This window comes from Dromiciops gliroides, chromosome 4, assembly GCF_019393635.1.
Source record: "Dromiciops gliroides isolate mDroGli1 chromosome 4, mDroGli1.pri, whole genome shotgun sequence".
Taxonomy (NCBI): domain Eukaryota; kingdom Metazoa; phylum Chordata; class Mammalia; order Microbiotheria; family Microbiotheriidae; genus Dromiciops; species Dromiciops gliroides.
In genome coordinates, this window is record NC_057864.1 from 427,096,118 (window position 1) to 427,240,296 (window position 144,179).

The following is a 144,179-nucleotide window of genomic DNA, read 5'->3' on the forward strand; positions in this document are numbered from 1 at the left end:
ATTAAATTTCTTTTTTTTTCTTTTTTTGTGGGGCAATGAGGGACAAGTGATTTGCCTAGGGCCACACAGCTAGTAAGTGTCAAGTGTCTGAGGCCAGATTTGAACTCAGGTCCTCCTGAATCCTGGGCCAGTGCTTTATCCACTATGCCACCTAGCTCCCCTATTAAATTTCTTAGTATTACTTTTACTCATCCATTCATTTGTAATTTAAAAGATCATATCAGGGGGAAGCTAGGTCGCTCAGTGGATAAAGCAGTGGCCCTGGATTCAGGAGGACCTGAGTTCAAATCCGTCCTCAAACACTTGACACTTAATAGCTGTGTGACTCTGGACAAGTCACTTGTCTGTCATTGCCCCCCCTGCCCCCACAAAACCAAGAAAAAGAAAAAGAAAAAGAAAAGGAAAAAAAAAAGAAAAAAGAAAAAAAAAGACCAAGCATCTCCTTAGCCATATTTTTAATTGTAAAATTGTAAGGAAAAGAAAGTTGTAGGAGTTGATGAATCACACTGACTGTCTAGAAACTGGGCTTAGCAAAGAGCAGTTGATAGCAACAGAGAAGCATTTTGCTGTCAACAAGACCATCTGTTTGTTCAGCACTCACACCTAAATATTTAACTCCCCCTCTTATCCTTCTCTCAGAAGAGCAGGAGCTACTTAAGCTATTCTTCCATTGGCCAATCTAAGAAAGACACAGGGAGCAGTTAAAGGGCAAATTGAATTACTCTGCAAAAATCTTAGTCTTACGGCAATCACCAATCAATAAACATTGATTTAGTTCCTACTATGTGTAAGGCACTTAGATACTGGAGATACAAAGTCAAAAATGGAAAGAGTTTCTGCGTTTGGAGAATTTAGATTTTATTGGGAGAAATAACAAAGCTATATAAAATAAATGTAAGGGCCTTTTGGGGAGGAGCTACAAGAATCTTGGGGTAGAAAAAGATAAGGGAGGGGCAGCTAGGTGATACAGTGGATAGAGCACCGGCCCTGGAGTCAGGAGTACCTGAGTTCAAATCTGGCCTCAGATGCTTAACACTTACTAGCTGTGTGACCCTGGGCAAGTCACTTAACCCCAATTGTCTCACTAAAAAAAAAAAAAAAAGAGAAGGGAGAGAAGGACAGGAAGAAGCAATTATTAAACAGATGCTAAATGCCAGGTGCTGTGCAATGCACATTATAAATATTATTTCATCTGATTTTCACGTCTCTCATAGGTGATAGGTATTATTATTATCCCCATTTTTCATAGGAGAAAACTAAAGCAAATAGAGGTAAGTGACTTACCCAGGGTCACGTAACTAGTAAGTGTCTGGGTCCGGATTGGAACTCAGACCTTCTTGACTCCAGCTCTGTTGCACTATCCTTTGCATCATCTAGAAGCCTTTATACGAGGTAAGGCCTCGTATAAAGTGGTATTTAAGTGGAATTTGGATAGAAACTGAGGATTTTAAGAGGTGAAGATGAAGAGAGAGTCCACTCTAGGCTTAAAAGATGGCTGGTGCCATCTTTAACAAGATAGCCCTATTGCAATAACTTCTTATTTGCTCTCCCTGCCTAAAGTTCTTTCTCACTCCAACACCTTCTCCACTCAACTTTGAAAGTATTTTTCCTACACTAAAGTTTTGACCATGTCACTACCCTATCTAACACACTCCTTCACCTTTCCATTTCCACTATGATCAAATATAATCTCCTCTGAGTGGTATTTGAATATCTTCTTCATAAGCTTTCTACTCTTCTTTTACATTACTCCCCTCCAAACACTCAATTTTCCAGCCACACTGGCTTAATTGATGCTCCTTAACTCTCATCTTTTCTACCTGTGACATAATCTTACTGACCTTGGATAAGTCACTGACCCTCTGTGGACTTAGTGTCCTCTGTAAAATTTAGAAGTTTGATTAGAATCAAAGATATACAGTTGTTGCAATTTTACAAGTCATCCAGTACAACCACTTTACTTTACAGCTGAGAAAGCTAAAGGTCAGAGAGATCGAATTCAAGGTCACAAAAGTAGATGTAACAATAGGTAGAAATTGAACCCAGGTTTTCTGACTCAACAGCTAATGCTATTTCCACTGTATTGCAATGCCTCAGTTACCTTTAAGTTCCTTTCCTCCAGCAGAATTGATATATACTGAATTGAGCAGAACCAAGTCTTTCCAGGCCTTTCTGAAATAATCCTACTTGTCATTTCTTATTGCACAATAATAATCCATTACCAACATATATCACAACTTGTTTAGCCATTCCCCAATTGATGTGGATTCCTTTAATTTAAATTCTTAGCCACCACAAAAAGAGCTACTATAAATATTTTTGTACAAATAGGTCTCTTTTTCTCTTTTTTTGAGGGTGTCTTTGGGATATAAACCTAACAGTGGTATTGCTGGATCAAAGGGTATGCACAATTTTACAGCCCTTTGGGCATAGTTCCCAATTGCTCTGCAGAATGGTTGGATTTTTTTCACAATTCCACCAACAGTGGATTAGTATCCCAGTTTTACCACATTTCTTTCAGCATCCAATATTTTCCTTTATTGTTATATTGAGAATTAATTTTTTTTGATATGGTTATTGATAGCTTGTATTTCTTTCTTTGAGAATTGCCTGCTCACATTCTTTGTCCACTTTTAAATTGTGGAATGGCCCTTATTATTATAAATATGAATCAGTTCCTTATATATCTTGAAAATTAGACCCTAATCAGAAAAAATGCTGGAACATTTATCAATTCTGAAAAGTTATCTCACCTCTACTGACCATAATGCCATCCTTCTATATTCTTCCTCCCCACACTCAGAAACATTTACATTCCTGGGTCCTGTCCTCAGCTTCAATTTGCTGCCTGCTTTTCTTGGCTTGGTGTAAGGAAAGTCATCATAGCAGCTCTATCCCTACAGGTAAAATGGTACTTCTTTCACAACATGCTAAGGTCTAGGGTTCTATTTTCCCTGAGACCCATCTTGGCTACCATTTTAAACATTTATCACTGCAAATAATATTATGCCATGAGCAAAAAAATGAGAACTGATGTCCTAGTTGCTCCAATTACTCACCATACTTTTTGTGTTTCATCAATTTTCATGAGGAGTTTTCATTTTTTACTTAGGCCAAAATCACACTGGGTTGCACAATGTGAGAAATTATACAGGTTATTGGTTTTATGCTCCAGATAAACTCTAGTTTCACCAATTTTACCTTAGGAAAGCCCCACATGCTGTTCAGATATTATAAAGAGATAATATATTCATATGGCCACATTTGAAATGGGCGGACACACAGAGGAGCCTACATTTAATGTTCATTTTTAGTTTGTAAAATATAACTTTTGTCTTTCACATTTTTTAATTTGAAAAAGTGAAATAAAGCCATTTGCACCTATTTTCTCCAGCTTGTTGGCCTTTTGCTTCCTCCGAGTATCCAACTTGCCTTGAGAGACTCTGCTTATAGTAGAAACCTAAGTGTTCATTTAAGAGGGAGTGTGCAAATTAAGATTCTGGTGAATGACTGTAATCAGTGCTAATCCTGGGAATGTTTGCAATTCCGTACTTCCTGTTCTGCCCATGGTCAAGAATGAAACTGTGTCCTTTGAGTCAGAGGTCTAGAGTACATGGCTGACATTAAAGGGGTTTTCAATTATAAAGAAATATATATATATATATATATATGTATATATATATATACATATACACACACACACACACACACATATATATATATATATATATATATACCCATATATATGTATATATAGATAGATGGATATGGATATGGATATAGACATGGATATGGATATAAATAAATAGAGCTATAGATATATAGATATGACTATTTGCAATGAGATGTAAAATATAAGGAAATGACTCTCTCCACACTAGTGCTTGTACCTGTTTACTTCTCCCCCCTCATATAGCCAACACCCAATTTTAAGCCCTGCTAGCATTTCACCAGCATTAAAGTATTACCATAACCTTCCTTCAAAGCTCTAGACTCTCCAATCCATCCTTCACATAAGCTGCCAAAATTACTCCCTAAAGTACAGGTCTGATTATGTCACTCACCTGCTCAATGGATACTAGGGGTTTCTTTATTACCCCTAGAGTATGGGTTCTTGAGGGCAGCTAGGTGGCAGAGTAGAGTATATAAGGAAGACTCATCTTTCTGAGTTCCAATCTGCACTCAGATACTAGCTGTGTGACCCTGGGGAAGTCACTTAACCTTCTTTGCCTCAACTTTCTCATCTACAAAATGAGGTGGAAAAACTGCCAAATCACTCCAGTATTTTTGTGAAGAAAACCCCAAATAGAGTCACGAAGAGTCGTGCATGATCGAAACTGTTGAACAACAAGATGATTTCTGGCAGGGCGGGGGGGAGGGAAGAGAGGGTTGTCCATAAGCATGGTTTTGTTTAATATATTTTAATCATTGAATTTAAGTGTAATTGGTTTTCCTTTAATCCTATTTTATGACTCTAAAAATTTATTCCAAGGAGTTTATAAATTTCACCAGAATGCCAAAATTTTCTATGCCATCACACACACAAACACACACAGGTTAAGAACCCCTGCTTTAGAATAATAAGCTTCATTTGTCATATGAATCCCTTCACAGCTTGGCTCCAACCTATGTTTCCAGGATTATTATACATTGTTCTGCTTCATGTATTTCTTGGTCCAGACAAAGTGGGCTTCTTGTTCCTTACACCTGACACTTCTTCTCCCATGTCTATGCCCTTAAGGGCACAGAGAATGGCTCATTCCTGAAATGTACTCATTCCTCATCTATGCCCCTTTGAATCCTTACTTTTCTGGGAAGCCCACCTCAGATACTAAAAACTCCTCCATTAGATCTTTCCTCATTCCCCTACCTTCTAGTACTTACCTCTTTATGCTTATTGTGTATCTCTTATATGTCCTTCCTTCAGATATATTTATAAGTACACATGCTGTGCATGTTGTTATCCTATAGAAAGTAAACTTGTCTTTTTCTCCCCAGCACCTACCATGGTATTAAGCACATGAGAGTTAAATGTTTGTTGATTGACTCATTAATTGTTTTTCTTGCTCTACTGCTCCTGTAGCAGAGTTCCTTGGATTCCAAATGGGAGTAAGGGAGACAAGGAGCACTTTTCAATCCCCAGAAACACTCCTGTTAGTAAGCTAATGAATGGCTGTGTTTTTACAAAGGACCCAAGGTTCCACATTGCACACCCCTTCACCAGCAGTGATCACATTATTAGAGGCAGTTGCCTTGAAGCAACAGTAACTTGAAAAAGAATTAATTGGCCTTGAAGAAAAGAAATTGGTTTTTATTTTTTAGAAAACCACTCTAAACTCCTCTTTTCAAAAGACACAGACTAAAGAAGAGTAAGGGCACTATATATATCCTCAGAGTCCTCACCATAAATACTAGGTATCATAGTGAAAACTGTATTTTGAGACAATTTTCTCTAACATCCTTATCTTTGCCTTACTTTAAAAAAAGTTTCCGGGGCATCTAGGTTGCACAGTGGATAGAGCACCGGCCCTGGAGTCAGGAGTACCTGAGTTTAAATCCAGCCTCAGACACTTAACACTTACTAGCTGTGTGACCCTGGACAAGTCACTTAACCCCAATTGCCTCACTTAAAAAAAATAGTTTCCAAGGCTACTGATTTGAGAAGTGCAAGATTATGGACACCACAGATTTCTTTATAAAATGTCAAACAATATACATCACCTGAAATGCATGAAAGGTTTCATGTCTGAACATTCTTCTTTGACTGATGCCTAATCCTTCATCTGAAGCATCAGTTAGTTATTCTGAGGACAAGAGTAGTTTCAGGAAAAGAACAAGCAGCAGGAACTACACAATTCCTAAGGAATGGAAAGTCTATTTCTGATAAAATATTAGTCCTCTCTCAAATATCAAAATCATTAGTATAAAGAAAGGAACTATTTACATGCATGTTGATGTTGAGTTGTTTCAGCCATATGCAGCTCATTTTGACCCCATTTGGGTATTTTTTGGGAGAGATAAAGGAGTGTATTTCCTTCTCCAACTCATTTTACAGATGAGGAAACTGAGGCAAACAATTAGGTTACTTGCTCAGAGTTATACAGCTATTAAGCATCTGAGGCAGGACTCTTCCTGATTCTAAGCCCAGCGCTTTATTTAGCATTATTTTTCATCTTGCTATTTCTTTGTGAGGCTGGAATCACTGGCTTTGAAGTCAGAAGATTTAGGTTTTCATTTTGTTTTTGTTTTTGTTTTTGTTGTTTTTTTTTGTGGGGCAATTGGGGTCAAGTGACTTGCCCAGGGTCACACAGCAAGTAAGTATCAAGTGTCTGAGGCCAGATTTGAACTCAGGTACTCCTGAATCCAGGGCCGGTGCTCCATCCACTGTGCCACCTAGCTGCCCCCTAGGTTTTCATTTTGGATCTAACAATCATATTATCTGTATTATAGTGGACAACTAATGACCTGAACTTTAGTTTACTAATTTGTGAGAGGACAATGTTATCCATCAAATAGGATTGTTCAGAGGAACATATATAGTAAACATTAAAACATTATTTAAATATAATCAGTGAAGGCAAGATAGGCACTGAACCTGTGACTTCATGAGTATAGGAAACAATTGATAGAAGAGATTTCCTCAGTTTTTTGTTTTGTTTAGAATTTTATTTTTCCCAAATTACTTGTAAAAACAAATTTTAACATTGGTCATTAAAACTGTGTTGCAAATTTTCTTCCTCCCTCCCTTCACACTCCCCCTTAAGAACTAAAGCAATTCAATATAAGTTATACATGTGTAGTCATGCAAATCATTTCCACATTAATCAGGTTGTGAAAGAAAACAGACAAAAACACTTTAGAAACAGGAACTAACAAAAATATGTTTCAATCTGTATTCAGATACCATCAGTTCTTTCTCAGTAGATGGACTGAAATTTTCATAGGTCCTTCAGAGTTGTCTTGGATCACTGTATTGCTGAAAATAACTAAGTCATTCATAGTAGGTCATCTTAAAATATTGCTCTTATTTTGTGTACAGTACATTTCATTTTGCATTAACTCTTGTAAGTCTTTCCAGGTTTTTCTGATAGCAGCCTGCTCATCATTTGTTATAGTAAACTACATTTATATAGTACTTTAAAGAGAGATTTCCTTACAATAAAGCCATGATATTGATTATTGCAACAACAATAATAGATAACATTTATATAGTACCTTATACCTGACAAAGAATTTTCTTCACAATAGCCCAGCAAAGTACCATATGTTTTATCATCATTCTCATCATCACCTTACATTGCTTTTGCCTCCACTTCAAAATTTTTCCCCAATTATTATTTATTGCTATTTCCCTCCCTTCAATTCCCTCCCCATGACATTTACTCTATTTTCTATCTTCTTTTACCCTATCCCTCCTCAAAAGTGTTTTGCAGGGCAGCTAGGTGGTGGGGGCAGCTAGGTGGAGCAGTGGATAAAGCACCAGCCCTGGATTCAGGAGTACCTGAGTTCAAATCTGGCCTCAGACACTTGACACTTACTAGTTGTGTGACCCTGGGCAAGCCACTTAACACCCATTGCCCTGCAAAAAAAAGTGGTTTGCTTCTCGTTGCCCCCACCCCCAATCTGCCCTTCTTTCTTTCAACCCCCTCCCCTTATCTCCTTCCCCTTCTACTTTCCTGAAAGGTAAAATAGATTACAATACCCAACTGAGTGTGTATGTTATTTCCTCTGAAATTCCTTCTGTTAATGTAGGGTAGCATGTCCTATGAGTACAATAGTCTTAGAGAGCTGGATAGAGAAGAGGTGTCAAACACACTTCCCTCAGTGGCATGCAGGATCCACAACACTCTTCAGTGCACCTGAATCAGATTAAAATGTAATTAGGAAATACTTAACAAATTAAACAAAAATTCTAGTTAATAGTAAATAAAAATAAAAATTGTACCACACACAGTTTGAGAACCATTGTCCTGGTTTCTCCTCGTCTTTTCATATTTTATGAGTTTTCATCTTTTACTTAGGCCAAAATCACACTGTGTTGCATAGATAATATTAATATGTAATTTTCCTTCTGTTTGTAATGAACCTTATAATGGCTCAGTGGATCTTACTTCTATTTGAGTTTGATTCCCCCCACACACACACACACACAACCTAGAGCACAGAGAGCTTAACTAACTTTTCCAGAATCACTGAGTCTTGAATATATGAGAGGAATCAGTCAGTCAACAAACATATATTAAGCACTATATTCCCAGTACTGCCATATATACTGGGAATCAAAGAAAGGCAAAAACACAATCCTTGACCTCAAAGAGCTAATACTCTAACAGAGTAGATGACATGTATGCAATTGTGTACATGAAAAATAGAGGTGATATAAATGGAAGGCTATTTCTGAAGGAAAGCACTAGCATTGGAAGGGACTACATTTCTTCTTTTGTAGGAGGTAGGATTTGAGCTGGCTTTTTAATGGAGCTAGGGAATCTAGGAGACAGAGGCAAGGAGACATGACATTGCATGCAGAGGCAGCAGTCAGTGAAAAGACACATTACACAGTGTCTTGTTTAGGGAACACTAAATAAGTCAGATAAATTATAGAGTACAAGACAGGTGCCAAAGTGTAAGAAGATTGGAAAGGTATGAAGAGGCCATGTTGTCAGGAACTTTAAAAGTCAAACAGAAGAACTTTATATTTGATCTTACAAGATAATTAGCAGTCTTTGAGATTTATAGAATATGAAAAGTGCCCCATGATCCTATGCTTTAGGAAGATCATTCTGGCAACTGAGTGGAGGGTAGACTGACTTAAGTGGGGATACCAACCAGAAGGCTATTGAAGTAGTCCTGGCCTGAGATGATGATGAAAACTTGGGTGTCATTGATTGTCAACACCACCTGGGTGGTGTTTATGTGAATGGAAATGAGATGAACTTGAATCTCCATATTCTTAGCTTCAATACTGTCTCTTTATACACTATACCATGACACCTTCTGTATGTGTGGAAAGGATGATATATTGGGAGGTACTGACTTTATAGAAATAAAGCCTGGTGAAATCTTTTGTTGTAAAATTCAAATTGAGGCTTATAATCTTGTAGAGTCTACTGATAGCAACAAAAAAGAATATTTTATTTGCTTCTATTGTTTTTTAGAGGCAATGTGATATAATAGTATGCTGACACTAAAAAGAGGAATATCTGTGTTCCAGTGTTACATCTAGCACTTACTGGATAAGTATTGGATGGGCAAGCTTCATAATCTCTCTAAGCTTCAGTTTTCTTATCTGTAAAATGGGGTGATAATCTTTACCATACACATGTCATTGTGAAGTCCCAATGTACATAAGAGGTCTTGCAGACATTACAGTATTGTATAGATGCTAACTATTTGTATTAATTCTCTATAAAGATCCATGACTGGCCCTTCTAAAGATAGGTGGGTGGGTGGGAGAGAAGAGTTAATTATTTGTCTCCTTCCAATCCTGTTTCTCTACAAAAGTCAGCAAAGAAGACAATCAATGAGCAAGCAGTTATGAAAAACCCACAATGTGCCAAGTACTGTGCTAGATACAATACAAAAGGAGGCTATCCCTTGCCCTTGAGGAGATTATCTTTTACTGGATCCTATGGATGAGAAGTCAGACAGCTGATTCTAGGGTGTTAATGATTTCAGGTTTGAAGGGAGTGAATTATAGGTGTAGGGCATTATCAATATTCTGGGGGTGCTAATCATTTTAGGTAGTTTGGAGGGAGTGTAGTTTAGTTGTGGAGTAATGGGCAATGCAAAGATGTAGACAATGGGACTTAAGTGTCAATGTGTGTGGATAGAGAGAAGATTACTTTGACTGGATCTCAGAGTCTAAGAAAGGCAGTTAGGTTGTATAGTTGATAGAGTGACAAACTTGGAGTCTGGAATATCTTACTGGTTATGTAACATTAGGCAATTCATTGAACTTAATTAACTTTTAGTTTCTTCATCTTTAATGGGGATATTAATGGCAACTATAAGATATATAAATTATTTTGCAAACCATAAAATGCTATATAAATGCTAGTGGTGGTGGTGATGATGATGATAATGGCAAGTCACTTGGTTTCATGATCTGTAAAATGAGGGAATTGAATGAGATGATTACTCTGATTTCTTCTCATTCAAGGTTGATGATTCCATGTTATATAGCATCTATACAATACTGTAATGTCTGCAAGACCTCTTATGTACATTGGGACTTCACAATGACACATGTACAGTAAAGATTATCACCCCATTTTACAGATAAGAAAACTGAAGCTCAGAGAGATTATGAAGCTTGCCCATTTATCCTGAGATAAATAAGCACAATCAATCCACTTCACATTGTGCTGTGTAGACTCAACATTAGTTTAGTCTACACTAAAGGACAGTGATGATGATGATGATATTTTGTATCTACTTAGTACTTTATAGTTTTCTTATTCTTTTTTAAGTACTTTGCAGTTTTTTTATTTTATTTTCTTTTTTCTTTTTTTTCTTTTTTTATTTTTAGTGAGGCAGTTGGGGTTAAGTGAATTGCCCAGGGTCACACAGCTAGTAAGTGTTAAGTGTCTGAGGCCGGATTTGAACTTAGGTACTCCTGACTCCAGGGCCAGTGCTCTATCCACTGTGCCATCTAGCTGCCCCTACTTTGCAGTTTTTAAAGGACTTTCCCATTTCCCATTTGGTCTTTAACAAAGTTTGTATAAGGTAGGTAGGGCAGATTTCTTCCATTTGACAGATTAGGAAATGCACAAATAATTTTAGAAGCTTAGCTATGAACATATCTAATTAGTAACAGAATCAGACATTGTGGTCCCAGGTCTATGTGCCTTAAAGTGTGTGAGAAATGGAATTGCACCCCTTGCTGGAGAGATACTGTAGGGAAGCTCCACTACAAGGAGAAAGCATGTGATTTTGAGACCATATGACTTTAGTGTCCAGAAGTTACATCTATTGAACCACCCATGGGACTTGTCAGTCAGAGCTACCAGTTGGAGCTGCGTGTGTGGACAGCCCTGCTTCCTGTTTCACAGACAGCTTCTGGGAGAAGCCTTTGAGGATTGGCTCTTTTCATCTGGGAAATGAGCATGGCGGCAGAAGGAGAACAGGGGGCGAGGGGGGGGGCCCTCTTAGTTGTTCGGACACCTGTTTGGTGGTGAGTTATTTCACGTGGGCTGCTAGAAAAGGAAATTGCTTTCTTTCTGGCTATACTGAATTAGATCTGAGCTAGGATTTCCATGCTATAAGGAATCTGTTCTCAATCTCTCTCTCTTCAATGATTTATAATATATATTTCAATAAATCTTTAAAAGCCTAAACTCTTGCTGAATTTATCAGTGATTTTAGCCAGCTTCCCCCCAAGACTGGGGGGGGCAAAGATTAGAACCCACAATTTAGATTTTAGACAACACAACTGTCAATTCCTATGATAGGAACCAGGGTGACTCCTCATTGGAGGGTAGATCTTTTCCTAAAAGTAAAATAAGTTGTTCCCAAGTTTTGATTGACCTAGGGGGTAAGGCCTATGTGATATGACCACTGGTCAACTAAACTCATAGTAGAGGCCATCTCAAATGGACTTGGTCACTTTTCAACTTACCAGATGGCCCATGGTCCTGAAAGTCACTACACCCTGACCTATAGAGAAGATGAGTTTCTGTATGAAGACTATGGCAAACCACATCTATTGGAATAAAGAGGTACTCTTTGAGTATCCTTTCTACACTATGGTTAGAGTTTAGAGGTAAACCTTCTTTAGTCAACTGCTTATATATTGCATCAGTATTTTATTTTTTTCCAGTTTCAAACTTAATTCAACAAATTGACTTGTGCCAGGACCTATTAAACAACTCAAATCCCATGCAATTTATGTGCTTTGTAGTATATATATATGTGTGTGTGTGTGTGTGTGTGTATAGATGTACATGTATGTGTGTATATTTGCATATGTATGCACGTATGTATGTATATAAATGTATGTGTGTGTGTGTGTGTGTGTGTATCCCAATATTTCCTTTTATGTTAGTCTTACTGGCACTTTGCCCCTATGGGTTTCATGATGAATGATCTTACCAAATTTATCTTTAGGATTACATCACAGACAAATGCAAATAATATTCAAAAAGAAAAAAGTTGCAAAGATATTTTAGCAACAAAAATCATATCTAATTCAGTGAGAGCTAGAAACACCAGATCATCGCCATCAGAAAAATGTAGCTTCTAGTGTCTCAAATTAAAAACCTCATTTTTTGCAAAAGGAATATGCATTCTTTGATCTCATAATTAGGTTATCTGGAGCTGGGAGACCTGGAGAAATATTGCTGAAGATATTGGCACAGCAACACTTGAAAGTTTTCTCTTCCAATACCTCTCAAAAGTCCTAGGTGACTGCCCCTAATATTGAACCATATGTGGAATACATGGAGAGAAAAAAAAAATGACTATCTCTGCTTGCTCCCAGATCAGGTAAAGATGGAATAAGTGACCAAGAAAAAGCATTGTCATTGATCAGCCTTCATATGAACTAACAGTAAAAGTACAGGCAGATGACCAAAGAAAAGACATTTTTGACCCCACTGAAGGGGATTCATTTCTTCACTGGTTGCAAGGAGTTGAGAAACTCCTGGTTTGACCTTAAGGCACAACTTCCCTACAGGCAATAGGGCTTTGTTTTTGTTTTCTTTGTTTTCTTTTTCCCACAGTAAAACAGGTTCAAGCCTTTGGTGCATTATTTCCAGTAGGTAAAGCTGAGACAGTAGGCAATCAAAATCTCAAAAAAACCCAAACTGTTGTATGTCAGAGAGGAACTCAGTATCTGCAGGGAAAAATGACAACTTTTAAGGTTATGATTAGGCAACAATATTTTCAAGATGATTAAGAAAGAAACAACACCTCTGTTCCTATGGCAACTTTCCAGCATATTTCTCATGAGAGAAATCATATTAAGAATATATATGTCCAATAGGTTCTCAACACTTGACAGGGGAAAATAGTATGTTCACACAAATCAAGTTTGTTTATTCTTTCTGTGTCTGCCTCTAGCTCCCTTTTTCTGTCTTTTCTTCCCTTTTTTCTTTCCTTCCCCTTCCCTTTTTTCCTCTTGTTAGTCTAAAAAAATAAAAGCACGCTCATTGATATATTTTATTTTTATACCATCTTTATTTCTGAATAAATCTCCTGCCTCTCACTTTCCCTACAAGCAGGCAATCCTGAGGAAAAAGAATGAGAGAGTAGGAGAATGAAAAAATTCAGCAAAACAAACCAATACATAATCCATGCCTGAAAGCATGCTATACCCATAGTTCTCCATCTCTATGAAGAAGGGACCATCAGTCTTTTTTTCAAAAGAAACCAGAGTAATAGAATTTTAAGTAAAGAAAGGTATCTCAGAAGTTGTCAAATATGAACCCTAATTTAAAACAATAAACAATCATAATCTGCTTCATAAGAAGCTAGCCTCTGTGTGAAGACCATCAGGAAGGAGGATGAATCCATTACTGCTTATGGCAGCCCAGTTTGCTTGGGTATTCCTTTAATAGTTGTACATCTTTCCTAATGACAAGAGAAAAATTGAAACTTCTTTCATTTATTCTGCCCCCTTTGGAAACAAATTAAGCTTACTCCCTCTTTCACATGATTGTCTTTCATTACTTGGAAATTTTTATCTTGTCCACCACCCCCTTTCTCACTGTCTTTATTTAGTCTTCTCTAAACAAAATACCACTTCTTTTGATAGATTCTCATATGATATAGACTTTTCTTCTTGGTTAACCTCCTGTTGGCACTCCAACCCCTTAACAATGTACTTCTAAATTGTGCTACTCAGAACTCAATATAATAGTCCATATGTGGTCTAAAGAGAAGGTAGAGTATAAAGGGCAAAGAGTCTAACTGCACCTGTAAAGACCTTTGCTCACTAAGTAAATAAAAATTTACTCACACATATTTGAGTTACATCAAAAGGAAGTAACTTTAAAAACTTTTTTTCCACATTTGTGATTTTGGACCTGTGTACAAAGGAGAATTAAACTAATGCTTAAGAATTTAAATTTTCACATATTGAACAATTTTCCATTGTTTTGTGATACAATTATTTTCTTTATATTCTTCTTCATGGATAGGATTTTATTATCAGTTAATAATGTCTTAGGACCAACTAATTTTTTTTTTAATTTTTAAAATTTTTTTTAGTGAGGCAATTGGGGTTAAGTGACTTGCCCAGGGTCACACAGCTAGTATTAAGTGTCTGAGGCCAGATTTGAACTCAGGTACTCCTGACTCCACGGCCAGTGCTCTATCCACTGTGCCACCTAGCTGCCCCCCAACTAATTTTTTTTGACCAACTTATTTTTGACAAAAGAAGTGGACTTTGGAAGTATACCATGCATTTTCAAAATTCTCCATCATAGAAGTGGTGTAGGTGGTGGTGGTGGAGAATCCAAAGATGTTAGAAATAAAATAGCCATTTGACATTTTCAAACTGTATTACTGCTGTAAAAGGGCACTTTAAGAAATGTAAAAGCTCTTAGCACTCCAGTTGGACAAATGAATGTCAATACTATGTTTCTTGGAATATCTACTGCCTAGAAAGAAAGCAATTCAGCTTTTCATTTCTGAAAATATCAAGAATTAAGGAAACACATTTTAATTTTGCCCTTTACAATACTCCCTCTTTCTTGTACCATGGAGGTTGGGATGACTAAGCTATAATTTTCAAGGATGTTCGTTTGACCTAGAGTGACTTTTTCTCTTTTGCAATCAACATTCTGAGTACACAGTAAGTTGAAACATCTACCTCAAATTCTCTTAGATTTCTTCCCAAAGGACTGCTTTGCCTTCAGCCTAGGCTGAATGAAGGTTCATCAATAGATACTGATCTCTTTCTGGTAGCTATATATTCATTGGATGACTGAATTCAAGGCTAAGTAGATAGATTAGTCAGCTCCTAACAGGAAAAAGGCTTATTTCTTAGTTTCCTTTAGTTCCTACAATTACATTTCCAATTTTTGCTACATAACAGCTAGAATGCCTACCTGAAAAAAAGACAACAAACAAAAAGTGGAGGTGCAGTAGAATAATAGTTATAATAAATGTGATTATTAATTAACATTCTCTATTATTAGGTAATAATACCCACTAAAATGTCTACTGGGAAAAAGATACAAACCAAAAGAAGAGATATAGAAGAATAATAGTTATAAGAAATATAATTATTTTTTCAAAACTGTATAAAGATTTCTATGATTCTACGGGCAGCCACTAGACCCGTTTAAAGGATAGAAAGATTTATAAGATTTGATCTTTTCCCCAAAGAGATTGCAAGAAAATGACAGAATCACAGACTCTTAGATTTGGAAGGAACCTCAGAGATCATATAGTCCAACTGTTTTTTGAGGAAAAATCCTATCTATAACATTTCTAAATGCTCACCCAGTTTTTGCTTGAGGGGAAAAAATCATTAGAGTATAAGGGAATAGGGGTAGTTAGGTGATGCAGTGGATAAAGCACCAGCCCTGGATTCAGGAGGACCTGAGTTCAAGTCTGGCCTCAGAAACTGGACACTTACTAGATGTGTAACCCTGGGCAAGTCACTTAACCCTCATTGCCCCGGAAAAAGAAAACAAGATTGTAAGGATATAAATTCTATTTGTGGACAGTTGTTTGTGTTAGGAAGTTGTTGGTATTGCTGTTTTTCTGACATCAAGCTCAAGTTTTTCTCTTTGCAACTTTTACACATTGGCTTCTATTCTCTCTTTAGGACCACTAAAGGTAATGCCTTTTCCATGATGGTCCTTTACATACTGGAAAAGAATTTTTATGTCTTGGCCTAGGTATTCTGTTCTTCAGGAAAACATCCCCAGGTCTTTCCACCAATTCGCAAATAACACAAAATTGAGGAGTTTCACCATTCTGGTTGAACATTTTATTTGTGTGTGTATGCATACATATGTATGCATACAGTAATGTATGTGCATGTATATACATAACACATGTAAACACACATATATAACATTACACACACACACTTTGTATAAGTTCTTTGTCTGAATTTCTAATATTTTTTTTTATTCTGTCTACAAGCTTACTCTAGGGTATTTATCTCAGTATTCTTCAGCAACATCGTTGTAGATCATAGATTTAGAGCCATAACTTACCTTAAAGGGCATCATTTTACAGATAAAGAAACTAACTTAAGTGACTTGTCCAAAGTCACACAGGTAGTAGGTAGGCGGGAGAAGGCAGACATGTATCTAGGCCCTCTAACTCAGGAGATAGTGAGAGAAAGAATTTTGTAAGTTACTAAAAACCCTTTGATCTGAAAATGCCAGCTGCTATTCAAATCCCCTGATATGTTCATCATAAGGATCTAGAAACTTTGAGGCTATTTCCTCCTAAATTAAAAGATAAAAGACAAATTCTCCTTAAACCCAAGCCCTTCAATAACTTCAGAATTATGATTTTTGATCAGTTTTGATATTCCCTTTTCTGATTCAGATTTAAGTCCTGCTATGAGATAGTAGGTGGTCTTTGAAAATTTCCCATTCTGAAAAATTCAGCACCATGTGGCCACCCCTAAGGCTTTTGCACAATACATGACTAATTTTGTACCTGAAAAAAGAATAGAAAATTGTGCCTCCTATTTTAATTGCAAGGCATTCTTGGATAGATAATGCATGTTTCATATATTTGTCTGTACCCCCTCAGCTTTGCATGCCCAAGGCAAATATACACTTGCCTAACTCTTATTACAGCTCTCCTAAACCTAAGATCTAATGTTATTTACTTTCAAATGAACTGTTTTCATTTAGCAATGAAACAGTAGAAAAATTAAGCAAATGTGTTGTAGAATTTTAATTAGCAGAGCTTATCATATAAAAATATTTTTAAACATTTACTGTGTGATACTCCTCCTGGAAGACTTTCTTGTCATGGCAGAGGGGCTTGTGTATCTCAATGAAACTATGCTGTGCAGGGCTCCCCAAAAAGGACAGGTCATAATAGAACACTCCAGTGTCTTTTCCAAGAAAATCTCAAGTATTCTTGGGTTCAAAGATGACTGCAGACAGTGACTTTAGTCAGGAAATTAAAAGATGTTTGCTCAGGGCAGCCAGGTGGCACAGTGGATAGAACACCGGCCCTGGAGTCAGGAGGACCTGAGTTCAAATCTGGCCTCAGACACTTAACACTAGCTGTGTGACCCTGGGCAAGTCACTTAACCCCAATTGCCTCACCAAAAACCCCCCCAAAAACAAAGATGCTTGCTCCTTGGAAGGAAAGCTATGGCAAATCTGATCAGCATACTAAAAAGCAGAGACATCATCTTGCTGACAAAGGTCCAAATAGTCAAATCTATGTTGTTTTTTCCATTAGTAATGTATGGCTGTGAGAACTGTACTATCAACAAAGCTGAGCACTGCAGGATGGATGCTTTTGAATTGTGGTACTAGAGAACACTTTTTTTTTTTTTTTGGTGGGGCAATGGGGGTTAAGTGACTTGCCCAGGGTCACACGGCTAGTAAGTGTCAACTGTCAGAGGCCAGATTTGAACTCAGGTACTCCTGAATGCAGGGCCAGTGCTTTATCCACTGTGCCACCTAGCTGCCCTAGAGAACACTTTTGAGAGATCTTCGGAGCAGCTAGGGGGCGCAGTGGACAGAGCACCGGCCCTGGAGTCAGGAGTACCTGAGTTCAAATCTGGCCTCAGGCACTTAACACTTACTAGCCGTGTGACCCTTGGCAAGTCATTTAACCCCAATTGCCTCACAAAAAAAAAAAATAGGAGAGTTCCTTACACAACAAGAAGGTCAAATTAGTCAATACTTAAGGAAATTCATTCAGACTATTCTTTGGAGGGCAAATACTGAAGCTGAAGCTTTAAATACTTTGGACACATAATAAAAATACAGAACTCATTGGAAAATAAAACAAACAAAAAAAACAACCCAACAACTGATGGGAAGGATTGAAGGCAAAAGGAGAAGGGGATAGCAAAGGATGAGATGGATAGGTGGTGTCATTTGAAACAACGAACATGAGTGTGGACATTGAAGAGATTGTGAAGAACCAAAAGTCTTGGCAAATAAAATAATCCCTGCTCTCAAAGAGTTTATGTTCCATCAACAATACTGTGGGATCAGGAATACCAAATCCCTATTGGTTATGTGACCCTGGACAAATCATGTAACTTTTCAGTGCCTTAATCAGTCTTCTAAGTTCATAGGTTAGAGGTGGGGTGCTGGTCTGCCTAATAGGAAGGATTTCTTTAACACAGAAGCTTCACATTTGTGAAATCACAGATCCAGACCAAAATAATAACTAAACATTAAGGTATTTTTAAAAAGTTGTTTATAAAGTAATGAACACTTTAGTAGAGATAAAACACAACAGGAGCCAATTTCTTAATACTCTATGTGGTTCTTTAGAGAATATTTATAAATTCAGTAGATTTTAGAGTATCTTCCTCTCTTTTTGAATAGATAACCTCTAGAACTATTTTTAAATGAACCTTTTCTTAAAGCCAAGGATTGACATACAACCTCCCCTCAGTTACTCTGTGACTTTTAGAAAATCTGGTTTGGGGATTCTTTATAGCACTTGAATTTTGTGATATCCCATAAAATTTTAATAAATACATATAGTATATATTTCTATATATACACAGTATATATGTATGTATATAGGTATATAGTTTTGTAAATAGTGAAAACTATTGTTAATATTAATCATTTAATTGCTCATTAGCACATCTGCAGGAGAGTGACCAGGGTAATGGTACCATTTTATATAGCTTTTCATTTACAAGCACATTTCTTATAGCATCCCTGTGAGTTAACTGGTGTAGGCGTCATTATCTTCATTTTACAGATGGAGAGACAAGCTCAGATAGGCTAAGTGATTTGCTCAAGGTCACACAGTTTGTGTGTGTTTGCATGTGTTTGTGTGTGTGTGTGTGTGTGTGTGTGTGTGTGTGTGTGTGTGTGTGTGTGTGTGTATTGGAGTAGGGACTTGAACCTGGCTCTTGTGATTCAACTTCTTTTAGCCGAGTACACTCTCCAGAGATGCAGATTGCCCCAGCTCTCTGGTGTTGTGGTTGAAAGATTCATCACCCAGTAGCCAGACTGATTAAGAGGCTTTTCCAATTTTGCTGATTGATTCTGGGACAATAGACATGCTGCCTATCAGTTGACCTAGACATTTTGTCTTTCTACCTTTATAGGAATTTCCAGAGCTTATATTTAACAAGCATAGGATTAGAGGATCCAGATCAATGTCATAATCATTATGAAGCAAGGAGGAGCACTTTGAAGGAGGTCTTCCTCCTAACCCACCCCCTCCTCCTTTGAATAATACATTCTAGGAATTCATTTTTGTTTTTGTTAAGATAAAAACGATATTCCTATTTTACTAAGGTCTTCTCTTGAGCTAAACTTCCAAGCATTCAAATGCTACTACAGAAAGTGCAACTCCATGAGTTGGCCACATTGTTTGAATGCCAAACTTATGTTTGCCTAAAAGACTATTTTATGGAGAATTCACAGAATGCAAGTGCTCACATGGTGGTCAGAAGAACCAAAATAAGGACATTGTCAAGGTCTCTCTTAAGAACTTTGTAATTGATTGCATTACATAGAGACACTAGCATAGGGCCACCCAGCGTGGCATGATTTTATCAGAGAAGGTGCTGTGTTCTATGAAAAAAAGAATTGAAGTAGCCCAAAAGAAACACAGATGCACACATTCAGAGAACCCAACCCAAATGTTTATATGGATTATTTGTGCCTGACCTGGGGTAGAGCATTCTGAGATCATATTGGTCTGATCAACCACAGTCAGACACACAGTACCTTAAGTCTAACACAGTGCTGTCATTTTGGTTCTCTTTGAGAACAAAGGAGAGCAACCAAACAAACCAAACCAATATTTCTTTTAGTGAATCAGTTTCCTATGACGTTGTATTGTTTTAATGTCCAGAAAGAGTTGCAGACAACTGACATTTGATATTCAGCTCTGAATTTTAAAAGTTTCTTATTTCTGCCTAAGCACTTGCCTTATGATTAGAGCAAGTTGTCTCTAATGGGGCCTTTGTTATGCCCTTATGGTTAGAGAAGATAGATTTCTTTAATAGGTGGTTATGTGAGTCAAATAGCATTCTTTCCCACTCATGGTACTTTCAGTACATTAAAACAGAGTACTTTTCAAAACAAACATAATGAACATTCTTTTACTGAGAGGCAGATGGGGAATGAGCTTTGAAATCAGGAAACCTGGATTCAAGTTTCTCTGAAATGTACTGCCTATGTGACAATAGGCAAGTCACTTAAACTTTCCATGCTCTGGAGGACTATATAAGATTAAACATTGCAGAAATGTTGCCTACATTGGTAGATTGAGTTTCATTATCCAAGAAATCCTATAACAATTAAATAACAAGCCCAGTTATTATTTCCTATTTAAATCATTAAGAAAATATAAAAACAAGATATAAAAAAATAAACCCTTAGGTACAGCTAAATACTTAATTTTTAAAATTCTCAGCAATCCTTAATCATTGTTTTATCTATTTTTATCTTTTCTTCATATATAGAATTTTAGGTCTTATTTATTTCCTAGTCTAACCATTTCATTTTATAGAAGAAGAAACTAAAGCCTAGAGGGTTAAAGTATATTTACAAAGATAATATGATGAGTAAATTTCAGAGTTGGGTCTATGTTTCATGTGTACTAAGAACAAAAAGTTCTTTCCATTATCCCAAACTGCCTATAATATACCATACCTATCTTGGAGATATGCACTTTTATAAGCATTCCTATAATATATAAATGGTATACCTTGTGTTATGCAAGAATTTGGCTGAAGTATAAAGTGATGCATGCCTGCGTCTAACTAGATATCAGTGGGTTAAGTGAGGTACACTGCTCACCAATCAGAGAAGCATGTGCCTCAAGGCAAAGTTTCAGAACTGAAAGGGTTAAGTCCCTCTAAAATATGATTTTAGGTATCAAAAACAGCTGCAGGATGCCAGGGAAGAAGATGGGGGATGCAGTTTAATATCAAGGGTCCTGAATTTGGAATTCAACTGTTATGGCATATTTGATCTTGAACAGATTACCCATTTTCTTTATCCATAAAATAAGATTGGACTAATTAACCTCTAAAGTCTAAGTCCCTTTCACTTTAAACTCTATGATCTTAAGGTTCTTATGAACAATTATAAGGACGTTTGTTTGCAAAAAAGTGCTAGACATTATTGCTAAATCATTATTTTGACATTATCCTGCCTGACTACCATCCCTCCAGCACAATTCAAACTCAAATTCTGAATAGACTAGACATAATTGCTATTATGATGGGTAGAAAGTATCTAGACATTTTTCTACATTTTTTCAGTGTTTAATTGCCTCTAGTATTCAGAAATCTATGAATTCAAGAATTGTATTCTTCCTTCATTTCAGCAAAAAAGCAGCTCATTTCAGAATTTATCTTTTTGATATCAATGGTTGCTTATTGAAGAAAAAGAGTATTTGTTGGGCACTGTTCCCAGTTGACTCAGGCTTCATTCTCATTAGGTAATTATAGTTGTTCATCCTCTTTCGTATCCCATCATCATGTGATTGTAGAGAGAATTATTGAGAATAATAAAAATAAATGGAATAAGTTGAGCAATTATTCTAGAGTGATTGAATATGGAAAAGGAATTACTCAGAGAAAATAAGGTAACACATTCAAACCTCATCATGTCAAATAAAAGGAAATTGTTTTGATAGTATTTCAGAAACAAATGAAAAACTCTCCATGAAGGGAAACTTAGATTGTTCATTGTTCACACAAGAAGTTGTCATGGATTAAACACCTAGAAACATATTACAGCTGTGTTCTCAAGATCATATGGGACTCTATTACAAAGAGATACTATTAGAATATTCTTCTCCTCAAACCACCATCACAAAATCATTTCCCACAGGAGAAGAATGGCAATCAGCTGCATTATGAATCAACTCATCACCACTTTAGACCACAAGCCAAAATTCCCTTCCCTGGTCATCTGTGTCCTATATGTGTCATTTCCTCATTAGAATTGAAGTTCCTTGAGAGCAGGAGCTGTTACAGTCTTGGTTTTGTATCACCAGTGCTTAGCACAGTGATGGTCCAATAACAAGGTATAAACAAGCTCATTTGTTCTTTTCTTAACTTTTCAAGAGTTTAGGAGAGATGATTATTTCTTAAATAAGTGGGATATAAACTATAAATGCCCATCGTGATTTGGATGAATGTTGACTAAGACTGAAAAAGCTTCCCTTCAACAGAATTGTAAAAAGATGGCTTTTAGAAATACATATCAATGATTACACATGACTTCACTTCAAAAAGAATTTCTTCCTAAGGAAAGCAAAATTGATAGAGAAATAGAAAACTGGAAAAATGTGAAGAAGTGTTTCATTTTTTTTCCTTACAGAGAACTCTTTTTACATGACCAAAACAAAACAAAACAAAACCCCGAATTTATATGATTAAATGTTCAGACCAGAATTAGATAATTTCAGTACTAGTAGAGACCTATTAACTAACTAGTCACATCCATATCTGAAAAAAAAGAATATACCTTAAAAATAGCCAGCAATCAACCGTTAAGCCTTCACTTGGAGACCTCCAATGAGCAATAACTTGCTGAGTCCTGATACATTCTATCTCACTTTTGGCACTGTTGGATAGTTCTAAGTTTCTTACTACATCAGGCTTTCCAACAAGTTCCATTCATTTCTATGACTCCTGCCCTTTGGGCAAAGACTAGAAGGGGTTTAGTTCCTCTTCCATGTCAGTCCTTCAAAGACTTTAAGATAATTATGTTTTGTTTAGGTTTTCTTCACCCTAAACATCTCTCATTTCTTCAGTTGATCCTTGTATGATTTGTGCTGGATCAGGACTGGCACACTATCACATTTTCTGATGTATTATTAGTTAAAGAGCAAGGGTAGTTTTAAAGGTCTGTTCTCTGTAATTGTTGGTTGAGGACAGGGATCATTATCCTTCAACTCAAATCTATTCCCTTTTCTAATTCCTCTAGTTCCATTGAAGACATAATTTTTCTTCCTATTTCCCAGGTGTATAACCTCAGAGTTGTCCTTGATTTCTCACTCCCTCCCAGCACCTCGTATTAAACATGTGTTAAATCCTGTTAAGTCTACTCCTACAATATGTCTTCCAACTGTCCCTTACTCTTTACTCACATAGTAACCAACTTAGTTCAGGCATTCATCTGTTTTTCTCCCTTTATTACTGAAATGAACCCTGAATTGGTTTTCCTATCCCTGGGAGTTCTCTTCTACATATCTGATAAAATGTAATCACAGATCTAACTCTACCCCCTACTCAATCGAACGGTCCATTTTTTTCTTTAAGAATAGAATATAAATTACATAAAACTTTGAAATCCTTCATACTTGGGTCCCAACACATCTTAGCACTCTCATTATTATATTAGCAATTCCCATTTTCTGGAATCCAGCCAAGTTTATTTCCCATAAATGGCTCTATCTCCCATATCTATGTCTTTGCAATGGCTTTCCCCCATGCCTTGTATGTATTTTCTCCTTACCCCTACTTTTTTAAAAAAATTTTTTTAAGTGAGGCAATTGAGGTTAAGTGACTTGCCCAGGGTCACACAGCTAATAAGTGTTAAGGGTCTGAGGCCAGATTTGAACTCAGGTACTCCTGACTCCAGGGCCGGTGCTCTATCCACTGTGCCACCTAGCTGCCCCCACCCCTACTTTTTAATGTGGCACAATGGCATAATACTAGACCTGGAGTCAGGAACACCTGAGTTCAAATCCATCCTCAAGCACTTATTAGCTTGAATGGGTCTAGTTGCTTTTCAGAACTATAGTTCAAATCTGGCCTCAAGCATTTATATAGCAGGTGTATGACCCTGGGCAAGATGTTTAATCTCTGCTTGCCTCCATTATAAAATACGGATGATTTTAGAACCTAACTAATATGGTTGCTATACGGATCAAATGATATAGTATTTGTAAAGGACCTGGCACCTAGTAAACAAATAATAAATGCTCATTCCCTTCCTCTTGTCTTCTTGGTTTGGCATCCCTATGTTCTAGAATAATGACTAGCATAAACACTTAATATATACTTATTGATGTATTGATTATTATTACAAATAATTAAGAGTGGTGTTCCTTTAACAACAGGGAATCAGAGTCTTTGCCACTGGATGTGTATTACCCAATCCACATGTCACTATTTTTATAGCACTTTCCTTGGTTTTGTGCCCATCTTCTATTCCAAACCAATCTAAAGCCAGTTTTTATTAGCATTTTAAAAAACAGTTTTGACTCTAGTTTTCTTCCCTGGACCATCGATGGACCTTAGTCTCTCAAAGCTATGTGGTATAGAACTGCATTTTCCAAACCCTTAAAGATGCAAAATACTTTAGTATTCAAAAGATTAATGGAAAGCAAATAAAGCTCCTTAGGATTCTAAAGATATCAAAACCTCATTCAAAGCCACAGTTGACTAAAGAATATTGCTTCCCACATACTCAATAATGGACAGAGGCCAAACATAACCCAATCCTTCCTATCTTGATTCAAAGAAGGAAATTATTTGCTGTTCTTTTATTATATTACCCAAGAAAGTTACATTTTTTTTAAATACCTCAGATACATTTGCTTCTTGGGGAAATCTACATTTTTCTCTGAAAGGGGTCTCCTGCAGATCTAAGGAAGTGGTAGAGTAAATTTCTCAGTGGGGAGTGATAATGAAGCTAACAACTAGTTTCTAGAGCATAAATAAACCCTGGAAAATGGCTATGATTGTATTCTGAGTGGGGGGAGGCAGTGGCACTATAAAAATTTCCATCACCAACCTTTTGCTTTTGATTAGCCATTAATACTAGTCATCACAACAGGATGAAGGGTACTTAGGTAGAGTTATGTCTGGAGAGCCTTCACAAGTGGACATCAGAGATAGCTTTTGGCAATTATCTCAAACTTACCTTGGAGGTTTATGAATAATTCAGAAGTTAGAATGATCTACATCAAATCCAGGGCAAAGGAGCAGAACAGTCACACAGGCAACTGGGAGAAATCTGTTTTTGTCATATTAACATTTTATGGGCTTCCTATCCCTTTAGTGTCTAGGTATATTGCCATAACAAAGGAGAAACAAGGGAGAGAAGGATTCTCCTACCTCCCTTCTAACTTTCATATGGAAAAGAAGGAAGAGTTTGAAGGGAGGATACCTACTTAGGGACACAGAGGGGGAACATTTACTCATATCTCAGGAAAGCTTGGTGCTCTCCAGTTGTGAAGTTAGCTCAAAGAGAGCCTTAAGCATCAGTATCCTTTGTAAAGGTGACTTTGTGGCTATAAGGTTCTCTAAATTCTTTGAGTGATTGGGTCAGAGTTACTTTGAAAAAAATCATGTACTATCACTATGAGGCAGCTAGATGACACAGTAGATAGAGCAGTAAAGAAGACATCTTCCTAAATTCAAATCTGGACTCAGACACTTACTAGCTGTGTGACCCTGGCCAAGTCACTTAACCTTGTTTGCTTCAGTTTTCTTGTCTATAAAATGAGCTGGAGAAGGAAATGGCAAAAGACTTCAGTATCTTCATCAAGAAAACCCTGAATGGGGTGGTGAATAGTCAGACAGAACTGAAAACAATTGAACAGCAAAAAATATCACTATAAAATTACATTGTCAAGAGAATACTAGGAATGCTGGTGGTGGGCTGGGTGGATCCCCTATTGCAAATGTGGGAAGACAATGACTAGACTCACACAGGGATAGACAGGCCTGGTTAGGTCACAATGTACACCATGGAATGTAATATTCACTTCAATCATATATCTGACTTAATAATATAAATGAATATTGTAATAGAAATGAATTAAGAAATACATTGGGGTAAGTTTGATTCAAAGCCTAGCAAATAATGGGAAACTGAAATTATATTGTGTAATATAATAGATTTTCAGTTGGACAGGGCCTGAGACATCATATAGTCTAACCATGTCATTTTACAATTGAATAAGCCAGAGAGGTTAAATAATTTGTCTAAAGTCACACAGATAGTAAAAGATAGAACTGGGAATCAACCATAGGTTTTCTGACTCTAAATCTAATGCCTTTTGTTTGTACCATGATGTTTTGATTCAGGATGTACTTCCAAATTGCTTATTTAACAGTCACTAGGTAATTATTCTCTTATTTTATGTTCAAGCAAATGTGCTTTAGCCCCAAATAGACCATAAGTTCCATAAGGACAGGGATGCTGTTTCCTAATTTTCCCTGGAACCATTTCTCATACATAATAGATGTCCAGTGAATATTTGTGGATAGAATAATTATTGACCACCTTGCTGTGATAGTGTCCCACCCTCATGTTTCATCTCTTTCCCCGACAACTACAAACTAATCAATACTACTGCCAATACACGAGGAGAGGGTATTCAATAGATTACTCTTTTGTTCCATTTTTGTGAAGTCCCAGACCAGAATTCCCCTCTCTTTGACCACCATTCCCTGGAATGTGATGCTTCCCCTATTAGAATATAGTCTCCTTGAACACAGGGATTGTAAATCCTTAATGAGTGTTTTTTCTTCCTTCCTTCCTTGCTTTTTTAATCTCTAAGTACAACTTTAAATAATATACTTCAGGTCAGGTTTCTGATTTTGTCAGTGTGGATATGCTTCTACAGAAGGAGATACCATGGCTCCTGATACTATTCATATCACTAGCCCTCTAACCCAGATCACTGCTACCATCCTTTTTTTTCCTGTGCTGCTAAATCCCTGTGGTGATAATCATGCACCCAGGTCCATGGAGTCCCAATAAAAAATTCATTTATCTGACCCCAACTGGGACTTTCCTACAGCACACCAACCCTTTTATTCTTTTATTGTTGTTATTTTATTTATTTGTTTGCAGGGCAATGAGGATTAAGTAACTTGCTCAGGGATAATTTACTTAAGTCTTTTTTTTTTAAATGGGGAAATGAGGGTTAAGTGACTTGCCCAGGGTCACACAGCTAGTAAGTGTCAGGTGTCTGAAATTGGATTTGGACTCAGGTCCTCCTGAATTTAGGGCCTATGCTTTATCCAGTGGGACATCTAGCTGCTCCTCAACCCTTTTATTCTTTCCATTATAACTCTCTATCATGCTCTGGATAGGAGTTATTCCAAAACTTCCCTTCTCTCTTAAATGCAGAACTGTGTTATTTACTTCATACTGGTTCAAGGGAGCCAATTATTAAATTTTCAGTATGGAAATGTATACCTTTGGAATGCAAAACCCAATTTTACTACAAACCAGGGCATGATTTATTTTTTTATTAATTGTCTGGACTTAGGAAAGTGATTGACATGATGTCATTAATGTAAATGAAACTTAAAATGCTGTCATCCATATACAGTATACTCCTCATAAATATATATGTATATACATTTGCATATATGTATTTATGTATGCATATATACATGCATATGTATAGACTAGATAGGATTTATATATTGTTTTAAGGTTTGCAAATTGCTTTACAAATATTATGTAATTTGAGCCTCACAACAACCCTGGAGGTAGGTGCTATTATTATTGCCATTTTATAGGTGAGGAAAATGAGGCAGATAAAGGCTAAGTGAGCTGCTCAGCATCACACAGCTAATAAACTTAATCTGAGAATTTATTTTGACTCAGGGCTTCCTGAGTTTAAAGTTTAGCTACGTATGCATGCATGCATGCACATGTATGGATGTATGTGTGTCCATATATGCATATGTGTGTGCACATATATATGTATGTATATGTGCACATGCACACATGCATGTATGCAAATATCCCAATGAATTGTACCAAATGTACAGTGGATACTTAATAAATGTTTATTGAATTGAATTGGAGTTCATGGCCGAATTGGTAGCTAGGTGAGTTTGCAGTTGTTATAAGCTGAATTTGCTCTGGTACTTGGAGTGTCAGTGATGGAGGAATGAACCAAGACAACAAACCTGAGGGAGCAGACTGAAATGGATATCAGAATATAAATGAGTCAGCTAAGATGCAGAATCAATAAACAAAAATTTATCCAGCACTTACTATATACCAGGCATTGTGTTAGGGCTGGGGGTAAAAACAGCAATCCAACCAATCCATAAAACTGGTCTCTTCCCTTAAGGAATGAACAATTCTATCATATTCACATAGGAGACAATGGAAAAATGAGGATGCAAGCCAGCAAGCAGACATCCAAGCGGTCAGTCAGTAGTACATTAAGAAAAAGACATAGTAGTAGTAGTAGTAGTAGTAGTAGTAGTAGTAGTAGTAGTAGGCTTCTACCAGTCATGGATGACCATGGATCAGTGCCTTGAAGAGCCACAGGCCACAGTGTGGCTGTGCAGTCCCATAGGGGAGCCGCAGCTCCTGCAGCAATGAGGACATCGGAAAACTGCGCTCTCTGTTGCCCGTCGGTTCCTGCGTCTCGTTAGTTTTTCTTCCTCCCGAACTTGAAGGCCCATCTCAGCTGCACACAAGCTGCTCATGAGTACTGAACTCCCTCGCCCGGTCCTTGGCCATCTCCTCCCAGCTGCTGATGTCTATTCCCAGAGCCCTCAAGTCTTGCTTGCATACATCTCTGTAGCAAAGCTGGGGGCATCCAGCAGGTCTGTGGCCTGAGACTAACTTGCCATAGAGTAGGTCTTTAGGAATGCACCCATCTTGCATGCAGTACACATGACCGAGCCAGCACAGCCGTCTTTGTTTCAGTAGCGTGTAGATGCTCAGAAGTTGGGCGCATTGGAGCACTTCTGTTTTGGTGATCCTATCTGACCAAGATATGCCAAGGATGCGCAGAAGGCAGCGCATGTGGAAGCTGTTCAGCTTCTTCTCTTGTCTAGTATACATAGTCCATGTTTCGCTGCCATACAGTAAGGTACTCAGGATGCATGCTCTATAGACAGCAAATTTGGTTCGTCACATACTGCCACATAATAGAAAATAGCACTCCACAGCTCTGTCGCCTTTGGATTGAGAAGTGCTGATCATGTTCTCTCCTGGTCCTTACATCTAAAAGGGCACAAATCTCTGAAAGCAAGGGACTGCAACCCTTCCAATTGCATGGATCCATTTCCTACCTGTGTGATGACTATAGGGAATTCATTTCATCTCTTTAAACTTCAATTTCCAAGGCTGTAAAGTGGCATAATAATATTATACTTGCACTATCCACCTTAAAGAAGTTTTCAAAATACTTTTTAAACTTTAAGATGTTATTGACATTTGGATTTTCTCTCCTTTCTTTAAGTGTAGAAGTCCTTTAATGAGTCGATACATTTGCTTCCATTCCATCCTTCTCATTACCTTCTTGAAATCTTTCAATCTGACTTCTGCCCTTGCAATTTGACTGAAATTACACTTTTGAAGGCCCCTAACTACCTGCTTGCCAAGTCTAATTGCCTTTCCCCCAGTTCTTATTTTCTTTGATATCCCTAGGACATATGGCACTGTTGAATTCCTTAATACTAGGCTCCTCTGGCTTCCAAAATGCTCCACATATCTCCCTACCTTTTATTTCTCTATTGTCTGCTTGTATCTCATTTCCCTCTTTCTCCCTGATTTTTTTTTAATCTCACAGTCCTTTTCCACTTCCCTCTTTTGAAGTTTTATCTAACTCCTCTATTTGAGGGAACATGAGATCTAGATCTTAATCTCTTAATCCAGGGTATAGCTTTTTGTCTTTTTCCCCTTTGTTCATAACATGTAGGACTCATTTTTTTAAACTATGAAATGAAGTGGGGCTATTAATAATTTCTAAAGTCACTTACAACTTCTAGATTCTATAGTCCCAGGTCCAACTGCTCGTCTTATATTTCAAACTGCCATTTTGTTATGTCCCACCTGATGGAAACATTCTAATCTATTTGGCATACTTACTATTCCCCAGATATAAGGTTTACTTCTGTTTCCATGATCTTGCTTACTTTCCCTCCATTTAGGAGGTCTTCCCCTACACACACTCCAGGTCATGTCCTCTGGTCCCTTTTCTTACATAGCTATTCAAATTGTGCCCATTCTGCAAAATCCTTTGGAAATATTTCTTCTTTAATGAGACTTTTCAACTGTTCTTGTCTATATTAATCTCTTCCTTTGTTTAGACTCATTTAGTATGTATGTCCTCTGTCAATCCACACAGCTCTTAATCATATCTCTGCCCATTCTGCAAGATGCAACTAAAATATCCTTTTTTGTTTTATGAGATTATCCCAACTGTTCTTGCTCACATTTAAGTCCCTTCTTTGGACTCATCTAGTATGCATTTCCTCTATCACTACATATAGCTCTTAATCATATGTTCCCTTACCTAGTTATATTAGGTGTTTCATAGATATGTGTATTGTCTACCCAACTAGACTGTAAGCATCTAAAAGGAGATATTTTTTTCTTTTGTATCCTCAAAGTATGGTGATTTATACAAAGTAGGAGTTCAAGGTATATTTTTAAATAAGGCAATATAACAAATGTCAGCAATGAATTCCAAAGATCACCACAAAATTTATTTTTACACAATAAAACCAGATAACATTAATTTATTCTAGTATTTATTGTTATATTACGTTATATTATTTCATATGTCATGTAATATCATGTTATGCTTTTATGTTTATTCAATAACTATCAAGGGTCATCAAGTTATAAGAACTGATTGGGGCAGCTAGGTAGTGCAGTGGATAAAGCACAAGCCCTGCATTCAGGAGGACCTAAGTTCAAATCCAGCTTCGGACACTTGACACTAACTAGCTGTGTAACCCTGGGCAAGTCACTTAACCCTCATTGCTAAAAAAAAGGAACTGATCATGGAAAGATTCATAACAAATAATTCTTTACCCTGAAGGGATTTATAATTTATTAAGAAATACAAAACAAGCCCAGCAATAACTATAAAAATGCAAGAAGGTTAAGTGCCTAGAAATGGCACAAAGTGCTATGAGGAAGTAGCGATTAGTTTGGGCAGGGACCAGTCAAAGGATACTCAGAGAAAGGAGAAGTCAATCTAGGCATTGGAAGATAAGAAGAATTTCAACTGGGAAAAATAACATAGGAAGGGGAGCAAAGTAGAGTAATATTGGTGGTGACATTAGGGATCAGATGAGCAAGGGCATGGAAACGAGAAAGGTCCAGACGAGTTTGGGGAATGTTAAGATAAATACAGAGTTCCATCCCTAACAAGCATCCCCTGCCTAACCATTATTAAGGTCCTGTGATTGCTGATGAAAGCCTAGAGTCCATACTCATTTGGCAAACTTATGAAATAATTGACAAAACCCCCACCATGTCAGTTACCAGTAAAGTAGATATTTCTTCACAACTGTGGCTTATTTTAATGGACCAAGAATAATTCTCTCATCCACAGCAATGGCAGCTTACTGATGGACATTACACAGTCCCTGTAATGTATCTTGACAGATAAAATGGAAATCTGTCTTACTTGGAATTCATTGTCACTGGTCGTCTAGCAATCTCTTTCTCAGCACCAGGGACCAGAATATGCTTTGTTTCACCATTGTTAGTGTAAGACAGTCTTTGATTGGGACATTTACCTGGTAATTTTGGCCTTTGTAGGCCACTTCCTTTAATTCCAAATAATTCAAATTCACCAACTGTTTCCTTGCATCAAATTATATTGAGCATTAAAAGTTGAGATAGCTCTTAAATATGTAGATATGAGGTGCACTTTTGAAAAGCTATGGATAATCTCATGTCCAGTTGTAGACTGAATGAGAAATGGAAGGAAACTACCTGAATATAAAGGATAGAGAGAAACAGGAAGTGTGATTTGTTTGAAATTACTATGTGTATAACCCTGCAAAACACAGATAAAGATGTAGATATGTTCATTTATTTTTTATCAAAATGAGGATAGAAAATTATATGACGTATATCTAGAGTTGAAAAAACGTTTTGGATGCCAGCAGTTGTTATTTGTCCAATATGGGTGAAATAGAGTGGAAGTATGAACAGGAGGCATGAAAGAACTGTCACTAGCTATGACACTAGCAACAATAGTCTCCCTGCTACTTATATGGACATTTGTTATTGTTTAGCATCTATACTAAGGCAGATAAGTAGCATAGAATACAACATGGTTGGATTTGGAGTTAGTAATACTTGTTACTGACACTTTGTGGGACCTATCCTCTTCCAGCCTCAGTTTCCTCATCTGGAACAAAGCATCTACATCTCAGGGATTTTGTGAGACTAAAATAAGATAACATGTATATGTTTTTATTGAGTCATTTCAGTTGTGTCTGATACTTCATGACCTCATTTTGGGTTTTCTTGGTATAGATGGTGTTAAGGGCTAAAATTCTAGCTAAACTGTCTAAAATATCTAATGAGTGGTCGCCAATAAATTATAAGCTTTATCAAGAGTTAGACTTTTAAGCATTTATTAAGGAGAATAAGAATTTGGTAAAGAGAAAGAGAAAGGCCTAGATTCCTATCTATTAAAGGGAGAGCACATTTCTAGCTCCCTTCTCCACCAGAGTCCAAAGGAAAGAGCGCGAGACTGAACGCCAGTCTCTTCCTTCCTCCTCCCACTAGTCCGCGTCACTTCCTGATGCCAAAGAAAAGACTCCTGGTCTTGCCCTCAAAGACCTTCGCTTCATGGGCAGAACTCTTCTACAGTAAGTCTCCAGCAGGTGGCATTATTCCAATCGTTACAATGGTTTGCCATTTCCTTCTCCAGCTCATTTTGCAGATAAGAAAACTGAGGTAAAGAGGGTTAAGTCATTTTTCCATGGTCATATAGCTAACACATGTCCAAAGTCAGATTTGAACTCAGGAAGATGAGACTTCCTGACTTCAGGCTTAGCACTCTATCTACTGAGCCACTTAGCTGCCCCCAACATTTGTACAGTACTTTGTAAAACGTAATGAGCAATATTTAGGTATTATTGTTATTATTACCATCATAAATAATATGATTATGATTATCATAAGACCTTACTCATGCCATATCACTTACTAACTGATCAAGTCTATGTTCAGATCTAGGTAAAGCAAAGCTTATGTATAAGAAGGCAGCTATCTTTGCAGGCATTGACTGCATAGTTTATGAAGTGTTTGTAATCCTTCTGAAAGAACAGGCAGATGTAAATGTTAAACCACTTCATTTAAAGGATGGTGGAGAGCAGGAGAGGTACCACTGTTCAACTACTTTTATGGAAAGGGAAGATAATGAAGTCTCCAAACTAAAAATTGGCAAATCTGATTTTAATTTCTAATAAAATTCTACTATGTATTACTAAAATGGTTATTAGTGACATCTGGAAAAATAAAAATTTGTCAAAAAAGAGCTAGCATGGACTTAAAAGAACAGATCATGTCAAACTAACTTCTTTTCTTTTTCTTTTTTTTACACTGTTGTCAAACTGGTAAATCACAGGACTATCCCCCCCATAGTAGAAATAGATTTTATCAAATGTTTGTCAATGTCCTCATGTTACTTTTTTGTAATGGACTAGACAATCGTAAAGGGACATGAACATTTCCACATACAAAGAAGCAGGAAAAATGAATAAGAAAACATGCATCTATGGTGTAGATTATTTTTTGTTAAATATATATTAAATTTAAAATAGTAATGTTAATATTGCCCTGTGTGTCATGTCCCCTTTTGAACTTCATTCTTTCCTCTTGTATATTTTTAAAATGTTTTATTAATGGTCTTTCAAAACTTAAATCATTATAAATGTTTCTCCTAAAAAAAAACCTTCCCCTTTTAATGAACAAATAGTCAAGTAAACAAATTCTGTTGTCTTGGTTGGTCATGTTTATTGTGTACCTCTAGTCCACTGACTTTCTGCCAGAAGGCCAAATGAAGCATTCATCATCGGTCTTCTGAAAAGGTTGTTGAATTGGTCGTTGTATTTATTAGAATTCTTAAACTGTACAAAGTTATTTTCTTTTAATAATGTCCTCGTCATTGGGTAAATAGTTCTCTTGATTCTGTTCGTTTTGCTCTGCATTAGTTGATATGTTTCTTCATGTTTCTTTAAATCCTCTTTTTTTTTCATTTTTTAAGACACAATGATATTCCATGATTTTCACATTGTATAATTTCTTCCACCGTTACCTAAATAGTGGGCACTAACTTTGTTTCTATTGTTTTATTATAAAAATAAGTGATACAATATTTTTGTATACATGGGTCATTTCCTTGTTTCTATCATCTCTTTGGGAGTAGGGGAGGAAGTCTAATAGTTGCATAATTGGGTAAAAGGTATGCACAGTTAATTGATTTGGAGGAGGGAGCATAGTTTCAAATTAATTTTCAGAATGGTTGGGCCAATTTATAGTTCTATTATCAGCATATTAATGGTGAATGCCCATAGAACCTCCAATATTTGCTATTTCCCTTTGTGAAAAATATTTGCCAATATGAGGGGTATGAGAGAAAATCTGACATTTTATTGTGCATTTCTCTTATTAGTAGTGATTTGTATTATTGAATTTCTTCCAATGAGAACTGCTTCTATTAACTTTTTTTTTTTTTTGTGAGGCAATTGGAGTTAAGTGACTTGCCCAGGGTCACACAGCTAGTAAATGTTAAGTGTCTGAGGTCGGATTTGAACTCAGGTCCTCCTGACTCCAGGGCTACTGCTCTATCCACTGCACCACCTAGCTGCCCCTCTATTAACTTTTAAAAATAGAATTTCTAAAATTCTCCAAATAAAGCATTATATCATCTGCACCCGAAGTATATATAGTATTGTAGATATGTTCTATCCAAAGCAATATGCAACAGAACCATTTCCTGTTTCATTCTCATTCTGGGCACTAGGATTCCCAATGGAGCCTAAGAAACTAAAGTAATATCAACTTTTTTTTTGGGGGGGGAGGTATATCAAACTATTGACTAATACTGTGTTTTTTATTAGACTAAATCTGTGATTTTTAAAATATAATATGTAGCCATCCCTTCCATCTCCTATTTATGAAGTTGATTTGTGAGCCTGTGTTAGATTTTATGTTTATCCCTAATGAATTTCATCTTATTAGATTCATCTCAATTCTCTAGTGTGTCTTATTCATTTTTACCCAGTGTTCATAGGTTTATAGACAGAATCTGAGGCCCTTTTTTTTGAAAACTTCAAGTCCAACTGCTTTATTTTATAGACTAGGAAATTCTGGGCCAAGGAATTTAAGAGACTTACTCAAGGTCAGACATCATTATCTTCAGGTAATGCTCTCTTTCATTCTTCATAAGAATGATTTTCCTATTATTGTTTTTATATAGTCATTTTTTTTTGATGAGGTAATTGGGGTTAAGTGACTTGCCCAGGGTCACACAGCTAGTAAGTTGTCAAGTGTCTGAGGTCAGATTTGAACTCAGGTCTTACTGAATTCAGGTCTGGTACTCTATTCGCTTTGCCATCTAACTGCCCCTAGATAGTCATTCTTTTTTTGTTTTTGTTTTTTTGCAGGGCGATGGGGGTTAAGTGACTTGCCCAGGGTCACACAGCTAATGTCAAGTGTCTGACGCTGGATTTGACCTCAGGTACTCCTGAGTCCAGGGCCGGTGCTTTATCCATTGCACCACCTAGCTGCCCCGATAGTCATTCTTAAGAAATTCGACCCTGACTACAGGATTTTTGTCTACCTAGTCTCTGAACTCTGTTCTTGAGATGTAGGGTATACATCACACTATGTCCACCATTCATTCTGTTCTTTCTTATAAAATATTAATTAGAGGTTTCCATCATTTTTATTTGAGCAACAAGTTTCTCCTTGTCGGTCAGAACCAGGTGCAGGATAGCTTTTCTCCCCCTTTTGAAGGACTGATTTAATTAAACTAAGTCAAGCTGCTCTGCTTTTGGCCGAGCATAAGCTCCAGCAGATGTCCAGTTAATTGAAGTCCCTCATATCACTAGGTCATGTCTCTATGCCAAGCTTGTGATGTTACCTTAACTCTCATCAATTTCTGGCTTCTATACTGTTGCTCCATAGTTTGCTCCCATGACAATATTGCTGTTTTTTCTCCTTCTGCTCATCTTCCCTTAGAAGTCCTTTCAATATTTTACTCTGATTTGTGGATTTCTTCACCTGAATATAGTGATATGCATTTGTTATATATGTCTTACTTTTGAAAAAAAATCATATTCCAACCTTTATTGCCATAACAAGTCTCAGTAATATCTCTGATGTCCAATTTACTTGCTTGTATCATTTATAAATGGTAGGGCCAGGATTCAAAACCTGCTTCTCTGGCTCTAGAATTTCTACCTCGCCCTATCACCTGCTATTTAAAAGACTTGCTATTTGTGAAGACTGAACTAGCCATCCTTTGAGCCACTTAGTTTTTATTCTTTTATTTTTATACCGTATATATTTTTTGTTCATGTTTCTCTTAGCAATATTGTCTTAGGTAGTGAAATCTATAGTGGGGAGAAAATACATTTGAATAATTCTCTTTGTGTAGCCAGAAAAATTGGCACCGCACACAATTAACTTCTTTAAAAATGCTATTTGATGATGATAAGTTATGCCAAACACCATGGATAGAAAAAAATCCATATAATGTACAAGTGACACAAGGGGTAAAAAAACCCCACAAAACTGACCTTTTAAAATAGTGTACTTTTAAACAATGCTGCTATAGAACAACTATTGGTTTGAAAACTGAGGTAACAGAGATTTCTCAAAAGCCAGATCTTGGAATCCCAATGAGTCACTAGGCTTTTTGTAGTTTTGGGTAGGAAGGGGTTTTTACTGTAAGATGTTCACTTATTGTGGTTAGTGTAGTTATTGGTCTTTTCACTTTTAAAATATTGAAAGAGAAAACAACTCAATGGTATGGCCCCCATAATAGTAATATTTTATGAAGCTAGTTATTATTTCATGTGTAGCTGCCTTGGAAGGATTGGCATACTAAATCTAGTCAATGATTTAAAAGGGAACTCGGTAGGAAACCTTTGAACAAAATGGAAACAGATAATTGGAGGTGCCGAAGACCTAGATCACCTACAATTTTAACAGAACTGGGCTATACTTACTAAGCTACAAAATTTAAGCAAGAAAGTATAGGTGGTGTGAGTGTGTGTGTGTGTGTGTGTGTGTGTGTGTGTGAGTGTGTGTATTTTGGGGAGATGGAGGATGGAGAGGTTTGGCATCAATATTTGCAGAGGAGATTCTCTATACTGGTGGTGATGAGAAACATAAAGCACAGGGAATAAATATAGGACACTAGCCTTCTACTCTGTAGCTATGAGTATAAAACCTAGTTCAAAAATAGAGACAGAAGAGTACAGTGGAACAAATGATTGATTGACTTGGAGTAAGAGAAATGCCTTCAAATTATGTCATTGTCAATTATTTTCTGTTTGACCTCAGACAAATCACTTAATGTCATTGCCTCAGTTTCCTCATATGTAAAATGAGGATATTAGTAGCAATTGCTTTACAGGGTTGTTATAATATATGTAAAGCTATTTGAATGTTAATGCATTATGTAAATATTTTGTTGCTATTATCATTATTATTGTTATTATTTTATCATCAACATCATCATTATTTGACCTCTCTGGGACTCAATTTCCTCATCTGTAAAATAAGGGGGAGAGAGGGTTAGATCTCTTCATCTCATTTTGCCGAATAGTAACTAGAAGCCCAGAGATACTAAATTATTTGTTTAGGGGCAATATTTGTGGCAGAATTTTAATCCAGTTCTTCTTAACTCTTATTGTTACTCCATCCTCTACTCTTAGAAGCGTCTCCAACAACTCAGATCTGAAATGTAGGAGTTTAATACAGAAATCAAGGTGGATAAATATCCTGGACCTCATATTCTTTGTTTAAAGCTTATACCAAATGACTCTGTGCCTCTTATTGCCTACTACAATACCAAGAGGAGGGGAATTAGTCATCTATGGACTATGAAATTTAAAAATACCTCATCTCCTGGTTTGTCTCTCTGATCCAGCCCTTTTAAAAGTGTTCTTGAAAGGGTGATTGTAAGTTGAAAGAAGTTGAAAATGTTATGTTCAAATAGAGAAAAAAGAATTTGCTCATCTGAAGGGAGAAAAGAAGTAAGCAGAGAAACAGGTTCTTGTGGTGCACATGTTCCTGAGTGAACCAATAATATCACTGCCTTCATTTCAGAGTTGTGTTTCCCCAAGCACACCCCTTTTCTTCCCTCATGTACCAGGCTTACTGCCAGGCTCCTAAAAGTGTGTGTCCACTCTTCACTATAGATATTGATTAAGTCAATAGGAGAACACATTGCAGATTTATATGTAGATTGCAATATGTTTTGTTATTAATGCATTTGTTTTAATATATTAGTGTCTATGGTTTTAGTATTAGATCTTTTGCCTTATTGTTATGTGACTGGTTATATATAAAATATAGAAGTGTCCTTGTAACTGTGAATGGCTATCTGTATAGAATGATCAAATCAAATAGGGGCTCAAGAGCTAAAATGATAAGCTGAGTAAGTATATTTTTCCTTAACAGGATTACTTCTAGCACCATGAGAAAATTTACATATAATCATGTAATTGTGATCCAACTCTCAGAAACAAGACCTGCCAACTTGAGAGCAGGTTGAAGAGGGTAAAACAACCCAGAAAGTGAGCAGGAATAGATATACTCTATGTGAGGGGTGCTAGATATTTTATGCCATATTTGTGGTGGCTATATCATGTTTTGCCATTCTTTGACAATTGGTATTACATTTTGGGAGTGGTGACCTTACAGTGAACTTATTTACATTTCGGGGGATGTGGATTTGGTTTGTTTTTATCTACTGTAGCCATCAGCACGCACACAGTGATAGAATATGGAAAATGGTAGAAAGGACTTTGGATTTCAATTCTGAGAATTTGTGTTTGAGTCCTTGTTTTGACACTTACAAGCTAAATGACAAGTCAATTAAGCTCATATCAGTTTCCTCATGTATAAATTCTACATAATAGTATTCAGTATATCTTCCTTACTGGCAAAGTACAGACCACATTAAGTTTTAAAGATATACACACATATATGCATGTATATGTATACTTAAATGTGCATTTTATATAAATTATATATATATAGGCATATGTGTATTGTATGATTTGAACCCTATCTACAAATCTGTTATCTCAAAATTCACCACAACCACTTTCATAATGACTGAAATTCCACTAGTAAAAAAAAAAAACATTTCTCTGAGTTTAGAACATTTTTCTATCTCATTCAAACACTTTCCATTCAATAGAAAATTATCTATTTGAAATTAGGAACTGCTCAGGTTTTTGTTGTTCTTTTCTCAGTTGCCTCCCTGGCACATAGTAGGCTTAATAATTGGTTATTGAAATGAATTTCCCAGAATTTCCTTTTATAAATTGAATATGCCTAGAAAAGAAAACACTTAAATATTCATTAATGAATGCTAGAGTCAGAATTAATTGAAAGGTAACTGATACTAAGATGGAATTAGTGAGGAGCAGAAGGGGATACGGATAGTGGGAGAGAAAACATTGACAGATTTGACAAAGGTAACCTTAGTTTACTCCATAATTATCTCCAGGGCTGGCTCTATAAGCATCCATGAGGGATCAGAAATTCAGAAATTTCAAAGCAGAGGGCTCCACTAAAAATGGCCAGCCTCCTTTCTTTTCCTGACCTAGAATGCTAATTTGAAGACTAATTAGCAGAAAGACCTTCTGATTTGAAAAGTCTTGAGAGGGTTTCAGCAGCAAGGCAATTTCTAAAGTAGGGCTCCATCCCAAGATTTCTAACTTTACTTAGTATATAAAAATAATTATACATCTGGCTTACTCATAATTGCACTGCATTCCTCCACATGAAAGTCTATGGATTATGTAACTGGTACTATTGATTCTCCACATTAGACACTCTAAATGAAAGGTTAAGAGGAAGCTTGGATCAGCAAAGTTTTCAACGATTTGGAAGTTAAAGCTTTCTTGATAAAAAATCGGCCAGTCATTTCATAAAGTAGATCTCACTCTGAAAGAACAGTATTCTTACTACAAGCAATGAGGTGGGGTGAGGGAGGGGCAAGGGGGGAGGGGGAGGAAACAAAAACTTGATTCCAAAGCAAGAGCAGAGTGTATATGTGCCAGTTCATTTTAGAAAATAAATGACCAATCTCACTTCAGTTGGATTTGGGCTGTGGACAGATTTCAGTGATATAGGGAATTCCTAATAAGGAAACAATATAGACCAGCACCTTCTCTGTAATATTTAATCTTAAGAGTGTTTCCTGGAAACACAGAGAGGCTCACTAACTATATCAGTATTAAACACTCAGTATGTATAAGAAATGTGATTTGAGTCCAGTCTTACTGACTCTGAGGCAGGGTTTCTATCAATGACATTACTGTTCTCTAGACTGAAATATAGCTTGAAAAAAAGAAAATAGTGAGACATGCCCCAGCTCCCCCCAAATCCAATCCAAAATTCTTTGACTTATATGACTTTTCATCAGTGCTGCCACCCCTGCCCCAGCCAGCATTTCCATTTGAAAATTTCAAGTAAAGAACAACTTCTCCAAATTGTCTTATTGGAACTCTTGGCATCTAGAGGTCAAGAGCCAAGTTCTTATTTCAGTGTGATTGAAGCATTCAATATATGCCCACCAATTTGTGAAAAGTGCTCCTGTTCCTAATCCATGAAACAGTAACAGAGAGAAATAGCAGCAATGACTGTTAGCATTCTTTCAATGGAAGGAACTTGGTAAAGATGAAATAAAATGTCTACAATGTCATAATTAGTGTGGGATAATTAGTGCAATGTCCCAGGGTACTGGGTAGGGTCACTTGTCTCATTTGTTTATCCTCCAGCCTGTGGGCCCTGTGGTGAGCGAAATTGTATGTGGTTGCCCTATTTCTGTCTCAAGTGTAGGGAAAATTAGCTGGGGTTTATCATATATTGGTTACTTAGAATTTAGAGGCTAGTGTACCAGTTTGGGGGGCATATTGGTTCACTGGATTTGAGGGTGGTTCAGTGCAGTCATGCTGATGTCAGAACCCAGAGAAGAGTTCCTCTGGCGGGAACAAGGCTTTCAGGTAGGAGTGGTTCCGAATGAGGTAACTTCCTAACTCTGGACTGACCTTAAGAAAGGTCTGGCCAGGCTCTCTGGGTGAGGGGAGAGTCCCAAAACCCCTATTATTAATAATTTTCTCACAGCCCCAAGACACAGGTATGATTGACTGAGCTCAGAGTGCCAGTCACCAGGATGCAGTCATTATGATGCCACTGTCAAAAGGCTCAACTTCATACCCCAGAATCCCCCACCTCCTGTCCCACCTCCTCTCACTATTTTGGAGGTCTGTGGATGGGGCATCACACATGGGCAGTGCCATCAGAATGCAAACAGGACTCCTTGTCCTGACTGCCCCTCCTCCATTGTATGTCCACCTGACAAGTGACTTAAATGAAAGCTACCTGTAGGGAAATGAAAAGATTCTGACACTTTCCTATGCACTAGGTCATCTTTCATTGCCTCAAGCCTCCCCAGCAGCTGGTTTCTTAGAATTTCTGCATAGAGATATGATGTTTGGACCACTCTTTTCCTCCCAGGTCTTATGTCTAAAGAGTAAAGTTTTCTCCCCAGATCTGTCCACCATTCCCCAACCATAAATGTTTCCATGTACTAGAATTTCTGTAAACTAGAATTTCTGAATTTCACTGTTAGCATTTGTTTTATGCTCACACAACACTATTGGATGTCACCTATGTGCTTTGACAAAACAGGGGATAGCTTAAAATTTCTACATGTAATTTGTGACTGAATCTCAGGAAGAAATGTAGATCCTTAAAAAAAGAGACTCACAAAAGATAAGTATTTTTTAAATTAATTCCATGCATAGCACCAAGGAGAAAGAACTAAAACCTAGAAGATCTAAACTTAAGTTTCATCCCATAAAAACTGATTGGGTGTCAGCCCGTAGCCATGTCTTGAATGCTTTGAACCTCAGTTTCACTGCCTGTTAAATGGGGATAATAATACTACCAGCTTTATAAGGTGGTTATGAGGATCAAATGAGAAAACCTATTCAAAATGCTGTGCCTACTTTAAAGTATGGTGGAAATATAAACAATGTTAGGCATAAAAACAGTGATGATAACAATGTCTAGGAAATGAAAGAACTGAAGATTAACCAAAGAATGTTATCAGAATGCTTTATAAAGAGAAAAGGAATCTGAAAAAAATCAGTCTTTTATGAACAATTAAATTAAAATTCTACAAGTTCAGAGAGTATCTATTAGTCTTTGTTGTTGTTGTTCAGTATCCTCAATTAAATAAGCCAATACTGTTCAGCCTTTTAAAATGTTGATAATAGATTTATTATTGCATTTTCATGAATCCAAGGAGATAGAATTATCCAAAAAGAGAATGATAATAGAACAAATGATTGATATAAATAATTTATTATAACAGAAAAGAATGTCCATATAATCTAGAGACAAATGAATCAGAGGCAGAGTAGGTAAGGGAGTCATTAGTATTGTACCTCAAATCCTAAATAATTGGGGAAAATAAAAATAATAACTGATATTTATAGAGTGCTTTAAAGTTTTGAAAAGCATTTTACATACATTACATCATTTGGGTTTCCTCAAAACTCTGAGAGATACATGCTGCTGTGGTTATTATCCTCATTTTGTTTTTGAGGAAAGTGAATTTTTGAGAGATTAAATGAATTACCTACAGTGACACAAGTTATAAATGTCAGAGAAAAAATTTGAATACAAGACTTCTTGACCTCAGGTACAGGACTCTATTCTAGTATTCTCTGGAATTTTCTCTATACATTGGACTTTTCAAATCAATTAATCAATTTATTGGTCAGTCAGTATTTATTAAGAATCCATCATCTGCCAGGAATATTATTAGGTACTGTACTAGTAATGCAAGACAAAAAGGAAACAGTCTTTGACCTTTAAAAAAAAACAAACAACTATAGCTGGAGACAACATATACATGCAGGTGTATACAAAAAATATTAAATGAAATTGAATATTGTGGGGAGGTGCAACGACTTAAGGCCATCAGGAAAAAAAAAACACCTCATTTTTGATCCAGCCTTTGAAATGAAGTTTGAATAAAACTAGGAATTCTAAGAGTTAGAGGTGAGGAAAGAGTAAATTACAGGCATGGGTTCAGTTTGTTCAAAGGCATAAAAACAGAAATCATAGTGTCATGTATATGGAATAATAAGAAGTCCAATTGTTGAGAAAAAAGAGTTATAAAGGGGGATAGTGTGTAAGACTGAAAAAGTAGATTGGAGCCTGGTTGTGGAGTGCTTGTCCAAGGAAAGCAGTTTATATTCATGCTAGGTCAATAGTGACTTACTGAAGCTTAAAGAGCATGTGAGGGGCGTGGTGATATCTACTTTTTAGAAATGGAGAGGAGAGGGCAGCTAGGTGGCACAGTGTATAAAGCACTGGCTCTGGATTCAGGAAGACCTGAGTTGAAATCCAACCTCAAACACTTAACACTTATTAGCTGTGTGACCCGGGACCACTCACTTAACCCTCATTGCCCTGCAAAAAAAAAAAGAAAGAAAGAAAGAAAGAAAGAAAGAAAGAAAGAAAGAAAGAAAGGAAGGAAGGAAGGAAGGAAGGAAGGAAGGAAGGAAGGAAGGAAGGAAGGAAGGAAGGAAGGAAGGAAGAAAGAAAGAAAGAAAGAAAGAAAGAAAGAAAGAAAGAAAGAAAGAAAGAAAGAAAGAAAGAAAGAAAGAAAGAAAGGAAGAAAGAAAGAAAGAAAGAAAAAGAAATGGAGGGGAATGAAATTTAAGCTAGGGAAATCAATTATAAGACTATCACTACACTTCAGATAACGAGGTCCTGAAACAGGATCGATAGCATGGAGAGTGGACAAAAAAGGACAAATGAGACAATTATGGTGGAGGAAGAATAAAAAAAAATATAACTAGAAAACAACAACAATGATGATAATAATACAATAGTATTAATTTGATAAAATGATGAAAAATCAGAAAAAATATCATTCACATATATAGAGTGTTTTATAATCTATAAAGTCTTTTTTCCCAATAGGTTGGTTACTGAAAATATTGCTATTTCAACTTTTCAGATCAATCAACAAACTTCTATTTAATGCTTATAATTCCGGGAATTATACTAAGCACCTTGGATAAAAAAGGAAAAGGCAAAACAGCCCTCAGGAGGTTTACATTCTAAAGTAAAGTATAGATAAAATGTTATAAAATGGCTAAGATATATGCAGAATAAATAGAAGATAACATTAAAGGGTTCCCTGGTGGTCTTGTGTTAAGGATTATTAACAACAACAAATGATAGAAGGAAAGCCACTAGTACCTGAAGGAACTAGGATAGGCCTCCTACAGAAGATAACTTTTTTGGGGGGGGGCAGGGCAATGAGAGCTAAGTGACTTGCCCAGGGTCACACAGCTAGTAAGTGTCACATGTCTGAGACTGGATTTGAACTCAGGTCTTCCTGAATCCAGGGCTGGTGCTTTATCCACTACACCACCTAGCTGCCCGCAGAAGGTAATTCTTGAATGGAGTCTTGATGGAAATCAGAGTCTCTACTGTGAAAGACAAATGAGAAGCCTACAAAGCTTGGGAAAAGACTATGTACAAAAGCATAGAAATGGGACATGGAACATTGTGTGTGAGGAACAGGTTACTATGGCTAGACTATGGAGTATATGTTGATGTGATATGTAAGAAGCCTGGAGAGGTAGAAAGGAGCTATATGTCAAAGAACTAAATATAAACAAGGTATCTGAATGCCATCCATGAGATAATCGGGAGTCCTTTAACTTTAGAATAAAACAGTCTTAGAGAAGATAGATGACACTGCTATTAAGTGCCAGAATATAAACTCAGGTTTTCTGAATCAAAATGACTGTGACAATACATTGCTTGTTTTCATGCTACGGAATATCACACAAACCTACTGAAAAACAAACAAATAAGTAAACACAGAGTGGAACTGGAATGAATAAGAAAACTGAGTAAGGTCAAGGTTAAAACAAGTCATTCCCTTCCAGCTTTAAAAATTCTATTGTCCCTAAGAAAATCCTATGATCTGAAGAGCTAGACTGCTTGCTTGTATCACGGTTGTCCATCTTACAGAACTGAGGACCTATATGACTTTGGCATTCATCCAGAAGACTGTTTCTAGATACTTGCCAAATCATCAGGAGATTTCCATTCTGATAATAGATCATTGTAATGTCTGTGGTAAGCTCTGTGTGATTATAATAAACAGCAAATTCATTTTAACCATTCAAATTATTATTAGTACTTTAATAATAATAACTTGTCTTTCATTGGGCAGACTTTTTTTTAACTTTTCAAAGAATGTTCTCCTGTACATTGTCTCATTTGATCCTATTGAGAACATTGTGAAGTAGGCAAGATAAGTATCATTATCCTCTTTGTACATTGGAGAAGTAGCAAGAGTAATAGGTAAAGTCATACCATGAGAGCATTTCATTATGACTTCTACGTTAGTATTCTTTTCCAGGAAAAAATATGGAGGAAAGAGTTTGTAAAACTAATTATGAGCCAACAGTGATGTGTTATTTATAATATCAGTAATTTCACTGAGTTATTTTAAATTTCATGAAGTTATCACCTATTTAAAATGAGATTATTTAAATTAAATGATTTTGGTAGATAATATGATGTGAACCCAGGGGAGTTGGATTTAAATATCAGATTTTCCAGACACATTGTCTGTGTAACCTTAGGTAAGCCACCTCTCTAAGGCCTAGTTTCCACATTTTAAAAATGGAGATGGGGCAGCTAGGTGGCACAATGGATAAAGCACCAGCCCTGGGTTCAGGAGGACCTGAGTTCAAATCTGACCTCAGACACTTGACACTTTCTAGCTGTGTGACCCTGGGCAAGTCACTTAACCCTCATTACCCCATTAAAAAAAAGAAAGAAAGAAATGGAGACAATAATAAGTACAGTGAGAAATAGTATGAGTTGGGGCAGAGCAGAGGTTCTTAACCGTGTGTGTGTGTGTGTGTGTGTGTGTGTGTGTGTGTGTGTGTGTGTGTGAAAGAGAAAGGGACAGACAGACAGAGGCAGGCAGAGACAGAGACAAAGAGATGAACCCCTTTGGAAGTGGTAATATGGATCAGTTGATAGACTCCCATAATAATACATTTACTTTAATGTTATTTTAGTAAATAGCATTTGTATTTTTTTCCAATTACATGTAAAGATAGTTTTTAGCACTCATTTTTCATGATTTTTGAGTTCCAAATACTTTCCCTCCCTCCCTTTCCCCTCCCCAGTGGCAGTTAGGTGGCACAGTGCATAAAGCACTGGCTCTGAAGTCAAGTGCATCTGAGTTCAAATCTCACCTCAGACACTCGCTAGCTATGTGACCCTAGGAAAGTCACTTAACCCCAATCCCCTTAAACATCTCAGGCCATCTCCAGTTGTCCTGATATATATATATATATATATATATATATATATATATTGCCATTGGACTCAGATGGTTTGGTGACCTTGAACAGCCCTTCCTCAAATGCAATTCAGTGCAAATCATGACACTTCCCAGATTTCATGGTCTTCTTTAAAAACAAAGGACAATGACCACCCTCCCCAAGATGGCCAGCAATCCAATATAGGTTATATATATGCAATCATTTTAACCATATTTCCACCAGAATAATACTTTTAAATTTTCAAATAAAATGTATTGGCTTATAAAGTAAACCAATTGTATTGAAATGCAATTGATTATCTGTAAGTCCACAATTCACATATATGCACACATGTGTGTACATGTATGTCTATAGATAAGTTCATACATATATGCACGAAGGCATACACACATGAGGGTGTGTGTGTGTGTGTGTGTGCACGTGTTTTCATAGACTCCAGGTTAAGGATCTCTCACTTATAGAAACGAGGGTTGATTTTGGAGTCAGGATGATTCAAATTTATGTTTGTTGAATTTTAATCCTAAATGCTACTTTAAAAACTGAAATTTATAGATCACAGTCCTATGGCAGATAATTTTCTGGAGTGGTAGCCACAAGACCACATAATAAAATTATCAACTTTAGAAAATAAACAAAAAGTTCATAACATCTCAATATCATACATCCATACCTATCTGGCTATCCCTCTATACAAAATTAATCTAGTTACATGCAGAGTTATAGACAGAACTGGGCCAAGAGCCTCTCTTCTAGATCTATGGATCCCTGAGGACAATGTTGCAAACCTTAAAATACATAATACACACATATATACACATGGATACACATATATGTATATATGTGTATGTAAAACAAATGCATATGTTTGCATATAAGCAGCTTCTGTTACTGACTTTCTCAGAATTTGGAAGAGAACTTCTGATACCAGTAGTAAGACTTAAGTTTGATATTTGGGAAATCTCTTAGTTATTGTTGTGCTTGCTTTTACTGGTAACATATATTAAGAATCAGGTAGGGAGGTAGCTAGGTGGCGCAATGGATAGAGCACCGGCCCTGGAGTCAGGAGTACCTGAGTTCAAATCCGGCCTCAGACACTTAACACTTACTAGCTGTGTGACCCTGGGCAAGTCACTTAACCCCAATTGCCTCACTAAAAAAAAAAAAAAAAAAGAATCAGGTAGGAGGGTGGCAGCTAGGTGGCACAGTAGATAAAGCACAGTTCCTGGATTCAGGAGGACCTGAGTTCAAATCCAGCCTCAGACACTTGACACTTACTTACTAGCTGTGTGACCCTGGGCAATTCACTTAACCCTCATTGCCCCACAAAAAAAGTAGCAAGTTCATGAGGAATAGAAATTACTCCATTTTTAAAAAAATTGTACTCTGGAATCTAGAACAGTGCTTTACAGATTTCCTTCCTGCTGGAGATAGGTTCAGAACTGCAATTTGATCTGTGTGTGGAACACCCTACATGGAAACTACCTCCACCAATGTTTATCACCAACTCCTTTCTAACTTATTATCTTAGAGAGCCATCTGGGGCACTAAGGGGTTAAATGTCCTCTTGTTCATGGTCAAATTATTAATATGTGTCAGAGGCAGGTATTGAACGCATGTTATTTTAACTCCAAATGTGGCCCTCTCTCCATTACCTGACCTTATCACGTGCTTACCTTTCACAAAGTGTATGCTGAAATTGGTAGAATTTAATAAATACTTGTTAAATAACAAATAATACTTCTATGCAAAAATTATGTAGGACATTTAACTTAATGAGGCATCGAACAGAGAAAAATGTAGTTCAGTAGGTTTGCCTCCTTGTTAAAAAAAAAAAAACTCTCTAGCCAATTTTGCATGATGTTATTAATTTGTTTTGAATCTAGTAATACACTGCCCTATTATCTGAGCTAATGGAGGAGCAAAGATTGGTGGGACTGATGCTGTTTCATGGGCCAAATTAAGACTGTAAGTCTAATGCTTTTTGAAGACTATGCACCAAGATGTAAAATCACGTATCCACTTGCTAATTTTGGCATGGTAAAAGTTTGGCCAAGAGAGGTTAGTTTTGTTCTCTAAATACAAAACATAAAGATATACTCATCTCAATGTTTAGTATGTGGGATAGTGGGGGGAGGTTGGGGGAAAATAATATTCTTTGCATAAATTAATAATGTTATCCATTTTTGACAACAATACTGAATATAGTCAGTGCTATGCCACACACATCCCAATTATTATGCCCATATCTTTGGAAGCATTATCATTTAAATGATAGTACCTTGTGCTTCTCTGGGAGAAAAAAAAAAGAAACCATAGAATGCTTTGTACAGACAAAAGCTGAGAAATAGTGTGTATGGTTACAGGAGATAAATAGGAATTGTTTGCCTTCCTTCTCACATTGAGGAATTACAATAGCAACCTCCTGAGCCAGCAAAGGTCACACAAATTATAATTACTCACAAATGTCTCTAACTTATGCTGATCAATTCATATGTCCTTAGAGAGAGCTTTAAAAATATATCAAATATTCTGATTTTTCTCCATCCATGCCATTGTCCTATGTATGCAGGGATTAAGTCTCTGTTCCATTCACTATTGGTTAACCTTTTCCATACCGTGGAATCATTATTTTTATTGTGAAGATGATGATAATGATGATGAACTAGGATGTTGACATAAATGCTCATCTTTGAGAGTTTCTGTTCCAAGTTCTCAGCTTAGCCTCTCAATGGAATCAATTGTGATAGAACAAGGTAACATATAACATTTAAATAAAAAAGCACATTGCAAGCATAAATCCTTGACATTATTATTTAAAATAAAGAAATATTGGATCTTTTGAGGACAGCATAAAAATTTCTAATTTGGAGCCTTTCTCAAATCTATTGATATAAAAAGCGTTTAAATTTCCAATAAGTGGGTACCTATAAAATTTTTTTAATTAATAAATTTAAGCTTAGCTTGCAAGTAGTAAATCGATTAAGATAAAATCTGGAGGGAAGGGTGTTTAAGAAAGAACAAAAGCAGGATCAAAATCCCTGACATCTTTTTGTTCCAAGGCAGCAAGGTGTCATGGTGAATAGTGGATTGGATCTGGAGTCAAGGAGACTTAGGTTCAAATCTTACTTTAAGTACTACTTATGTGTGGCCCTAGGTAAGTTACTTAACTTTTCTATACCTGGGTTCCTTCATTTTTAAAATGAAGTAGATAGGGGCAGTTAGATAGTGCAGTGGTAAAGCACCGGTCCTGGATTCAGGTAGACCTGAGTTCAAATCCGGGTTCAGACACTTGACGCTTACTAGCTGTGTGACCCTGGGCAAGTCACTTAACCCTCATTGCCCTGCAAAAACAAAACAAAAACAAAAACAATAAAATGAAGTAGATAGAATGCTATACTCCTCTAGGATTTTTTTTTTTTGAGTAAAGTTTTAAATCACTAAATCTTAGAGTTGGGAGGAATCTTAGATATTAAAAGCCCACTTAGTTAAATGTCCTACTCTGTTCATGAATCTCAGGTACAACATTCCTGAGAAGTAGCCATATTGAGTGAGAAGGTTAGTGATATTACAAGTTCCTTGAAAGTAGTGATGGTGCCGTTCCTTCTGATTTGTAGGCCCTACATCTAGCGCAGTTCCAGGCATATGGTAAGGGCTTTATAAAGGCTTTCTGACTGATGGAGGATTACTAGTTAGTGAAGCACTCCATGCTTTTATTATTGGATAGCTCAAACTGTTAGCAAAGTCTTCCATTTATTGAGCTAAAATGTGGTATCCCCTCTATGTCTTACCCATGGGTTCTAATTCTTCATTGTGAAGCCACATAGAATATTTAATCTCTTTCACATCACAGTAATTCAAATTTGAGAAGATCCACATGTATAATTGTTTCTGGAAGTTACATATGAGATAGCTTAAAATAATGCCCTAAATACCTAAATAGGCTCCTTTATTTTACAAGGGACACCAAGTTGCAACATTTAGCACCATACACAGTACTTAACAGGTACTTAATGCCTATTGACTGATTGAATTCCAAAATGGATAAATTACATCATAGATCATAGTGTAATAAAATTTAGCCTTTTAAAAGGGATTTAAGGATCAAGCAATTAAAATTAACAAATTCTCAAAATATGTTTCAGGGGCCCTGGAAGCCTCCATGTTACTTTTGGAGGTCCATGAAGTAAAAACTATTTTCACCATAATACTAAGATATTTTAATCTCTAATATAGTAAATGTCAAGAAATTACTTAATATGATAAATAACCCATATCAACGAAAGCTTTTGAGTGGACTTTAATACTTTTTAAAATGATTTAAATTTACTAAAAATAGATGAACTGAGACTAAAAAAATTGAGAACTGCTGATCAAGTCCAACCCCTTTATTTTACAAATGAAGAAACTGAGGCTCAGCTTATTCAAGTGACTTTCCTGAAGTCTCAAAGACAGTCACAGAACAATGATAGTGATAACAACAACAAACTCATGTTAATATAGCCCCTTAAGGTTTGCAAAGCATTATTTACACATTCATCTCATTTAACAGCAACACTAGGATGAAAACCAAGCCCTATAACTACAAATCTAGGGATCTTTCTCCTTAATTATAGTATATATCATGCAACCAGTAACTAGTATATGAGCAATATAAAATGATCATATCCCTAAATGTTCCACCTTCCCTGAAGCATTCCTTTCTTCAGGCTAAGTTTCAAAATAAGCAAGTCATTTGGAATTGAGAAGACAATCCACCACTTGTCTCTAAGGCAGGGCAGAATGAGAGACAAGATCATCAATATTGTTGAGTCACAAAATTGTTGAAAGACAAAGCAGACCATCACGTGTTGATAAACAGATTTATATAATTTACAATGTCATTTCCCCAAACTGGAGATAATGTGAGATACATAAAAATGCCACCTGGAGCAGAGGTTAGAGAAGAAGAGTTAAACAGAAAGAAAGTATACAATAATAGCTCAAGAAAAGAAAACATTGCTCAGTTGAGCAGACACCTTTGCTAAAGATGAATCCACATTTCACCTGAAATCGGGATGTACTGAAATCATGCACCAGTCATACATCATTGATATACTGAGGGATAAGTGACATAATAGAAAATGTCTGATAAAAAAAATACGAAAATATAAGGCTTTAGGGAAAAGGAAAAAAATCAGCAGACAATGAAAGAGAAACAACCTAGCATGCATCTGCATGGAAAGGCATTCCTAGGACCGTGTGAAGTTAAATAAATGAACAAAGGATCACAATTTTAATTATTAATCTAGAATACAAAGCTCTTGGCAAAAATAATTAGTGAATCACAAATGCATTTTGCAAAACAAGTAAGGGATTAGGAACAGGTAGAAGAATTGCCCCTGCTTAGGGAAATCAACATTGGAAAAATGGCAAATTAATGAATTGCTTGCAAAATTCTCAGAGACCCTCTGATAACAGGTACCAGATCCCCAGAGTATATTCCTAGTGTATAAGTCAAGTGCAGTTTTATCAGTGTAATTGCTGTTTTGATAGAAACATATGTGGGAAGATACTTTTAGTGAACAAATAAGGAAGGAAGAGTTAAAGTAGGTGGGTCCTTTGAAACCTTACCTAAGTTCCTGATCTCTTACCTAGACTATTGCAATAGCTCCAGATTGGTCACCCTGCTTCAAATTTCTCCCTTCTCCAAACCATCCTCTGCACGGTTGCCATTGATCTTCCAAAGAACAGATCAGACCATGTCACTTTACTACTCAATAAACTCCAGTGGCTTCCAGGTACCTCTGTTGTCAAATACATACTTCACTGTTAGACATTTAAAACCCTTTATAGACTGGCTCCAATCTACCTTTTAAGTATTATTGACTGCTGACTCTCATTCATACACAGCTAAATTTGCCATGCCATTGCTGATACAAAATCCTTTCACTATTCTCTCAAATCCTGTGCAAAAGCTATGCATTATGCCTGTAGTGATCTCTCCTTCCTTCTGCGTCAAAATTTTTAGCCCAGTTAGTGACTCTCCTAGTTATTTGCCTTGCATATACTTACATGTTTTTGCTAAAAAAATATAAGTTTTCTGAGGCACAGAGGGCTTTATTTTGTCTTTGTATCCCAAGCAGCTAACACTGTATCTGGTGCTTAATAAATATATCTTGATTGAGTGATAGATCAGTAATAGTAAAAAGTTAGGATTGATAATAATGATAGCTAACACTTATATAGTGTTTCTATGTGCCCAGCACTATGCTACGCCCTTTATAATTATTATCTCATTTGATCCTCACAACAACCCTGGGAAGTAAATATTCTCATTATTCCAATTTTAAAAATGAAGAAAGTTGGGCAGCTAGATGGTGCAGAGCACCAGGGGAGTCAAGAGGTCCTGAGTTCAAATCCCCCCTCAGGCACTTAACACTTACTAGCTGTGTGACCCTAGGCAAGTCACTTAACCCCAATTGCCTCAACAACAAAAAATGAAGAAAGTGAAACAAACAGAAGTTGTGTTAAACAGAAGTCCAGTTACATGGCTAGTAAGTGTCGGATGCCATATTTGAACACAGATCTTCCCAAGGTCCAGTGCTCAATCCACTGTACCACCCAGTTGCCCTCGTGGATAGACAGACAGATAGATAATAATAGATAACTTCAAAGTGCACAAGGTACTCTCTAAATAATACTATGAATTAGGTAGAGTGAATAACCCCAAAAGACAAGGACAACGAGGACCAGAAAGTTAAAGCAATTTGCCCAGGTCACAAAATGAATTAACAACAGATAAGAAACTATGTTAATCTAATGAAGCTTCTGAGGCAGAGGTTTTCAATCCCATTTTTATTTCGTGGACCCCTTTGAAAATTTGATAAAGCCTATGGAAACCTTCTTAGAATAATGTTTTTTTAAATAATTGAAAGAAATGTTAAATTTCAATTATTGATTAATGGAAATAAATATGTAAGTTATCTCCATCAAAGTCCAAGGATCTCCTGAAGTCTATCCACTGATTTCTTTAAGGATATCTGCTCTAACAATTCATAAATGAAAAAAATATTAAATTCAATAAAGTAGTTTAAAGCTATTTCTACAGATATAAGAACAAAGAAAAGAAAAACCAAGTACTGTGGAGGACAATAAAATTTTGAAAGAGAACAAAGCCTAATTAGACTGATTCTTATTTTCTTGGAGTGTTTTGGTGTCATTGTTTTGGTGAAGGATGATGATCTGTATACTAGAAATGCTAGTATGAAGCTAGATAAAGAAATTGAAGTGTGAGACAGGTGAGGAGATAGCAAGATAACATGTGAAAATTTAAACAACCTCAATTCAGCTATAATCAACAAGCATTTATTAAATGCTAGTACTATGTCAGGTGCTAGAGATAGGAAGACAAGAAAGAAAGAAAGAGAGAGAGATAGAAAGAGAAAAAGGAAGAAAAGAAGGAAGGAAGGAAATAAGGGAAATAAAGAAAAGGAAGGAGAAAGAAGGAAGGAAGGGAGGAAAGGATGGAGGGAGGGAGGAGGGAAGCAAGGAAAGATGTAAGGGAGGTGGGGAGGAAAGAACATCTTTGTCCCAAAAGAGTTAATATTTTTGTGGGTAAAAAATCATGTGCAAAATATATACATGATGCTGAGAGGTAGTACTGCATCATGTATTTTATCTCATTAGCTCCCTTTCCTCTTCTGGAAAGGTTAAATGAATTGCATCAAGACCCTGCCTATACTAGAGATTTAAATAGACATATCCTGTTATAGAAGTTAGCTTGCTTTTTGATTGGGTATAAAATAATGGTGATTGTGTCCAGGCCATCTATTTATCTTTTTATGTAGTTTTTTTTTTTTTTTACTGGACAAAACAAAGTTATGAGTGTGATTATAATAGCTTAGAGCCCCCAGTTAGGAAAACTCCTAACATTCAAACAGAGGTCTGATTCTCTTACCTAATAATGTGTGTGTGTGTGTGTGTGTGTGTGTGTGTGTGTGTGTGTATGTATGTATGTAGCTCTAGCTAACTTCTTATTTCCCTATATTTAAAGCAAATTCAGTATCCTGGAAACTTGAGGGCAAATGGGCCAGAGTACAGTACAGTTTCTGTTACCAGATAGGCACAGGGTGGGGAGGGGGAGGAAACATTGAGGAAAGAGCAGACTATTTTCTAGAACTTTCCTTAGTACTTGAGGAGGTGAGTATAACCATTATCTTGATCCCAAGTTTTCTGTTGAAAGATGCTTGCTGGACTCTATTTTGATCTTTCTCTGCCACAGCTCAACCCTTCTTTAAGTTTTTACTTTTGTCTACGACACTGATTCTTTTTATTTCTGCTTATTAAAACTCAGGTGGGGTTGGAGACACCATTTCTTTGCCCCTTTTACTCTACTTTCCTATAGGCTATGCCCATTCTTCTTTTTGTTGGGGGGGGCAATGAGGGTTAAATGACTTCCCCAGGGTCTGAACTCAGGTCCTCCTAAATCCAGGGCTGGTGTTTTATCCACTGTACCACTTAGCTGCCCCCCATGCTTGTCTATTCTTAAACCTCCAACACATTACTAAAATGCCCTGCTTGTCTCAACATTATCATAGTACAAATCACCCTCAGGGTTGTGAGAAAATATTTTTTCCTTTAAACTAAAAATTCCTGGATCCCAGTCAGTTTCTCATCCTGCTATTACATATAAAAACAAATACAAGGCAATTAAAAAAAAAAGCATTAAAAACTAGAGGAATAAAAGAAGGGTACTTTGAGGCATGAGCCTTAAAGCCAGGGATCCTCAGAGTCTGAAGTGAGGAGAGAGGTAATAAGCAGAATGTTATATAAAAGGAACAAGTAGTTCAGTTTGAGTAGAAAGTTGCTGTGTCTGATGTGGAATAGTATGCTTTAACAAGCCTGGAAAGGCAGGCTGGAGTCAGGTTATAACTAGTTCTAAGCATTACACTCTTTATTTAATAAACTCCAGTGGTTCTCTATCAATTCCAGGATCAAAGATAAAATCCTATATTAAGCATTAAAAGACCTTCTTAAAAAAAAAAAAGACCTTCATGACCTGTGCCCCACTGCCTTCACCACCACCACTTTTCAGCATTCATATTCTTTATTTACGCCATATATTTTATAATACAGTGACACTGGCTTCTTTGCTCCTTCTCACATGAGACATAGACACTTCATCTCCCAAATTCAGGTATTTTTAGGGACTTCCTCCTGTCTGGAATTCTTTCTCTCCTCATCTCTGTTTCATGGCTTCTCTAGATACCTTCAAGTCTCAACTAAAATCCTATTTTCTACCAAAAACAGTCTTTCTATAGACCATTTAAAGTTGTTTCCTTCGTTATGTTTTTTATTTTCAAATTATCATTTATATCTATGTCTCCAGATCTAAACAATTATCATATATACATATCTATGTGTGTATATGTATGCGTGTGTGTATGTCTATATACAGGGTGGGCCAAAAGTCATTAAGGGGGTCTGATTTTTAATAATTATTTGAAAATTATTTTTTCTTTATTTTTGGCATTCACGATATTTGATTTTTTACATGTAATGTAAATTTATTTCCTACATATACTGTGTAGGATGCTATGGCATTATAAATTTAAAATAAAGTAAAATAAAGGAGTAGTAAATATTTGTGACTTTTGGATCACCCTGTACACACACATGCACGCGCACACACACACATACATATCTTACAAAGTTGTTTTCATGTTGTCTCCCCCATTAAACCCTGAGCTCCTTGACAATAGGGGTTTGTCATTTGCCTTTCTTTGTTATTCCAAGTGCTTAGAACATTGCTTAACAAGTAGAAGTAAATTAAAAAAAAAAACTTCTTGACTGACTAAATGATAAAGAAAGAAGTTTGTATTTTATTCTGGAGGCAAGAAGAAGCCACTGGAGCTTAAGGAGGAGGAATGTGGAAATGGGCAAAACTGTGTTTCAGGAAAATCACCTTGGCAACTGTGTAGAGGAGAATTGGAGTAGGGAGTGATAAGGTATTGAGAATAAATAGGAGACTACTGAAAAAGTCCAGGTAAGAGGTCATGAGGCTAGAGCTAGACACATGGCTGTATAAATAGAGAGAAGGGGGAATGCATGTGAAAGATGTTTTGTGAATGAAATTGACAAGATTTAGCAACTGCTTAGTTATAGGGATTGATGTGGAATACAGTTGGAAATAACTGATGTTTTGAATCTAGTTGACTAAAAGAATGGTGGTATCTTGAAAAGAGATAGCAACATTAGGAAGAGGGGTTCATTTAGTGGGGAAAATAATTAAGCTCCCTTTTTTATATGTTGTACTTGAAATGCTTAACTGACATATTTGATATTTAGTTGGTGATATGGTACAGGGTATCAGAAGAGATACTACAGTACATATATAGATTATGAATTGTGTGCTTAAAATTATAATTGATCCTAAAAATTGACCTTGTATTAGGGAACAAAAACCTCATAGTCAAATGTAGAAAGGCAGAAATAGTAAATGCATCCTTCTCAGATCATGATGTAATAAAAATTACATGTAAGAAAGAGCCATGGAAAGGTAGACTGAAAATTAATTGGAAACTAAATAATTTCATTCTAAAGAATGAGTGGATCAAACAACAAATCATAGAAATAATCAATAACTTCATCCAAGAGAATGACAATAATGAGACAACATACCAAAAATCTATGGGATGCAGGCAAAGCAGTGCTTAGGGGAAATTTTATATCTCTAAATGCTTACATCAATAAAAAAGAGAAAAAGGAGATCAATGAATTGAGCATGAAACTTAAAAAGCTAGAAAAAGAATAAATTAAAATTTCCCCAGTTAAATACTAAATTAGAAATCCTGAAAAATAAAGGAGAAATTAATAAAATTGAAAGCAATTAATTCCAATATTATACACATTATTTGGAAAAATAGGTGAAGAAGGAGTTCTACCAAATTTCTTTTATGACACAAATATGGTGTTGATACCAAAACCAGGCAGAGCCAAAACAGAGAAAGAAACTTATAGACCAATTTCCCTAAGCAATATTGATGCAAAAATCTTAAATAAGATATTAGCAAGGAGATTACAGCAAGTGATCACCAGGATAATATACTATGACCAGGTGGGATTTATATCAGGAATGCAGGGCTGGTTCAACATTAGGAAAACTATTAACACAATCAACCACATCAATAAGAACACTAACCAAAATCATATGATTATCTCAATAGATGCAGAGAAAGCTTTTGACAAAGTACAGCACCCATTCCTAATAAAAAGACTAGAGAGCTTAGGAATAGGTGGAGCTTGCCTTAAAATAATAAGCAGTTTCTACCTAAAAACATCCACAAGCATTCTATGTAATGGAGATGATTTCCAATAAGATCAGGAGTGAGACAGGGATGTCCATTATTACCTGTATTATTTAGTATTGTACTAGAAATCTTAGCTTTAGCAATCAGAGAAGAAGAAGGAATTAAAGGAATTAGAATAGGCAAGGAGGAAACAAAACTATCACTCTTTGCAGATGATATGATGGTATACTTAAAGAATCCTAGAGAATCAACTAAAAAATTACTTGAAACAATTAACGCCTTTAGCAAAGTAGCAGGATACAAAATAAATCCACATAAATCATCAGCATTTCTATACAAGACCAACAAATTCCAGCAGCAACAGATAGAAAGAGAAATTCCATTTAAAGGAACGTTAGACAATGTAAAATACTTGGAAGTCTATTTGCCAAGGCAAACCCAGGAACTCTATGAACACAATTACAAAACACTTTTCACACAAATAAAACCAGATCTAAATAATTGGAAAAATATCAATTGTTCATGGATAGGCTGAGCTAATATAATAAAAATGACAACTCTACCAAAATTAATTTACCTATTCAGTGCCATACCAATCAGACTACCTAAAAAATAATTTATAGAACTTGAAAAAATAATAACAAAATTCATCTGGAAAAAACAAAAGGCCAAGAATATCAAAGTAAATAATGGAAAAAAATGCACAGGAAGGTGTGCTAGCTGTACCAAATCTGAATCTTTACTATAAAGCAGCAGTCATTAAAACTATTTGGTACTGGCTAAGAAATAGAGTGGAGGATCAATAGAATAGGTTAGACACAGGAGACACAGTAGTAAATGACTTTAGTAATGTACTATTTGATAAACCCAAAGATTCCAGCTTCTGGGATAGGAACTCAGTATTTGACAAAAACTGCTGGGAAAACTGGAAGAGAGTATGGCAGAAACTAGGCATAGACCAACATCTTATACCTTATGCTAAAATAAGGTCAAAATGGGTACATGATTTAGACATAAAAGGTACTACCATAGGTAAATTAGGAGAAGAAAGAATAGTTTACCTCTCAGATCTTTGGAAAGGAGAAGAGTTTATGACCAAACAAGATAAAGAATATCATGAAATGCAAAATGGATAATTTTGATTACATTAGATTAAATGTAATCAATTGGATTAATGTGTTGTTGGTGAAGCTGTGAACTGATCCAACCATTCTGGAGAGCAATTTGGAATTATGCCCAAAGGCTATAAAGATGTACATACCCTTTGACCCAGCAATACCACTTTTGAGTCTTTTCCCAAAGAGATCATGGAAAGGGGAAAAGGACCCACGTGTATAAAAATATTTATAGCTGCTCTTTATGTGGTGGCAAGGAATTGGAAGTTGAGGAGATGCCCATCAATTGGGGAATGGCTGGACAAGTTGTGGTATATGAATGTAATGGAATTCTATTGTGCTATAAGAAACAATGAGCAGGGGGCAGCTAGGTGGTGAAGTGGATAAAGCACCGGCCCTGGATTCAGGAGTACTTGAGTTCAAATCCGGCCTCAGACACTTGACACTTACTAGCTGTGTGACCCTGGGCAAGTCACTTAACCCCCATTGTCCTGCAAAAAAGAAAAAAAAAAAGAAACGATGAACAGGAGGAGTTCAGGGAAACCTGGAAGGACTTGCATGAACTGATGATGATGAGTGAGATGAGCAGAACCAGAAGAACATTTTACACAGTATCATCAACATTGTGTGTTGATCTACTGTGATGGACTTCTTTTCACCAATTCAATGGTACAGAAGAGTTCCAGGGAACTCATGATGGAAGAGGATCTCCAAATCCAGGGGAAAAAAAAAAGAACTGTGGAGTATAAATGCTGAATGAACCATACTATTTCTTTTGTTTTTGGTGCTGTTGCTGTCATTTTTCTCTTTTGAGGTTTTTCCTCATTGCTCTGATTTTCCTCTTATAACATGACTAATGCAGAAATGTGTTTAATGTTTATATATATACCTATATCAGATTACCTGCTGTGTAGGGGAGGGGGGAGGGAGGGGAGAGAGGGAGAAAAATCTGAAATTGGAAAGCTTGTAACAGGAAAAATAAATACTTTATTTAAAAAAAAGTTTTAAAAGGTTTTGTATAGGGACAGCTAGGTGGCGCAATGGATGGAGCACCAGCCCTGGATTCGGGAAGAACTGGGTTCAGGTCTGGCCTCAGACACTTGACACTTGTTGGCTGTGTGACCCTGGGCAGGTCACTTGGCCCTCATTACCCTGCAAAAACAAACAAACAACAAACATTTTTGTATAAACAGAAGCAATGCATCCAAAATTAGAAGGGTGAGAGAAAGCTGGGAAACAATTTTTATAGCCAGTACTTCTGATAAAGGCCTTATTTCTAAAATATATAGGGAACTAAATCAAATTTATAAGAATCCAAATCATTCCCCAATTGAGAAATGGGCAAAGGATATGAATAGGCAGTTTTTAAATGATGAAATCAAAGCTATCTATAACCACATGAAGAAATGCTCTAAATCACTATTGATTAAATAAGTGTTCATTAAAATAACTCTGAGGTACCACATGACACCTATCAGATCTGCTAATATGACAAAAAAGGAAAATATTAAATGTTGGAGAAATTGTGGAAACATTGGAACACTAATGCATTGTTGGTGGAGCTGTGAACTGATCCAAACATTCTGCAGAGAAGTTTGAAATGATGTCCAAAGGGCTATAAAGATGTTTGACTCAGCAATACCATTATTAGGTCTTTTTCCCAAGAGATCATAGAGGAGGGCAAAGGACCCACATGTACAAAAATATTTATAGCTACTCTTTTATTGGTGGCAAGGAATTGGAAATTGAGGGGTTGCCCATCAATTGGGGAATGGCTGAACATGTTGTGGTATATGAATGTAATGGAATACTATTGTGCTATAAGAAATGATGAGCAGGCAGATTTCAGAGAAACCTGGAAGGACTTGCATGAACTGATGATGAGTGTGATGAGCAGAACCAGGACAACGTTGTACACAGTATCAACAACATTGTGTGTTGATCAACTGTCATAGACTTGATTCTTCTCAGTAATACAATGGTCCAAGATAGTTCCAAAGGACCCATGATGGAAAATGCTCTACAAATCCAGAAAAAAAAAAAAAAAAAGAACTGAGATGGGGCAACTAGGTGGCACAGTGGATAGAGCACCGGCCCTGGATTCAGGAGGTCCTGAGTTTAAATCTGGCCTCAGACACTTAAGACTTACTAGCTGTGTGACCCTAGGCAAATCACTTAATCCCAATTGCCTCACCAAAAAAAAAAAAAAAAAAGAACTGAGGAATCTAGATGCAGATTGAACCATACTATTTCTATTGTTTTTTTTATTGTTGTTTTTCTTTTTTGAGGTTTATCATTTTTGCTCTGATTCTTCTCTCATAACATGACTAATGCAGAAATATGTTTAATGTGATTGTACATATATAACCTATATCAGATTATTTGCTGTCTTGGGGAGGGGGGAGGGAGGGAAAAATTTTGAAACTAGAAATCTTAAAAAAAAAATGTTGAGGGGCAGCTAGGTGGCACAGTAGATAGAGCACTGGCCCTGGATTCAGGAGGACCTGAGTTCAAATCCAACCTCAGACACTTAACACTTACTAGCTGTGTGACCCTGGGCAAGTAACTTAACCCCAATTGCCTCACAAAAAAAAAATGTTGAAAACTATCTCTACTTGTAACTAGAAAATAATAAAATATTTATATTGGAAAAAAAACTCATTACTTACAGAAGTAAAGGAAATCTTAAATAATTGGAAAAAACAATTTTGGTCCAAACTATATGCCAGGGAATTAAACATGTTCCAGATAATGATTTTGAATCCAGTGATGTTAATTTTTGTGAGAATTTGTAGAACAGAAAAAATGGTGCTGGAGTGAATATGATCAAAATCTGTCACAATTTTCTTCTTCTTTTCTTTTGTTTTTCCCCCCTCATTTATTTATTTATTTATTTATTTATTTATTTATTTATTTATTTATTTATTCAGCCATTCATTCACTCATCTACACATTTATTTACTCATCTAGCAACGTATTTATCTGTTTGTTTGTTTATTTATTAATTTATTTATTTTTCCAAATTTTCAAAAACAAGATATTGATCAAAAACCAACTGACAATTATGATATCACACCAAGGCAAAATTCTTTAACAAATAATTAAGTAGAAAGCTTGGGAGTACTTAGAATGATCCCTTGAAGCTCTATCTCTTTCTCTCTCTCTCTCTCTCTTGCCAAAGTTTCTGAGACTGCTAGATGTGGGAAATGTACACATTACATATTTTTATTTTAGCCAATGATTTGAGAGTACTTCATATCATTTTAGACAGTATGGTGCATGTAGAATAGATGTTAGTACAGTTACATGTATTCATAAGTAGACATTAGTACCCCAAAGTGCTGCTAATACATTGATATGTATCTCAGAAAAGCTAAGATTCAGCACTCTTTACCTTTATTTTGTCAATCAACTTTTTAATCAGTGATTTGGATGAGAACATTGGTTGTGTAAAACTGTATGGCACAAAACTTGGAGGGATAACTAATATTTATTGTGACTGTAAGGTAATAAGGTGGGATTATAGGTATATAACATCAATGGATAAACATTTTAAGCATCTACTATGTGTCAGGCATTCTGTTAAATTCTAGGCATACAAAGAGAGGGAAAAAATCCCTTCTCTTAAGGGGTTCAATATTGAATGTAGGAAATAACAACATACAAACAACCTAAATACAAAACAAATAAGAAAAAATTAACAGAAGGAAGACACTAGAATTATGTGTGAATGGGAAAGGTTTCTTGTAAAAGGTGAGGTTTTAGCTAGAAAGTGAAGGAAGCCAAGGTATCCAGTCAGGGGCATCCAAACTATAAACTTTCACAAAACATCAACTTGTACAAGACCTTTACACCACATTTGTCAAGTTGATCATAAGTATAGGGGCCAAATTTAATATGTGGAGAGTTAATTGGGTGGCTTGCCTTAATATTGGGGTTCAGAAAATAAAGAAGGACCTCTAGGTCCAAAACTTCCTCCCCTCTGAACTGTCTTTTTAGATATTTCTCCCAGGCCAATAAGAAAGGAGTTTAACAGCCTCTTTTCCACAAATGAATCATGTTTTATTAATGGTAATAAAATACAAGGCAAAGGTGAAATTAATAAAGTCAAGGACAAGAGAATAGAGAAAGAGGAAAATGGATAATCTCCATGGTTCTAATAAAAACCTATACAATCCCCAATCTTGCTTCCAGTTCAGCTAATTCAAAGGGCTGGATTTAACTCACCACCAGGGGTCAGTAGTTTCTATGGGAGTCAACAGCCAGTCTCTAGTCAGCTCCAAAGCCAGAGGGAGAGAAAGTGTGAGAGTGTGTGTTACTTCCTGTTGGGGTCCTCTTTTCTACCTATTTCTCCCTCCCCCAAAGGGGAGGTCCTTCAAGTAGTTGTGGCTGAGACTGGTTCTCTGTTGATCATGAAATCCACAGCCTCTTAGGACACTCCTTCTCAAGATTGGCTAAATTTAGACTAAGGTCTGACAAGGTGGTCCAGGTGTGGCTCAAGATCTAATCACCTTAAGTGGGTACTTAGTGGTTTCTCATTCATACCCAATTCAAACACTACTAAGTCAATCAAGTAGGACCCCTGGGTGTCTACCAAATTCCATTATTTTACCACATTAGCAAAGACAGATACAAACACAGCATGACAGTTTTCTCAATAACATCATCATAGAGTTTCATACCTATGAAAATGTACTGAGTTGGAAGATAGAGTGTTTTGTTTTTGGAAAAGCCAGGAAGGCAGTGTCTTTGGATTAAAGAGTGGAGTGTTGGAGATTGGAGGGTGAGGTTGATTGAGTAGGTTAAGAAGGGCTTAGAGACAGCATGGTATATTGGATATAGGACTGACCTTGGAATTGGGAATACTTGGGCTCTAGTCCCACTTTTAATACATACTGGCTATATATGTGCCTTGATCCTTCACAAGTCACCTCATCACTTACTGTTTAAGGCAACTGTTTAAGACTGTAAGTTGTAAAGCAGGTGCCTATCTTCATTAGTTGAAGGACTTTCCAATGTCAGTAAAATCACAAATCCTGTCTAAAACATACAAAAAACCCACACCCCAAACCAAAACATTATAAAGCCACCATGCATAATTTACTCTGTGATGATATTATAGAGAACCATATCATGCCATCACTGTAATCTATCTTTGCTTATGATCTACCTGACAAATGTGGCATAAAGGTCTTGTACAAGCTGATGTTTTGTGATAGTTTATAGTTTAGATGCAAGAGGAAATTATGTACACTACACATGCTTTGATGTGTGTTTTATTTTTATTTTGTAATAATTAAATTTAAACATGAATATAAAGTTCAAGGACCATTCCCTGGTGAAAACTATTTCATTGTGACCAGCAATTGTAGAGAAAATCCTGCTGAGATTTGACTGAATTTCATTAAACAAATTAGGATAAGAAAACATCCCTTTCACTATATGGAGGTACGAGTTATTACATAGTCACATTACTGTCTTCTCTGGGCAGGATGCAAACAGAAGGAATATATTAGAACTGAGTTTGTGCAGAAAGAATGCTAATGGCTGATTTTTCCCTCAGAGTAATAAAGTGGCAGAAAATGAGAGATGTTCCTGAAAAGTCAGTCAGATCCTTAAATTTCTGGAGTCCAGCCAGGGGGAAAAGAGGGAAAAAATAAAGAGTTGTAGAAGGGACTAAAGAAAGGCAAGAAGCAAAAGCAACAGGAGAAGGGAAGAAAATGTCTAAGGCTCAGTCTAGGAAAGCAACTGAGATTTGCCTGGAGAAGTGACCAGTGGAGAAGTGTCTTGCTGTGTATAATCCTGCTCCTATTATACTATAGGCTGCTGTGTGACCTTTGGATGGAAGCCACTCTTTGGTCTTTGTGTAATTGTGTCCCTGCTGCCTATGCTATTAATTTGTGTGTCAGGAATAGAGGTTTGGCTTCAGAGTGGAGTCAAAGAGAGCCAGGAAAACAATCTACACAATGACTACAACAATGTAAATGACCAGAACAATAAAACAAAGCCTACTCTGTGAAATGGCAGTGGCCTATCTTGACCCCAGAGATGAGAAACTTCATTTCCTTCCTTTTGTTGGTGGAAATGGGTGACTATGGGTTCAGAATCTTAAAACAAAGGCTGTCATAAGTGATTGTGGGAATGATTGGTTTTGCTTAACTATTTATTCCTCTTTTGTTACCTGCTGTTTGTGCACAGTGGTGATGGTCGTGGGGGGTGGGGTGGTGGTAGTAATATTGCACGTGTTTGTTTGGTGGGGCGAGGATTATACCTGACAATGAGTCATATAAAAATCAAAGTATCAATAATACTTTTATAATCTTAAAATAAAATGAGTAAAAATTGCCTTTCCTCCTTGTCTTCACTTATAGGGTTTTAAGATTTCATTTATCTTGCACATATAAAACTGGTAATGTTCCCAGGTAATTTATGTGCACTTAAATAATTTAGGGAGTCTAATATGGCCTGACGTTGGTAAGTGTTTTTGACAGTTTTGATGGGATTTGATCCTTTAAAGAATGAATATGTCCTTTCAAATCTAGATGGGGAGGGTTAGGGGTCCAGGGTTGAGAAGAGAAAAGGCTAGTACTAGGGTCCTATTAACTAGTTCCACAAAATCTCAAGAACAGCTTCCATTTCCCATACTATGTACAATATCTTTTGGGCTCTACTCAAAAGGCTTCTCAGGAAACTGAAAATGGCTGATTATAATATTAATTTTGAAACTAAGATTTTCTTGGGCAGGGCTTTCAAATGTTTTTTCTAAACTCTTTTTAAACTCAGTATCTACACAAATTTAAGTGACCTAATGTTATACATAAAGGCCCCACTTTCTACAGTACATTATGATTAGCTCTGCGGGATTTTTTGTCATGGAGATGTGAAGAATGCCTCTCCAAACAAGTGACTTGAGTTTGGATCCCAGTTCTGACATTTTCTAGTTGTATAATCAGGGAAGTCATTTGTTATTTCTAAGTGTAATCTCCATTTGAGGTAACTTCTGTTTTGTGTGTGTGTGTGTGTGTGTGTGTGTGTGTGTGTGTGTGTGTGTGTGTGTATGTGTGTGAGTGACTTCTGGCACCTCCTTCATTTTCAAATCTTCAGGCACCCAAAAGGCCAAGAAATGCTGGGTTATACAGGTTCAGTCTCCCCATCATGATCTCTGTTAGCAACTTCTGCTAGTTTAGCCTGTGTCTATAGCTAAACTATGATTGTTTCAGTTTCTTCTTCAATAAAATGGGGATCATAGTACTTTCGTTACCTTCTTTATAAGGTTTTCTATGGAGAAGGACCTTTGTACACCACACAGATGATGAGCTATTATTTTATGTGTGTACAATTTGAAGGAGTTGTCTTTAGGTGGTGCTATTTAATGCAAAACAATGAAGTTGAGAGTTGGCTGAAAATATAGTCTCATCTCCATTTTGTACATGGAATAATTGAAGCATGGGGAAAACCTGCTTCATATACTCAATTGTAAATTTGTAGGTGTGTGTATGCATGTATGTGTACACTTGGATGGAGGAAATTCTATTTTCTTTTTTTTTTTCCTTTTTTTCTTTTTTTGCAGGGCAATGAGGGTTAAGTGACTTGCCCAAGGTCACAAAGCTAGTAAGTGTCAAGTGTCTGAGGCCTGATTTGAACTCAGGTCCTTCTGAATCCAGGCCCAATGCTTTATCCATTATGCCACTTAGCTGCCCCAAAATTCTATTGTCAATATTAATGAGCAAAATGCATAAAATAAATTTTTTATACATGATGAAGAAAACCAGGGCAATAATCAGGATGAGACAAGCCCCTTAGATAATATAATATAGCTTTTCCTCGCTTTTCATTTCTGGAATAAGGCACAGAGCCCTATTGTTATGAGTCTTTTTTAATAGGACTGAGAAAAAGATGGACCTAGATAACTCTTTAGCACATAGTGAAGGCATAGTGTTGTGGTTGTCTTAGTGACTTGAGATTTTTCTTATTTATATTATCTGTGTACTGCTAGCATGATAAGACTGTGGGAAGATATTTTGGAGCAAAATTGTTGCATATGTATGAATATCTTTGTTTGTGTTTGTGGTTCCCTTTTGTGACTGGTTTATATTTCTTTGTATCCCTAGCGCTTAATAAAGCACCTGGCATATAGTAGGCGCTTAACAAATGTTTATTGTCAAAGAGTCTTTGATCTATTAGGACTTGATCTTATCCAGGATAATCTCTTTATCTTTAGTACTATTGATGAAGCTTAATAACTCCATTTGAAATAAGAAATTTGAATATCTGTGATACTTTGAGATATCACAAATTCTCCACCTAAGTTGATAAGCAACCAGGTTATTAGGGTATAGTCAAATGGAGAGAACCCTAGAAATTTGCACACCATTGCTAGCTCTGTCACTCACTAGCTCAGTGACTCTGAACAATTCATTGAAGCTTCCAAGGTCTCAGTTTCCTTAAAATGAACAGAGAGGACATGTGTTTTTAGAGGCATGTTAAGACAACTGCTCCAACTCTAGGACAAAATTGAGAATCCTCAAAAGCTTCAGTCTATTGAAATTCTTAGAATGTAGACTTTGGTTTGAATTATGAATTCTGATGTAACCTATTAGCATTATCAGTAGAAATGTATTGTAGCTAGAAGCTTATTTGGGGAACCATAGAGCAATTCAGGGTTTTTCTTTTTTTTTTTCTTTTCTAAAAATGCAAAGCATGAAGCACGAATCTTTTTTGGAGCAGTTGAGTGGGCATTAACAAAAGAACTGAGGAATCAAAAAGTGGCTTACATTTGAAAGTTTACATAAGCTATGTCAGTTATGTGTATTCAAAATGTCCCTACTAAACTCGGGGCCTTAGAAGATTTACTGCGATTTGTGTTGGACTCCATTTTTATAATGTAATACTGAAAATCTTTGCACAGATGCTTTGTCTTTCACATTAGGTATCATTACCTGCTCTTAAAGATCTTGTAAAACTTTTTGGTAATAAATTAAGTTGTTTTGATTAAATGAGTTAATGTATGGAAAGTGTTTTATAAAATCAAAGTGTTATATAAATAACTGACATTTATGTAGCCCTTTACAAAGTGCTTTATATATTTTATCTAACTTCAGCTTCACAACCTATGAATGAAAGGGGAAAAATTATTAATCACTTAATTTTCCAGGAACCACGCTAGGCATTAAGGATAAATACATAATATATAAAAATGAGACAGTTCTTTTCCTCAAGGAACTTGCATTCTAATAGGGGAAACTACTCATCTAGAGCTTCATCTTTTGTTCCAGAATATTCTCTTACATTAATATGTCTTGCCTTTTAATAGAGGAAACTAGTCATCTTAGTGTTGGAGGATGCTAAAAAGGTTAACAGATAACCTATCAATAGTAGCTAAAAGGGTTAATAGAGAAACTAAGATCTAAGTTTTTATCAACAGTAACCAAGATGGTTAGAATCCCTATCAACAGAAACTTAGTGAAGGTAACTAGGGACCATTAACCATTGATAGCCATTAATATTCCTAGATGAAAGGATGCCTGGAACCCAGATCTTAAAGTAAAGAGATACCATAAACAGAGAGACTCTCTGGCTCTGAAAAGTTTAAGCATGTCTTCATGAACATACGCAGAAAAGAACAAATGTGTACTTAGGTTCACCTTATGACATTTAAACCCCAAAAACACACCTCCAAAGAAAAAAAGGTACCTGCCTTGGGGGTTATCTTAGGACCCCAAGAATTCCAAATTAGGATAAGACCTCCCCATGTACCTCCTTAGGGTGGAAATTAAAGATAATGAGGAGATAACTTACTTTTTCTTACTATAAATATACCATCTTTCTTCCCCCATTTGAGATACATTTTCTTTTCTCCTATGGTATTCTCCCTGTGGCCTCACAGTACTCTAATAAAACTTAGGAAACTGAGTCACTGAGTCTTGTAATTCTTTGGGATGCCTCACAAGCAATTTGATCAATTAAATCCATCTCTGCTATAGCTACTACTTCCTTCGTGTTGGGGAAGGAAGGGAATTTTGATCTTAGGATACATAAGGAGAGTGAGTAGAGCAACATGGTGGTGTCTTGTCACACTTTTTTTCCAGAAGTGTTGCTAGTATTGATTTGATTAAATGTTTTCAGGGCAAAAGGTGTAAAAACAGGTTAGGGTTGGTTTTATGTAGTACTTGGGCAGATGGTGAGGTGCCAGGAGGAATGCTGGTTGGAATGAGAAACATGAGTCTCCTTGAAGTCTGATTTTAGGCTATTGTAGACTTAGTAGGTTAAGTGAGTTTGTACTCAGCAATCAAGAAAGTTTAACCCCAGGGCAGAGTTCTGTAATGATTGAAGTGACACCACCTGCTGGAGAGTTACTGTAGGAAAGCTCCACCATGAGGAGCCCCTTACAGTTCCAAAGATGAGTATATTCTTATCCCCAGGGAGGTTTGTTCATTTGTTTCTGTATTATTCAACTCTTCTTGACCCCACTTTGGGTTTTCTTGGCAACGATATTGGAGTGGTTTGGCTACTGAGGCAAATAGCTTTAAGTGACTTGCCCAGTGTCACACAGCTAGTAAGTGTCTGATACCAGATTTGAACTCATGTCTTCCTCATTATAGACCAGGCACTCTTTCCATTGCATCACAAGTCTGTCTATTTTTCACAAGTCTGCTCCAAAGGGTGCTGCTGTGGGTTATGGGATAAGTGAATTTTCTACAGTAGGGCTCCTGACAACATGCCCCTGGTAGATGACTACCTTTTTCTGTTTTGATTCCTTCAGTTGCTTGAGACTTTCCACTGGTAATTACATTGTATATATTCTGTATTTTTTAAAAAAAATATTCCTTTCAGTATCCCAAAAATAGAATGTAAGCTTGCTGAGGTCAGAGACAATTTTATCTCTGTCTTTGTATCCTCAATGACTTGCACAATCCCTAACACATAGGAGGCACTTAAAAATGCTTGCTGGAAAAATGAATGAATCTTCATTTTCCAGATGCTATAACTGAGGCTCGGAGAAATTAAGTGATTTAGTCACTGATCTTGGCTAGTAAACATCAGAAGCAAGAAGTTGAATCCAGATGTTCCTTACCCCAAGTCTGGTACTCTATTCATTATGTTGAACCTTCTCTCACTGTCATTCATTCTTTATTACATTTTTTTTTTTTTTTTTGCGGGGCAATGGGGGTTAAGTGACATGCCCATGGTCACACAGCTAGTAAGTGTTAAGTGTCTGAGGCCGGACTTGAACTCAGGTACTCTTGAATTTAGGGCTGGTGCTTTATCCACTGTGTCACCTAGCTTCCCCCACTGTCACCCATTCTTATTATTTGATATCCTGGGACTAGGGTTCAGTAGTTAGGTACTTAAACCCATGTAAACCGATGCCATTCCTGTTCATTTCCTGAGGAGCCTGGTGAGCAGAGATTTAGTTGGCATGTGAGTTTTTATAAATGTTATCAATAGGACATTATCAAATTTATTCCCAGAAGTTTCAGAAAATGAGGCTACACCTTCCAACAACTGGATTATTTGGTTCAACACCCCATAGCTTATCTTTCCTTCCCATTCTCATCTGGTATTAAGGACAGGATGATAACTGTACAATCTGCCACGTCCTAGATCTAGCTCAGGTAGCATTGGGTTTGCAGAATCACAGACCTCCATCGGAACCCAGAGACTGTCTACCTCATATCCCTCACTTTGCAGTTGAGAAAGCTGAGACTTAAGGAGGTTAAATGACTTGACCAAATTCCCCCGGGCACTAAGCATCAAAAGGTAGATTTAAATGCAGGTCCCCAGGCTCCAGAGCAGGTACACCTTCCACTATACTGTACTGCTATCTTCAAGATCCTATTCTTGAAATCACTAGCTTTAACTGTCTGACCCTGGGCCCAACACTGCCATTTGATTCTGTTAAGGGCTAAAATTCTAGCTAAACTGTCTAAAATATCTAATGAGTGGTCGCCAATAAATTATAAGCTTTAGCAAGAGTTAGACTTTTAAGCATTTATTAAGGAGAATAAGAATTTGGTAAAGAGAGAGAAAAAGGCCTAGATTCCTATCTATTAAAGGGAGAGCACATTTCTAGCTCCCTTCTCCGCCAGAGTCCAGAGGAAAGAGAGCCAGACTGAGCGCCAGTCTCTTCCTTCCTCCTCCCACTAGTCTGCGTCACTTCCTGATGCCTGGTCTTGCCCTCAAAGACCTTCCCTTCATGGGCAGAACTCTTCTACAGTAAGTATCCAGCAGGTGGCGTTATTCCAATCGTTACAGTCCCCCCTGTTGTTCCTCAAGAAACAATGTTTCCTTGACGGAACAGTAAAAACAATATGATAACTATTGCTAACTAATAATATGTGAACAACAATATAGAAAAGGAAGAGAGGAAAGTTTTGTCCAGAGGGGCGATTTTTTTTTTGTCCTCATGAACCGACGCTTTGACATTAGTCTTGCAAAGGGAGGGCCTCTGCAGAGAATACACGTTACAGATGGTGTATATTATAACAGAAAGAGAAAAAAAAACAACAAAAACAACAAATCAAAACTGTTCATTTAAAGTCTCTGAAAGTCTTTTCTCAGATGTCCTCTAGGTGTAGTCGTGGAATGGAAGTCTTTTCAGGGGTTGATGTGTGGATGCTGGTAATCAGCCAGGAAAATTTCCTACAAAATTGAGCTTAACACAACTTTAAAATAGCTTTGTCAATAATCAAATCAAACAATGAAAGTTCTCAAAAACATGTCTAAGGGAATTCAGAATCTTAGTTGTTACACATGAAACATATAATAAAACAAAAATTGAAACATTCTTTAAAATTATAATATTACTATAGTCCCCCCTTATGGAGGGTAATTGAGAAGATAATTGCTGCGATATTAATTATTAAAAATAATTTTTATCATTGTTTCATCACTTTTTGCATCATCTGCCTAATTATCCTCATGCCATTATGAGAAATTAGAAAATCTAATATAATTGGTAACAGGTGTCAAGGCCAAATTCAACACTGTTATTTATCATGACACCTGAGATAATTATGGGGGTTACCATAAAAGAACAGAGAAATGATGGGATATGAGCATTCCCACACTTGAGCAATATGTACTGCCCATACAGTATGCCAGGCTTAAAATAGGTGGATGGAATATACGTCCATGCCACCGAACATATTGGAGGAAACTGAGTCAGACTTAATCAGATGCATGGGATTGAGATGTCCATGGCATCAGGCATATAGGAGGGAGCATAGAAGCCAGGTGTAGAAGTGAGATGGGTGGGATCAATACTTCCAGCCATCTGTACAATATTGTGGGGAAAAATAAAATAAAATATTAAACCAAGAGAATCCAACCTCAACATTTGTCAAAAGCCGTTCCCTCGGCCATACCTTGACTTCATGCATGTCTCCCCTCATGTGACAGTTCAGTGTCTGCTCTTGCATGTATTCCTCTTGTGATTGGATGGCATCTTGGCCAACTGGCATCTGATAACTCAGAATAAAGGTAATTAGTGTCTTAAATGATAAGTTCCCATAATCCAAGTCTCATATGGATTTAAAAATTGAGGATAATAAATGATTGCAAAAAATGTGAATACATCTTGACTCAGAACACAATATATAGTTATGCAACAATTTCAAATAATATCTTTTTTTTTACTTAGTATACAATTACTTTTGTGAAAAATCTGAACATATTTAAATACAAGTTAAAGCACAACACAATCTCAAAGACAACTTTTACAAATGTTCCCCTCTTTTTTTTTTTTTTTTGGAATATGCTTATCAAAAATAATACTTCTAGAATCAATTTACACTTGCCATGGCAACCAATTTGCCAGGGAAATGCTTTAAAGAGTTTGATCAAATAATCAGTTGAGAAAAAATAACAAAAACAAACAACTCAGAATATGGGAGCACAATACTCCTAGAATTAACATTGTATTATGAAATCAAAACCATGTTTCAAAATTAGATAGATGAATGAATAGAAGAAAATACACGTGGAATAATAAGACAATGAAATTCAAACTAGGGAAATCTAAATGAATATGAACTTAATATTAATAAGAGTATTATAAAATATAAACCTGATCACATGACTATAAAAAGCTTTTACAAATATTCTCCTTGTTTTAAAAACTAAGTATAAAACACAATCTCAAAAGCAGGAAAATCTCTACGAAAATAAACCCATACCATTAATTTCAAAATGTATATGTAATAGCATAGAAATCCTATGTAACCTCTGAACTGACATTAATACTCTGAATGAATTCAGAACACTTTTGATTCCGATACCTAAAATCCCCAATACTCATATCAATACCTTGCTGCTTACTTCTACATTTCTGTAAAATATATACCCTTCCATGGCAAAAGAAGCGGAGTCTTGAACTATGTTGATGATTGTCATTCTTATTCGGCTTAAGTTTTTCTTCTTGAACCCCTCTATATTGTCTGTCAGTCTTTTCACCATACAAATGCTTTATAAGATTACTAATTAAAGACAAAAGCAGGTTAGCAAAATTATGAACAAAACAAGCATATCTGGAATTTAAAGGGTTTTCTAAGGTTGCCTCAGAAGCACAGCCAGGCTGGGAAAGGGCTGAGCCTGAAGCTGCAAATGTAGTTAGAGAAAGTTGAGCATGCGCATTAGATCTTTGGACTTCCCGGGCCAGGGAAGCAATGGGCTTGGCCATGGGAGGAGTAGAGGGTGGGGTTTGGAGAGGAGGGGAGGGACCAGAGCAATTAGAATCAGACTTGATTTTGAACTCAGGCCTGGATTCCTCTTCCCCCACTTGGCCTCCAGGTGCTAGGGGATTAAAAGCTTCTAGAGGGTGGGTCATTGCCTCCAGGCATGCAAAATTAAAGCAACAATTAGTGTTAGAACTGGGAAAAGCTGCAGGAATCTCTTCAGGTTTCTCTGAAAAAGCATGGTTGGGAGAGGGAGAGATATTTCCTTGTGTGAGTAAGTTGCTGGTTCTTTTAACAAAAATAAAAAGAAAAATAGAAAATCCACAAAAACAAAGCATTAACATGATCTTATCTCCCATTTGTCTGGTTAAACAGACTAAAATCAAAAATAGGGTAATTAGGGAGTTTAAAAGGTCCATTCGAAAAAATTTAAAGGAAAACACAGCCAGTGCGCCAGTACTTAGCAGTTAAAGGGAGAGGGAGGGGAAATTTCTTACCCAACCAGCAGATCAGAAGACTGAGGGTTAGCTTTCCTCTTCGTGGTCAGCCATCTGTTAAGGGCTAAAATTCTAGCTAAACTGTCTAAAATATCTAATGAGTGGTCGCCAATAAATTATAAGCTTTAGCAAGAGTTAGACTTTTAAGCATTTATTAAGGAGAATAAGAATTTGGTAAAGAGAGAGAAAAAGGCCTAGATTCCTATCTATTAAAGGGAGAGCACATTTCTAGCTCCCTTCTCCGCCAGAGTCCAGAGGAAAGAGAGCCAGACTGAGCGCCAGTCTCTTCCTTCCTCCTCCCACTAGTCTGCGTCACTTCCTGATGCCTGGTCTTGCCCTCAAAGACCTTCCCTTCATGGGCAGAACTCTTCTACAGTAAGTATCCAGCAGGTGGCGTTATTCCAATCGTTACAATTCCTATGGATCACTGAATGCTAATTAAGATCATCACAGAATTTTACAGCTAGAAGGGAACATGAGGTGTGCACAGAGAGGGGTTTATAATTAGTTGTGCATTGAACATTTTTACTAGAGGCTTCCTCCCAACTATGGCAGAACAGGACTTTTAGTACCAAATCTTTTGTGAAGTTTCCTATCAGTTGTTCTAGTAAAAATAATTAATAGTTATACAGCACTTTAAAGTTATAAAGTGCTTTATGAACACTGGGACAGCTAAGTGGTGCAGTGAATATAATCCCATGCCTGTGGTCAGAAAGAACTGAATTTAAGTGTCACCTCAGACACACAACTTCTATCTGCCTCAGTTTCCTACAAAATGGAGATAAATATAACACCTACCCTTCATGGATGTTGTGAGGATCCAATGAGATAATATTTGTCAAGAACTTAGATAAGATCCTGACAAATAGTAGGTATTATATAAATGTTAGCTATTGTTGTTGCTGGTATGATTTTTACTATTACATTTTGAACTTCAGAGCCAACATGGTGAGGTGGGTAATGCAATTATTTTTCATGCCCAGTTTTAAAGATGAGGAAACTGTGTTTCAGAATAATTAAGTGACTTGCCCTTGGTTACACAGTCATTATCAGAACCAAGTCAAGTCTCTCATCAAAGGCTTCAAGGACAACATTCAATCCACAATACCATGCTGTCACTTTGTGCCCATAAGGCTCAGTTTATTCCTAACATTTATGGGCCATTGTGTAGACAGAACTAAAATAATATTCATATATATAATTTCAATAGCCACTTTTTAGTGTGTTGTCATTTTTCCTAAAAAAAAGTTAACATTTAATGCTGGATTTAACGCTAAAATTGTCTTCACTAAAGGTAATTGGAAAAAATAATAGAATCGGTTTATATTTATTGATAGATAAATGCCACTGCATTCTCGGGGGGTTGAGAAGTAAAGGAGAAGTATGATTAGCCTGAACTCTAGCTGAAATAACTTAGCCTTGTGTCTTAAGAGAGACTTTTTTCCTTTAAATATAATCTTGCATTTTTATTAAAAAACACTGAAGTGAAACTAATGGACCTAACTAAGCCTATTTTTTAAAGCCCTTTAGATTAAATAAGAAAAAGAAAATAAGGAAAAGTGGCCAGAAATAGTTTGATATAAAATGGCCTATTCTAAGATAATTCTGCCTTACCTCTTAAGCAAACTTTGAATGGATTAAAAGAAAACAAAAAACACCACCAAACAATCCCCTTCCCCCCAAAAAAACCAATTAGCTTTCACTTTATCATGGGAGGGGGGAGAAAAAAAAGGAAAAAAAAAAGAAAATTACGTGATGACTTTATTCTATATTTAAAAGGAATAGCAAGTTGTACATAATAGATTTGCAATTTCATGTGCAATCATTTTCTTCTTCTCTTCTACAGGATGGGCCAAAAGTCACAATATTTAAGAACTCTTTTATTTGTTTTAAAATTACTATACCATAGCATCATATACAATATACACACACACAAATATACATATATATACACATATATATGAAATTAATTTATATCATTTGTGAAAAATCAAATTCCATAAATAGTGCAAAATAAAGAAAAAATAATTTTCAAAAAGTTATTAAAACATCAGAGCCCTTTGCAACTTTTGGCCCACCCTGTGTTATGTTATAGAAATGTTTGTTCAATTTCTTAAGTTGAGGGGGCAGCTAGGTGGCACGAGCCCTGGATTCAGGAGGATCTGAGTTCAAATCTGGCCTCAGACACTTGATACTTACTAGCTGTGTGACCCTGGGCAAGTCACTTAACCCTCATTGCCTCACAAAAAAACCCCAGACAAAACAAAAAACCAATTTCTTAAGTTGAGAATAAAATAAATAACTTTTTCGAAAGACTGCATATGGCTTACTTTTCTTTGCAAAATTTTAAGTTCTCTTTCTTGATATAAGAAGTAACTCTAACACCAGCATGGTTTTTGTTCAGGTTTGGTTTTAGGACCAAATGACACACTTGCAAATCACTGAATGGCCCCTACTCAGCAAGGATCTGACACAAGGATACAATGACTCATACATATCCTCACCTTTGGTAAACATGGCTTCCCTTGTTTCCCTATAGAATTGCATCTGCTTATCAGATCATCAAGGTATAATGACTTACATGGTCTCAGACAATCCATTAAGTTTGAGAGGTCTAGACTCAATCTGCTGGAATTCTTTATGCTCTTAAGTGACCAGGAAATTTTAAGAAGGCAGCAAGGACCAGTCAGGTCCTAGGGACAGCTTTGTGTTCATTTAGGAAATGTCAATTCTTAACATGGTGGGAGGGGGGGAAGAAGTAGGGCCTGATCCTATTCTATGTCCGGAGTTAAGGGGAGGGAGAACCATGGTAGACATTAGTCTTTTCACACTTGGTTTCCAAGTTTCTGAGGAGTTGGGCTCTAGGACAAGAGGCAAATGTACTATGAATGAGGCTTAAATATTTTATCTGCTAAAATTATAACACAGTCTACTGGCCTGTGAGAGAGTGAGATGCAGGGAAGAAGCTAATACAAGCAACTGTGTTTAATTTAAAAATTCATCTTATGGCCAATGCTTATCATGAAAGGCCTTTACATTGCCTACACACAAATAATCACAGTTAAACCAAATGAGTATCCTTCAAATATGAGCGCACATAGAACATGCATTTGGGCCTTTACAAATACAGTTATTCTTTGGAAAAGGTGTTGATTAAGTTTCCTGGAAATGCTATTCCTTTTTAGTCAATCAGTGAGACAAGCTTTTTTATTAAGCATTTACTATGTAATTTATTATTGCCAGGAGTAACATGTACTTCAGAGCGCAGATTGAAACCAAGACAAGGATGACACAATAAAGGGAATATAGAATGACTTCCCCATAGAGCTGTTCTCTCCCCCAATATGAGATCTCTGAAGGCAAAGACTTTTTGTATCTCCAGCACTTAGCACTACTGTGCCTGGTATCGAGTAGGTTCCTTACTAAATGTTTATTTGTTGGTTAATTGACTGATAAAATAAACCAAGTCATAGGATACAGACTAGGAAGAGACCTTATCTAGCATCTTGTTTATGTCCCTAGTTTTATAGATGAGGAAAATGGAACCCAGAGAGATATAGATGACAAAAGAGTCTACATATCAAAACAAGCATTTGATCCCAAGTCTTGTGATTTCAGACCCAGTGTCCTTTCAATACCATACAACTAAAAATTCCTTATACTTCCAAGATTCTGCTGTAGTGTAAATGCAGCTGTCTTCCAATGCAGGAAATGGCTTTTCTGCTTGAGGGATTTCCACAACTGAAGCTGCATCACAACTACAAGAAGGGGATAGTTGGTACTTCATGTCAAGACCCAAAAGAACTCGGCAAGTGAATAGAATGATGGACTTGGGGTCAGGAAGATGTAGGTTCCAAACCTGCTTCTAACACTTAACGAGGTATATAATCATGCAGAAGTCAGTTTCCTTTTGTGTGTTGCCTTCTCCCACTAGATGGTAAGCTTCTTACAGACAGGGGTTCGTATTTGTGTCTCACAATGTCTGGCATATAATAGGCAATTAAATGTTTATTGATTGATCGACAATAAGCAAACCAGATTATGTATGAATTCTGCGAGAGGTCAGGCCTTACATAAACATCTATTTCTTTGACCTTTTGATTGACTGTATATCACTGCTTCCCTTTTGGACCTTTTCACCATTATATTGCCCACTAATTCTCCTAGAAAACTAACACTATCTCCAGTTTATCACTGGGTGCTCATAGCCAATCTGAATTATATTCCCCCTAAGTCATTAGGCTACATATATGAGATGACTTGTCTTCTACTCGAAGCATTTCAATTACTTTTGGACAGTGTGAAGGGAAAAAACCATCGGTGCAATAAAGGAGCCCTCTCTGTCTTATGTGTCACCTTTTTTTTTTTTAAGCCTAATAGCATTTGGGTTTTTTCCAATTACATGTAAAAATAGTTTTCAACATTCATTTTTATAAGATTTTAAGTTCCAGATTTTTCTCTCTCCTTCCCCCCCCAACCCAAGACTGATGTGTTTTACATGCACAATCCTGTTAAATTTCCTATTCACCACCTTTCATAGTTGAACTTTACATGCAGGCTTAAAATTTGCAAAGTGTTTTATGTTGTCTAGTACCTACCTACCCTCTGAGGTAGGTACTAGAAGTATTATTACTGATATTTTACACGTGTGGAAACTGATACACAGAGAGGTTAATTGACTTGTCCATGGTCACAGCTACTAAATATAAGAGGAAGGCCTCAAACCGAGGGCTCATTGACTCCAAGGTAATTGACTACATATGCCTTTCTTCCACTCTTACACAAATTACACCACAAAGAAGCTAGATTCAGATTTGAGGCATGATATTTCCCCTTGCAAAATGTCAGACTTTGGATGGTACTCAAATATGTCACATGCTTTCCTGCTATGATATATGGGCCTGCACTCATTAGTGATGGATTCCTGGTGGTAGTACAGGTAAAACTTCTTAACTAAGCAAACGTTCCATCATTCTGGCACTGTAAAATGTCATCAGCTTTCCTAGTGTAATCCTTTCTTTTCTTTGCTACATTTGAATGATTCAGGAAGGCATTAGAATAATGCCATACCCTTCCTAGGCTAATGGCCAAACAGAAAAACACCTTAGGAACCCCAGCTTTCCTGTTCAGCAGAGCCTTCTTCCTGCCCTCATTATTTACTGGTGTTTCTGCCAAATGTGCTAATTGAACTGTGGTTCCATTCATTTGCAATTCAGAAACATAAAAGGGTTTACCCCTCTGCTGCAAGACTTACTCTTTAGTTCTGGGTTCACCAGTCCTTCATCTCCCTCACTGGGCCTTATCTTTGAGGTTTCAAAAGTTGGGCAACTTGCCACCCAGTGACAGCATGAAAGTTAATGGAACTCTAATTCAGGTAATTCCCATGAATTAAAAATAGCTTTGGAAAGCATTGTAATTTCAACACAATCAATTGCAGAGTTCACAATAGAGCATTTCCCACTTTCAATTTGGGGGGGATTATTTCAGCAACATAAAACAAACAACAGACATCCAGAAAAGAGCAGAAACAATGGTTTCTTTACCAATTACTAGGAAATAAGGCCTTTGATTATTATTTCATTGTTTGTTTAAGGCTGCCAATTCTTTTCCCTCCATATTACATAATTTAGAAATGGAAATACACATAGAATGATCCTTAACAACTGAGTGAGTCCAATTGCCCTTTCTGCACAGATACCAACAATACCAATGAAAGCAATGAGCCAAATCAGTGAACAACTCATGGAAAACAAAAGTACTGGACTCACATCTAACTCTGATTTTATTCCTTTAAAAATCAGCTTTACAAGATGTGGGTATGGGATAGTCCAGGAGATCATTTAAATAGCTTAAAGGAGGGTAAAAGACATTTATTCCATTCCATTGTGGAAAAGAATGGGGCTATAGTGAATTTATTCTGGATAAAAATAATAGTAATTTTCAAAGACTCCCGAAAAATTCCTTCCTTTTACTTGAGCTACTAAATGTTGATATATTTAAAATACATTATTATTGTTAATCTTTAAATCATTTCCCCCAGTCACATTTGTTTTTAAGTAGAAAGTGACAATGCATGGGGCAGCTAGGTGGTACAGTGGATTAAGCATCGGCCCTGGATTCAGGAGGACCTGAGTTCAAATCTGGCTTCAGACACTTGACACTTACTAGCTATGTTACCTTGGGCAAGTCACTTAACCCTCATTGCCTGTACCAAAAAAAAAGAAAAGAATAAAAAAGAAAGGAAGGAAGGAAGGAAGAAAGAGAAAGAAATTGAAAAAGCAAAACAAAAACAAATTATCCTAAGAAGCTTTCCTACTCCGGAAGACATTTTTTTTTGGGGGGGTGAGGCAACTGGGGCTAAGTGACTTGCCCAGGGTCACACAGCTAGCAAGTGTCAAGTGTCTGAGGTCGGATTTGAACTCAGGTCCTCCTGAATCCTGGGCTGGTGTTTTATCCACTGTGTTACCTAGCTGCCCCTGGAAGACAATTTTTATGGCATGAAGTTTTTAATATCTCTTTCATGCCCCAAATTATCTGAATGCCTTTTACTTCTTTTTTGTTGTTGTTTGTTTGTTTTTGTTTTTTGTGAGGCAATTGGGGTTAAGTGACTTGCCCAGGGTCACACAGCTAGTAAGTGTTAAGTGTCTGAGGCCGGATTTGAACTCAGGTCCTCCTGACTTCAGGGCTGGTGCTCTATCCACTGTGCCACCTAGCTGCCCCACTTCTTTTTTTTTTTTTAACTTGACAATATGTTTTAATCCATTGACACAAGGCTAATCTAGTGGTGTTTGTCTGAGTTGAGCTTAAGAACCTTGAAAATCCTCAAACTCCATAAAATTCTTCACGTTGTTTCTACCTTAGAAATAAATGCCACTTATAACTAATTAAACTTCCAAACTGTTACCTGATATATAATCGAAACATTTAAATAATAGCATACAAAAAATCTAAGAGATAACTTAGTAGCAACTTTCTTTTAAGAAGAATATCACTGGTGATTTCATCACATAATTCATTGTCCAATTACTATTAATCATTTTAGAAGCTGAAGGAAACCTTAGCTTGAAATAAAATAATGCTCACGTCTCTTCTTCATTCATTCTCTGCTAAAGCAGTATGTGATCTTTGTGCAGGATATAATCCTATTGACTCATTTCTCCTTTTGGACCCACCCTCCAGCTTTGGTTTCTCTGACATTATTCTTTATTTTTCTTGTCAGATTATTCCTTCTGACTGACCTTTATTGGATCAGCATCCAACTCCTACCCTATTGCATGAGTATTCTTAGTGAGATGTAGAAGATAGGTAATTGGAATGGAGTCAGGAAAACCTGGGTTCAAATCCCACCTCAAACATTTACTATTTGACCTTAGAAAATTCACTGGACTTCTCTAAGCAAGAGTCCAGTCATCTGTAAGATGAGGTGTAGTACTAGTTGATCTCTTAAGATCCATTTCAGTTCTAAATTTGTGATGCTATGGTTTAAGTCTGTGTCCAGAACCCTCTTCTCTTCTCTCCCTATGTTAGCTTTCTCTGGGAAATCTTGTCAGCTCCCATGGATTTAAGCTTCATGTCAATGCAGATGTATAAATCTGACCCTCTTCTCTCTCCTGAATTTCAGTCCTGTATCACCAATTATATTCCATATCCCTCCTTCTCAATGTTCTCTAAGCATCTCCATTTCAACATTTCCAAAAAAAGAGCTCATTATCTTCCCCAGTAAACCTATCTCTAGTCCAAATTGCCTAAATTCTGTGTCACCATTATTCTTCCAGTCCTTCAGTTTTGCACCCTAGGAGTCATTTAGTTCAGTGGCATTAGTAAGAATTTATTCAGCACCTGCTACGTGCAAGACACATCCTTGACTCTTCCTTCCTCCATGCCTTCTATAGCCCAACTGGTCCCAAATCTGGTTTATTCAGCTTCTACAATATTTCTTACATTTGCTCACTTTTTTTTACTCATCCAGTCACTATCTTACTTTAGGTATTCTTCACCAATCATCTGGATTGTAATAACCTCCCTAATTGGTCTCCCTGCATCCAGTTTCTCCCACAGTTGAACTTTCCTTTACCTAACTTCCAAAATCCTTTCTCTAAAGCCTGACGATGTCATTGTCTGTTCAAAAATGTTCACTGGGTACAATTTCCAATCGTACTTCAAAAGCCACCCTTGATTTGAGTTCTACTTATATTTTCAGCCTGATTTCATATAATCCATGATCAAAAATTTTATATTCCTGCTAAATTAGATGTACAATAAAAGTGTGGTTGTTTGGGAGCCAGAGGACATTGGTCCAAATTCTACCAGTATTACTCACTAGCTAAGTGACCACTGTCAAATCACTTACCCTCTCTGGGCCTCAGTTTCCTCATCTATAAAATATGGTGCTTGGACTGGTTGACCTCTGAGTTCTCTTTCATCTACTACTTTTTCTCGGAATGCAATATCCCATCTCTTGCCTTGAAGCTGTCACAGAAGCCATCCCCTATATTAAGAACTTACTTTCTCTTCCAATCTACCTCTCATAATTATTATCTTTAGCCAAGGCTCAATTCAGCTGCCCTTACCTCTCTGGAGCTTTCCCTTATTCCATCCAGTTGATGATGTTCTCTCCTTCCTTGGTTTACCTTGTGCTATACTTATTTATGTACATCTTCTATCCCTCCAACAGAACGTTAGACCCTTGAGGAAAGAGACTCTCTCAGTTGGTTTATTCCCAGTATCTAGCACAGTATCATGCACAAGGGTACTTCATAAATGCTCTTTGGATTGAATAGAATCATCTTAGAAGGAAGATTGTGGGATGTAGAACAAAGTGCTCAGTTTCTTAAGATCCATGAAGTAAAATGGATGTTCCCAAAGTAGAAGCATGACCCCCTCAGCCTTAGAAAGCCAGTGGTACATCTTGTCTACGACTTCAGGGACTCTTTCTCATATAAAGTAATATGTCTGTAGAAGAATGGCTGCAATTTACTCTGACTATATGCATCCCATAGGAGGAAACCTTTCCCTCTTTAAGAATGAATATCTGGATGTGCTAAAGCCATGCTCATTTTGCTTATTGATGGAATATATCTAGACCTATTTTTATTACACCTACATTTTATTTATATCTAAGGCAACATGGTATAAAATAGAGTACAGGACTTAAAACTAGTAAGACCAGAAAGTCAGAAGCCGAGCTAGGACAAGAATGAAGGTTGGCTGACCTAGGCCTCTTCACAAAATGGAGGCCCCAGGAGGAACTTGTCAAAAGGAGAAGGTGGCTGGAATGGCCTAGGAATATTCTTAGATGAATGGCTGCAGATATAGATTCATGTTCCAGGTAAAAGAGAACCTGAGGGAAATTCCAAGATGAGAATGAAGATCTCAAGACAGGGGCAAAGTCCAGAAAGCAGAGTCAAGATGGGAAATATTCTGATACAAATCCCTCACCCCATCCCTCTGTAATAGCCATCATAAAAAAATAAAGGTACCAACTATTATTTCTGGAAGAAGAAATCTGGAATTGAATCCACCTTGTGAGGTAGAAAGACATATGGGATAAAAGTATTGGACTTGGAGTCAGGAAGACTTGAATTCAAACCTTGATTCTGAAATTTACCATGATAATAGTCAAACCTAATGTGACATGAGTATTTATATACAAGCACTATGTACAAGGGCATTGAGCCATTAATGTGCAATAAGAAGACAAAATACAATATGGTTACTCTCCTTAAGTTTTCTCCACAGAGGTAAAAAGAGGATAATGACACATATAGTAAATACTTCAACTGCTCAAATTTCTAATTTATAAAATGGGGACAATGATACCTGAAATATCTGTAGTAACTACCTCACAAGTTTATTATGAAACCCAAATTAGAGACAGGAGAGGGAGGGAGGAAGAGAGGGGAGGAGAAAAGATAGGGAACAGGGGAAAGAGAGAGAACTGGAAGAGAGAGAGAGAGAGAGAGAGAGAGAGAGAGAGAGAGAGAGAGAGAGAGAGAGAGAGAGAGAGAGAGAGAGATGCTTTGTCATTTTCAAAAGTATATACATGCTAAATTCCAATTATTATTATTTCAGGTGTGTTTCTTCCTTCCCATAATCTTAGGTTTCTTCATAGTATTCCATTCCTACTTTTGGTCTGGGTGGTCATACCTAGGAGCTGCAGCAAAATATTTTTATTCCATCCCTATTCTTCTAAAACTACTATTCCAGGTTTCATCTTTCTATTTTTAAATAGGACAGTTCTTATCTAGGTCTTGTAGTTAAGTGGAAAAAAAGAGAACTGGAAAGTATTCCAAAATAAAACAAACTATTCCATCTGTTTTTTCGAGAGGAGACAGTCTCCCTAACAAGTACTTCACTGTGTAGGCCCCCTTTGGGCCTCCCCTCACAACTCAAGCTGTCAGTTTGGGATCCCAGAGAGCAATGATTATTATTCTGTTCACAATTCTAGGACAAACAATGAGGGGCTGGGTTTCTTGTTACTGTCTCTCATAGCCATCTTTCTTAACAGCTCAAAGGGATTCACAATCCTTTAAGTCTCCCTTTTTGGTCAAATATTTATACTCTGGGTCTGTGTTTGGCCTTCATGTGTACTCTGAATGTATTGTCTGTCATTTATCTAATCTCTCCAGTAACATGTTGGGGTGGGGGGTTGGAGGAGGAATAATTTCTCCTCTAGACTCATCCATAAACTGTTAGGTGACACAGTGCATAAAATGTTGGATTTGGATCTGACTCTTACCTCAGACATTTACTACCCTCAAATTCAGCTTCAAATTTACTAGTAGTGTGACTCTAGGCAAGTCACTTAATCTCTGAATCAGTTTCCTCAACTGTAAAAGGGGATCATCATAGCACCTACCTCCCAGGATTATTATGAGGATCAAATAATATAATTGTAAAGCACTTAGCATTGTAACTGGCACATAGTAGATGCTTAATAATTGCTGATCCCTTTCTTTTCCCCATGTTGCCCTCTTGTATAGTCAAGGTTTGCTTCTTCAAAGTATACCCTCCCATTCTGACCCCAGACTGGTATTCTCTACCACCTGAATGCTTCAGGGTTATGCTAAACCAACTACTGAAATTCCTCGGCTATTTAAAGCACCTGTGATTATGGCTAACTTGTTTGGTTGGCCAATCAACCTATTCTGTTCTTGATCCAAATAAAGGATGTCAAACCTTGTAAAGAAATCAAAGGATGTAAACTACTTTGTTCATACATTTTTTTTAAGTGAGGCAATTGGGGTTAAGTGACTTGCCCAGGGTCACACAGCTAGTAAGTGTTAAGTGTCTGAGACCGGATTTGAACTCAGGTACTCCTGACTCCAGGGCCGGTGCTCTATCCACTGTGCCACCTAGCTGCCCCGTTCATACATTTTTAACCATATCAGTTTATTTTTAAATTTTCTTTTCTAATCTTAATTTAAAAGCAAACAATAGAAAACAAAAAAAATATATAAATATATACATAGTCAAGCAAAATAAGATCTCATATTGGCCATCCAAAAGTATGGTTTAGATTTGACAAATTTAATCTATCACTTGTGTATCAGGAAACTTTTATAATTATGTTGATAAAGTTTTGTTGATAGAGTTATTCCTGAAATTCTTATGTCTGTGAAATATATGTTGTCCAAATCAACCAAGGGTAGTCTTGCTAAGGCACAGTGGTATATGACTTTCAGTAATAATGCTGTTACTTACTCTCTTTGTTTTGATTTCTTTTCTTTCTCCTCTAAATGAAGGAGTTGGATCCTTTTAACCCTTAAGATTCTATGAAAATATATACTTTTTAAAATGTTTATGATTTTGAACCCTGATTTGATCCTTTCATCCCACTTAACTATCATCCTATATCTCTTCTGCCCTTTGTGACTAAATTCCTTAAAAATGCAGTCCACAGAAAAGGTGCCTCTATTTTCTTTCCTCTCACTTCTTAATTCCTTACAATCCAATTCCTAACCTTATCATTCCACCAAAACTGCTCTCTTGAATTACTAATGATGTATTAGTTGCCAAATCCAAAGGCCTTTTCTCAATCCTCATTCTCCTCAAACTCTTTGTAGTATTGAAACTATTGCTCACTCTCACCTCTTCTCAGTAGGTTTTGGGACATCACTCTCCCCTGGATCTACTCTCATGTATCTGACCATCTCTTCTCTGTCTCTTACTTGATCCTTTACAAAAATCACACCTCTAACCATAGGTGTTTTTCAGGGTTTTATCCTGGGCTTTCTTCTCTTTTTCCTCTTTTCTACTTGGTGATCTCATAAGTTCCTATGGATCTAATTACCAGTTTTGTGCTAATGATTCTAAAATCTATTTAACCCAAACTCTCTGCTGACCTCCAATCTAGAATCTTCTTTAGACAAATCAAAGTGAATGCCCAGTAGATAGATATCTTAAACTCAAAAAGTCCAAAATGGAACTTATTATCATTCTTCCTAACTCCCCCTCCCCCCTAAACTTCCCTATTACTGTAGGGGAAACATCATTCTTCTAGTCCCTCAGGCTTGCAACCTAGGAGTTATCCTGGACTTCTCACTACCTGTAACTTTCCATATCCAGTCTGTTGCCAAGGCCTATAGATTTTATCTTTGCAACAGTTTTTGTATATGCCCTCTTCTCTCCTCAGATACCACCACCACTCACATGCAGGGCTCCTTATGTATCTTCTTGCCTAGAGCAGCTCCCTAATCCAATCCATTTTCCATTCATCCACTAACAGGATATTCCTAAAGTGCAGGTCTGATCGTATCATTACCCTACTAAATAAATTTCAGTGGCTTCCTTTAGCCTCTAGGAACAAATAAAATGTTTCTGTCTGGCATTCAAAAACCTTCAAAACCTAGAACTCTCCCACCTTTCCAGTCTTCTTACAATTTATTCCCCTCCACATACTTTTCAATCCAGTGACAGTGGTCTCCTTCCTGTTCCACAAACAAGGCATTCCATCATTTTTTTCCATAGGTTTTTTCTCTGTCCACCATGCCTTCCTCCTCAATTCTAACTACTGATTTCCTTGTCATCTTTAAGTCCCAACTTAAATCTCTCCTTCTACAGCATGTCTTTCCCAGCCCTCAATTCAAGTGCTGCTTCTCTGTTAGTTATTTCCTATTTCTCCAGTATATACCTTGATTTGTATATATTGATTTGCAAGCTGTTTCCCTATTTTGATTGTAAGCTCCTTAAGGGTAGGGACTATCCTTTTTCTCTTTTTGTATCCCAAGCAGTAAGTACAATTCCTGGCATATGGTAGGTATTTAATAAATTTTTACTGATTATCATTGGCATTTGTTTTTGTTTAGTTATTTTTTGTTGTGTCCTTTGTGACCCCTTTTTGAGGTTTTCTTGGCAAAGATATGAGAGTGGTTTTCCATTTCCTTCTCCAATTCATTTTACACATGAGGAACTGAGGCAACTCATTTCTATAAAATTAAAGTCATATTTGATCTTTCTTTCTTTTCAAATGTAAGATGTTCCTTTGAATTAATCATGCAGAAGCAGGTTAAAAATGGAAACAAATATCTGCATTTTAGTTTCACTAGAAATATTAAGAAATACAATTTTTCTGCACTAAAAAGTCCTTTCCAAAATCCTTTGAACAGTTTCTTACAAAGGTGGGTTATGTGTGAAGGATAAAAAAACAAAAACGTTTTATTCTTAGGGCAATGGATTAAGAAAGATAAATAAACTTATATGTAGTTGACAAAATTGACTCCCCACAGGAAGCAATTGACCCTATGACCCACACTTCTCCTCTAATAAGAAAGGATTAAGATATGGCAGTGAATGACTGAGGACACTTTGTTTCCTCCAGTAGTGAGGGGAATGATCCAAGGGACTTGATTATTTAACTATCATTGAACTGTATTTTGGTATCATTTCTTTGTTTAAGATTCCTATAAATATTAATTGAAATCTTCTTTAGATAAAGTTATGTCAGAGGGAATGGAAAACTATATGTCTGGAAATTTCTCTCTCCAAGACAGAGATAGCTTGGATATACTTACATGTTCAATAAAACAAAATTACAAATGGAAGACTGGTATCTAAATACAAAATGTGTGTTTGTGTGTGTGTGTGTGAGTATTTTTTTCTTATGACAAAGGGAACCTTGATCTCTCAGAAATGAGACTCATTTTACTAGGTCTGGCCACCAGTAAAACAGTTTATATTTGAGGAACATTCTTCCTTGTTCTTCAGGATTCCAGGGAGATTTCCCCAAAGAGCTTGCTCCTCTTAAAAATTCAGGAAAGAAATCACAATTTAGATTAAGTGCATTTAGGTTAATGTTGTTCAGCTGCAGGTCATTACATTCCACCCAAATTCGGCTTAACCTCAGGAAAGCAGAGAACAGAAAAGCCCAACTCTAATTGAAGTTGTAGAAAAAAAGTTTGGGAAATCAAGACCAATACAATCAATTCTTGATTATCTCCACATTTGGTGGAAAGCCATTGTGGATTATCTGGCCTAAAGCCTTCCTGCTTGGCATAGGAACACATTATATAGTTTTATTTACAGTAGATTTACCTCCTTAATTATGTTTTGCATAGACTAATATTGAAATGAGTTTGCATTCCCTGAACACACATGAGTTGGGCATTGTGGGGTAAGGTCGGGGTGAAGAATTAAAGGGAAGTAGTTGAGGGTAGCCTGTGCATCAAAGAGAATCTGGTCAGAGATTTTTCAACTTTCTGTAGATAGTCCATGAAGCAGAGACTCAAAAGGAGACCTAGAAAATCAATGGTTGATTACATTAAAGGAAACTGGGACAAACAGGAGTTAAAGGACTTGCTAAGCTTCACACAGTTAGACTTTAAACTCAAGTCTACGTGACTCTAAGCCCAACACTGTGCCACTTAGGTGGCTACCTTTTCTTCATATAGTTGATAAAGAAGAAAGTAACTGTGGGGCAACTAGGTGGCGCAGTGGATAGAGCACCGGCCCTGGAGTCAGGAGTACCTGAGTTCAAATCCGGCCTCAGACACTTAACACTTACTAGCTGTGTGACCCTGGGCAAGTCACTTAACCCCAATTGCCTCACTAGAAGAAGAAGAAGAAGAAGAAGAAGAAGAAGAAGAAGAAGAAGAAGAAGAAGAAGAAGAAGAAGAAGAAGAAGAAGAAGAAGAAGAAGAAGAAGAAGAAGGAGGAGGAGGAGAAGAAAGTAACTGCAGCAGAACTGATTTAGGCATCCTTGTTATTTTTCCAGTTCATGCAGCAAACAGTGCATAATCATTAGAATGCTCAAATGTGTATCATGAAAATGGCTCAAATGGGCACATTAGTTGTCCAGATCTATGTTCATTTTCTGGTCCTGATTCAAGTCTCTTTATTATTCTCTTTGAATTAATAGAACCACAGATTAAGACCTGGAAGAGACTTTAGCGGCTATTGAGTCCAAACCGCTTGTTTCATAGATGAGGAAACTAAAGGCTAGAGAAGTCAAATGATTTATCTGGGAACATACAACCAATAGCATCTGAGAAGAGATTTGAACTCAGGTCTGCCTGAAACCAAATATAGTTCCCTATCCACTTTGCTATACTATGTTGCCTTCCTAAAATGTCATAATGCCCAGGCAGATCTAATGTTTTTAACTTCTCTGCATTTTTTGAAATGTTTTGTTAAGCGCTAAAATTCTAGCTAAACTGTCTAAAATATCTAATGAGTGGTCGCCAATAAATTATAAGCTTTAGCAAGAGTTAGACTTTTAAGCATTTATTAAGGAGAATAAGAATTTGGTAAAGAGAGAGAAAAAGGCCTAGATTTCTATCTATTAAAGGGAGAGCACATTTCTAGCTCCCTTCTCCACCAGAGTCCAGAGGAAAAAGAAGCGAGACTGAGCGCCAGTCTCTTCCTTCCTCCTCCCACTAGTCCGCGTCACTTCCTGACTCCTGGTCTTGCCCTCAAAGACGTTCCCTTCATGGGCAGAACTCCTCTACAGTAAGTATCCAGCAGGTGGCGTTATTCCAATCGTTACAGTCCCCCCTGTTGTTCCTCAAGAAACAAAATGTTTCCTTGACGGAACAGTAAAAACAATATGATAACTATTGCTAACTAATAATATGTGAACAACAATATAGAAAAGGAAGAGAGGAAAGTTTTGTCCAGAGGGGCGATTTTTTTTGTCCTCATGAACCGACGCTTTGACATTAGTCTTGCAAAGGGAGGGCCTCTGCAGAGAATACATGTTACAGATGGTGCATATTATAACAGAAAGAGAAAAAAACCAACAAAAAGAACAAATCAAAACTGTTCATTTAAAGTCTCTGAAAGTCTTTTCTCAGATGTCCTCTAGGTGTAGTCGTGGAATGGAAGTCTTTTCAGGGGTTGATGTGTGGATGCTGGTAATCAGCCAGGAAAATTTCCTACAAAATTGAGCTTAACAGAACTTTAAAATAGCTTTGTCAATAATCAAATCAAACAATGAAAGTTCTCAAAAACATGTCTAAGGGAATTCAGAATCTTAGTTGTTACACATGAAACATATAATAAAACAAAAATTGAACCATTCTTTAAAATTATAATATTACTATAGTCCCCCCCTTATGGAGGGTAATTGAGAAGACAATTGCTGCGATATTAATTATTAAAAATAATTTTTTATCTTTGTTTCATCACTTTTTGCATCATCTGCCTAATTATCCTCATGCCATTATGAGAAATTAAAAAATCTAATATAATTGGTAACAGGTGTCAAGGCCAAATTCAACACTGTATTTATCATGACACCTGAGATAATTATGGGGGTTACCATAAAAGAACAGAGAAATGATGGGATATGAGCATTCCCACACTTGAGCAATATGTTCTGCCCATACAGTATGCCAGGCTTAAAATAGGTAGATGGAATATATGTCCATGCCACCGAACATATTGGAAGAAACTGAGTCAGACTTAATCAGATGCATGGGATTGAGATGTCCATGGCATCAGGCATATAGGAGGGAGCATAGAAGCCAGGTGTAGAAGTGAGATGGGTGGGATGAATACTTCCAGCCATCTGTACAATATTGTGGGGAAAAAGAGAATAAAATATTAAACCAAGAGAATCCAACCTCAACATTTGTCAAAAGCCGTTCCCTCGGCCATACCTTGACTTCATGCATGTCTCCCCTCATGTGACAGTTCAGTGTCTGCTCTTGCATGTATTCCTCTTGTGATTGGATGGCATCTTGGCCAACTGGCATCTGATAACTCAGAATAAAGGCAATTAATGTCTTAAATGATAAGTTCCCATAATCCAAGTCTCATATGGATTTAAAAATTGAGGATAATAAATGATTGCAAAAAATGTGAATACATCTTGACTCAGAACACAATATATAATTATGCAACAATTTCAAATGATACCCCTTTTTTTTTACTTAGTATACAATTACTTTTGTGAAAAATCAGAACATATTTGAATACAAGTTAAAGCACAACACAATCTCAAAGAACTTTTTTTTTTTGAAAAAAGAAAACTTTTACAAATGTTCCCCTCTTTTTTTTTTTTTTTTTTGGGAATATGCTTATCAAAAATAATACTTCTAGAATCAATTTACACTTGCCATGGCAACCAATTTGCCAAGGAAATGCTTTAAAGAGTTTGATCAAATAATCAGTTGAGAAAAAATAACAAAAACAAATAACTCAGAATATGGGAGCACAATACTCCTAGAATTAACATTGTATAATAAAATCAAAACCATCTTGCAATGTTTCAAAATTAGATAGACAAATGAATAGAAGAAAATACACATGGAACAATAAAATACAGTGAAATTCAAACTAAGGAAATCTAAATGAATATGAACTTAATATCAATAAGAGTATTATAAAATATAAACTTGATCACATGACTATAAAAAGCTTTTACAAATATTCTCCTTGTTTTAGAAACTAAGTATAAGACACAATCTCAAAAGCATTAAAATCTCTATGAAAATAAACCCATACCATTAATTTCAAAATGTATATGTAATAGTATAGAAATCCTATGTAACCTCTGAACTGATACTATTAATAATCTGAGTGAATTTAGAACACTTTTGATTCCGATATCTAAAATCCCCAATACTCATATCAATACCTTGCTTCTTACTTCTACATTTCTGTAAAATATATATACTTCCATGGCAAAAGAAGCGGAGTCTTGAACTATGGTGATGATTGTCATTCTTATTCAGCTTAAGTTTTTCTTCTTTAACCCCTCTATATTGTCTGTCAGTCTTTTCACCATACAAATGCTTTATAAGATTACTAATTAAAGACAAAAGCAGGTTAGCAAAATTATGAACAAAACGAGCATATCTGGAATTTAAAGGGTTTTCTAAGGTTGTCTCAGAAGCACAGCCAGGCTGGGGAAGGGCTGAGCCTGAAGCTGCAAATGTAGTTAGAGAAAGTTGAGCATGCGCATCAGATCTCTGGACTTCCCAGGCCAGGGAAGCAATGGGCTTGGCCATGGGAGGAGTAGAGGGTGGGGTCTGGGGAGGAGGGGAGGGACCAGAGCAATTTGAATCAGACTTGATTTTGAACTCAGGCCTGGATTCCTCTTCCCCCACTTTGCCTCCAGGTGCTAGGGGATTAAAAGCTTCTAGAGGGTGGGTCATTGCCTCCAGGCATGCAAAATTAGAGCAACAATTAGTGTTAGAATTGGGAAAAGCTGCAGGAATCTCTTCAGGTTTCTCTGAAAAAGCATGGTTGGGAGAGGGAGAGATATTTCCTCGTGTGAGTAAGTTGCTGGCTCTTTTAACAAAAAGAAAAAGAAAAATAGAAAATCCACAAAAACAAAGCATTAACATGATCTTATCTCCCATTTGTCTGGTTAAACAGACTAAAATCAAAAATAGGATAATTAGGGAGTTTAAAAGGTCCATTCGAAAAAATTTAAAGGAAAACACAGCCAGTACACCAGTACTTAGCAGTTAAAGGGAGAGGGAGGGGAAATTTCTTACCCAACTAGAAGATCAGAAGAAGACTGAAGGTTAGCTTTCCTCTTCGTGGTCAGCCATCTGTTAAGGGCTAAAATTCTAGCTAAACTGTCTAAAATATCTAATGAGTGGTCGCCAATAAATTATAAGCTTTAGCAAGAGTTAGACTTTTAAGCATTTATTAAGGAGAATAAGAATTTGGTAAAGAGAGAGAAAAAGGCCTAGATTTCTATCTATTAAAGGGAGAGCACATTTCTAGCTCCCTTCTCCACCAGAGTCCAGAGGAAAAAGAAGCGAGACTGAGCGCCAGTCTCTTCCTTCCTCCTCCCACTAGTCCGCGTCACTTCCTGACTCCTGGTCTTGCCCTCAAAGACGTTCCCTTCATGGGCAGAACTCCTCTACAGTAAGTATCCAGCAGGTGGCGTTATTCCAATCGTTACAGTTTTAAAATTTCATTGAGCTTCCCAGAGCCTGCTACCTATTGAACTTCCCTTCCTATTATTTCCCCCCACACCCCCTTGGCTGTTTTGAAATTGCTTTGTCCTGTTTTTTTCCTATTTGTTTAACATGGATCATAAATAATTTATGTGTGTGTCCCCCAGGATTGTATTAAAAACCCTCTTTGATTCTTTATTGATTCTTTATATTGTCCTGCTTTGGTGGCTTCATCGGCTTCCATGGATTTAGTTATTACATTTTTTAGGTATTTCCCAAATAATAACATTTAACAATTTATATAGTATTTTAAAATTTCCAATCACTTCACATATATTTACTTGTTTCTCACAACAACCTTGTGAAGTTAGTTCCATTTTTATCCCCATTTTTTTGAGAAGGAAATTGAGGCTGAGACATGTTAAGTAATCTACTCACATTCAGTCTTCATTTGTATACAGTAGGTGTTGGATAAATATTTTTTGTGTTTGATTATGGTACACCTCTTATGGATCCCAAAAACATGTTTCTGGGTACCTAATTTTAAGAGGTGGACATTGATAAATTGGAGCACAGACTTAGACATAGTCATACAGTGAAGTGTCTGATAATATTTGAAAGAAGGATTCCTAAGTCCAATCTATCATTCTATCTACTGTACAGCTATATCAAGTAAGCTACATAACTAGCTCTAATATCTCATCTGAAGTAAGTCCTGCATTTAAATCACCCCTCAAAATCAACTTGTCCAACACTGAACCAATCAACTCATCAACAGCTCTTTAACCCTTCACCCCCATCTATCATCTTTCCTCCAAATTTCCCTGTTTCTCTTGAAAACACTATCCGGTTTCAAGTATCCCAGGTTCTTAACTTCAGAATAATCTTTGACTTTTCTTATTTCTTTATCACTCATATATAACCAATTACTAATTCAGCAATTTTTATATTCATAATATTGTTTATTTTTATTTTTTGCTCTTCATTTACACTTCCAGTATCCAAGTCAAAGCCCTTATTAATAATAGATAGAATTTATATAGTGCTTTGGGGCTTGTAAATACTATCTTTACAAATATTACATAATAATTATTATGATTATTACACTCAAATAGCATTATACAAATATTATCTTTTTTTATCCTTACAACAACCCTGGGAAGTAGGTGCTATTATTATTCACAATTTACAGATGAGGAAACTGAGCCACAGAATGGTTAACTTGCTTTCTCAGGGTCACACAGATAGCAAGTATTTGATATGGGGATCAAACAGGATTTTCTGACTCCAAGTACAACGCTCTATACCATGCTCTGGGGCAGCTAGTTGGTGTAGTAGATAAGTACTGGCCCTGGAGTCAGGAGGACTTAAGTTCAAATCTTACTTCAGACATTTACAAGCTGTGTGACCCTGGGCAAGGCACTTAACCCCTATTACCTCAGACATCCAGAGCCATCTTCAGTCATACTGATATATAGTTTGCCACTGGACCCAGATGGCTCTGGAGGAGAGGGGAAGGTTGGTGACCTTACACAACCCTCTGTCACATATCCAATTCACTGCAAGTCATGACATCACCCTGACAGACAGACAACAACAATCCCATGTTATACCTTGCAAATACCAGGAGCATCATTCAAGTTTTGTAATTAATCTCATTGCCTCCAGTTTCCACTCTCCCCAATCCACATGCCATTCCTCTTCCAACTTAATAAGAAAAGGGATTGAACATATGGTTTCATTGATATGAAAAACTCTCTGCTGAGTTAACTCTTTTTACCAATGCAGGTCAGCACACTTTGTAAAACACATATGATCTTAGAGAATTGCCTAGAACACCGACATATCAAATGAATTGTTCATGATTACACAGCAAATTTGTGTTACAGGTAGAGTTTGGATTTAGGCCTTTCTGACTTCCCTTCTGCCGTATTGTCTCAAGCCAAATGATTATTCCTAAGAAACAGATGTGTCTATGTCACCCCTTTCTCAAAAACCTTCTGTATTTCCCTATTACTGGGATAAAATGCAACTTGCTTAGCTTAGATTTTGGGACTCCAGAGTCAAATTTTAAAATTCTTTTCTTAGCCCTATTTAATATCATTCCAATTTGTACAATCTATTTTCTAGCCTAATTTGACTATTCTTTATTTTACAGATGTTCTGCTAAATGGATGGACACATTACTCTTTTGTTATCAGTCGATTGTGTGGACTCTGGCTACAAGACAACAGGTGTACTTCTTAGAGAAGCACCTGCTTAGGAGAAATTAAGAACAAAAAATATTTCAAACAGATTCTGGCAGTCTTAAATTATGCATTATGGGCATTTTGTGGTCAATTTTAATGTACATCTCAAACACAAATTTAAGAACACATTTCTGGGTGCCTCATTTTAAGGTGTGGGCATGAATAAACTGGAATACAGCCTGAGAAAGGTGACTAGAATATGGTGAAAGATTACTGTCTCACATAAAGGCCAGTTAAAATAAGTTGGGGCACAAAGGAAATACTGTAAGGCTATCATGTGAAAGACAGAAAATTTTGTACCATGTGGCATAAAAGGGCATGAATAGAGCCATACTGGACCATAGCAGGAGGGAGATTTTGTCCAATATAAAATAAAATGATCAAAGATCTCCAACAATGAAATATACTTTCTCACAAAGTAGTAAACTCTAGAGTAAGTATTAAAATAGGAAATGAGTGATCAGTTGTCAAGGATGTTTTGGAATGGATTCCTTAACCAGGTGGGAAGTTGGATTAGATAACTACTTGGATCATTTCCACATTTAAGATTCTTTAATAAAGTGTTTGGATCCCGGTCAATGGTTCTTCTCCTATATAATTTCCTTCAAAGGCTCCACTCCAGAGCTTGCCGCAAAAATAGCATGGTCTCCCAGTTTACAAGAAATCCAGGTTTCCCTGAAAAGTATCAAGGGATAGTCCTAAAGAAGTGATTAAATAGTTACCATTTCTTTTTGTTTTGACTGTTTAGAGCAGATTGGGGGTGGGGGAGCAGGAGAGTGGGAGAAAGAAGTAGGAGGGAGGATGCAGGGTAGGCATTATGAGGATTTGAGGATAGCCATGTATATATGTATTTACACACACACATATGTATGTATGTGCACATACATATATTAATATATACACAGATGTGTGTACACCTATACATACATATACACATATATGCATTTATATACAATATATATGTATATATATGTATGTGTATACATCTATCCATGTGCGTGTCTCTCTCGATATATATACATACATATAAACAGATAGACATATATATGTATATATTTATACACATCCATCCATCTATCTATCTATCTATCTATCTATCTATCTATCTATCTATCTATCTATCTATCTCTCTATCTTCTGTTGTTTCCTGCCAATCCACGAATAGGATGCCCCATAGATAAGTGTGGATGAAGTTAATGCAGGTTTGTGCATCATAAAGAATGTTTATGGGATATGTGTGTGCATGCCAAGGGACTTTCTTAATTGGGGAAATTCTTTAGTTGATTCAAGAATCATTTCAATGTCTAGCAGAGTGTCTGGATCATTCTGGGTTTCTATTGCTAGTTTATGGTGCAAAACTGAAATTTCATTGGTGTTAAGAGTTCACAGTGAGGAAACTCCTCCAAAAGTGGGTAAGTAGCTGCTTTGCCACTTAGTCTTGGAGAATTTCTTGGGCACTGACAGGTTGTGATTTTCCTGCTGTGGCAGAGCCAGCAGGCATTATGGATGGCATGTGAACTCTGAGGCTAAATTTTTCTCCACTATACCTTAATTCCTTAATCCTAGCATAGAATGAGCATTAAAAAAATGCTCATGAATGAAATGACCAAATGCTCTAGTGGGAGCACAATTAAAATCTCAGATTCCTTCTTCAAACACCAGTCTTTAAATGTCTTCAGATTACTCATTTTTAATTCTTTTTAAAATATACCAGAATTTAATTTTCCCCTGCTCATGGTGAAGATACTAAAAGGAAAGTAGTAACTGGAAAATAATGGAAGGATCAAAACTCCAGGAATGAAATTTAAAAGACCTTGTGAAAGAATAAGGTTACCACAGAGGTTTTTACTCACAGAAAGCATAAAGGAAAAAAAATAGGTCAAAGCTGGGTGAGATTTGATGAGACTGAAGTGCAAACTTAATTCAAAGAAAGTCATAGCAATCAGAAATGACCTACTTCCCTAAAGCAGTCTGAACAAGCTCTCATCAAGCCAGATCATTAGGTTATGTTTTCTTTGGCCTGGGAAAACTGTAAGGCCAAGTATCTCAGGAAATTTCCAGTTGCTTTAAGGGGTAGTTGAAGTCTACTGGATGAGGGAGTTGGATTTTGGAATGGGATATAAGTTTGAACCAGATGGCATTTGAGATCCCTTCTATCTGTAGACTGCCACCACCCAAACTAACTTTCTTGCTATTCCATTTATGGAATATGTTCCTACCTCACCTCTCTCTTTGTTTCTTGGAATCTCCTATATCCTTAAAAGTTACACTTTCTACATGGACTTTCTTAGTGCCTTCCCTCTAAAACAAAACAAAACAAAACAAAAAGCCTTGTATTTATTTTGTATATGTATGAATATTCTTATTTCTGTAAATAGTAAATTTCTTGATAGAATATGAAGTCCTTGAGATCAGGGATTGCTCTGCCCCCCTCCCCCCTCCCCAAGAAACATAATATTTTTTTACTTTATAAAGATTTTTATTCTTCTGAATTACATGTAAACTTTTTAAACATTTAAAAAAATTGAGTTCCAAATTCTCTCACTCTGTCCCTTCTTCCCCCTTAAGGCAAAACAATTTTCTATAGATTGTACATGTGAAGTCATGAAAAATATATTTCCATATTAGCCATGTTGCAAAAGAAAACAAACTGAAAAAAGGAGAAAGATAAAGAAAGTTTTTTTTTTTTAAAGTATACTTTGATCTGCATTCAGACTCCATCAATTCTTTCTCTGGAGGTGAATAATGGGTTTTTTTTATCATAAATTCTTAGAAATTATTTTGGATTAGTGTATTGATCAAAATAGTTAAATCATTGATCATATACAATATTGTTACTGTGTGCATTGTCTTCCTGGTTCTGCTCACTTCACTTTACAGAAATTTATATTTCTTCCCTGGTTTTTCTGAAATCATCCTGCTCATTATTTCTTATAGCACAAAAGTATCCCATCACAGTCATATACCACAACTTGTTCAGCCATTCCCCAATTGATGGGTAACCTCTCAATTTCCATTTTTTTTTTGCCAACACAAAAAGAGCTGCCATAAATATCTTTGTACACATAGGTCCTTTTCCTGTTTCTTTTATCTCTTTGGAATACAGAACTAATAGTGGTATCGTTGTGTTAAATGTATACACAATTTTATAGCCCTTATTTTAAAGTAAATTATGCACAATATAACTTGATGGGAAGCATAGTTTCCTCAGGCCCTGTATTAAGAGAATACATGAGGGGCAGCTGGGTGCCAAGTATCTCATTGCCCTGAAAAAAAAAAAGAGTACATGGACTGTGCTCACTGACATTCTAATCACTTGAAAGTTTCTCTGAATTCTTTGTTTTCTCTTTTGTTGTTATTTAGTCAGCCAACAAGGATTTGTCAATTATTTTGTTATGTGCTGGCACAATCCTAAGCACTGAATATACAAAGAAAGTTAAAAGCATAGACCCTGCCTTCAATAAGCTTATATTATAATTGGGGGAGGAGCAACATGCAAACCACTAAATAAAAACAAGAAAAGAATGAGAGATTATTGCAGAGGAAAGGCACTGGGTGAGGGAAGAGGGAGAAAGGAGAGGACTAATAACTAGGAAAGCTTTCTTACAGATGGGGTGGAGTAGGCAGATTTAAACTGAGTTTTATTGGGAGATAATTTCAGGCATGGGAAATACACTTAAAAGGCACTGGAAGGGAGATGGGAGTATCCTGTGCAAGAAACAATGAGAAAGGCAGTCTCATTGGATCTTAAGAACATGTGGATGGGAATAAAGGGCAAGAAGACTGGAAAGATAGCAAGAGAACATGTCGTGAAGGGCTCTAAACATGAAACCTAAAATGTTATATTTAATCCTTAAGGTAATAGAGATTATTAATAATTTTGTTTTTAAAATCTCTATAATAACTAACTAGGTTATTGGGTTTTTTTTTCCGGGGCAATGGGGGTTAAGTGACTTGCCCAGGGTCACACAGCTAGTAAGTGTCAAGTGCCTGAGGCCAGATTTGAACTCAGGTACTCCTGAATCCAGGGCCAGTGCTTTATCCACTGGTCCCCCTAGCTGCCCCTTAGGTTATTGTTTTAATAACTACTGAAAATACTGAAGGAGATGATCAGACATCAGACCATAGATTTAATGCAATACATTCTTTCTTGGTTGACATTCATTTGTATTCTGCAAAAAAGAAACAAAAATGGAAAAGTCTGAAAGCAATGTTCTCTCAGTCTAGAACTAGATCCTATTAAACAAGATTTTAAGACTCTCTAGACATTCGGAATAAAATAACAAAACATGGAAAAGTAATATTTAAGTAATGCCATTCATTGATAAGAAATTGCTCTATCCATCTTTAATATTATTTACTAATTGCCTTCCTCCACTTTGGGGTTCCTATCTCTGACTTCAAACTCAGAATGCCCAAGTGGGTTCTGTTAAAAAGACTTAAAATAATATAATTCTTAAAAAAATAAGGAATTCAATTCAATGCAAATACATGAATAATTTGTTAAAGGCATGACTAAGATAATACTCTTTTTCTTTTCTTTTTTTTTTTTTTTGGTGAGGTAAGTAGGGTTAAGTGACTCGCCCAGGGTCACACAGCTAGTAAATGTCAAGTGTCTGAAACCAGATGTGAAATCAAGGTCCTCCTGAATCCAAGGCCAATGCTTTATCCACTGTGCCACCTAGCTGCCCCAAGATAATACTCTTTTAAGAATTTCTCCCTTTATCCCCAAACCCATTCAATTCAATGTTGTCATTGTTGAGTCATGTTAGACTCTGTGACCCCAGTTGGGGGTTTTCTTGACAAAGATACTGGAGTGGTTTGCCAATTCCTTTTCCAGCTTATTTTATAGATCAGGAAAGTAAGGCAAATAGGGTTAAGTGACTTGCCCCAGGTAATAGAGATAGTAAGTATCAGAGGTTGGATTTGAAGTCAGGAAGATGAGTCTTCCTGATTGCCAGCCCAGAAATCTATCCATCTTGACACCTATCTGTTCCTTCAATTCACTTTTCTTTTTTTCTTTTTTAATTTTTTTAGTAAGGCAATTGGGGTTAAGTGACTTGCCCAGGGTCACACAGCTAGTAATTGTTAAGTGTCTGAGGCTGGATTTGAACTCAGGTCCTCCTGATTCCAGGGCGGGTGCTCTATCCACTGCGCCACCTAGCTGCCCCCAATTCACTTTTCATTAATAAATCATCTACTATGTATAAGGCACAGAGGCAAAGTGCAAGTGTCTTGCTCTGTAAGTTATTTAACCTCGTTGTGCCTCAAACATTTCCATAGAAAGTCATGAGATGCTGGGGGGGGGGGGAGCAGCTAGGTGGTACAGTGGATAAAGCACTGGCCTTGGATTCAGGAGGACCTGAGTACAAATCCAGCCTCAGACACTTGATACTTAACTAGCTGTGTGACTTTGAGCAAGTCACTTAATGCTCATTACCCTGAAAAAAGAAAAAAAAAAAAAAGAAAGTCATGAGGTGTGATTTGCATCTGTAGAGGAAGTTCTTATCACTAAGGCAGACAGGCAAAGTTCTGGCTTAGGCTGAAGATAAAAAGACAAAGCTATAGGCAGTATCTTGGCTTCTATTGAATCTTTTATAGACATTCTTCTCTTCCTTTTTTTTTTTTTTTTGGCATGGCAATGAGGGTTAAGTGACTTGCCCAGGGTCACACAGCTAACACATGTCAGATGTCTGAGGCCATATTTGAACTCAGGTCCTCCTGAATCCAGGGCCAGTGCTTTATCTACTGCACCACCTAGCTGCCCCTCTTCCTTTTTTTTCCTTTCTTTTTTTAAAAAAGGATATTTCTCAATTTTCTCTAGCTTTCTGCTTTTAGACACTGAAATATAATCTTGTTAATATAAAGCAGGACTTCTTAAACTTTTTCAACTCACGACCCCTTTTCTCCTGAGAAAATTTTTCACAACCTCATGTATAGAGGTATTAAAATAGATATGTATAACCAAATTTTTCACGAACCCCACATTCAGTTATGTGATGCTATATGGGGTTATGACTCACAGTTTAAGAAGCTTTTATATAAAGGATATATCCATTAATATTATCTTTGTTAAAGAGCAACCTTAGCATGATACCTGAGCTACAAAAGCAATCTTTTGATTTTAGCTATAGGAGAAGGATAATGGGAAGAACACTAGCCTAACATACCAACAGAACACTTGAGTTCCAGTACTAGATTTCCATTAGCTACCTCATCATGTGAGCTTTGACTAGTTATTTACTCTCTAAGGGTCTTAGCTTTTTCATCTATTAGTTGAAGACATTGTTCTAGAATCAGAGTCCTTAACCTGGGGTCCACAGACCTGTCCATGGACAGAATTTAATTTCAGAAACATTTACTAAGCATCTTCTACATTATAGGCAGTGTGGTAGACTGAGAATTCAGAGGCAAAAAAATGGTGCTCAAGGAGCTTTGAATTCTATTGTACACAAAATGAAAACAGTTTGGTACAGGTTAAAGGTAAGTAGAAATAGAAGATGAGACTGACTCAAATAGGAAATCAGGAGATGCTTCATAGAGGTGACAACTAAACCTAGCCTTGAAAGAAGGTGAGGATTCTGAAAGGCAGCGGTGAAGAATGAGTGCATTCCAGACTTAGATGATAGTTGGTAGATATGCATGGAGGTGAGAGATGGAATGTCAAGTCTGGGGAACAGCTAGGGGCCCATTTTGGCTAGAATGCAGAGTGTATAGAGGGGACCAAGAGGAAATTCGTCTGTAAAGACGGGCCAGGGCCTTAGATGTCAGTCTCAGAAGTTTATATTTGATCCTAGAAGAGATAGGGAGATACTCAAGGCTTTTGAACAGGGCAGTGACATATTCAAACTTACGTTTAAGAATATTATTTTGGCAGATATTTGTAGGATGGATTAGAAACGGGACAAAATAGAAGCTGCCAGGCCAATCCAGAGGCAATTACACCGTAGTGACTCAATGCATATTTGCTGAAAGATTGAATTTTATGTAAAGATTCCTCAATTTGAATAAGGCCCTCAAATTTCATACTATAGGGGTCTGTCTTTATTGCATAAATATTCATTAGAAATGATTTTTACTTGACCTGTTCTCACCTAAGACCACGTTCTCCCACTTTGCTTCTAATTTGCTTTATTTTTATTATCATTCAACTGTTCTCCAGATTACTTCAAACTCTAACCTTTGGGTCAGAAACTTGTGAACCATACTATGCCAATATTCCAGAAAATGTACTTTTGGCATCTTCTGAATGAGGACAAAGATGCTTGTGATTGAGAGCCAATTCCTGTCAGTGTCAGAAAGGAACAGTTTGCCAACTCTTAAAGTGGGTATGCTGGGCCAATCACAAGGTAGTAGAGGTTGGAAGGATCACCAACTTTTGTTGGGGAGGTCAGATGTTATTATGCTAACCCTTCCCGCATTGACTCTCTTCTTTTAATTTGAGTCTGTCTTCACACCATAGTCATTTCCCAATTTATCCAAATCCCCATAAAATTCTGTATTATAATCAATCAATAACCAAGCATTAATGAATGAATGAATGAATTAATGAAAGTTCCTACTGTCTGTTAAGCACCGTTCTGGGAATTAGGGGATATAGAGACAAATAATAAGAAAGTCTCTGTCTTCATGGGGCAATATTTAATAATTTATTTGATATGTGGGGAGAGTGTAAGGAGTTGAGGGTATAATGAGTTTGTAAACCAGAATATTGTAGTAGTAGTAGTAGCAGTAACTAGTGATTATATAGTTTTTCCAGGTTTGCCAAGTATTTTAAATATGATCTCATTTGTTTTTTATAACAATGTGTCCTGGGCATAGGACAAACTGAGGATGCTTTTCCTGTGGAAAACAAAACCACTTGATAAGGGTGTGGTGGGCCTAAGTCAGTTTGAGAATGCTCTTTCTGTGAAAAACAAAACTAGATCAAGGGGCAGACATAACAATGCTACCAGGAAGTAGGGGCACATTAGTCAAATGATAATCAGGTGTGCTTACTACAGGATTAGGACCAGGGATATTTTATCACTTATTAAAAGTATCCCCCTACTTCCCAAAGGTTGTACCTTTCCAATTTCAAATCTCCCCCCTCTTCCCCACCCCACATCTATCCTCTATAAAGGCATTGACTTTCGCTCTGGATCCTTGAGGAAAATGTCTTAAAACTTCTTTTCCCTGAGAGACTAAGTCTTAGACTTTTCTCCCAGCCACATTCCCTTGTGCCAAATAAAAACTTTATTATTACCCCTGGAACATGTTTGAGAGTTAATTCTTTAATAGAGGGATATCCAGAACCAGTTTCCCCTGTGACAAATCCTCTGAGGTAGGTGCTATTATTATCTCTATTTTATAGTTGTGAAAACCACTGTGGAAATGAAAAGAGGCTTGTTGAAGATGGCATATAAGCTGAAACTTGAAGAGAGGAAGAGATTCTAAGAGGTAGAGATAAAGAGAAGGAATATTTCAGGTCTTGAGGACAACATGTGCAAATTTTTGGAATCAGAAAGTGCCTCAGCCAAAGTTAATATGCCTTGATGCCAAAGGCCTTCACCATTCTGATTGAGTTCCTCTGGACATTTTCCAATTTTTAAATGATCTTCCTAAATATTGCCATCCAGAACTAAAACATTATCCCAGATGGAGACTGACCAAGGCAGAGTCCAACAATAGTCACTTTTCTAGTCCTGGTTACTCTTGTCTTTCTTAATGCATTGTAAGATCACGTGTTAGCCTCTCTCCCTCCCTCCCTCTAACCTTTCTTCCCTCCCTAGCTTCTTTCCTTCCTTCTGTTATGGGGTTGGGATATATCAAAGAATCTGGGACTATTAAAGTTTAAACTGGCTAGCTAAACTAAAGGACAGACACACTTTGAGAAGCAAGGGAGAAAAGTCCATTAGGAATGGCTGTTGCCTGATCTGCACCGGGGCACAGAGATAATTCCAGAAGTCCAGACCACTGCCTTTCACTCAAGCTTTCCCCACACCCAAAAGGGACTTTTCACTGTCAGATGGTCACCCCATCCAATCACCTCATCTACCATCTATAAAAGCTTTTGCTTTTCTTCTGTTTGGGGAGAAATGGGTTTCAGAGAATTATGTCTCTAAACCATTTTCTCCCCTCAAGAGTCTATCTCTCTCGGTTCCTTTCTCTAGCGCCTAAATAAAAGATTATTTTATTCTAATTCGATTTGTGTGCAAGAGGGTATAATTCTTTAAAGAGGAATACCTAAGGACCCCCATACCACCAATTCCCCCTTCCTTCCTTCTTTCCTTTCTCCCTCCCTCCTCCCTCCCTCCCTTCCTTCCTTCCTTCTTTCCTTTCTTCCTTCCTTCCTTCTTTCCTTACATCTATCATTACTTTCTTCTTGTAGTGGATAGATGTCAGACTTGGAGCCAAGAAAAACTGGGGACAAATTCTACTTCAGACATACTAGCTGTGTGACTCTGGACTAGTCACTTAAGCATTCTGCATCTGTAAAATGACAGGGTTGAACTTCATGACCTTCTTTTAAGGCCTTGCAATATGCCATTATTGGCTCATTGAAGTTTGCAATACAGTAAATGCTCCAGAAAGAAAGTTTAATAAATGTACCTATGCCTGGTTTATTTACATAGCTGCAAATCCTTGCTACCTTTTCAGAGGCAGTGAAGCTTTGTAAACTGCAAAGCCTATGCAAATATAAGGTAAAATTGACCTTTTGCTTGCATTTTATTTAAAATATGAAGCATGAGGTGCTATTAAAATTCATTTCTGACCTCAGTTTTGTGATCAGATTTCAGAATATGCATGCGACCTCTCTCTCAAACACATTTAAAGGGATTTTTTTTGTTACTTGACTTTTCCTGACTTTCTTCCCCCTAACCCCACTGTGTTTTCATTAGCATGCTGAAAACTAACTCCATTTAAAAACATTTCAATGTGGTAGTTGTCCTGATACTTTCTAGGAGTTGACTTAAACAAGGAAGGTATTTGTTGTCCACTTCAAGTTTTCATATCTCAGGAATCTCTATTATGGGTTTCTATTCGAGTTGTGTGGAAAGAGATTCTGGTCCAGAAACCAGAATCCAGACCTCTGATGACTTAGATTTTAAACTCCAATTCATATTCTAACCTTAACTCCCACTAAAAAAATGACAAAGGAAATTCTGAAAGATATACATGTTGAGAAAGACAATGAAAAAATTCTAAAGAAAGATTGCATTTACATGAGATGAAGGACATATCATTTTTATACTTAAAGATGACTATAGAGAAGTTATATGTTTATTTGTGTCTGTCTGAGAAAGAGAGAGAGACACAGAGAAAGACAGAGACAGAAAAACAGAATTAGGAAATAGAATTTGAGTGGTTGTAATAATCTATATTATATCTCACATTTTTCTATAAATTTAAAGTTTATATTAATCTTCCAATGCCTTACTGTGGTATGGAAGTAATTCTGGGTCCCTGAAGGCTATACCAGGGTTTAATAAGCTCAGCTAGGTCCTATCAAACTGGAAAGACCTTAAGTATGGTCCAGTGATAGAATGCCTTTGCAAATCTTGATCCTCTTTGGAAAAGTTAGCAACCAGCTGGTGATTTTTATTGGCCACAACTCATAAATTCTTTTACTATCGGGCAAAAGGGTCAAGACCTTTGTCAGTGGAGGGATTACCCACAACAACCAAACACCAGCATTATAGTATCACAGATTTAGGAGCAAAAGGAATTTTAGAAGTGATTGAGTCCAAACCTCTTATTTGTCAGATAAGAAAACTAAGTCACAGACACACTAAATGACCTTTTAAATTCATGTAGGTAACAAGTAGAAATGCTAGGATTTTGAATTAATGTCATCCATTGTCAAACCCAGTTCTCATTCCATTGCATCACATAGCTTTAGAGCTTTTAAGTATCTGAAGTTTTTCAAAACACTTTCTTCCCAACAATTCTGGGAGATGAGATGAAGAGTTATTATTATCATTTTCCAGATAATGAATCTTAGCCTCAATAAGATATGATTTTTTCAAGTCCACATAGCTACTACACTGTAGAGCTAAAACTGGAACCTAAGTCTTTTGTCTATAGGGCAGTAGTCATTTCACCACATTGCCTCTGAAAAGATGAGATATTGAACCAATTTGTCTCTCATAAAAGCTACTTTTAAAATATCAAACATACTATTTTTCATAGCCCTATTCCCAACATTCCAGGTGTTATATAGCAGAGTCCTAATAATAAACTGGTATCTAACTTAATGAATCATTCATGATTAATTTGAACTAATCATTGAAATGATCAGATCTTGGCAGGGGTGGATGTGATAAAAGGAAATGATCCACTGTCCATAAGTGGCTCAGAATCCTGCAGCTTCTGAGGTTCCATCTTTTCCCCAGCACTTAGTCATTCTCCAAAGCTATTTATCTTGAATGAGCTCAAAGAAGGAAAGGTCAGCCAGATTCAGACCTTCAAAGGTGTCATTTCTTTAACAAACATGTTCTATTCTGGATAGATTTTGAAACAGTCTGCACCTATAAAGTCTTCCTCTTGAAGAACAAATTGCAGGACATTCACACTTCCTAAATAAAGGCAAATTCTAAGCATGAGTCAGCAAAACTGTCGGATTTAGGTTTTTTAGACCCAAATTGTAGCAGATTTGGAGGTATGGTAGCTGGGATTTATTTGCTTTTCTCTGGCATAAGTAGTTCTCAAGCTTTATCAATTCCATCCCTACAATATCCCTTGAATTTATTCCGTCATCTCTATTCCCACTGTCACTGCCCTAATCTAATACCTAATATATCTTGACTGTGACCTTGAACCTGTGATAGGTTGTCATATCTTCACTCTTTCCTCTTTCCAATCCATCCATCACTCCACTACCAGGCAGCATAGTACCCATACAAGGACATTTAGGAGACCTTGTGACCTTGGGCAAGTCATTTCATCTCCTTTGACGTTTCCTTATCTTTAAAATAAAAAAAAAAAAAAAGGTTAGATCAGATGGCCCTCGAGGTCCTGTCCGGTTGGATATGATCCTATATTGTTGTTGTTCAGTTGTCTCCAACTCTGTGTGACCTCATTTGGGATTTTCTTGTGCAGGTATTGAGGGGTTTAAGAGAGAAAGTGGTTAATTGTGAAAATTAAAGTGAACCATATTGACTCCATCCTGTGACTCAATTCTGGAACTAGTTCAGTTCCCTTTCTATCCAATTATCCATTTAGTCCAAATTCTCTCCTGTGAGAAAACTTTACTTAATTTAATTTAATCATGGGAATTGGGAGGAAAGCCTTATTTTACTATTTGAACCTCACCCAGTGTGGCTGGGAAACTGAACTACCTTTCACTACTGTTTAGAGACTCTTAACTAAGGACCTAGGTTATGATTACCAGAAACCCAGTCAGACCCAAGATTGATGCACAAGTTTTTTTCACAATTATCCATCTAAAGCAACCCATATGTCTGATATGAAAACTGGCATGTACTGATCAGTTATTGTTTCCATGTTCCCTTGATTGTTTACAGATACTTAGGGATTGGGACAATTCCTTTCTTAAATTTGGAGAATTGTACCTGTTTGCTCTCTTCCTCTTAACTTGAAAGGTCCCTAATCTTTCATCCAATTAGAAATTGGATTACCTGTTATATTTTCCTTTTAATTAAATGGTCTTATTTGATTAATTTTTGTTTTGTTTTGTTTTTTTAGTGAGGCAATTGGGGTTAAGTGACTTGCCCAGGGTCACACAGCTAGTAAGTGTTAAGTGTCTGAGGCTGGATTTTAACTCAGGTACTCCTGACTCCAGGGCCTGTGCTCTATCCACTGCACCACCTAGATGCCCCTTGATTAATTGTTTTTAATGTATAAAAGTCTCTCTCCCCCTACATTTAGGGTCCAGCACTAAGCTGAGGAATGGGTCTGGTCTTGATTTGTTAGAGAATTGGCATATGAATTGCTTAATAAATCGATATGTTTGGAATATTGAACTTTGTTTTCCTTGGTCATTAATCTTTACCTGACACACTAGGCAAAAATACTAGAGTGTTTTGCCACTTCCTTCTCCAGGTCATTTTATAGATGAGAAAACTGAAGCAAATAAGGTTACATGACTTGACCAGAGTCACATAGCTAAGTGTGTGAGGTCAGGTTTAAACTTACAAAAATAAGTCCTCCTGACTCCAGGCTCAGAACTCTATCCACTATATCTATGATCCTATGACTAATCTCTTTTGCTCTGATGGCTCCCTATCACCTAGCAAGGGAAGTACAAGATTCGCTTGAGTGTTTTAAGAATCTTTGTGATCTGAGGTTACTCTTTCTAATTTTCTATAAAATCCTTCCGTATACAACATTCTAACAAAATAGAACTACTCTCCATACAAAGTAGGTCTTCATATTCCCACTTCTGCACCTTTGTTCATACAGTTCCATATGTCTAGAAAGTCTTTTTTACCTTTCCTCCAGAAACTTATATTATATAGAGGGAACAGAATCATACATAATACACACATATATACATGCATGCATATATTACATTATGCACATATACATATGTTTGCATATGTATATATGTGTATTATATATGTACATATTCCCTTAGATTGACTTTGTACATAATATACATATAACTGCATGCAAATTAAGTTTCTTGTGCCTTTTTATTGTACTATTATGCAAATGTTTGTTTTATACATTAAGTTAAAAATAAAATTAAAAAAAATAAGATAAGTATATAATATGTAAGATATAATTTTATACACAAATATATACTATACATGCAACATCCATCCAAGAGAATTTCAGGAATTAGGAAAGGACTTTTGTAGGAGGTAGGATTTGAATTGATATATATGGAAGCTGGGAATTCTAAGAGTTGAGGATAAAGAGGTACATTCCAGGCACTGCCCATTCAGAGATTCGAATGTGTGATTAATTAAGAGAGCCATTTTGTTTGAAACAGGATATATGAATTGGAATAATAGACTGAAGCCACTTTGTGATAGGTAGAAGATGACTAAGTGAAACTTGTCTGGAATGCCTTGAAATGCAAAACAAAACAAAACAAAAATTAGTAGAATCAGCCTGTTTGCTGGGTGCATGCCTGTAGTCCTAACTACTGAGGAGGCCCACACTGGTGTATCTCTTGAGCTTGGGAGTTTTAAGTCACAATGGGCCTTGTAGATTGGGTGTCAGCACTAAGTTCTATAACACAGTGAACTCCCAGGATACCAGGGGCCACAGATTTGCCTGAAGAGGCATGAACTAGGCAAGGTGAGAAACATGAGTTTAAAGCTCTGGTGGTATCAGCTGTGGAATTAGCCTATGAGTAGTCCCTGCACTTCTAGACTGAAAACATATAAAAGAATCAGATGATGGTTGCAGAGAGAGAGTTTCCCAAAATGCCTCTACTCAAGGTATAGCAAAACTGGATTTGTTAAGGCAGCCCTATAGTCATTGTAAACACCAGCTATTTCCTAAATCAAACATCTAACACATATGACTTTGTTAGTCCTCTGAGGGAAGGAGAGAAGAAAATATCATTTGCATAATATTATAAGCATTGGGCTCAATGTCATGTGGGTGATATTATTTTTTTCTGACTCAAGGAGACCTGAAGTACATGTCCCTATTCTTGGGAATGTACATCTTTGAGAGTGCTTATATCAACCATGTTCTTTCTGAGAATCTTGAATTCTGTAATTAGACCAAAACTCTTGTGATAAGAGCCTTAGGCTGATAAACTGCTTTAGTCAATTATATGTGACCATGTTACATGTCCCTGCTTTTAAGTCTTTATAAATATAATGTGGCTTTAGGCGGTCTGATTGCATTGGCCCTTATAGGGTTTGCTTAGGGCTTTGGCAGACCTGTTATCAATGTGCTTGATTTTAGGGAGGAAATCTATCAGCTCTTGATGGTATGGCACAGATAGAGGATAAATAGTGGGAAGGCTCCCAAACTAATATCTGCCTGACAGGGAGATGGACAAAGGTTTGTCTAGCTGTTGGGATAGCCAATGACCATCATCTCAGAGTTTCCCACACTAACATAATGGGCTTGCATTCTACCTGCTTGGGGAATTATTGAAACATGAAAGATCTTTAAAAAATACTCAGAATGATTGCACATGAAATCTCTGCTATCAAAATGCCAGAGAAAATTAATATCAGAAGCAAACTAGATTAAGTAATACTGCAGGGATAGTATGAAAGCTATGGAGAAAACCCTGAATGGTATGAACCAAAAAAGAAAGAAAGGAAGGAAGGAAGGAAGGAAGGAAGGAAGGAAGGAAGGAAGGAAGGAAGGAAGGAAGGAAGGAAGGAAGGAAGGAAGGAAGAAAGGAAGGAAGAAAGAACAAAAGAAAGAAAGAAAAAGAAAGGAAGGAAGGAAGGAAAGAAGGAAGGAAGGAAAGAAGGAAGAAAGAGAAATTCAATGAGGAATTAACAGATGGGAGAAAAAATCTAACTTAAAATCTACCAAAATATAATTCTTAATAAGTTTAATGCAAGCATATGTTTAAATGAAGGGAAAAAAGGGTGAAAGGAACTATCTCACTCTAGAATGGCTATATACCAGGAAATAAAGAAAATGAAATAGGATTTTCTTTTACATATCTTTCTTCAAAAACAATTTTTAATAAGGCTAGATCTATATAAACCAAAGCATGCTGAAGGAAGAGGTTGAATAATTAGGAAGTGAAAGGATAACACTGTGGATTTTTAAAAGGTTAGGAGCCATTAAAATTGATGAATCACCAGTTCCAAGCATCATATATCAAAGAATGTATGGAAGAGAGAATGGAAATGAGAGAAACTTTAGCCAATACTTTCCTCATCAGTGTCCTAAGTGTGCTTAATTCAGGAAAAATCCCAGAGGATAAGAAGGATGGTAACACAATCTTGGCATTTAAATGACAAACTAAGCATTGTGTGAGTGTGAGGGCAGGAAGGTAGTCGACCGACAATGAGATTAAGGAAACGATTTATGTGATCAGATAAATGAACTTGATAGGATAGAGCAGCCTGCATTGTCAGTTGTGTGGATCAGGTGACCTTTTCTTCCACAAATTTCTGTGAGTCTGTAAGAGCCAAGCTGATTTCCCTGAAACAGTGAAACTTTTAATCGTGATTTCTCATATAGGCAGGGAAAATGGAATGCATATTAGATCTTACTTTATTTTGTCCAGGATATAAGATTATATATTTTATAGGATGGAGGAACTTTAGAGGTTAATGAATCCAATTCCCTTATATATATATCTGGGTAAGGAAACTGAGGCATAGAGCAGTTATGGGTCACGTAGCTAGTGTCTGAAACAGGATGTGAACAGAAGCATTACTGACTCCATATCTAGTATTCTATCCATTGTGCTACCTAACTGCCTCTAAGAACTGAGACCTAATAACTAGGAAGGTTAAGTGATTGTTCATGGTCACACAGATTCTGAGCATTTGAGTCAAGATTCAAATGTCGGTCTTCCTGATTCCAATTCCACCCCTCTATTGCATTAATATTATACTGTGTCTTGTACTCCTTCTCAATAGAACATTATTTTTTGTCTGAGGCTGTACCTGGATTTGAGGTGTTCTCATTTTCTGGTTTTTCTTCCTAGACTTCTCTCAGTTCATAGTAAGGCTTCTTTGTAGATTGCACATTCTTCTGTTTTTCCATCCTTAGGATTTGGTGCTTTGATCAGACTCTGTTTCCTACTGTACCTTTGGATGATATGGACAAGCCCTGTTTGATCTTGGATGTGGTGGCTAAGCCTAGGCCGCATCATTTGCAGGATTTCCTAAGTTTTAGCTCAGGCTCCTAGTAACCTGATATAAACTTTGGCCTTGGTCCTAACTTGGCCCTTTATCCTTCTCCTTTCACCATCCCAAACTTAGAGTTGGCTTTATTCCTTGTTGGGATCCTGACAATTCCAACCATATGTTGTTGATAGTGCTGGTACCAGGTGTTCTGCAAGAGTCCAAGTACATTACCTCTCAGATACCACCCTAGCCTATTCTCCCACTGTGACTCCTTCTGTGCCTAGGGTGTGGGTGATTTGGGTGATGGCCTGGCCTTCTCGCTTGCTGTGGTTTGAAAGTCACTACTTGAATATTGTCCAGATACTCACTGGTCTGGCCTTGCATTCTCTTCTGGGTTCATTCTGTTGTCCCTTTTTCCGAAGGCTTATCTCTGCTCAGAGCTTCTGAATGGTTTCTGGTTGTTTTTTTTTGTGCAATCCTGGGCTGGATGGAGGGGTTTAGAACTTTTTTGTCTTTGGATTTATTCATCTTGTTCCCTCTCTTATATTTGTGGGGAAAATGGGCCTCTCTATTCCCTAACTTTGTTTCCCACTGTTCCCAGGATCATATATTTTAAAACTTCCTGAACTTTCAAGTTTCCTCAACTTCTTGCTTTAAGCTAGGCTGAAGTCCTCAGCTGGGGGTGGGTTATTGGGGGAAGAAGGGTGGGGAATGTTGTACTCTTATAGCAAGATAAGTATTTAAGATTATCAGAGGTCTCTAGTTCCACTTCTTCAAAGGTGTTTTTTCTCCTCCTCTGCCCCCCACTTTCCAAGCAGCATGTGACTGTCCTGACATCATATAGATTTTCTTTCTCTCTCTGTCTCTGTCTCTGTTTCTCTTTGTCTCTCTCTGTCTCTCTGCCTCTCTTTTTCTCTCTCTGTGTCTGTGTCTGTCTCTGTCTGTCTCTATCTCTGTCTCTGTCTGTCTCTGTTTCTCTCTGTCTCTATCTCTGTGTCTGTCTCTCTCTCTTTGTCTCTCTGTCTCTCTGTCTCTCTCTCTCACAGACAATCTTTCTTGGTTCATGACCGTGTCCACTCAATGAAAGAGTTTACTCTAAGTTACAGAGCCTATCCAGATGACTATCCCTCTACAATTTGCATGATAAATAAAAATGGAGAAGCTAGGTGGTACAGTGAATAGAACATTGACCCTGGAGTCATGATGACCTAAGTTCAAATCTCACCTCAAATGCTTACTAGCTGTGTGAACCTAGGCAAGTCAATTAACCCCAATTGCCAAAAAACATCCAGGACCATCTCCAGTCATCCTGATGATATCTTACCATTGGACCCAAATGGCTCTGGAGGAGAGAGTGAAGTCAATGACCTTACACAATCCTCTCTAACTTAAATTTAATTCAGTGCAAATCATGACATCACCCCAATGTCATGGTCTTCTTTGAGAATGTAGGACAAACAACAACTTGACAAATGGTCATCCAGTCTTTACTTGATGATTTGTGTTGAGAAGGAACTGAGGACCATCCCAAATAGAATCATCAGGAAACTAAGAATGATGATTTAGAATAAAAGGGCTTAGTTTTAGCACTTGGTTATCTTGTTTTTGCCCTATGTGACCTTGTGCCTCAGTTTTCTTATTTGTAAAATAAAACATTTGTGACATTTAAAAGGTTTGAGAGATAATTTCTGGGTAATTAATTATTTTCTTAATAACGCTAGCATTTCAATGAAAGAGTTCAGTGGTACACTCAGATGCCAAAGACCCTCATGGCAGAGGGCTCAAGGTTTATATGCCCTTGAAAAAGTGGGTATGGGGGACAGCTGGGTGGCACAGTGGATAAAGCACTGGCCCTGGATTCAGGAGAACTGGAGTTCAAATCTGGCCTCAGACACTTGACACTTACTAGCTGTGTGACCCTGAAGAAGTCACTTAACCCTCAATTGCCCAGTAAAAAGAAAAAAACAAAAACAAAAACAAAAAGGAAAAGTGGGTGTATCAGAGGGTGGCAATCAACTCTGATTGGTTAACAAGTAATAAGAGACAATGAATATTAGAAGGAGGGGCTGGACCAATTCTGATGAATTTTTATTATGTCATTTTCTTCTAAATTACCCCCAACCTTAGGCAATTTCATCAAAGAATTTATATCAAAACCTGAGTAGAACAGAATGGGCTTTGCACCTTATATTAAATTCCTTGTAAGGATTGAATAGGCTTTGACCATGGTTGAGGAGAGAGACTGAGTTTTGAAATGAGGATTTTAGAAAAAGGGGGGAACTCTGGATCTCCCCAAAGCACTGATTATCAATAATCATTTCTCTCACAGTTGTGCACAATGACCAATTCTAATTCTATAATCTCATGAAGGGGAATAAGGGGAAAGGAACAAATATTTTTAAAGTACCTACTGTGTGCTAGGTCCTGAGCTAAGTAAGTGCTTTACAAGAATTCTCATTTGAATCTGGAAGTTCTCGGTTTCAGATCTGACAACCTCTCTGCTGTACCATGCTGTATCTCTTTGTTCATGTAACATTTATAGAGATAAAACATATTAGTAGAACCCAGAAATCTTGATCTAAAATTCTCTAGGGCAATGACATATCCATTGTAGAAAGGAGATTTGGGGGACCTTTTGGAGGTAAGACTCTTAGAATATCTGCCATACTCAATACATATTTTATTTTTGTTCAAACCTGTGATTTCAGACATGTAGGGAACGCCTTGTGAGGAAATACCCATTATGAATGCAGATCAGCAACTCATAGTCTGAAATCATTGTCAGGGATGATAAGAAGCTGGGACTTTCCCAGAGCTACATGTCTAATATGTCTCAAAGTGGGGTCTTTAACCTAGCTTTTCTGACTGGGATCAAGACTCTACTATACCAAACTGCTGTCATACCACACCAGTCAAATATTGTGGAAACATGTTCAATATTAAGGATGAGAATACTGCATATATATGTATGTATATTTGCATATATACATATATGTATATATGTATGTATGTGTGCGTGTGTATTTTTTTTCAGGGCAATGAAGGTTAAATGAATTGCCCAGAGTCACACAGCTAGCAAGTGTCCAGTGTTTGAAGCCGGATTTGAACTCAGGTCCTCCTGAAACCAGAGCCGGTACTGTATCTACTGTGCCACCTAGCTGTTCGCAAATACTGCTATTATTAACCAATCAATAAGCAGCTAGGGGACATAGTGACTGGGGGAAGAGGGGGTGGGCCCTGAATCACAGAAGGACTTGGATTCAAGAAGTTCTGAGTTTGAATCCTGCCTCAGACATTTATTATCTGTATGATGCTGAGCAAGTCACTTACTCTGAGCCTTAGTTTCTTCATTTGAAAAAAATGGGTATAATAAAATCCCATACTTCATAGTTATAAGGTTCAAATGAGATATTTGTAAAGTGCTTTGCAAATAAGCTTTTAAAAAGTACTTTAAAATGCTATATAAATATTAGCAGCTAGGTGTCGCCATAGTGCACTCATTGCCAGGCTTGGACACAGGAAGCTTCATATTTCTGAGTTCAAATCTGGTATTAGACATTCTATATTAGGTGTTCTATAAACCTTCAAGCCAGAATAGTGACAAAATGGGCTGCTAAGTAGTGTAGTGGATAGAGTGCTGAGCCTAGAGTCAGGAAGAGTCATCTTCTTACGTTCAAAGTTGACTTCAGAAAGTTACTAGCTGTGTGACCCTTGTCAAGTCACTTAACTCAGCTTGCCTCAGTTTCCACATCTGTAAAATGAGCTGGAGAAGGAAAGGTCAAAGCACGCCAGTGTATCTCTGCCAAGAAAACCCCAAAGAGGGTCATGAAGAGTCAGACACGAATGAAAAACATGACCAAACAATAACAATGACGGCAATAAATGTTAGGTATTATTAGTGACTACTCCACTCTAAGGCACTGTGCAAAGTGGTGGGCATTGTTAGGGCAGTGTGCTTTTCTAATAGAGGACTTATTCATATCTCATGAAACAACCAGATTCTGTGGAAGACTGCTTGGAAAGTGATGAATTAGGGCAATGTGTCAGTCAGTGTTGTAGAAGCCAATAGGGATGACAAGGAAGGTGGGGCTGATCTAAATTGTGACTTTTTTTTTTCCTGTAAGCTTCATGAGTTTTGAAAACTCCCCACAAAACTGATATAGAGAACATTTCATCATGGAGCTTTACCCAAAAGCACTTTGTCCAATTCGTAAATGGAGAAACCAAGGTACAGAAATGAAATGATTTAAACTCCCAGTAAATTATCATGAAACACTTTATATGACCTGAAGCATCTCAGGCTGCTCACGGTAGCCAACTCCATGCCACGTGATTACAGAGTGTGGGGGACACCCATTCTGTAGAGTGAATTGGAGCCCTCGAAGAGCTGAATTCCAGGGTTCAATATTAACATTTGCTCTAAGAGGGTACCTTTTGAAATAACTGTGGATATAAGCTAAAAAAAAAAATCATGGGGAATAAAATGTGAAAATCCACAGAAAGCTTTATCCTAATGACAACCAGCCCTGCCATACTTCTGGAAAGTGCAATATAATAAAAAGGCCTTATTATTGTTGTTATGATTTACTATCATGCAGTGTTTTACACTAGATGAGATAGAGGTTTACTGGAGACACTGAGGGGAGACCATGCTTTAGTAAAAAAGCAAATTCCCTTATAATGGGCTGCAAGGTAAAGGAACCAATATATTTTCATGACTGAAGGATAAAACTTGAACAGTGATCTAGGAAGCAAGGTAAAAAAACTTCACAAAAGGTATATATATATATATATATATATATATATATATATATATATATAAACTTATCTATACCCACATGCACATATGCATGCATACATGTATTTATTTGTTTTAATATATGCATATATTTTATATAAAGATATACCTACATTATTGTATCTATATAATAAATATTCTTCATATATCTCTATATGTACGTATTCTATTCACTATACCTGTTTGTTCCCCCTCTTAGCTAACTAGTCCATCACCACCATATCAACCAATTTCTCTGCAAGCACCTGCCCCCAAGGTGAAACAAAGCAAACAGTATACTACAATCAAGAAAAAATTGCATTTCTCAAGTATTTATATCTAAATAAAAGAATCTGGCAACAATTAAATCATATTTAATAAAGCTTTTCCTGCATGAAAATCCTACTGAAACCTCAAACTTCTAGTGCTACCTGCAAATTGCCTTGTATTTATTTTATATCAGTTTTGCATGACTATATCTCTATCTATGACTGTTTCTATTTCTGCATCTTTTTTTCTATTTACTATATTACTATCCCTTTCTATTTGTCTCTGTCTCTGCCTCTCTGTCTCTCTCTGTCTTTGTGTGTGTATTTCCCCTTCCCTCTATAAGTCTTTCTGTAGTTGTGTCTCCCCTGACTAAACAGTAAGCTCTTTGATTCAAAGACTACTTTAATTTTGTCTCCACGACACCTGGGTCTATAATAATGCTCATCACATATTAGGAACTTAATATACTTTGTAGTTGACTCTGGGATCTCAAACGTTATGCCAGTAGGGACACAAATTCTCTAGACCAGACTAAGATGGCAAGCCTTTTGCATATAGGAGGAGTAGTCAAACTATGTCCAGAATTGGAATTTTCAAAGAAAGGCTACATCTAGTAAGAACTGTACTACACAAAAATCCCGAGATTCTATAAAGTGGCTCATCACCAGAAGCTTGGCCACCACATAATACTTTAAATGATTGGTTACAATCAGTTAGCTTAAAAAAAAAGTTTGGACCATTATGGTTCAGAGAATGATGAGAAAGTTTATCTTGCCTTTCTGGCAATCTGGCCCTTTATTAAAATATTTAAGTGACTATGAGCAGAAGAAATATAAAATGCAATTAGGAAACTCTAAGATTCTAGTTTCTTTGAGGAGAACTTCTATGAAAGCAAGGGATTTCTAAATTACATAAATGAAAATTAGAAAGAAAAATAGAAAAGATCAATATATAAAATGAAAGACAAGAATGACAGAGACATTGGAATGTAAGCTTCTTTAAGATAGGTTCTGTTTTCATTTTGTTATTGTTGTTGTTGTTGTTGTTGTATTCTCAGCACTTGCACCTCTACTCATTAAGCTCCACTGATTCCCCACTGCTTCCAGGAGCAAATGCTCTATTTCACATTCAAAGCCCTTCATAATCTACCCTCCTTGTACTTTTCCAGTCTCCAAAATGTAGTCCTTGGTCCAGTGAAACTCACCTCCTGTCTATTCTACAAACAAGACACCATCTTTTGGCTTCGGAATTTTCTCTGTCGGTCCCCGATGCCTGGAAATCCTTCCTCCTCTGTTCCAATTACTGACCTCCCTGTGTTCTTTTAAGTGACAACTAAAATCCCACCTTCTACAGGAAGCCTTCCCCAACCCCACTTAATTCTATTGCCTTCTCTCTGTGAATTATTTTCTATTTATCCTATACATAGCTTGCTTTGTATATATTTTCTTTTTGTAAAAGTTGTATTTATTTTATTTTTAATTCATGGAATGAAACAAGCATTTCAATAACATAGCATAATAAAACTAGTATAACATACTATATACAATATAGCACAAAATAACATAATCATATAATAAGAGATGATTGCACATGAAACTATAAATTTATTATGCAAAACTTGCTATGCCTTTTATCTAAATAAAATTGTTATCATTTAAATGACTTTTTCCCCTCCCCTTCCCCTGTCCTAGAGATGGTTACCATTAGACACAAATATGTTTCTATATATATGGGTTTATATATATATATATATATATATCATATGCATATGTAATCATGTGTGTATGTACATGTGTATATATATACATACATATATATGTGTATATATATGTGTGTATATATATGTGTGTGTGTGTGTATATATATATATATATATATATATATATATAAAATTCTCTATCATTTATCAGTTCTTGCTCTGGATGCATATAGCATCTTCCTTTATATGCCCTTTGTGGTTAATTTGAGTATTTATAATAGTCAAAAATGATTTATTTGCTCACTGTTGTTCTATATCTATAGATTTTCTTTTATGCTGTCTCCCCCATTAGATTACAAGCTTCTTGAGGACAGGAACTGTCTTTTGCCTATTTTTGTATCATGTTTTTTGTATTTGTATTTTTGTATCCACACACTTAGCATAGAATTTGCCATATAGTAGACACTTAATAAATGCTTATTGTTTGATTGACTTACTACAACATTTAGAAAATAATAAATACTTAAAATGCTTGTTGACTGATCAATAAGTGAACAGAAGTTCTGAAAAATTTGTTTCATTCATCAGACATTTATTAAGCTCCTTTTTTATTCGTTATATTTTGTAGGCAAGTGTAGGGACATAGAAGACATATGACAAGGTCTCTGGCCTGAAGGAGTTTGCAATCTAATAGGGCATGATTAGACAGGTACACAGATGAATATGACAAAGTAGAATAAAAGTGCAAAAAAGGAATACAAGGTACTTTGAGGTTAGGTGAGGGATAATCTCTTCCCTCCAAGCAGGCATTTATAGCAGCATCTCCTCAAATAGAATGAAGAATGATGAGAAACTTTTGAGACTGAAAGTTTGTCAGTAAGAGGTACTTTAAATCCACGCTCCAGTGGTGAGGGTGATGAACATTTAAAGGCTGCTTAAAATGTGAAGTCTTCTAAATAGCCAAGAGGATTGCAGCAGACAGCATCTACTTTAGGGGGAGGACAGCAATTGTTTAAAGGCCACTGGAGGACTGCAGGAAAATATAGTCAGTGTAATTGGAATTTGCCCAGTGTTTGAGAACCAATGTTCTAATCCATTGTGGCAAAGTGTATCTTCTTTTTATCTCAAGCCTCCAAGTACCTGTGCTTGGAATGCAGAGTATTCTATCTTGACTTCTTAGAATTCTTGTCTTTCTACAAAGTTTAGTTCAGATGTTACCTCTTCCATTAATCCTTTTCTGATCTCCCCTCCCTTCCATTACCAAATTCATAGATGTAGAGTTAGAAGGGACCTCAGAGATCACTGGGTTTAAGCCCTTTATTTTATGGATGAGGAACTTGAGGCCCAAGGAGGGTAACTTGTCCATAGTCACAAAGCTTTCAGAGTCAGTGTCAGAGGTAACCTAAGTTCTCTGATTCTAGAGATAATATTCTATTTCACTGTACCACTCTGCTCTCTGCCTTCTCAAATTATCTTGCATAATATGCATCTGTGAATATGTTATTATCCAACCCAACATGGTTTTATTAACTGTCTCCATGTCAGACACTGGGGATACAAAGCAAAAAGAGCCCCTGCTCTCAAAGAGATTATATTATACGTGAATAGAAATCATTCCAATCCTTAGAACTCCACCCTCCCATCCCAAGAATATACAATCCATAAATATAAGAACTGCTTTATTTATGTCTTTCTCAATGTAGAACCTGTTCATATAAGCCCTGTCTCTGACTTAATGACTACTGACTGTGTGGCTTTGGACAAGTCCCTTATAAAATCATAGACTGAGAATTGAAAGGGCTATTAGAGCAAAGGGTTGCAAACTCATATGGCATCACATAACTGAATGTGGGAGTCATAGAAAATTTAACAATAGTAAAAGGTTATGTATACCTATTTTATATACCTATATACTTGGGTTTGCATGAAAATTTCTTGGGGAAAAGGGATTACAAATGGAAAATTTTAAGAAGCCCCATTTTAGAGCAAATGGAGTCCAACTACCCAATTTAGCTGATGAAGAAACTGAGGCAAAGAAAAGTTAAGTGTTTTATCTAGTCAAACTAATTAGTGTTTAAAGAATCTGAACTAAGGTTTTCCTGATTACAAAGCTGACACTCCATTCACTGTACTGTTTCTTTGTTGTCCCTTCCACCCTGCCATATTGCAACTTTCTTGGTTTTTTTGTTTTTTGGGGTTTTTTTGTTTGTTTGTTTGGTTTTTTGTGGGCAATGGGGGTTAAGTGACATGCTCAGGGTCACACAGCTAGTAAGTGTCAAGTGTCTGAGCCCAGGTTTCAACTCAGGTCCTTCTGAATCCAGGTATGGCGCTTTATCCACAGCACCACCTAGCTGACCCCTGGCATATAATCTTAAATTTAAAGTTCAAAGGTAGTGAGGCACACATGTGGAAAACACTTGGGAAAGGGGTACTTTCCACAGCTCGATCTGAAGGTCCTTTTCTCCCCTCATTGAATTGTCATGATTTTTCCCTTTGTGTAGCTCCGTGCTAAGTAAGTAAGGGCCCCAAGGGTCAGTGCTCCTGTTGAATCCATGGCTGGTACTCTTCTTTGCCACAGAGGCCTTAGAAGCTGTTACTGTCCCTGGATTACCATCTTTCTATAATTATTTGTACATATTTCCTCTGTTGCTGGCCACTACCACGTTAGCTGTCATTGTTTAAAACCTCTGGGTGACTATGAAACCTCTGTTTTTGTTTTTGTTTTTTCGTAGGGCAATGAAGGTTAAGTGACCTGCCCAGGGTCACACAGCTAGTAAGTGTCAAGTGTCTAAAGTCAGATTTGGACTCAGGTACTCCTGAATCCTGGGCTGGTGCTTTATCTACTGTGCCACCTAGCTGCCCCCCATACTCCAACTTTCTAAAACAATATGTTACAGAAAGCTCTGCATTGATAGAAAAAAAAAAGTTTCCATTTCAGGAGTTTTCTACATTAATGAAATTTCAGGTCTAGTTAAAAAAATCCCCAGATCCTAGCATAATACCTGGCACATAGTAGTCATTTAGTCAATCTATGTTGCTCTTCAAATTCTCTGACTGAACAGCTACTAGAATATCACTTAGGCTAATGGGACAGTAATTCTTAAGGTAAGAGTAAGATTAGGAAAAGGATAAGGGTGAAAGTATTAGAAGATAAACTGCCAGACAGTGCAAAGTTTTGGTGGGAAGGCAAAAAACAGAGTAATATTTCTGGGAGAATTAGCTATTAAATCATCCACATTTATTATAGCAGACCTTGGCAATGCTATTGCTGGTAAAAGAGTGTCAGAGATGGGGCAGCTAGGTGGCGCAGTGGATAGAGCACCGGCCCTGGAGTCAGGAGTTCCTGAGTTCAAATCCGGCCTCAGACACTTAACACTTACTAGCTGTGTGACCCTGGGTAAGTCACTTAACCCCAATTGCCTCACTAAAAAAAAAAAAAAAAACACACACAAAAAAAAGAGTGTCAGAGGTACCATTATGAAAGTCCTATTAGGAGAGGTTATTGTGTAAGATTAGCTACCCAAATCTTTGAGCACACCACACCATCTGGAGAGGGTAGAGAGGCCAAGTAGACCTTGCCCCTGGGGGAAACTGGAGAACTCTTCAATTCTCAGTTAAGAAAGTGTAAAGGAAATCTTCATGAAAATGTTCAGCAGAACCTCCAAATCAAGCTGACCGAATGGTGAAAGGACTATTTTGATATTTGAGGATTCTGGTTGTACTTGCAAATAAGGACCTTCTAGGCTCTTATTTCTCACTATTCCTTGTCAAACATTTTATGTAATTCTTTGCTATGTATATGACATATGGTCATATCCAGTCTCTCATACATCCACACAAGCCCCTTGACATTTTTACAATGCATTTTTTTCACATTTCAATCTGTTCAGACAACTTTTTCTATCTTCAATAATTAAATTAGGTGCTGGGTCTTTAACAAATTTTCTATGGTCAATTTAAAGTTTTCTCCTTAAATTACCCTTCCTTCTTCACTTGTCTTGTTATATCTATTATTCCTAATGAACAACAATGTGACTCTTCTAATTTCTGCTACCAGGAAGGTTGAGGATGGTAGGTTATTTGAGCTCCATAGTTCCCAGCTATAAGGAGCTAAGCCATTTGGGTATCCACACTAAGTCTGGGATGGTTATGGTGATCCCTAGGGAGGAGAGTAAGGAGGGACGTCAGGATGCCTAAGAACAGACAAATTGACCAAGGTTAGAAAGAGATAGAGCCAAATTTTCCACATTCATCAGTAGAGGGAATAGGGTCCTTAACTGACCACTGCACTACTTCCTGGGTGACCATAGGAAGATCTAGTACCTAAAAAATAACAATAAATGAATGAATGAACAAATGAATGAATTAAAAACCAGGAAAGTGATTCACTCCTATATCCATATTTCAAATATTTGTGATTTTCTCCAGCTTTTGTGACAACAACTCATTATTTGACAAAAACTAAGAAAATTGGACAATAGTATGGCAGAAACTAGGTATATACTGACATCTTACACTGCATACCAATATAAGATCAAAATGGATACATGATTTAAACATAAAGGAGAATACCAAAAGTGAGTTATAAGAGCAAGGAATATTTTACCCATCAGATCTATGGGGAAGGGAAGAATTTATGACTAAAAAAGAAATAGAGAGCGTTGTTAGGTATAAAATGGAAAATTCTGATTATATTAAAACAAACAAAACCCATGTAACCAAGATTAGAAGGAAAGCAGAAAGCTGAAAAACAATGTTTATAGCAAGTGTCTCTGGGAAAGGTCTTATTTCTCAAATATATATTTTCAACATTCATTTTTTAGAAGATTTTGAGTTCATTTTTTTCTCTCACTCCCTTCCCTTCCCCCTCCACAAGACATGCAATCTAATATAAGTTATAGAGTAAAATCATGTTAAACATATTTCTATATTAGTCATGTTGTGGGAGAAGATTCAGAGAAAAAGGGAAAAACACAAGAAAGAAAAAACAAAAAAGCATTAGAAAAGTGAAAATAGTATGCGTTGATCTGAATTCAAAATCCATAGTTCATTTTCTGGATGTGGAGAGCATTTTCCATCATGAGTCTTTTAGAATTGTGTTGGATCATTGTATTGCTGAGAAGAGCTAAGTCTATTGCAGTTGATGATCATCACTCAATTTTGCTGTTATTGAGTACAATTTAACCCTGGTTCTGCTCACTTCATTCAGCATCAGGAACACAAAGTTTTAAAAATGAATGTTAAAGGGGGAAGCTAGGTGGCACAGTGGATAAAGCACCAGCCCTGGACTCAGGAGGACCTGATTTCAAATCCGGCTTTAGACACTTGAGACTTACTAGCTGTGTGACCCTGGGCAAGTCACTTAACCTTCATTGCCCCACAAAAAAAAATGTCAAAAATTGTCTTTAAATTTAAGTGGATAAAAACAAATATTATTTTTAAAATGTGTGATTTCCTCAGAGTGGAAGTTTCTTCATAAAAGAGAGATAGAAACCCAAACCTGTTCATGTGTCCTTGCCTTAAAAAATTGTCCAGCACTCAGGAATGTTAGATGATTTATCCTTGATCACAGAGCTCTAAGTATAGGGAAAGAGTGTAAATCCAGGTCCAGGTAGTCCTAACTATAAACCCATCGACTTCTGCCTCTTTCCACTTTTTAATATCTCCTTTTCACATACAGTGAATTTTTCATAAATGTGCTGAATTAAGTTGAACTATAATTTGTAAGTTTTAAGCTCTTTTTCAGTCATGTCCTACTCTTCATGACCCCATTTGGGGTTTTCTTGGCAAAGATACTGGAGTGATTTGCCATTTCCTTCTCTAGTTCATTTTACACATATTGAGCTGTGGCAAATAGGGTCAAGTGACTTGTCCAAGGTCACACAGCTAGTAACTTTATGAAGTCAGATTTGAACTTAAGATGAATCTTCCTGACTCTAGGACTGGTACCCTATTCATTATATATATATCTATATATCTATATATCTATATATATATATATATATATCACTTAGTAGCACATTTTTTTCCACTAATTTGGCTTAAAGGATTATAGAAAACTTAATATAGAATATATAAAATACAAGCAAGGTAAGTCGGGTTCTGTAGGCTGCAAACCTTCTTCAGTCCATAGGTTACCTTAAGAAAGTCTACTATTCTTATGTTGGGAGAGTGCCAGGGGACCCTTCATTCTCCTTTTGTACTTTGCACATTGCAGGAAATCTTCAAGCCAATTTTTGCATCTCATTCAATTGGCACTAATTCCATAGGGCTGCAGTTCCAACATCTTAAGCAGTCTCTCCCCTTGCTTTGTCACTCTGTATGTGACCTCTTATGTTTGCTATATTGAAGAGGGAAAATGCATGAAGAAGATTTCAGACCTTGAGCTTTCTCTTTATTTCTTACAAACTTTTGGTCATTAATAGTGATAACACTCCTTTGGTCACTGATCAATGGCTCCTGTATGGTTATTGAACTCTATTATAAGCTTTCCAAAATTTTAGGAAGGCTTGTCTTCCCAATTTTCAAGAAAATACATTTTAAGTCAGTGGTTTGGGACTTGGAATTCAATTTCTCACTGAATAAATACTGTTGGGACTCAGATTCCCAGAACAAACCAAAAAATCTATTAAATGCATAATGGCCCTGAACCTTAATGCAGATAAGATTTGCCTAAGTTTTGGATTCTGGTGAACAGGAAAGCTAAAGAGAATTCCCTTCCCATTTTCTAAAGTCAGCACAAAGTTTCATTTTACAAACATGTCCCCTTTATGTTCTTGGGTTATAACCAGTGATAACAAAATCAAATAAACTTGATGTCCTGTAGATGTTAAGTTTAACATGTCGAAAACTGAACTTATTATATTTCCCCCGTCTTCCTTACTTCTCTTTTACTGATGAGGGAACCATAGTACTCCCAGTCACACAGCTTCACAAAACAGGGGTTTTCCTCAACTCCTCCTTCTCTTGTATATTGTCCTCTGTATCTGGTCAGTTGCCAAGTCCTGTTGTTTGAACCTTCATAACATCTATCCTAATATCCAATTTCTCTTCCCTGATATTGCCACCATAAAGGTCCTGACCCTCATCATATCATGCCTAGACTATTGCAGTAGCCTATATTTTGGTTTCCCTGCCTTATCACTACCCACTTCAGTTTGTCCTCCACTCAGTTATCAAATAGATCTTTCCAAAGTACAGGAGAAACCATATCATCCCCCCAATCCTCCTTCAAAATACGCCAAATGACTTCTAGTATCAAATATAAAATCCTCTGATTTGCTTTTGAAACTCTTCATAACCTGCCCCCTTCCAATCTTTTCTGTCTTTTTATATATTATTTCCCCTGTCCTCCCACCCCAATACTCTGTGATCCAATGAAACTGGCTGGCCTCCTTGCTATTCTTTGGAAACAACAAACCTCGAGATTCTAAGCATTTTCACAGGTTATCCCCCATGCCTGGAATTTTTTCTCTTTGCATCTTTACCTTTTGACTGCTTTGACTTTCTTTAAGTGTCAGACAAGCTGCCACCTTCTGCCAAAAGGCTTTCTCAGTCCTCCTTAATCCTAGGGACTTCCTTTTAATCTCCAATTTATTCTGTATATATCCTTTTCACACATATTAATTTGTATTTTGTCTCCTCTATTAGACTCTTAACTCCTTAAGAGAAAAGTATTATTATTATTATTATTATTATAAGCAGTAGTAGTAGTAGTTGTAGTAGTAGTAGTAGTAGTAGTAGTAGTAGTAGTAGTAGTAGTAGTAGTAGTAGTAGTAGTAATATTACTAGTATTAGTCGTTCTTGGTATCCCTAGCATGTAGCCCAATGCCTGGCATAGATGAAGGGCTTAATAAATGATTGTTAACTTGGCAAGCAATACACAATTATTTATTAAGCCCTTCCTATATGCCAGTAAGTGTTTGAAATTTCAATGAAAACAACATTACAATCTCTCCTCTCAAGTACTTTATATTCTAATGCAAAAGACAACATATCTAAGTCATTAAATGTAAGATAAGTATGGAATAAAATATAGGATAACCTTAGAGGGGATTGTTTTAGCATCTGAAGGCTTCAGGAAAGGCCTCCTGAAGAAGGTGGCATGTTTAAACATGCAATTGGTAAAAAAATAAAATATGATTTAAAAAACCCTCGAGGGGCAGCTAGGTGGCACAGTGGATAAAACACTGGTCCAGGATTCAGGAGGACCTGAGTTCAAATCCGACCTCAGACACTTAACATTTACTGGCTGTGTGACCTTGGGCAAGTCATTTAACCTTCATTGACCCCCCCCCAAAAAAAAACAAATAAAAATTAAAAACCCCTCAAAACTGACCCTTAAAAGAAGCCAGGGATGCTGAATCAGAAGTTGGGAGAAAGAACATCTCCGACATGGATTGTTGTGTTTCTAGCCTAGGAAGCAGGCCAGACTTTGCTTTGTGCCTCAAACCTTCAGGTGCTGGATAATTGGTTTGTGACCTGTAGTTTTGCTTTAAATGAGACCTCATTATCATCCCTTTGTTCATGTGGTAAGTGGTCAGACTTTTATTTTTAACCCACCATTTAGTAACTTATCGCCTAAAAAAAGGTTTGGTAAACTCTGGATGAAGGCCAAATGCCACCTATGATCTGCTTTTGCATTGCCTGCTTTTGTATAGTCCAGGAGATAAGAATGACATATATTCTTAAATATATTTTTATTGTATTTTAAAATGTAAAAAAAAAATTTTGCCTCAGGGCACATGAAAGCAGGCCATTGGGATGGATTTGGTTCTTGGCCAGGAGTTTGCTGACCCCCGGAAGAGGATGTCCAGCTTTGGCCATGTGGTTTCCTTATCCCTGTTCCAGGCCAAGGGAGGTTCTGTTCAGAGAAGCCGAATCCACTCACTCTCTACCACTGCAAGACCTCTTCTGCCTCTTCTCCCCCCTGCCATGTAGAAGAGGCCATAGAAGCTTTAATGGATCTTCTAAGCGGCTGAGAAAACTTCGGCTTTCAAATGCCTTGCTTTCCTTATTTGTTGAGGGATAAAACTTTGCAAAGAGAAGTAAACAAATTGAATATTTGCATAGACTAACTCCTTTGCTTCTTTTTTTTTTCCTTTCTATTATGGGCTTCAAAAATAATCAAACAAAATGAGCCACCACTGGATTTGTTTTTATTTTTTAATTGAGTTCTAGTTCTGAGTAAAGCCACTCATGTTCACAGAGCTTATCCCTCTTCACCGCTTTAGTATTTGGTTGCTTCACTTTAGGATTTATTTCCCCAAGATTAGCAGAGTAATTGCAGGACGTGAGAAGACCTCCAAAGGTAAAGAAAGCAAATGATGTTTCAGAAGCTGCTTCATTATCATTTCCACTTGAACTTGGGAATTTAAACAGAAGGAAGCAAAACTCTACATCAGAGGTGTCAGATAGGCATATGGCCTACTGCAACACTTTTGAGTAGGACAGGGCCCAAATTAAAATGGAATTGGGAAATCCATTTTTAAAAAAGTAAAAATACAATATAACATAGATGATGTTAATATATGGTTTTCTAAATCAATACGAGGCTGATTATAGACTATTTATTAGACCTAGTTTTTGTTTGAGTTTGATGCCACTGTTTTGTACTCCAGCAATAAGAACTATACCTGCTTATATATTTCAATAACTGCAACATGCTTCCTTGACAACAGTTGGGGGGTAACTATTTCAAATATTATTCTCCCCATTTTATAGATGAAGAAGCTGTGTTAAATAGGTGATTTGCCATTTACTACTTGTTTGTTTTAGCTGTGACCCTGTAGTTTTATGAGCCTCAGGAACTACTGATAATAGAAATTCCCTTAGATTGGTGACTCTCCTCAGACCAAATTGGCAAGAAGCAGTTCTTGAATTCAGGTCTTCTTGACTATATATGTGGTTTTGCTCTACTCTTTCTAGCTGCTGCCCTACAAGGTCAAACAACCAAATTGTGATATGATTAAGAGTGGTTTTTCTGAATTCAAATAAATTGATCTTTCTATAGCTTCATCATATCCTTCCATAGCATCATTGAATTATATGACAGCACACTTGTTTCCTTTGAGTCAATTTGGAAGAAAAGGAACCAAATAAGCATTCAGTGTAGAAGAGGAAGATGAAGATAAGCTGGAGCTGTGTTGGTGACATGCTCCCTTTTCTTGTAGCAATGTTCTGAGGGCTCCACTGGGAAGCTTACCTATTCAGAAGGTTATTGGGCAGACAATCATGTATGCCTCCTCTGCCTCACCCCAGACCCTTGGCATCTCATCTATGATGGCCGGTCTTGGTACCTTGACCCCACTCCCTATATTTAATGGGGATTTAGTTCACTAGAAGTAAGTCTGTAATGACATGGTCATCCATACTCGGACTAGGCAGCACTTCTGACTAATTGAACTCAAATACCTTTTTATCTCATTTGGTGCCCATTTGAGAGCATCCCAGATGTTACAGGCAAGGTCATCACTAGGATTTGGCTCCATGTATCTGAATCATTATCACTACCTCTACCATTACCCCTACTTAATTGTTTAGAGGTACAGGGAATCAGGGGGATGAGGTAGTGCTGGCTAATTAGCTACACACACACATACACACACACACACACACACACACACACACACACACACGAAAGCATGGTACAGTGGGAAGAGCCCCTAATTTGTAGTTAGACAACTTGATATTAAATCCTGGCTCTGCCACATATATTCATGTGACTTTGGGCAAGTCACTCAATCACCGAGAGCCTCAGTTTCTATGACTGTAGAATGAAAGTTTTGTACTAGATTTGTAACATCCTTTTTTAGCTCGAAGTCCAAGATTATTTAGAAAAGGGTGGGAGGTGGTGCTCTCAACCTGACAAAACGGTCTCCCATTGCATTCTATCTATCTCTATCTTCCATAAATCTGCCAGTGACAATAAACCATGTCTTTCCCCATTCAAGGTTGTCCATGTTCTGGGCAAGGGACCACATTCTGACTCATTCTATGGCTCTAATCCCTTATGAGGATGTTCCTATGGTTTATTTCTGGTCATCCTCCTCCTCCCCCATCTTACATCCATCTCTACAATTCACAAAGTGGGAATGATTTCAGAGAACCTTCCTAGGCCCAATGGCCACATCCCTGACTTTATCCTTTACCTCTGAGCAGTTTAAGACCTGTTCCTAACTAGGAAATATCTCCACCTGCTGGCAGGCTTTTGCTGTGCATTTTCTCCATTTTCCTAGTCAGGTCTGTTAATAAATTTAGACAGAATTGTTCATTTGTAAGAGCCCAGAGAAGTCTCAAAGTCTCTCTCTCTCTCTCTCTCTCTCTCTCTGTAAATGAACATTCATTGTCTGCAATGAAGCCAACATTCCTTTAAGCCTACCTTAATAAGTAACTTAATGGCATATGTATGAATGCCTCCCTTTTTTCTTCCCCCTAGGCCAAGCAGCTAGTTAATAAAAAAATAAATCATTATGCTATAATTCCAAGATGAAATAAATTATGGTGATGATAATCGTTGCAGAAGTAATGAGTGGCAATACAGCTTTCATATATCATTTTGCTACTCACATGACACTCTCATCTCAATTGTGTCTCATTGGATAAAAAAATAAAAATCACAGAATTTCAGAGGTGGAAGGAACTTCTGAGACTATCTAGCGACGAGTACCTAAATCAAGAATCCCCTTGACACCACATGAGAAAAGTTGTTATCTAACTTTTACTAGAATACTTGTAATGAGATACTAGAGCTTCCTAAGGCAGCCAATTGCACTTTGGTGTAGCTCATGTTGTGAAGGAATTTTTGTTATATCAAACTTATATTTGTTTCTCTGCATACTACATCTGGCATACCTAGTTCTGCTCTCAGGGGCCAAGAAGACTAGTTGCCCTTCAAATACTTGAAGGTGCTTATCTTAGGCCTCTTAATCTTCTCTAAGCCAAATATTTGTAGTTCTTTAAACTGATACTCACATGACATAAACTGAGGGCCCTTCTCCATCCTGGTTGCCCTCCTCTGGATTCTCACCAGTTTATCAATTTCCTTCCTAAAATGTCACATCTAAAGCTGAACCCAGTAATCTAGATCTTGTCCAATCAGGTCAACATATAACAGGACTCCCATTTCTTTAGTGCTAGACTCTGTCTCTTTTAGTTCGGCCCAATATCATATTCATTTTCTTGGCTTCCACGCCAAACTGTTAATTCATTTCAGTTGAGGTAATACTATTTTCTTCTATCCATCCATCCATCTATCCATCCATCCATTCACTTAATCACCCATCCTTCTATCCCTTCATTCAACCATTCAATCATTCATTCAACAATCCTTCACTTGGTATCTAGTTCATGCAAAGAACCATGCTGGAAGCTATGGGAGTTGCCAATTAGTAGGGTCTCAGTCCTCAAGAAGGTTATAATGCAACAAATTATTTTTATTATCTAGCATTTTAAGCTTCCTTGGGTATTTAGATCAGTAATGGGGGAAGAGAGGGGAAGGAAGAGAATGAATGTTTGAATTTGGCTTCATTTATATGTCTGTGAGTGAATGTAGCCCATTCTAGTTCAGATTTCACAATTGGATTCTTGAGTCTTACTCTTTCCAACTCATGTCATTAGCTTTCTTTGACATCTCTATAATTCTTCCTCCTTCTTCTGGAATTTTATATCCTAGAGAAGAACTGCCCAGAGATGACAGGAAAAAAAATATAAATTTTCAATTTACAATGGAGTCTATACCTCAGTGAATCCTGAATAAAGAGGCACATTTAGGTGCTATTAACCATGGGCTAAAGGCATAAACTAGCATATTGGTCTTTGGGGTGTGATGATTGGAATCACGCCACTTGCTAGAGACTTACTGTAGGAAAGCTCCACCATGAGGAAAAGGCCTCTGAGGGCAAGGCCATGCAGCTTTTTTTTTTTTGGCGTCAGGAAGTGACGTTTACTTGTGGGAGGAAGAGGGGGTGAGGCTGGCTCTCTCACTCTTTTTTGTCAGGACTCTGGTGGAGAAGGGACCTATAAATGCGCTCTCCCTTTAATAGATAGATGAATCTAGGGCTTTCTCTTTCTCTTAACCAAATTCTTATTCTCCTTAATAAATGCTTAAAAGTCTAACTCTTGCTAAAGCTTATAATTTATTGGCAACCACTCATTAGAGATTTTAGACACTATAGCTAGAATTTTAACCCCTTACAGGGGGTAAACAAACAAACACTCTGGCATAAACACAACCTTTGTTTCTTTCTGCTTAATGATCTGTTTTTTTTTTTTTCCCCTAATGCTTTGTCTTGACCTATTAATGCCTTTCTAAGCTTTTGGTGTTTACTTTTTAAATCTAGTTGTCTTTTGTATATTTTCTACACCATAGGGTCATGAATTTCAAGCCAGAAATGGAAGAATATTTGGTCCAACCTCTTCATTTTTTTAATGATGAAACTGAAGCCCAGAGAATGTAGTGACCTATTAATGATCACAGAAGTAGCAAAGCCAAAACCGAATCCCCGTTTTCTGAATTGAAATCTAATACTCTTTCTATTGCTCTTTGCTCTTTTTTAAAAAATTTTTGATTTTTTTTTTTGATTAATGAGGAATGAATTCATTGGGGTTTTCCAGACAAAGAGTGGCTAGGTTCCCTTCATTTAAATAACAAATCATTTGCTTTATTGGTGAACACTCTAAACTTTGGGTAAGCAGACATGGGTTCAGATGTTAGCTCTACCAATTATTTGGGAGACAGGGCCCAGAATTTAGAGCAGAGATTCTGAGTTCAAGTCCTTGCTTAGCTAGCTACTTAACAATGTACAAATCCTATTACTTTCTTGGACCTATTTCAACAGCTGTAAAATAAGGGGATCGGACTAGGTGATCTCTAAGGTTCTTTGTAATTCTAAAGGCAATGAACTTATTCCAACTGGACAAGTCACTTAATCACCTTGAGCTTCATTAGCCTCAAGTGTAGTAAGACCTGTTTTTGTTCCTGCCTCTAAAGGTTGTTGTGAATCTCAAATTAAATCATTTAAAGATCTTTGTGAAAATGAAAAGCACTTCTACAAATGTCAGCCATTTATATTAGCATCATAATTATTACAGTAGGAGGATGACTATTTGCCTCACAGTATTATTGCAAAGATCAAATGAGAGCAAGAGGATTCCAGGCCTCCTGAAAGACTCTGTCTTATCACCACTTAATTTCTCCAAAGACTTAGCTATGATGCCAACTCCAACAAAAATCCTTTTGGGGTGACTCATTTCTGGAAATGACTTTGTATACATTTTATATTTATGTCTCTCTTGTTTTCTTCCAGTATAATGTTAGCTCCTTGATAATTAGGACTGTTTAGTTTTGATAATGGTATCCAGAGTGCAGGAAGGGAAATTTACATTTGATTCAAGCAGAACAGAATAAACAATAGTTTTGTATTAAGAATACAAGTATGGGGGTGGCTAGGTGGCACAGCAAATAAAGCACCAGCCCTGGATTCAGGAGTTCCTGAGTTCAAGTCCGGCCTCAGACACTTGACACTTACTGGCTGTATGATCCTGGGCAAGTCACTTAACCCCCATTGCCTCACAAAAACAAAAAAACAAAAGAATACATGTATGGGGGCAGCTAGGTGGTACAGTGGATAAAGCACTGGCCCTGGATTCAGGAGGACTTGAGTTCAAATCTGGCCTCAGACACTTGAAACTTACTAGCTGTGTGACCCTGGGCAAGTCACTTAACCCCAATTGCCTTACAAAACAAAACAAAACAAAGGAGTACATGTATGGAAATCCACTGGAGGGGCTGAATGATGACAGTTATTTTAGTGAAGATAAATAGCTGAAAGAAAAATAATATTACCATGGAAGTATACTGTAGTTACTCAGGCAGAAGCAAGAATGAAGAATGAAGGAAATAGATCACAAGTCTGGCATATAGTAAAAATAGTTAACTCTCCAGGAGTGTGCTTCAGTTCTCTGTCTCTGCCTTAATGATACATAATTAATAATTTCATTATGCAGAAGAGAAAAATTACTATTTTTCTGGACCCAATTCTGATGAAAAATAGGCACTGCTGAAGCAGAAATGATAGGAACTTCAGGAGGATGATTCTCAACTGTAAGGAAACTAAATAGCTTAGTGTTTAGAGTGCCAGGCTTAGAGACAGGAAGAACTTAGTTCAAATCTTGCCTCAGACATTTACCACTTATGTAACTCCTTTTAAGTCCTTTAACCTCTTGACTTCAGTTTCCTCATGTGTGAAATGGGGGTGCCATAAAAGCCTATTTTTTCATAGAGTTATAATAAGGCTAAAATAAATATGTAAAGTACTTTGCAACCTTTAAAGCACTATATTGTAATTATTATTAATCAATTAATTGTTATTATAGAGGAAAATCAAGTACAATCTGACAAATAAATTAAGTATTGAGAGAATTCAGTTAAAATATAGGTTTAAAAATATGGCCAAACTTCTACAAAGGGAAAGCAGCCAAGGAGGGATCACAACTTTGGAAGGATAAAATTCTGAAGATACAAATTCAAATGAACTTGGTGAGGAAGGAAAGGGAAAAGTATCTTAAGAAAGCATTGTAGATGCCTTGGAAAGTCATTGCTTAATTTAGATAGGAGACATGTCTAGGCATATCATATATGTGTGCATATACAGATATAAAGATACATATATGTAACTGTATATCTGTGTATACATATATGAACAAATAATATATATGCATAATTATAATTCATATGTATATATACATAAGGACAAATGCACAGATAATTATATATATGCACATCTATATATAAACATATATATATATATATACACACAGGCCTACATATGTATGTATATCTGTATATCTGTGTGTGTATATACACACCCACACACAGAGACCTACATATTAGTGTATATGTATACCAGAATCAAGTTCAGGTAATTGTGAATTAATATAAAAGAGGGGGCCACATGTGAAGAAATAGCTTTGAAAACACTAAATGAGCTAAAAATGCCAATGAGTTTTAAGAATGATGAAGCTCTCAGTAGATAAAGCACCGACCTTGGATTCAGGAGAATCTGAGTTCAAATCTGGCCTCAGACACTTGACACTTACTAGCTGTGTGACCCTAAGCAAGTCACTTTTCAAGCTGTGTTTAGGGCAAAAGGAAGATCACTAAAAGATAGAACTTACACTTGGAAGAGATGAGATGATGAATGATGGAAAGAAGACTAATTTTTTTTCCTTCTGTTTTCCCCTCCAATGTGCGATAAAATAATGGAATTTAGCAGACGCCCAGGGGTCCCACCTGATTGATTTAGTACTGTTTGAATTAGGTGAGAAAGAGAAACTGACTAAGTACCTACTTGGGAATAATTGGAAGCCACACCTGGCCAGCCCTGAGTGATGTATAATACGGATGTCAGCAGGGGGACCATTCTCAGCCAACTAACTTGAAGGACCTCCCTTTTGGGGGAGGGAGAGAAACAGTAGAAAAGGGGAATACTTGGGCTGAGGAGCTCTTTTTTTCCATTTCATGAGCTTCAATAGCAGAGTGGAGAGGGACTACACAGCTGACTCCCATTGAAACTATGGACCCCAGGTGGTGAGTTATTAGAAGCAAGGCCAGCTCTTCGAGCTAGCTGAACTGGAAGCAAGTTTGGGGTTTGAGTCATTCTTTGCTAAAGCCAGAAAGCTTATCCGTTTTTCTCTTCCCCTATTTCCTTTTCCCTGGCTTTATTAACTTCACCTTTGTTGTAAATTTTTTTCCATCAATAAAACCTGGGTCGTTTGTGGAAAAAAAGGCTGTTAATCTCCTTCCTTATTAGCCTGGGAGAAATAACTAAAAAGAGGCAGTTTGGAAGGGAGGAAACTTTGGACCTAAAGGTCTCTCATTATTTTTTGAATCCCAATATTACAGCAAGCCACCCAATTAACTCTCCCCATAATAAATTTGGCCCCTACAAATGTGAATAGACTTAGGACTGGGAAGAAAGCACAGATATAGTAGAAAAAGGAAATGCTATAGGCATAGCTTAACTATAGTTTGGCAAAGCATTGATAATGTCACTAATGCTATCTTTGTGGACAGGATAGAAAGGTATAGGGAAAATAACAATAGTTAGATAGATTTGGAAGTAGTTCAATGACCATACCCAAAGAGAAAAATCTGTGATTGATTCTCATTCTGAGAAGTCATTAGTAGATCAATATAAATCTAGACAGAGATCTTTATTGGAGTATTTCAAGGATGTATCTTTGGCTATACACAATTTAACAAATTTTGTGAATGGTTTGAATGAAGACATAAAATTGAATTATGCATTTATATAATGCTTATACCACCCAACATTATACATACACAAGGCATTACTGAATGCCTTACATTCAGTAGATGTTTCATATATATGTATATATGAATATATCTCATATATATTGTTCATTTATAGTAAACTTCTAACATTCAAGATACTTTGCTTTATGCTATTTCATATATATGACATATATAATATATATGTATATCATCTCTAACATTTATATAGTATCTACCATGTGCCAGGGATTGTACTAAGTACTTTACAAACATTATCATATTTGATGCTCACCAAAACCCTGGGAGATAGGTGCTATCATTATTCCCTTTTGAAAGATGAAGAAATAGGCAAACAGCTTCATACAAGGTCACACAGCTAAAGAGTATCTGAGGTCAGATTTGAGCTGAGCCTTTCCAGACTTCAGATCCATCACTCTGAGTTGGATATGTGTGTATACATTAAATACATACATGTGTACACGTTCATATTCATATACATGAATGCATATATGTATATATATGCATATGTATGTGTGCATATGTGTGTACAGGTATACCTGTGTGTATATGTACACACACACACACACGCACACACACACATAGGTAAGGGAGAAAAAAAGACAGTTTATTAAGCCCACTGTTTGTAGGACAATTCTTTACAAGAAGAAATGACAGTGTATGAGGTTTGGGAATTATGCTGGAAAAATATTTGTATGTATATATGTATATACATGCGTGTGTGTATATATATATATATATACATATATATATACATGTATATGTCTATACATATATTTGTACATACTATATGCAAGGTTCTATTATATGGGCTATGGGACAAAAGTTTTATCCTAATGGCAATGGAGAACCACTGAATACTTTTAAGCAATGAAGTGGCATTGTCAGACCTTCAACCATGTTAATCAAAGGTGTAAATGAGATCAATATGGGAGGGAGAGTTAACACCCCTAAATAATAGTTAAGAGCCAAAAAATTCTCTCCAGGCTAGAGTAATAAGCTAAATCTGGTAAGGTGAAGTGATGAGACACTAAAGTGAAATATTATAATTGGGTTAAAGCATGTACAATTATTGTTGTTGTTTGTCCTTCATTCTCTCTTTTTTTTTTTTTCCAGGGCAATGGGGGTTAAGTGACTTGCCCAGGGTCACACAGCTATTAAGTGTCAAGTGTCTGAGGCCGGATTTGAACTCAGGCACTCCTGAATCCAGGGCCGGTGCTTTATTCACTGCGCCACCTAGCTGCCCCCCTTCATTCTCAAAGATGACCATGACATCAGGGTAATGTCATGACTTGCACTGAATTGGATTTTAAGTGAGGGAGGGCTGTGCAAGGTCACCAACCACACTCTCCCCTTCAGAGTCATCTGGGTCATCCAGGGGAAAGATATATAGCAGGACAACTGGAGATGGCCCCAGATGTTTTAATGCATTTGTGGTTAAGTGACTTGTCCAGGGTCATATAGCTAGTAAGTCTGAGGTCAAATTTGAACTCAGGTTCTCTCAACTTTAGGGCCACCACTGAGCTACCTAGTACTAGTATAGGATGGAAACAGTATGGCTAAAAAAATCTTGAAAAAACAGTTATATGTGATTCTAAGGTCAAAATGAGTCAATAATGTAAAATGGTAGCCCAAAGTATTAATTCAATTTTTCTAAAATTTAAGTTTATTTTATTTATAGTACTAAATTTCCCTTCCAACTTTCCTTACCTTTCCCCCCAAAATGAGAAAATAAGAAAACCCAAACCTGTTATAAACATGTATAGTCAAGCAAAATAGATTTCTACATTGGCTGATCTAAACTTAAATATTATAAAGAGTGTATCATATCCAGAATGAGGAATGATAATTCCAGTATACTCTTTTTGGTCATATTGATCGGATTACATTTAGGATATTGTGTTCTGTTCTAGGTGTCAGATTTCTGCAAGGTCACTGACAAATTAGAGGACATCTAAAAGGAGGGAAATAAAGATGTAGTAACTGGAGATTATGTCACATGATGACAGGTTGAGTGAACTGAGGCATTTAGGGTAGAGAAGAGAAGACTGAGAGGGTATTATTATTTTTTTTTAATTATTTTTTTTTTAGTGAGGCAATTGGGGTTAAGTGACTTGCCCAGGGTCACACAGCTAGTAAGTGTTAAGTGTCTGAGGTCAGATTTGAACTCAGGTACTCCTGACTCCAGGGCCGGTGCTCTATCCACTGTGCCACCTAGCTGCCCCATGAGAGGGTATTATTGAAAGATTTATTTCAAGGGTTATCAGGGAGAATAGTGATTAGAATAGTTCTTCTTGTCCATAGGGGAATCAATTGTCAGATATTGCAGAAAGACAAATTTAGATTACATATAAGGAAAAAGTAAAATCTCACCATCCAAAAGGGGAATGGATTACCTTAAGAGATAGTAGGATTCCCATCACTGAAGGTCTCTAAGGGAATGTTAGATGGGATTACCAAAGATACTGTAAAAGAATTTGGGTACAAGTTTGCCTAGATGACTGTGAGGCAGGCTCCAGTGAGGTGATTCTGCTATTTTCTATTACTTTGCTTCAAGTATTTTCTTGATTGGAGTCACTATTATTAAACCAGGCCTGGGAATTCTGGTTAATCCTACTGACAACTGCTGTCATTTAATTACAGTATTATTGTATTTATGTCTTAACTGCCATCAGCTGATTTCCTCTTCAATAAACTGTAGTCTGCCACCAGATTAATCTTTCTAAAGTACCACTTTGTATCACTCCATCTCTTACCCAATAACTTTCAATACCTCTCCACTGCCTAGAGACATGTCCTGTAATTTGAGATTGTCTACATTATTTTTTCTAAATTTATCTTCCACTAGTCCTGTACACAGATCAACTGCTTCTGTCACATTGGTTTAAGTATTTGACTAGAATACATGACACTTATTCTAATTTCCATATCTTTTCTTGTACTATTTTTTCTTTCCTAGAATGTCTCTCAGGACTTCTAAACCACTTTATTAACATAAATTCTACCCTTTTTTTTTTGGAAGCCTGGCTTGAGTTCTACTTCCTTTATGAACTCTTCCTCAGTTCCTGTAGCCCTCAGTAAAAGATCTTACCTCTGAATTCCTGAAGTATTGGTTGTCTATACCAATTATGTCAAAGTCAAATAGAAATGAGGCCCACTAAATCACACAGACAGATAAGTTGCACGTGAAGACTTGAGTTTAAATCCTGCCTCAGACACTTACTGGGTACTTACTCAGAGATTGCGACCCTGGGCAAGTCCCTTAACCCTGCTTGCCTCAGTTTCCTCATCTGTAAAATGAGCTGGAGAAGGAAATGGCCAAGCACTCCAATATCTTTGCCAAGAGAATCCCAAATGGGATCATGAAGAGTTGGACAAGACTGAAAAGACAACAACAACACACTAAACCACACATAAGGATATCTTGAGGGTGCATATTGCTTTAGATTTAAACTATAATATTTAATTTGTTTAATTGCATTTTATTTTGTTAAATATTTCCTGATTACATTTTAATCTGGTTCTCCATCTAGGTGCCCCCAATGAAAACTCAAAGACATTCTCAAAGGTAACAATATCTTGAAAGATACTCTAGATTATTTTTGAAGACAGCTTTTCCTTTATGATATGTTTTTATTGAATAAATCAAATATGCTTTCTCAGAAACCATGCACTTGGTTTTATTCCCTTTCTCCCACCTGAAATTTTCAGCCCAAAACAAAAGGGAAAAGAAATACTATAATTTTCTTGGTTTGGTCCTCTGCAGCCCTGGCTACCTCATTCATCTTTGAGATTATCATCCACATTTACTAAAGAACAAAGGCAAAGTTATTGGCCATCTAGACTGCTAACATGCCTCTTTTACTTCAGCAATTCTTCAAGTCTGTGAAAAGTAGTCTTATAAAGCCATACTCATAGAGCAGCTTTGAAGATTATTTGCATGAGAACAAAAGACTCCATTTACAGTCAAGGTTCCCCTTTCTTTTAAGTTCAGTTTTAAACTAGATGTAGCTTTCATTCAAGGGGAGGTTTTGGTAGCAGCTGCTGCCTAAATTTATTATAGTTTTTAGGTACACTAACGGTGTTTGAGAGAAGGAAACAAAGTATTTCCAACTCAAAAGAAATAGAATTAAGATAGAGATGAGTGTGGAATGCAACACTTGGAGACAAGAGCTGAATGTTTTTCTTAGCTTTACTTACCTTTTAAGTGTAAGAGGGGGAAAAATACTATTATATAAATAAGGACTGTCATTTCAAAGAACTAAGATAATGTAGTGGTTGTTTGAGAATCATGCAGAACACAAAAACATTTGAAAATTTATTTTCCCTCCTCAAAATAAGGATGTTGATGGGAGATACAAAAGGGGGAGAGTATGTAATATTTTCACCTTAACATGGGATAAAAGGAATGGATACTGGTATGGTTAATCATTATAAGTGTAGGTTTATAAATGTAGAGCTTGTAGGGGCCTTAGAAATCATCTAGTCTGATCCCTTAACTTACAGATTGGTAAGCAGCTCCACAGAGATTAGATGCCTTATTCAAAGTCACTTAGGTAATCAGCATCAGATGCTGTTTCATCATCTCACATTTGTCTATAGGACTTTATAGTCTACCAGCTGCATTCTGTACAACCCTTTGAAGAAGGTAGTGAAAGTGTTAGTATTCCCATTTTGTAGATGAGGACACAGGTTTACAAAGGTAATATGACTTTTGTTTTCCGAGATTAGAGTTAGTATCAGAACTGACACTTTAAGTCTTCTAAGACTACGGAAGAGAATGACAATTGGACTCACACACACACACAGAGTGTGAATCCCTGTTTGTTTATAAATGTGATTTTGGTATGAAGTCTCCATTTCATTATCTCTAAAATGTAGATAGTTGTTACTTATATAACCTAGCTATCATGTCGTTGGAAGTACAGTGTAAGTCTTAATTGTATTCCGTAACTGCCGTGGAGTAGCTTCACCTTGGATGTCTATATTTCCTTTCTTTCTGTCTTGTAGAGTGCCAGTCACCCACCTAGCCATACCGCTATGCCAGACCTAGATATCTGTGGTTATCATGTCCCTTAGCTGAGACCTGCTTCCCACCAGAACATAACTGCCCCTTGTTCTACGTCCTGGCTTGAGTATTCACACAGTGGGAGGATATCCAGAATCAGTACAGGATCAGTTTGCTGCTTTGTCTCTCCCTTATCCCATCACAGACTATTTGAGGATCAGAGACTGTTTCTTCCTCCTTTCCCAGTGTTCTGCAGAGAGTAAGTTCTTAGCTTATGGACACTTGGACATTGTAATCTTCTCTGTTACAAATCTTTAGTACTTCCAGACATTTCTTCTGCATTGCTGTAGGATTCTCTTTGGTGTTCTGCATTCTCTAAGCCTCCTTCTTGAAAGTGTGAGATTTAGAGCACTACCAACCTGTTGAGCAAGATATTGCAAGGAAGCTCTGCCATGAGGAGAAAGCATATGACTTGGAAATCATGTGACTTTAGCATCTGGAAGTTACCACCTGTTAGTTGTGTCAGCCAAAGTTACCAGCCAATTAGCTTGAAGCTGTGTGTGTGGACAGCCCTGTTTCTTGTTTCACAAGAGGTTCTGGGAGAAGCTTCTGAGGAGCGGCCCTTGTGTTTGCGGGACTGTGGCTTGGTGGTAGAGGCAGGAGGGACAGGCAGAATAGGGACATTTTATCCACGGGTTTCTCTTTACTAACCCCTAATATACTTTAATAATTACTTAATGCCCAAAGATCGATACTATACATTTTTTTCATTTAAGGCAACCACTCATTAGATTTTAGACAACATAGCTAGAATTTTAGGCCCTTACAAAAGCAAAAATTATCTGCTTTTTTTTTCTATTTACCTCTCTGGGACTTAGCTTAACATAGTATTTGGCACAGAGTAAATGATTAATAAATACTTTTTATATTGCCAACAAATTTGTCTTTGATTATAATAATAGTTGCAATGTGTCACATCAAACAAATAATCTACTTCCCCTCCCCCATAAAATTTCTTTAATCTCATCATTACCTAGGAGACTCCACCTCAAAGTTGGCATCTGCAGCTCACAATTTTAATTAGAACCTTGTGGGTAATTTGGCCTCTCCATAGTTGGAACTCACCAAGCTTTATGATTAGCAAATTCTTGCCTCCAAACCCTTGAATCCCCATGATTTAGAATCACTTTCTACATAGAGAAACTCCTCTTTTCTCTGCAACCTCTCCTAACTTTTCCCTTTATTGAGCTGAGCCCTGATCTTCCCCCTTTCCCTAGCCTCTTCTATGTTTCCTCTGGGCTCTTTGGAACCTTTCTCTATTGTTTTGTAATTATTATTTTTACCAATTAATAAACATTTATTTTCTCTCTGTCCTCATTGCTTGTGAGAAAGAAGGAAAGAAAGGAAGGAAGGAAGGAAATAAAGAGAAGAAAAGAGGAAAATAAATAAAGAAAGAAAAAAAAGACTCAATACATTGCTTGGTCAAGGAAAGTAAATTCATTTTTAGAAAAATTTGGAAGCTTGTATGAATTAATGCAGAATGAAACGAGAAGAACCCAGAGAACAACGAGACAACATTGTAAAAAAAAACAAGTTTTAGGGACTTAGGAGTTAACTGTCCTCTATTTTTAACAAGTTTCCCTTCATTCTAGTTTTCTTTCTCTTAGTCTTGCTCTTTCTCTCACTGACACATAGGTGGAGGAAGAATAGGTAGCATACTGCTTGTTCCCTGTTACCATTTTCAAAACTTCCCTCTTCCATTACTATTCAACAATCAATTCTCCTTTAAAGTTCACTCCATTTGTTGGAGGTGATGTGGGAAAACTGAGATGCCAACTCACTGTTGGTGGAGTTATGAACAGGTCCAACTATTCTGGAGAGCAATTTGGAACTATGCCCAAAGGGCTAGAGAACTGTGTATACCCTTTCATCTAGCAATATCACTGCTAGATTTATGTGATGAGTAAAACTAAATGTGTGGTCACCTATATTACTGTCCCAAGTGTAGGGAAAATTAGCTGGGGTTTCTAATATATTTGTTACTTAGAAATTAGAGGCTACTGTACCAGTTTGGGGCTTTAAGCATTTATTAAAGTATATTAGGTATTAGTAAAGAGAGAACATGTGCCTCTGAAAGATAGGAAAGCCTAGCTAGGGTCTAAGGGAGAGAGAAAAGCAAAAGCCCCTTCACCTATGAGTCTCTGGCCCCCAAAGAGGAAATCCCTGTGACTGTGAGAGGGGAAGCTCCCTGCAGGTCAGAAGAAAGATGGTTAGTAAACACAGCTCCAAGCTAATTGGCTGGTAGCATTCAAGTCCATTGATTGACATGACTTGAAGGCAGTCCATGAATAGAATGTGCTGAGGTCAGAGTTCAGATCCTCTGATTTTGTGAGGTAACTTCCTGATGCTGGACTGACCTTAGAAAGGTCAGCTAGGCTCTCTCAATGGGGGTGGGGGGGCATGGTAATTATTTTCTCACATTTAAATCCTAAAGACATCCCCCAAAAGAGAAAAATACCTATTTGTACAAAAATATTTACAGCAGCTCTCATAGTGGTGGATAAGGATTGGAAATCAAAGGAATGCCCATCAATTGGGGAATGGCTAAACAAGCTGCGGTATATGATTGTGATGGAATTATTGTGCTGTAAGAAATGACAAACAGGATAATTTCAGAAAGTCCTGGAAAGGCTTATATGAACTGGTG